General features: G+C 42.1%; 2 protein-coding genes and 2 long non-coding RNA genes across 10 annotated transcripts; 3 read left to right on the top strand and 1 right to left on the bottom strand.

The window, feature by feature from the left end:
* Nucleotides 1-51,631: 51,631 nt before the first annotated feature.
* LOC141509183 (uncharacterized) lies at nt 51,632-61,954 on the top strand. Its single transcript, XR_012474598.1, has 3 exons — nt 51,632-51,802; nt 58,307-58,462; nt 59,346-61,954. It is a non-coding gene; the product is annotated as an uncharacterized LOC141509183 (long non-coding RNA).
* Nucleotides 61,955-73,924: 11,970 nt separating this feature from the next.
* On the top strand, nt 73,925-100,651 carry SLC25A33 (solute carrier family 25 member 33). Its single transcript, XM_074218515.1, has 7 exons — nt 73,925-74,194; nt 90,433-90,612; nt 94,576-94,653; nt 96,169-96,269; nt 97,403-97,469; nt 98,795-99,081; nt 100,192-100,651. Exons 1-7 carry the CDS (start codon nt 74,136-74,138, stop codon nt 100,392-100,394), a joined length of 975 nt encoding a protein of 324 aa, XP_074074616.1. The 5' UTR covers nt 73,925-74,135; the 3' UTR covers nt 100,395-100,651.
* Nucleotides 100,652-101,743: 1,092 nt separating this feature from the next.
* TMEM201 (transmembrane protein 201) lies at nt 101,744-143,357 on the top strand. Of its 3 annotated transcripts, XM_074218511.1 has the most exons (11): nt 101,744-101,856; nt 109,844-109,964; nt 111,599-111,793; nt 116,463-116,639; nt 118,620-118,987; nt 121,464-121,667; nt 131,814-132,019; nt 134,707-134,778; nt 139,914-140,213; nt 141,082-141,219; nt 143,033-143,357. In XM_074218511.1, exons 1-11 carry the CDS (start codon nt 101,744-101,746, stop codon nt 143,128-143,130), a joined length of 1,992 nt encoding a protein of 663 aa, XP_074074612.1. In that variant the 3' UTR covers nt 143,131-143,357. The 3 variants fall into 3 exon arrangements, with proteins under 3 accessions (XP_074074612.1, XP_074074615.1, XP_074074614.1); XM_074218514.1 differs by lacking the exons at nt 101,744-101,856; nt 109,844-109,964; nt 111,599-111,793 and adding an exon at nt 112,737-112,852; XM_074218513.1 differs by lacking the exons at nt 101,744-101,856; nt 109,844-109,964; nt 111,599-111,793 and adding an exon at nt 114,304-114,577.
* Nucleotides 103,919-114,379, bottom strand: LOC141509181 (uncharacterized). 5 transcript variants are annotated; one of them, XR_012474594.1, is made up of 5 exons: nt 112,215-114,379; nt 110,297-110,475; nt 108,843-108,913; nt 107,637-107,748; nt 103,919-105,327 (listed from the first exon to the last, which is right to left on the bottom strand). It is a non-coding gene; the product is annotated as an uncharacterized LOC141509181 (long non-coding RNA). The 5 variants fall into 5 exon arrangements; XR_012474595.1 differs by lacking the exon at nt 107,637-107,748 and having other exon boundaries at nt 103,919-105,531; nt 112,215-114,373; XR_012474597.1 differs by lacking the exon at nt 107,637-107,748 and having other exon boundaries at nt 113,685-114,370.
* Nucleotides 143,358-144,179: the final 822 nt, after the last annotated feature.

Raw genomic sequence — 144,179 nt, 5'->3', positions numbered from 1 at the left:
AAAATGTATAGTTGCCAGGCAATTCACACCTCATTAGAAATATTTTCTCTGTCACTTTGTTAAATCTAGCCTTCTTCTATAAAAGACTACATAGTATTTTGTGTTTTGTGGACTAAAAGGTAAATTTAAGGATATTACATACTTATATTAGAAGAGAGAAACCAAACTCTACAAATTTTTATTAACAAAATTCAAAAATATAATAAAAATGTGACTTTTTTTATAATTATAGTTCTCCTAATGACAAGAATCGAATTTTTTATATGGTAGTAACATTTTACTCAATTGAGATTCAAAGTCAGGGTGCCTGTCATCAAAATCAATTGTTCATCTGTTAACAATGATCTCTAATGAATGAGATTTTACATATTTCATCTTTGAAAATATCTTTTCATACAGATAGGCACTGCCAAAAAGTGATATCAAACAGTAAGCATATGGTTTTAATTGATCTTGCTTATTGTTTCAACTTTTGAAAGCATAGAAAGTATATGAAGCAGCTTAATATTACTTATCATTCAAATATCATAACCAACTGACATTATCACAGTAAAAGTTTCACATAGAAGTACTATTTAACCTTGCAAATTTAGGTTGAAATCTTTAAGAGAGCTTATCATTGCCTATGACTAAAAAGAAAAATGATAAATGTTGGTGAGGATGTGGGAAAACCGGGACTCTAATGCATTATTGCTGGAGTTGTGAACTGATCCACCTTTCTGTAGAGCAATTTGGAATTATACTAAAGAACAATAAAACTGTGCATACCCTTTGATCCAACAATCCCACTGCTGGGTCTGTATCCCAAAGAGATTACAAAACAGGGTTTTAAAAAAAACACTTGTATAAAAATATTTATAGCAGCTCTTTTCAGAATGGCAAAGAACTGGAAATTAAGGGAATGTCCATCAACTGGGAATGACTGAACAAATTGTGGTATACTAATGAACACAATTGTTCTATAAGAAATCATGGGGGGGGGGGGGCCAAGATGGCGGAGAGAAGACAGGCACAGTTCTAAAGTCTCCTGATCTCTTCCCCATCTATCACATGAAACAAACCTCTTAAAAGAAATCCGAACCAGGAAACCCAGAAAGAAAAGCCAGGAGAGGAAAATCTAGCTCAGGATTTGTCTCCCGCAGCAGCCTTGGCTGAGTACCGGCAGGTGAGTCCGAGCTCCCAGGGAAGATCAGCCAAGGATCAGCCAGATCAACAGCTGAATTGGAACCAGGAGTCTGAGGGCCCGAGAGCCGGACCTGCTGGATCAGTGGTGGGGCTGGACGAAGGGGGCTTGGGTCCACGGGGAAGCAGAGGAGCTGGTGTTGGGGCTGTCCCCCTGGAGCTTGGGGAAGGGGCTGCGGGGAGAGGTCTGGTGCAGGACAGCTGCGGACACCATCCCTGGGTTCCTCAGGTCTGAGAAACTCTGAGCTCACGCCTCCATTGCACCGAGGCCTCCTCTCAAACAAATGCAAATTACTTCTGCCTCAGGCCCAGGTGTGTGAGCAAAAGAACCAGCCCAGCTGAGGAATCACCTCAGGCCAGGGTAAAGCCCACCATTGATTGAAGGCAAAAGAATTCTATAGCTGCAATTCCCTCCCTCAAGCAAAGGGAGAAGGCCTTGCAACCAAGGTCACAGACACCCCAGAGAGGGCAACCAGCTCCTCCTACTGGCCAGCCAGAGAAACTGCACTCAGTAAAGCCTTTAGGGATCCCAAGCCCAGGTGAACCAGCCCCACCCAACTCAAGGTCTTAGCATAATGAAGAAGGGTCAGGGGAAAGGTGAATCCATAGAAAAATTCCTGGAAGGGAAAGACCCCAACCCAGAAAGACCTTGAACCTCTGAGGAGAATACAATCTGGTCTCCAGCACAGAAAGACTTCCTTGAAGAAATAAGGAAGGAGTTTAAAAATCAACTGGAAAATTTTGGGGAGACAATACCTTGAAAAATGAGAATAATTCTCTCAGATCCTCAAATGAGCAAATGCAAAAAGAAATTAATTCTCTCAAAACCTCAATTGGTCAAATGGAAAGCTCTTTCAAAAGTAGAATTGGAAAAGGTTAATGAAGAAAACTCCTCCCCCCCCAAAAAATAATGGAGTCTACAGAAATGAGACAGCAAGAGTCAGTTAAACAAAATCAAAAAATAGAAAAAATAGAAGCAAATGTGAAGTACCTCATCAACAAAACCACTGACCTCGAGAATAGATCGAGGAGGGGAAACCTGAAAATTATAGGACTTCCTGAAAACATTGAAGAGAAAAAAAAGCCTGGACTTAATATTACAGGATCTAGTGATGGAAAACTGCCCTGACATCATGGAATCTGAGCGCAAAGTAGTTATTGAAAGAGTACATCGATCCCCACCAGAAAAAGATCCTAAAAGGAAAACACCAAGGAATGTTGTGGCCAAACTCCAGAACTATCAGATAAAAGAGAAAATCCTGCAAGCAGCCAGAAAGAAACAATGTCAATATCAAGGAGCCACAGTAAGGATCACGCAGGACCTGGCTGCATCAACTTTAAGGGATCGAAGGGCCTGGAATGAGATATTTCGAAGAGCACGGGAGCTTGGAATGCAGCCAAGAATCTACTTTCCTGCAAAGCTGAGCCTTCTCTTCCAGGGAAAAAGATGGACATTTAACAAAATGGAAGAATTCCAAAAATTTCTGATGAAAAGACCAGAGCTAAACAGAAAATTTGGATATCAAACAGGAGGTTCAAGAGACACATGAAAAGGTAAAAAAAAAGGGGGGGGGGGGCGGTAAAAGGAAAAAAATGCAATCCAACAAGTTGAAACTGGCTATATCCCAGCATGGGGGGGGGGGGGGGGGGTAGAGACTCTCATAAATCCTGAGAATCCTGAGAAATGTAACTCTAACAAAGAGAATATACCTAGCCAGAAATGCTGGACATCCATGACCTATCCATGACACTGATATTTAATGGGATGTAACTGGCTTGAACTCCAACTGGGAGAAAGACTCTAATAACTCTCAGGAATTTGGACTCTATTCAACAGAATATACTGAACTAGAAGGGTCAGACACTCAGAATTTTCTATGACTTAGATAGAATGATCTAAAAAAAATACACTACCTCCCTAAAAAGGGGGACAGGAAAGAGATAGGAGGAGGGAGGGGATTGAATGGGACAAATCTCATTACACTAAGAGGTAAAAAAAAACCTATGGTAATAGAGGGGAAGAAGGGAGTAGAAGAGAAACACCTGAATCTTCTTCTCATCAGACTTGGCTTAAAATCAACCTACACATACTCAGTTAACTTATAAAACATCTAACCTTTCAAGAAGTAAAAGGGGAAAAGGGGAGGGGGGACAGAGAAAGGGAAGGGGAGTGGAGGAAATAAGGGGAAATAACAAAAGGAAGGGAAGGGAACAGGGAAAGGGGAAAGAAAGGGAAGGGAGTGATATAGGAGCGCAAACACACTGAAGGGGGTGGTATTCAAAAACAAAATACTGGGGAATATGGATAAAAGGGGGGGAAGGGGGGAAAATACAAACAGAGGGAAGATAGCACAGAGGGGAATAAAGAATTAGTAATCATAACCTTAAATGTAAATGAGATGAACTCTCCCTTAAAACATAAGCAAATAGCAGAGTGGATTAAAAACCAGAATCCTACAATATGCTGCTTACAAGAAACTCATTTGAAGCAGAGAGATACATATAGAGTAAAGGTAAAAGGTTGGAGCAAAATATATTTTGCTTCAGCTGAAGTAAAAAAAGCAGGGGTAGCAATCCTTATCTCAGACAAAGCAGCAGCAAAAAGAGATAGTGTTAAAAGAGATAAGGAAGGAAACTTTATCCTCCTAAAAGGTACCATAGACAATAAAGTCATTTCAATATTGAATATATATGCACCCAAATTCTTAGAGGAGAAGCTGAAAGAATTACAGGAAGACATAGACAGCAAAACTCTACTAGCAGGAGACCTCAACCTCCTGCTATCAGATCTAGATAAATCAAATCATAAAACAAACAAGAAAGAAATTAGGGAGGTAAATAGATTGTTAGAAAAATTAGATATGGTAGACTTATGGAGGAAACTGAATGGGGATAGGAAGGAATATACCTTTTTCTTTGCAGTACATGGAATTTATACAAAAATTGACCATGTACTAGGACATAAAAACCTAATGATCAACTGCAGAAAGGCAGAAATAGTGAATACATCTTTCTCAGATCACAATGCAATAAAAGTCATATGCAATACTGGGCCAAGGAGAAATAGACCCAGAGCAAATTGGAAACTGAATAACCTCATCTTAAAAAATTAGTGGACCAAAAAACAAATTATAGAAAGAATTAACCATTTTATCCTAGATAATGATAATAATGAAACAACATACCAAAACCTATGGGATTCATTCAAAGCAACTCTCAGGGGATATATTATAGCTCTAAATGCTTATATGAATAAATTGGAGAAAGAGGAAATCAATGAACTAAACATGCAACTAAAAAATTTAGAGAAAGAACAAATAAAAAATCCCCAAATACCAAATTAGAAATTTTAAAAATCAAAGGAGAAATTAATAAAATTGAAAGCAAAAAAACTATTGAATTAATAAATAAAACCAAAAGTTGGTATTATGAAAAAACCAATAAAATTGATAAACCTCTGGTCAATTTGATTAAAAAAAAGAAAGAAGAAAACCAAATTGCTAGTATTATAAATGAAAAAGGTGAACTCACCACCAATGAGGAGGAAATTAAAGTAATAATTCGAAATTATTTTGCCCAACTTTATGCCAATAAATTTGATAATCTAAGTGAAATGGATGAATATTTACAAAAATATAAGTTGCCCAGGTTAAATGAAGAAGAGATTAAATACCTGAAAAACCCTATCTCAGAAAAAAGAAATTCAACAAGCCATTAGTGAACTCCCTAAAAAAAAATCTCCAGGGCCTGATGGATTCTCAAGTGAATTCTACCAAACATTTAAGGAACAATTGGTTCCAATCCCATATAAACTCTTTGGAAAAATAGGGAAAGATGGAACTCTGCCTAACTCTTTCTATGAAACCAATATGGTACTGCTACCTAAACCAGGAAGAGTTAAAGCAGAGAAAGAAAATTATAGACCTATTTCCCTCATGAATATAGATGCAAAAATCCTAAATAAAATCTTAGCAAAACGACTACAACAAGTCATCACTAGGATAATACATTATGATCAAGTAGGATTTATTCCAGCAATACAGGGTTGGTTCAATATGATTAGTATAGTTAGTATACTCAATTATATCAATAACAAACCTATCAGAAACCATATGATCATATCAATAGATGCTGAAAAAGCTTTTGACAAAATACAGTATCCATGCCTATTAAAAACACTAGAGAGTGTAGGAATAAATGGACTGTTCCTTAAAATAATGAGCAATATCTATCTGAAACCATCAACAAGCATTATACTCAATGGGGAGAGGCTAGAGGCATTCCCAATAAGATCAGGGGTTAAACAAGGGTGACCATTATCACCACTACTATTCAATATTGTATTAGAAATGTTAGCATCGGTAATTAGAGAAGAAAAAGAAATTAAAGGAATTAGAATTGGGAAGGAAGAGACAAAACTCTCACTATTCGCAGATGACATGATGGTCTACCTAGAGAATCCCAAGATAGCAACTAAAAAACTACTGGAAAGAATTAGCAATTTTAGCAAAGTGGCAGGTTATAAAATAAACCCCCATAAATCCTCAAATTTCCTATATATGACTAGTAAGAAACAGCAGGAAGAGCTAGAAAGAGAAATTACATTCAAAGTAACCTCATACAGTGTAAAATACTTGGGACTCTATTTGCCAAGACAGACTCAAAATCTTTTTGAAAACAATTATAAAACACTTCTCACACAAATTAAATCAGATTTAAATAACTGGGCAAATATCAACTGCTCATGGATAGGTAGAGCTAATATACTAAAAATGACAATGCTACCAAAACTAAACTATCTGTTTAGTGTCCTACCAATCAAAATTCCAAAAAAAATTACTTTAATGAGCTAGAAAAAATTGTAAGTAAATTCATATGGAGAAACAAAAGGTCAAGAATTGCCAGGAGCTTAATGAAAATCATGCAAAAGAAGGTGCTTAGCCCTACCTGATCTAAAATTATATTATAAAGCAGCAGTCATCAAAACTGTTTGGTATTGGATAAGAAATAGAGTGGTGGACCAGTGGAAAAGACTAGGTGTAAAAGCAGGAGATGATTATAATAATCTGCTGTTTGATAAACCCTAAGAATCTGGCCATTGGGATAAAAACTCCCTCTTTGATAAAAATTCCTGTGATAACTGGAAGTTAGTATGGAAGAAACTTAGATCACACCAACACCTCACACCCTTTACCAAGATAAGATCCAAATGGTTATAGGACATAGACATAAAAAACAATACTATAAGCAAATTAGAAGATCAAGGACGAGTCTACCTGTCAGATCTATGGAAAGGGGAACAGTTTATGACTAAGGAAGAGTTGGAGAACATCACTAAAAACCAATTAGATGACTTCAATTACATTAAATTAAAAAGTTTTTGCACAGATAAAACCAATGTAATCAAGATCAAAAGAAAAGTAGCAAATTGGGAAACAACCTTTACAACCAATGATTCTGACAAAGGACTCATTTCTAAAATATACAGAGAAGTGAGTCATATTTTTAAAACAAAAAGCCATTCCCCAATTGACAAATGGTCAAAGGATATGCAAAAGGCAATTTACAGATGAGATCAAAGCAATCCATAGCCATATGAAAAAATGCTCTAAATCATTAATTATTAGAGAAATGCAAATTAAAGCTTCGTTGAGGTACCACCTCACACCTCTCGGATTGGCCAGTATGACCAGGAAGGATAATGATCATTGTTGGAAAGGATGTGGGAAATCTGGGACACTATTACACTGTTGGTGGAGCTGTGAACTCATCCAACCCTTCTGGAGAGCTATTTGGAACTATGCCCAAAGGGCAACAAAAATGTGCATACCCTTTGACCCAGCAATACCACTACTGGGTCTATACCCTGAAGAGATGAGGAAAAAGGGTAAAAACATTACTTGTACAAAAATATTTATAGCAGCCCTGTTTGTGGTGTCAAAGAATTGGAAATCCAGCAAATGTCCTTCAATTGGGGAATGGTTTAGCAAACTGTGGTATATGTATGCCATGGAATACTATTGTTCTATTAGAAATCAGAAGGGATGGGATTTCAGGGAAACCTGGAGGGATTTGCATGAACTGATGCTGAGTGAGATGAGCAGAACCAGAAAAACACTGTACACCCTAACAGCAACATGGGAGTGATGTTCAACCTTGAAGGACTTGCTCATTCCATCAGCACAACAATTGGGAACAATTTTTGGCTGTCTGCAAAGGAGAGTACCATCTGTATCCAGATAAGGAGCTGTGGAGTTTGAACAAAGTACAAGGACTATTCCCTTTAATTCGGAAAAAAAAAACCCAGATGTCTTATGGTTTGATCTGGTTACCTCTGAGAATTCTGTTCTCTTTAAGGATATGATTTCTCTCTCATCATACCCAATTTGGATCGAGGTACAACATGGAAACAAAGTTAAGACTGATGGAGTGCTATCTGTGGGGTGGGGGTGGGGGAGGGAAGCAAGATTGGGGAAAACTGTAAAACTCAAATAATATCTTTAATAAAAATTAAAAAAGAAAAAAGAAAAAAGAAATCATGAGGGATAGGACTTCAGAATAGCCTGAAAAGACTTGCATGAACTGACGCAGAGTGAAGTGAGCAGAACCAGAAGAACACTATACACACTAACAGCAACATGAGGTGATGATCAAACTTGATGGACTTGCTCATTTCAGCAGTGCAATAATCAAAGACTATCCTAAAAGACTTGTGATGGAAAATACCATCCAAATCCAGAGAAGGAATTGTAGAGTTTAAATGTAGACCAAAGCTTACTATCTTCAATTTTTAAAAGTTGTCTTATGTATTATTACTTCTTTTCCTCTCTATATTTTTCCTGTTTGAATTTTATTCTTCTTTCATAACATGTTTAATATGAATCTATGTTTAGCAAATTTATACAAGTATAGCTTATATTAGATTGCTTTCTGTTAGAGAAAGGGGGAGGGAAGGGAGAAAAATAAGCTTAAAACTGTGTCAAAAAAAAAAATTGCTGAAAACTTTCATTGCATGTAAATGGAAAAATAAATAAAACATTTTTTAAAAGAGATCTTATCGGGGGCGGCTAGGTGGCTCAGTGGATAGAGCACTGGCCCTGGAGTCAGGAGTACCTGAGTTCAAATGTGACCTCAGACACTTAATAATTACCTAGCTGTGTGGCCTTGGGCAAGCCACTTAACCCCATTTGCCTTGCAAAAACCCGAGAGAGAGAGAGAGAGAGAGAGAGAGAGAGAGAGAGAGAGAGAGAGATCTTATCAAGACTACAGCAAAAGCTAGTTTTCAAAGTCATTCAGTCTTCAGTAATAATAATTGGTGGTGCTTCTCCTTCAGAAAATTTTTAACCTCACTTCTCAGCTCAAAAAATAATTATAAAAGTTTTTTCCTATTCTTTTTTTTTGTTTTAAAAAAAATGGGTACACAATGATAATTTTTTTTAAAGTCTGTTAAGATTCAAGGCACTAGGGGGCAGTTAGGTGGCACCATAGATAGAGCCTGGAATCAGGCGCATCTGAGTTCAAATGTGGTCTCAGATATTTGGCACTTATACTAGCCATGTGACCCTGGGCAAGTCTTTTAACTTCAATTGTGTTTTCAAAAACAAAAAATTCCAGACACTCAAAACACTATTGTTATAATTGTATCATTGAGATTTATAGATTAAAAAGCAGTAGTGAAAAGCAATGAGAGGCCTATATAATATCTGTCACATAAATTCACCTCTGTCTTTGTACTAAAAAAGCAGTCATGTAAAACAAATAAAGGTGGCTGTGTTCCAATAAAAATTTAAGTATTTTAAAATTCAAATTTCATGTAATTTTCATATTGGAAAACATTGTTCTCTTGATTTTTTCAACCATTTAAAAAATGTCAAAAATTCTTAACTTGAGAGTTTACAAAAACAGCCAGATTTTACCCAGGGTTATATAATTTGTCTGATCTAGACAATTAACAAAACAATAAATGTATAAAGCAAGTCCTGATACATGATAATTCCCAATTTCTGAGGTAACAATGCTTTCACTGAAAGTGTAAGTCAACTCTCTTGAACCAATAAGAACTGGTTCCAGCAAATCTCTGCAGTCATTGCAAACTGGATAACATCCAACAGAGATGAATCCATCATATCCAAATCTGAATTCATTATCTTTGCCCCCTAAACCCTCCCCGATCCTTTCTTCCCTATTACAGTAGAAGTATCACCATCCTCCAGTTCCCTCAGACTGCTAATTTAGGTATCATCCAACTCCTCACTCTCTCATCCCCTATAACTAAGCTGTTGCCAACTCCTGTCAAATTCACCTCCACAGTCTCTCCTTTCTTGACTTCACCTCTGTAGCCTTTCCTTCCTATCTCACCTCCGCAGCATCTCTTCTCCATTTCACCTCAGCGATATCTCTTGTCTATATAACTTCTATAGCATCTTCTCTATGTCACATATTCAGTATCTCTTGTCTATCTCACCTCCACAGCATCTCTTCTCCATTTCACCTCCAGAGCATCCCTTTTCACCTTGGCAGCATCCATCCGGTGTGCCACCTGACACGCTCTATTTACAAAATCACAAAATGTGAAAGCTGCTCTCTAGACCAAAATCATATACAAAAGCAAATCTCACTATAACATGCCCAACCAATAGTTTTCAGGCTCTGAAGAGTTCCAGTGGCAGAAGACTTACCATCTCCCTATTTCACGTCTGGTAGAATCTACTGGTTAAGAAGTTTATGTATCAAGTTTACATCTCCCTCTTTGCAATTTCCACTCATTATTCTAAGTTTTGCTCTCTGAGACCAAGCTAACACAATAAAATCTCTTTCATAAGGCAATCCTTCAAATATAACAAGACCTGTGTTTACCTAATCTTCCTCCTTCCTGGGAGCTCCTTGAAGGCAGGAATTGTTTTTCGCCTTTCCTTATTTTCCTATAGAGCCTGGCACATAGTAAGTGTTTAAATAATTTAAATAATTTAATAATTTAAAATAATTTAAATTTAATTTAATAATTGATTGCGTGATTGATTGAACCATTAACAACTATTATTTGAATCCAACCATATAACTAGTGATACAACCATGCAACTGATTATTTATCATCTAATCACTATCTTTCCCCTCCCCCAAAAAAGTATAAATTCAATTTCATCTTTTCAGATTTGGTCTTATGTCAAGATCAGAGAAGCTAGATGGTGTACTGACTGGACTTAGAGTCAGCTATGATCATTTATAAAATGTCACTTCAATCATTAAAAGACTCTGGATTTTTGCATCAAAAGATGAGGGCATGTTTCCACTTACTGTAACTATGAGTAAGTTGTCTAACCTCTCTGAGTCTCAGTTTCCTCATCTGTAAAATGGAGCTAAAATGACCCAGGATTATTCTGAAGGTAGTTTGTGCTCTCTTTGAACCCACTGACACCCCCCAACCAGTAGCCTAACTATTGTTTTCCAGCCCCTCTGACTTATTTTTTCCAATAGAATGTAAGCTTCTTGCTTCGTTTTCTTATTTATGTCCCTAGTACAGTGAATGGCATATAGTAAGTGCTTAATAAATACTCTATCAAAAGTACATAGTCTGGGGGCAGCTAGGTGGTGCAGTGGGTAGAGCACCAGCCCTGAAGTCAGGAGTCCCTGAGCTCAAATCTGGCCTCAGACACTTAATAATTGCCTAGCTGTGTGGCCTTGGGCAAGCCACTTAACCCCATTGCCTTGGAAAAAAAAGGACATAGTCTTCTCACTGTCTCCAATCTACACAACTCATAACGCATTCCATCTCCAAATTTTCTTGATGCTAAAAAATTGACCATCCCAAATCCCTCTGGGATTGAACCTCTCTGGACTTAGCTGGGGTTCTCAGGACTTTCCAGCTTGGTCAGACCTGCCAGGACTCATGCTTCAGTGGAACTGCCCTCAGAAGGTCAGCTCCACACTACAACAGGCATAATGACATATTATAAAGTATTCTATGAGGCTGAGCCAAACAGTCTTCATCTTGTCTTCATTGCTTTTTCTTTGACCTTTTCCTTCCTAGCCCATCCAACTTCTGGCCATCTACCCTATCCCAGCTTACTATCTACCTGCCACCTTTGCTCCATTCTTCCTCACTTGGACTAGCACCTTTTGTGCCAGACCTGATCACAAGAAATTCAAGCCTCCTCCTATCATTTCCTGGGGAAGTTAATTAACTTATCTCTGAAGCTTCCATCCTATGACCCAATTCAGTGGATTGGTGTCCAAGTAAGTGTTCCTCAGCCCTTCTACCTCTTTTTTCTGGGTCACCATTCACATGTATGAGGGCAGGGATTATATTTTGTTGCCTTCCTAGCACTTAGCACAATGCCAAGGGCACAAATAATAAAATAGTCAACCCTTCTTTATTCATTAATTCATTCTTTTTTGTTTGTTATTGCAAGGCAATGGGGTGGAGTATTTGCCCAAGGTCACACAGTTAATAAGTATCAAGTGTCTGAAGCTAGATTTGGACGAGGGTCCTCCTGACTCCAAGACCACCTAATAGCCCCTATTAATTCTTTCTTTATTAATTTATTTTGAATTTTACAATTTCCCCCCCAATCTCTCCTCCCTCCCCATCCCCCACAGGAGGGAGGCATCTATTAGTCTTTACATTGTTTCCATGCTATACATAATTCTTTCTTTATGTGGAAGCATTCACTGAGGTTGGAAGGGAAAAGACTGAAATGTTAATATAAAAGTCATCAATAAAATGCATTATTAAGATAATTTACATCATCATAGAACAATGGGAGAAACACTGAATTTGGAGCCAGAGGGCAGTGTTAGAAGTCTGGTTCAGTCAGTCAGCATTTATTATGTACCTATTATTTGCCAGGCTAGACAACTAGGTGGCACAGTGGATGAAGTGCCAGGCATGGAGTCAGGAAGACTCAGCTACCTGAGATCATATCCCAGCCTCAGACAACTACAAGCTGTGTGACCCTTAAACAAGTCACTTAACCCTGTTTGCTTCAGTTTCCTTATCTATTGAATGAACTGGAGAAGAAAATGGAAATCACTCCAGTGTCTTTGCCAAGAAAATCTGAAATGTAGTCACAAAGAGTCTGACATGGTAGAGGGGATTGAACAATAATACTGTACTGATTGCTTGGCAAATATTATCTCATTTGATGACAAAAAAAGACTGAACTAGAAATTTGGTAGCTGGGTTCTTGTCTTAGCTCAACCACTCACTCATTGTGTGACCCTGGGCCAGTCATTTCACCTAAATGCCTCAGTTTCCTCATCTTTACAAGATATTTAATTACTCAGACTCTAAGGTCTACATTTTCAGTTCTAACATTGTTATCCTTGAAAGTCTTTGACCTTCACTTTCTAAAGCCAAACCTCTCCCACAATATTGTATTGAAAGTTTTATTCAGTCAGTCAACAAAAACATTTATTAGGAGCTTGCTAGGTGCCAAGCAAAAAAGCCGTCAAGGAAAACAGTGTTTTCATGGGGAAGAGAGCATATAAAAGGAAGCTGAAAGGGAAGAAGAATGATACCAAATTATTCCATTCTAAGAGAGCATGGCTTTTTTCTGGTCACCAAAAAAAACCAGTTCAATATCTGGAATACTAAGGACTTTTTCCTCTCAGGATCATAGAATGTACATCTAAGTTTCTTGCACATTGCTCTCCTATTAATAAATATATGTTGAAGGATGGATTCATTTATCATGCTCTCTATAGTCCAGCCCAAATGGCCTTCAAGTTGTTCCTCAGAAATGACACTCCATCTCCCATCTCTGGGTCTTCACACTGGCCGTCCTCCGAGTCTAGGATACACTCTCTCCTCAACCTTCTCCACTCACATTCTTTTCTACCTACTTCACCTGGTTATTTACCTAGATAGTTGAGTTTTTCCCTGGTTACTTAAATATTGTCTTCTCCATTTGAACATGAGTTTCTTGAGTGCAAGAGCTACATTTTGCTCTTTTGGCATCCAGGGTCTACATAGATACAGTAAGTAGTTAATAAGTCCTTGGTGCCCACTTGGTGTATTGGTCTCTGCGTCTTAGGAGCTCTGACTTCCTTCAAAGATAAACTCCTATGGGAGACCTTTCTTGCATCCTTTTGGTATAAGGGTGCTCCTCCTCCCCAAATCATTGGTGCATTTTTAGAGGTTCTCAAGTGGCATTCCCATAGAAAGCTCCTTAAAGGCAAGGACTGGTTCTTCCTTTTGTCTTTAAATCTTTATTGCCTTAGACCAAGAAAGCATAGAAGAAATGGAGTTTCTTACCTTTATGTAGATTAAGTAGGGTGTGATAGGATAGACTATAATGAAGTAGGATGGGATTGGAGAGATGAAATGAAATAGAACGGGATGGGGCGGCACCCATGGGTGCGAGGAGACTGCATGGACTGGCTGGGAAGGGTGGGGACGGGGTGGGATGGTTTGGGGCAAAATGGGATTGGAAGGAGGTTGGGATCGGATGGAATAAAAACTGAATGGCTTTGCCCTGGACTCGTAGAATCCAGTGAACCCACTGCACACCTAAACTAAACAGGAATCCCTACTGCAATATCCCTAACAAATGGTCATCTTCCTCCTCTTAAAGTTTTCCAGGAATGGGGAATTCACTGTGACATAGCTCTAGCTGTTAGCAGATTTTAAGTCAAGCAAGGTCACAGAGTTAGAGTTGACACTAATAGCTTATGCTCTCAGTCCTTTTTGTTTTTAGCCCTTAAGTACCACTGAAGTCAAATTGGGCCAATTATTGATTAATAGAAAACTGGTGAGTCTTGTGTGGTTTTCTGCTTTTTTTTAAACAGTAAAATAAGGCATTTGGGTTTTTTAAAAAAATCAAGACCTCAAATATAACTATAATTTAAATGAACTACATTATCATTTTGCAATGTCTTTCTGACAAGGACATCTGGAGTCAGAAAGAACTGACTTCAAATCCTACATCAACATAGTAGTTGGGGGGCGGAGCCAAGATGGCGACAAGAAGGGATCAGTCTTAGGAGCTCTCTGATAAAATTTATCAGCTAAGGACTCTAACTAAACTTTCGAGAGACAGAACCAACAAAGGGACCCAGTGAGGCAGTTCTCCTACTCAAGGTAACCTGGAAAAGAGCAGAAAGGCTCTGCTCCCCGGGGTCGGAGAGGAGGCCAGCCAGAGGGGTGGCCCACCAGAGCCAAAGAACCTCAGCCTCCCGGAGGCAGCCCCAGGGCGCTGGGGGTCTCAGCTCACAGCAGCGGGGGAGTCTCCTGAGCTGCACCCCGAAGAGCACCGGGCACAAAGTGGGGGAATAGCAGGGGACCTCTGCCAGAGTGAGCACGCGGAGCCCAGCCCTCAGGGCACACAGCAAGCAGCATGGTCTTTCCCCAGCCCTGATCCAGGAAACAGAAGCAGGCAGAGCCGGTAAGCAGGAGCCCCCAGGGCATGAGCCCATTGAGCTGAGGGAGGGGAGTGAAGAGAGACTGCAGAGCTCTGTCCTCTGCCCCTGGAACAGGACTCTGGGGCTCTGACCACATTCAGATCCTGACCAAAGTCTAGCCCCCCCCCCCACATAGAACAGCAGCCCCCCCCCCCCCCCAATCAGCCCCTTGGCCGAGGGGGGCGCTTATGGTCATTCACAGACCAGGAGGGAGGACAGAACCTCACACACTGAGACCCTTGTGGGAGTGTCCCAAAAGCTCAAGAAACACCCCCAAACCAGGCCCAGGCTGGGAAAATGAGCAAGCAGAGAAACAAAAAAAAGACTATTGAGAAATATTTTGCAAATGAGCCCAAGAAGGACCAAAATACTCAGTCTGAAGATGAGAAAGCACAAGCTCCTGCATCTAAAGACTCCAAGAAAAACAGAAATTGGGCTCAGGCTATGATAGAGCTCAAAAAAGACTTTGAAAATAAAATGAGGGAGTTGGAAGAAAAACTGGGAAAAGAAAGGAGAGAGATGCAGGAAAAACATGAAAATGAAGTCAGCAGCTTAGTCAAGGAAATCCAAAAAAATGCTGAAGAAAATAGCATGCTAAAAACCAGCTTAGATCAAATGGATAGAACAGTTCAAAAAGTTATTGAGGAGAAGAATGCTTTAAAAAGCAAAATTGGCCAGATGGAAAAAGAGATAAGAAAACTCTCTGAGGAGAACAAATCCTTCAGACAAAGAATAGAATTCAGGGAGATTGATGAATTTACCAGAAATCAGGAATCAATACTTCAAAACCAAAAAAATGAAAAATTAGAAGAAAATGTGAAATATCTCATTGAAAAAACAACTGATATGGAAAACCGACTTAGGAAAGATAATTTAAAAATTATTGGAATACCTGAAAGTCATGATCAGGAAAAGAGCCTTGACATCATTTTCAAAGAATTACTACAGGAAAATTGCCCTGATATTCTAGAAGCAGAGGGCAAAATAGAAATGGAGAGAATCCACCAATCCCCCAGAGAAAGAGATCCCAAAAAACCAACCCCTAGGAATATTATAGCCAAGTTCCAGAACTCCCAAGTCAAAGAGAAAATATTACAAGCAGCCAGAAGGACACAGTTCAAATATCTTGGAGCTGCAGTTAGGATCACACAGGACTTAGCAGCAGCTACATTGGAAGCTCGTAGGGCTTGGAATACAATATACTGGAAGGCAAGAGAGCTTAGAATGCAGCCAAGAATGAACTACCCAGCAAGGCTGAATGTCCTCTTCCAGGGAAAAAACATGGACTTTCAATGAACCAGGGGAATTTCAAAGGTTCCTTTTGGAATAGCCAGAGCTGAACAGAAGGTTTGATCTTCAGATACAGGACTCAGGTGAAGCATGGAGATTGGAGGAGAGGGGGGAAATATGAGGGACTTAATGAGGATGAACTGCATGTATTCCTGCATAGAAAAATGACACTGATAATACTCATATGAACCTTCTCAGTTAATAGAGCAGGTAGAGAGAGCTTTTATAATTGAAGCACAGGAGAAAGCTGAATTCGAAGATAAAATATGGTGTAAAAATGGAGTCAATAGAAAAAAAAGGGAAATGGAATAGGAGAAAGAAAAAGGAGAGGGGGAATAGTCCAAGATATTTCACATAAGGTTTTTTTTAATTACAATGAGCTATTGCAATGATATGGAAGGGGGGGAGGCAAGGGGGAATGAGGGAAACTTTGCTCTCATCAGAGATGGCTAGGAGAGGAAACAGCAAATATATTCAATGGGGTATAGACATCTGAAGTAAGAAGGAGTGGGGAGCAGGGGGAAGGGGTGAGGATGTGAATAAAGGAGGAGAGGATGGACCATGGGGGGAGAGTGGCCAGATATAACACATTTTCTTTCTTACTTCTTGCAAGGGGCTGGGAATGGAAGGCCTGCCCAGGACCACAGGGCCAGGTGGATTCTGGGCCTAAGGGGTGGTGTGGGGGCTCAGGGCTTCTTGGCCCCAGGACCAGGGATCTGTCTGCTGCGCCACTCAGCTACCCTACAGCAGAGTCATAGTGAAAGGAGAGAGAAAATAGAGTACATGGTAGTGGAGAAATAAGAAAGGAGGGAGTTGCAATCAGCAATGGCAATGGTGGAAAAATATGGAAGTAACTTTTGTGATGGACTTATCATAAAGAATGAGATCCACCCATGACAGAGTTGCTGGTGTTGGAACAAAGACTCAAGCACATTTTTTGTTATTATTATTTGGGGGAGGGTGCAGGGCAAGTGGGGCTGGATGGCCTGCCTGGGGCCACATAGCAGGGTGATCTTTGGGTGTCTGGGGCCGGATTCGGACACAGGTGCTCCTGGCTCAAGTGCCGATGCTCTGTCTGCCACCCAGCCACCCCTATTATTATTACTATTTTATTTTATTTTGGGTCTTTTTTTCCTTTCTTTTTTTTTTTTTAGTTTTTGCAGGGCAGTGGGGATCGGGTGGCTTGCATGTCACACAGCTGGGTGACTGTTGGGTTTACGAGGCTAGATGTGGACTCAGGTGCTCGTGGCTCCAGGGCTGTTGCTTCGTCCATTGAGCCACCTGGACATACCTACAATTATTACTATTATTATTTTTTTATTTTAATTTTTTTCCTCTCCCCTTTACTTTTTTTGCCCAAACAAGTCTATCTATATTCATGGGGGTGGAGGAAGGGTATTTTGTTTACTTGTAATCAAGAATATTTTATTAATGTAAAAAAAAATTTGTACAAAATGAGAATAAAAAAATAAATTTAAAAGAAAAAAAAAACATAGTAGTTGTATTAGCATGACCATGTCCCATAATTTCTTTCAGCCTCGGTTTCCTCATCTGTAAAATGGGAATAGTAATATCATCTACCTGTTGTGAAGACAAAATTACACAATCTTAAAGGCCTTCATAAATCTTAGTTATTATTTCCTTATCACTATCAAGGGTACCAACATTCTCCCAAGTTCTCAATCTCCACTCTGTCCTTCCTCCATGTTCAACATATTATCAAGTCTTGTCTCCACATTTATAACATGTCTTCTTTTTTTTTTAGGTTTTTGCAAGGCAAATGGGGTTAAGTGGCTTGCCCAAGGCCACACAGCTAGGTCATTATTAAGTGTCTGAGACCGGATTTGAACCCAGGTACTCCTGATTCCAGGGCCGATGCTTTATCCACTATGCCACCTAGCCACCCCTATAACATGTCTTCTAACATAATATAACACCTCTTCTAAAATAGTATTTGTTCTCTCTTCTGACACTGTCATCACCTTGGTACAGGCCCTCATCATCATCCCTCACTTGGACCATTGCACTCTCCCTTCCTCAAGTTTTTCCACACTCCAGTTTATCCTCCATTCAGCTGTCAAATGAATATTCTTAAAGAACAGATATGATCAGGGTTGTTAGGTGGCACAGTGGATAGAGCACCAGCCCTGGAATCTGGAGTCCCTGGGTTCAAATCCAGCTTCAGACACTTAATAATGACCTAGCTGTGTGGTTTTGGGCAAGCCACTTAACCCCATTGCCTTACAAAAACTAAAAAAAAAAAAAAAAAGAGAGAGAGAAGAAGAAGAAGAACAGATATGATCACATCATGCATGGGCTGCCTTTCACTTCCATTCTCAAATATGAAAGCTTCTATTTGTCAGACAAAATCCTTCCATATACACTGTGATCCAATGACAATGGCATTGAACAAGACCCTCCATCTCTCATCTCTGAATGTTTGCACTGGCTGTTTCCTTCTCATCTCTGACTCCTGGTTTTCCTGGTTTCCTTCAAATCCCAGCTAAAATCACACTTTCTACAAGAAACTTTTCCTAAATGAACAATGAATTTTGACCTTTTAAAATAAATATTTATTTTAACATATTTCTGTAAAAAGGTAGTTGAGAGGTCATCTTTCTCTGTAGACCTTCTGGTTATCAGAAAGACCTTAAGTTTAAAAAAGTCAAGGTCTACCCCTGTATCCAGGACCATCTCCATCCTTGAGAGGAGAAACTGAGACTGGTGACTTTGCACAGCTCTCCCTAACTCAAATTTGATTCATTTGCTTGTCATGGTCCTCTTTGAGATCGAAGGATAAACAACATCCTGTATTTATCTTGTATGGACATAACTGTGTGCATGTTGTCTCCCCATTAGAAATGAAGCTCCTCCAGATCATCTTTTATCTTTCTTTGTATCCCCAGTTCTTAGCACTGGCACACAGTAGACAATAAATGTTTAAGTGACTGATAAATGGGTCCCTGCCTGAGAAAGTTGTTTCAAAGAAAGATAAGAATCAATACTATATTTGGATCCATTCTTGAGAGGATACTACCCCCACACAGTCACTGTCCTTCTCTAAACAGGAAACATTATTAGAAGAATAGAAGACCTGGAAGTTTTAGTTCAACAGACATTTTGTTCTTTGTCCTTCATCCTGGAAGAAGACCATGACTTGCAAGGGAATTGGATTTAACTGAAGAAGGGCTATGAAAAATCACCAGTCTCACTCTGTACTCACATCTGGCTATGTGCAATATAGAGAGGCACCATGATGTCTTAGATGCAAAGCAGACCTGGGTTTAAGTCACTAATCCTGAAGTGTCCCAAGAAACTGTTTAAGGTTCCAGGTTACAGAGCAGTTGTTGACCTGCATTATCAGACTGGATTCCTCACCAGGATTTTCCTACATGGATGAAATCAGGAGTCTGGAATTTTTTTTAAATGGCTCGGGGGCATCTAGGTGGCAGAGTGGAGTTCAAATCCGGCCTCAGACACTTAATAAATACTTAGCTGTGTGGCCTTGGGCAAGCCACTTAATCCCATTGCCTTGTAAAAACCTAAAAAAAAATGGTTCAGGCACAGACATTTATAAGAATACAACAAACATTTCAACATAGTAATCCACATTTGACAAATTCAAAGACATTAGTTTCTGGAATAAGAACTCACCATTTGACAAAAACTGTTGGGAAAACTGGAAAATAGTATGGCAAAAATTAGGCATAGACTCACATCTCACCAAAATAAAGTCAAAATGGGTACAAGATTTAGACATAAAGGGTGATACCATAGACCAATTAATAGAACAAGAAATACTTTTTCTGTCAGATCTATGGAAAGGGGAGAAATTTATGATCAAACAAGAAATAGAGTACATTATAAATTGCAAAATGGATGATTTTCACTCTTTAATTTAAAAAGTTTTGCCTTAATAAAACCAATGCTACCAATATTAGAAAGAAAACAGAAAACTAGGAAACAAATTTTGCAGCTAGGGGTTCTGATAAAGGTCTCATTTCTAAAATATATAGAGAATGCAATCAAATTTATAAGGTGGGGGCAGAGCCAAGATGGCAACAGGAGAAGAGCCTCTTTTAGGTGTTCTCTCAAAACTCATAAAATAAGGACTCTAACTAAATTTTCAAGAGACAGAATCCAGTGAGGCAATTCTCCAACCCAAGGTAACCTAGAAAATAGTGGAAAAGCTCCACTCCACGGCGTTAGAGGGGCAGCTGCCAGAGTAAAGGAACTTCAGCTTCCCGGAGGCAGCCCCAGGGCACCTGGGAGTCAGGGCACACTGCAGCAGGGGCAGTTTCCTGACCACAGGGAACACCGGGCACAATTTGGAAGATCAGTGGGGGGGGTGGGGAGGGACCTCTGCCAGAGGGAGCTCTTGAAGTCCAGCCCTCAGGGCACTCAGCAAGCAGCTGGCTGGGGCAGCCCAGATCCAGGAACCAGAAGCAGGTGGAGCCAGTAAGCAGGAGCCCCTAGGCAACTGAGCCTTGAGTGCTCAGCTTACCAAAGGGAGGGTAGTGGAGAGAGCCTTCCAAGATTTGTCCTCTGTCTCTGCAATAGGACTCTGGGCCTCTGACCACATTCAGATCCTGATCACAGTCTAGGCCCCCCATAGAACAGCAGACCCCCCCCACCTCAGCCCCATGACAGAGGGATGGCACTTGAGGTCATTCACAGACCAGGAGGGAAGACAGAGCATCACACACTGAGATCCTTGTGGGTGTGGGTGTCCCAATAATACTCAAAGGCTCAGAAAGCACCCCAAGACCAGGCACAGGATGGGAAAATGAGTAAACAGAGAAAAAAAGAGGAGCACCATTGAGAAATTCATTGTCTATGATTCCAAGAAGGATCAAAATACTCAGTCTGAAGATGAGGAAGTACAAGCTCCTGCATCTAAAGACTCAAAGAAAAAAACAGAAATTTGGCTCAGGCTATGACAGAGCTCAAAAAAGACTTTGAAAATCAAAAAAGGGCGGTAGAAGAAAAATTGGGAAAAGGAATGAGAAAGATGTGGGGAAAAACATGAAAAAGAAGTCAAGGAGATTAGTCAAGGAGATCCAGAAAAATGCTGAAGAAAATAACATGTTAAAAACCAGCTTAGGTCAAATGGATAAAAAGTTCAAAAAGTTATTGAGGAGAAGAATGCTTTAAAAATCAGAACTAGCCAGATGGAAAAAGAGATAAGAAAGTTCTCTGAGGAAAACAAATCCTTCAGAAGTAGAATGGATTTAAAGGAAGCTGCTGACTTTACAAGAAGTCAAGACACAATACTTCAAAACCAAAAGAATGAAAAATTAGAAGAAAATGTGAAACATCTCATTGAAAAAAACAACTGATCTGGAAAACAGATTCAGGAAAGATAATTTAAAAATTATTGGGATACCTGAAAGTCATGATCAGACAAACAGCCTTGACCTCATTTTTAAAGAATTCCTACAGGAAAATTACCCAGATATTGTAGAAGCAGAGGGCAAAATAGAAATTGAGAGAATCCACCAATCTCCCCTGGAAAGAGATCCAAAAAACAACCCCCCATGAATATTATAGCCAAGTTCCAGAACTCCCAAGTCAAAGAGAAAATATTACAAGCAGCCAGAAGGACACAATTCATGGAGCTGAGGTGGCTAGGTGGCGTAGTGGATAAAGCACTGGCCCTGGAGTCAGGAGTACCTGGGTTCAAATCTGGTCTCAGGCACTTAATAATTACCTAGCTGTGTGGCCTTGGGCAAGCCACTTAACCCCATTTGCCTTGCAAAAACCCACATATCATGGAGCTGCAGTCAGGATCACACAGGACTTAGCAGCAACTACATTAAAGGCTCATAGGGCTTGGAATATAATATTTTGGAAGGCAAAAGAGCTCAGAATGCAACCAAGAATCAACTACCCAGGAAAACTGAACATCCTCTTCCAGGGAAAAAGATGGACTTTCAATGAACCAGGGGAATTTCAAATGTTCCTGTTAAAATAGCCAGAGCTGAATAGAATGTTTGATCTTCAAATAAAGAACTCAGGTGAAGCATAGAGAGTGGAAGAGAAGGGTAAAATATGAGGGACTTAATGATGATGAACTGCATGTATTCCTGTATAGAAAAATGATACTGATAGTACTCACAAGAAATTTATGAGGTTACAAGTAATTCCTGAATTGGTAAATGGTCAAAGGATATGAACAGACAGTTTTCAAAAGAAGAAATTAAAACTATATATAAACATATTTTAAAAAATACTCCAAATCATTACTGATTAGAGAAATGAAAATTAAACAGCTATGAAGAGCCATCTCATACCTATCAGATTGGCTAGATGAAGGGGAAACAGTCAAAGTTGGAGAGGTTGTGGGAAGGGACAATAATGTATTGCTGGTGGAGTTGTGAACTGATTCAGCTACTCTGGAAAGCAATGTGGAACTATGCCCAAAGAGCAATAAAACCATTCATACACTTTCACCCAGGAATTCCAATTATATCCAGAAGAAAACACAAAAAAGGGAAAAGTCCCACATGTTACAAAATATTCATAGCAGCTCTTTTTGTAGTGGCAAAGAATTGGAAATTGAAGGGATGCCCATCAATGGGCAATTACCCAATTACCTTGGAAAAAAAAAGAATGGAGTAGACTTTCAGAACATTAGCTAAACAACTTATGGCATACGAATGTTATGGAATACCATTGTACAATAAGAAACCATGAATGGTCAGATTCTAGAGAAGCATCAAACAAATTCTAGAGAAGCATGGAACAGATTCTAGAGAAGTATGGAACAAATCAAGAACTGATTCTGAGAGAAGGGAGCAGAACCAAGAGAATACTGTGAGTTGATCAACCTTGAAGGATGCAGATCCTCTGGGTAATTCAGAGAGTTAAGACAACCCTGGGAGACCTGTTATGGACAATGCTATCCACATCCAGAGGAAGGAAAACAAAACAAAACAAAACAAAGAAAAACCTACAGAATCTGAATGAACATTATGTTCACTTTTTAAAAATTTCTCCTATCTTTTTCTTTCCCATCTCATGCTGTTTTTTTTCCTTTTCCCCTAGCACTAGTTCCTCATACAGAAAATCTGTAATCATGTTAAAAACAAATGTAAGTATACCATGCAAACTGTTCACTCTTAGGGGAAGGAGGTGAGAAGGGAGGGTGGAAAGAAATTATGTAGTTTATAATTATGCATATGAGGATGCAAGCTTGGATGAATATTGAAAATCTTTCATAACATGTAATTGGAAAAATAAAATAAAATCAATTGGGGAAAAATAAAAATAAATAAATAAATGATTTTAAAAAATTAGTCCAGGTCCAGAAATTTATAAGGATTCAACAAACATTCCATCCTATTCAACAAGCATTGATGCTAAATTCTATAGATACAAAGAAAAAGCAAAAACTAACCTTTACCCTGAAGGAATTTGCATTCTAATGGAGGAGACAACTTACAGATATGACTTTTTTTTTCATTTTTTAAAAATTTATTTTTTTATTTTTTCTTTCTTGTATTTTCCCTTTTTTCTGATGCTTCTTTCACAACATGATCAAAATGAAAATATGTTTAACATGATTGTGCATGTATAACCCATATCAGATTACTTGCTATCTTGTGGGAGAGGGAGAAAAAAGGAAGGAAAGGAGGGAGAAAAATCCAGAATTCAAATCTTACAAAAAAAATGTCGAGAATTATCCTTGCATGTAATTGAGAAAAAAATATACTATTAAGTGAAAAAAATAAATGTTTATTGATTTGACATCTTGATTTGAGAGAAGAAACTATTTTTCATTTTTATCTTTAGATCCCTGGTTCTTGTCCCAATGTCTTAGCACTTAATAAATGTGCTTTTTTTAAATTAAATTGAATATTACTGGCCCTTGTTCATTGAACTCTATCCTTTGACAGGAGCTTATCATTCTTACATTTGCTGTACCTTCTTTTTTTTAGGGTTTTTTTTAGATTTTTCAAGGCAATGGGGTTAGGTGACTTGCCCAAGGCCACACAGCTAGGTAATTATTAAGTGTCTGAGGCTGGATTTGAACTCAGGTACTCCTGACTCCAAGGCCAGTGCTCTATCCACTGCACCACCTAGCCACCACCAATATAACCATCTTCTTAATCTGCCCTATAGGTATGAAATTAAGAGTAAATAGAAAAGTAACCTTAGACTAGAAGGCACAAACAGCTTGGGTGACCTTGAAAAGCCTCCTAGAGAAGCTGGTTTTTAGGCTGAGTCTTAAGGAAAGCAGGGGATGCTAAGAGGCAGACATAAGGAGGGACAACATTGCAGACCTGAGCTATAGACATTGCAAAGGCATTGGAGATGGATTTGGGGTCCTTTGGGTGAGAAACAGCAAAGTAAGTCATTACGGATCTACAGTAAGGTTCATGGAGGGGTAATGAGCTGAAAGCCTAGAAAAATAAGAAGAGACCAGGTTGTGAAAAAGATTTAAATGTCAAACAGAAGAGTTTATACTGCATTCTAGCAGTAAAAGGGAACCACTGGAGTTGATTGACTAGGGGAGCAACATGGTTAATCCCATTAGAAGCTTTGATTGAGCTGTGGAGAATGGATTGGAGGGGAGAGACTTGAGGAAAATAGAAGATGATTGCAATAATGCACATGATTAGGGCCTGGAGTGACTGTAATTTGCAGAAAGATAATGAGTTCTGTTTTGTACATGTTGAATTTGAGTGAGTTGCCTATGGGACATTCATTTCAAAATGCAAGATTGGAACTCAAGAGAGAGTCTAGTACCAATAAATAGATCTGAATGTGGAAATAATAATTGAGCCTTTGGGGGCTAATGAGATAACCAGCTGAGAAAATATACCAAGGAAAGAGGAGAGTGCCCAAGACAAGAAGATAGTCTTTGATCTGGAGGAGCTTTGGTTCTGATAATGGAGATAATGTGTGCACTACTAAGTCCATACAAGATACATACAGGTTGTTTTTGTTAGGAGAAGAACCAAGAGAAAGCAAAATCACAAAAATCCAAAGGGGGAAAAAGTATCCATGAGATGGTGATAATAGTGTTAAATGCTACAGAGAAGTCTAAAAGAATGACATTGGAGAAGAAAGCATTAGTTTGGTATCAAAGAGATCACTGGCAATTTTAGAAAGAAAAATTGAATGTTCTGATCAGAAGCCAAATTGAAAGGAATTTAGAAAAGAGAAATCAGAGAAGTAGAGACACAGTGTATTCATAGCATTTCCAGTATGGCCATGAAAAGGGGAAGAGATATAAGATGATGGGTAGTGGGCATGGTAAGAGTTTTTAAGAATGGGTAAGGGGGATGGCTAGGTGGCACAGTGGATAGAACACCTTCCCTGGAGTCAGGAGTACCTGAGTTCAAATTCAGCCTCAGACACTTAATAATTACCTAGCTGTGTGGCCTTGGGCAAGCCACTTAATCTCATTGCCTTGCAAAAAAAAAAAAAAAAGAATGGGGTAGGGGCAGCTAGGTGGTGCAGTACATAGAGCACCCATTTTGGAGTCAGGAGGACCTGAGTTCAAATCTGATCTCAGATATTTAATAAATACTTAGATTAAAGCTTAATCCAATTACCTTAAAAAAAAAGAAGAATGGAGTAGATGTATGTTTGTAAGCAATAGGGAACAGTAGCTAGGGAGGGAATATGATGGAGGCAAGATTTCTAAAGATGGGAGGAGCTGGAACCATTGATAGTTGTGGAGAGGTTTACTTGGAAAGTATTAGGGTGGCCTCATCATCAGAGCCTGGCTTGAGGAAGAGAGGGAGGGATAATGTCCGAAAGTTATGAGATCAGGAGAAGGGGAGAAGAGAGAACTTTAACAGAGCTCTCATTTTGTCATAAGGAGGCCAAGTACCCAGGAAAAAAAGGTGGAATAGATGAGAGGTTATAAAAGGCTGAAAGAGAAAAGATACAATATTTGGAACAAATGCAGTAGTTGGAGAATAATTTGGAATTATGTCCAAAGATAATAAAACTGTGTATAAGCCCTTTGACCCAGAAATACCACTATTAGGTCTGCTTCCCAAGGTGTTCAAGGATAAAAAGGAAAAGAGAACTTACATGTTCTAAAATAGTCATAGTAGCTCTCTTGTGCCAAAGAACTGGACATTGAGTGAATTCTCATCAACTGGGGAATGGCTGAATAAGTTATGGTATATGATTGTGATGGAATACTGATGTGCTGTAAAAAATGATGAGCAGACCACCTCACACCTCTCAGACTGACCAATATGACCATAAAGGACAATGATCAGTGTTGGAGGGAATGTGGGAAATCTGGGACACTGAAGCATTGTTGGTGGAGCTGTGAACTCATCCAACCTTTCTGGAGAGCAATTTATTACACCCAAACGGCAACAAAAATGTGCCTACCCTTTGATCCAGCAATACCACTACTGGGTCTATACCCTGAAGAGATGATGAAAAAGGGTAAAAATATCATTTGTACAAAAATATTCATAGCAGCTCTGTTTATGGTAGCAAAGAATTGGAAATTAAGTGAATGTCCTTCAGTTGGGGAATGGCTTAGCAAACTGTGGTATATGTATGTCATGGAACACTATTGTTCTATTAGAAACCAGGAGGGGGGCGAATAGGTGGCGCAGTGGATAAAGCACTGGCCTTGGAGTCAGGAGTACCTGAGTGTTTTATCCACTGCACCACCTGGCCACCCCCAGTAGGCTTATCTTTTTTAAAAAAATCACAGAAAGACCTGCATGAAATAATGCAGAGTGAAACATGCAGAAGCAATTGAATGCTATATACAGTAGCAGAAACATTGTTCAGAGTTACTGTGGATGACAAAGCTATTCTAAGTAGTGTGTATTCCAATCAACTAGAAAGGACTTATGAAGGAAAATTATATCACCTCCAGAGAAGCAATTGATCTATGGAAGTAGATGGAGATGGAGATGGAGATGGAGATGGAGATGGAGATGGAGATGGAGATGGAGATGGAGATGGAGATGGAGATGGAGATGGAGATGGAGATGGAGATGGAGATGGAGATAGATGGAGATGGAGATGGAGATGGAGATGGAGATGGAGATGGAGATGGAGATAGATGGAGATGGAGATGGAGATGGAGATGGAGATGGAGATGGAGATGGAGATGGAGATGGAGATGGAGATGGAGATGGAGATGGAGATGGAGATGGAGATGGAGATGGAGATGGATTAGGTGTGGGTGTAGGCATAGACATAGGTATAGACATAGGTAGAGCTATGGTATAAGTATAGGTATGGTATGGTATAGATATGGATATAGGTATAGGTATAAAATAGATATTAGATAGATATAGAAATAGATATAGATATGGATGATATAGATATAGATTGTGTATGTTTGTTTATATATACATATGTATATATGACTATATGAATCTGTACACAAATACATATATTGGTATACATAGTTACAGTGTATACATAATCGATGCATATATAATTACATACATAAATTAAAGAACATTTAGCCCAGTGCTAAGTTGTTGTCACATAGTTGTTTTGCCTTTCATTCTCAAAGAAGACTATGACATTAGGGAAGTGATGCCATGATAAGCAAATGAATTGAATTTGAATGAGGAGTGGTAGTGATGTGCTAAGTCACCAGCTTCTCTTTCTCCTCCAGAGCCATTTGGATCCAGTGGCCAGATATGGATCAGGATGACTGTGAGGCAATAAGGGTAAGTGACTTGCCCAAGGTCACACAGCTACTAAGTGTCTAGTGACTGATGCCACATTTGAACTCAGGTCCTTCTGATTCCAGAGTCAGTGTTCTAAGCACTAGGTCACTTGGTGCTTAGTAATTCCTTGTTCCTTTCTCTTCCAGAGCACTGAGAAATTCATTGACTTATCCAGAGTCACACAGCCCATCACTTGAACCCAGCTGTCTTTCTTTACTCCGCCAATTGGCTGCTGCTTTTGTGTCATTTCTATGTCTAGTCTAGTTTTAGACTCCAAAGAAATATAAATTTCATAGGTTTTCCAGATGTTTCTACTATGATTCAGCTTAAAGAATCAAAGGGTAGAGGACTGACCTGAAATCAGGAGGACCTGAGTTCAAATCTGTAGTCAGACACTTACTAGCTGTGTGTTTGGGCAAGTCATTTAACCTTGATTACTTCCCATCCAGGGCTATCTCTAGACATCCTGATCTATATCTGGCTGCTGGACCCTCAGGAGGAGAAATGAAGCTGGTACTTTAGCACAGCACCCCCTCACTCAAATCCAATTCATGTGCTTGTCATGGCCTCATCTCTCTGAAGTCATGATCTTCTTTGAGAATGAAGGGCAAAAACAGTTTAGGTGGCATGTTCCGTCCTCATACCCGATGCTTCTCTCTCTCTCTCTCTCTCTCTCTCTCTCTCTCTCTCTCTCTCTCTGTTTGTCTTTGTCTCTTTTTCTGTCTCTCTCTGACTTTCTCTATCCTTCTGTCTCTCTATCTGTCTCTCTCTTTATCTGTCTCTCTGCCTCAGTCTCTGTGTGTGTGTCTCTCTCTGTCTCTTTCTGTCTCTCTCCCTCACTCCCTTTCTCTCCATCTCTTTGTCTCTCTCTGTCACACACACACACACACACACACACACACACACACACACACACAGGCAAATGTCCAAATTTGTTTAAACAAACAAGACCAGGACTTGGCATCTCTCACTGAAACAAACCAGTTTTATCCAGGAACTGTCCTTAGACAGCCTAGGGAATAAAAATAACCCCCAGCTGCAGGCCTGGCCTCACTCAGTGGATATGTTTGTACAGTACGTACTGGCTCCCTGGGCTCTGCGCCTTATTATTGTGTCTTTCACCCTATGGCATCAGCTGAGCTGGGCATTTGAGGCAAGGAGAGGAGGGAGAAAAAAACGCATGTTGATCATGTGACATTCCTGGGTGAGTCCCTCTGGACATCTCCAGCCCAGCCAGCTTCCAAGCATGGTCCTCTCTACGTCTAGAGAAAGGTCATGGCTCCAGAGTTATTCAGATTGATGTCACTCCACTAGTCTGGAGACCTCAGGCTCAGGGTCAGTTTATTTGTTAGCCTCTCATTTATCAGTTGTAGAAAGAAAAAAAAAAGTGAACTCTCAGTAGTCCCGGAGAAAAGAACCATCCATTCATCTGTATCACCAATTAGCCTTTATTTAGTGTCTGAGAGTGCAGCTTGTTTGGGCCAGGGAACCTCCAGAGGGAATTACACAGAATCCTCTCCCTCTGGGTACTTCCAAGTAAGACAGATGGACTAGCTTACATAGACCAGCGTGTAAAGGACAGGAGCTAATAGTAGCAAAGCATTTAACCACTCCATGAATGGACAAAAATGCATTAGTGCTGGCTGCTTATCAAGATGGATTGACACTGGCCTTGGAGAACTGAGAGTTGCTTTAGATACTGTGTCCCATCACCTTTCAGAGCCTCAGCTCCCTTATTTGCAAAATAAGAAAATTATGCTAATTAACCTCTAAAGTCTCTTCCTTGTCTAAAGGACTGGTACTGGGGCAGCTGGGTGGCACAGTGGATAGAGCACCGACCCAGGAGTCAGAAGGACCTGAGTTCATATTCGACCTCAGACACTTAATAATTGCCTAGCTGTGTGACCTTGGGCAAGACACTTAACCCCACTGCCTTAAATAAATAAAAAAAAGTTTAAATATCTAAAGATTGGTACTATAGAAATAAAATCTAGGCTGTGTAAAAATGACTTTCTAGGGTTTTAAACAAATTGCTCATTTTATCTCTAGATCTAGCCCAGTGACTGGCTCAAAACAAATACTTAAAAATAAATCCTTGTTTAATTGAATTGAATCTGCCTTTTAAAAACACGATCAAAGTCTATGATAATGACTAATTTGGCTCAAAAAACAGTTCATGCTTCTTCCCTGTCCTGTTGGGTTGCCTGGGGGTTTCTACAACTCTTTAAAGAATTAGTTATTAGGGCGGCTAGGTGGTGTAGTGGATAAAGCACCGGCCTTGGAGTCAGGAGTACCTGGGTTCATATCTGGTCACTTAATAATTACCTAGCTGTGTGGCCTTGGGCAAGCCACTAAACCCCCTTTGCCTTGCAAAAAACCTAAAAAAAAAAAAAAAAAAACCATTATCAGTGAAGTATCAGTGAAGTTTTTATTGTCTGAAGTCCTTAAACTAATATTTCCCAGACTGTGCTCAATAGATAGTTGGCATTTGAGGAGAATTCATAGGACTTCTATGGAGGAAATGGTTGTATTAATAATGCTTTTACCTCTAAAATATTAAGCATTTAAATATATATTAAACATATATATATCAATTCAAAACATTTCTTCTAAAGGCCAATTTTTCTTTTGGTGATGAAAATGGCTTCAAAATTTTCCAACTCTTTCCTTGAGCTATTCATTTAATCAACAAGTTTTAAGAATTTTGTGTCAATACTTCTCAGACTGGTCAATATGACCAGAAAGGCCAATGATCATCATTGGAAGGTTTGTGGGAAATCTGGGACACTATTACATTATTGGTGGAGTTGTGAACTTATCCAACCTTTCTGGAGAGTAATTTGGAACTACATCCAAAGGGCAACAAAAATGTGCTTACCCTTTGATCCAGCAATATCACTACTGGGTCTACACCCTAAAGAGATGATGAAAAGGGGTAAAAACATCACTTGTACAAAAATATTCATAGTAAATACCCTTCAATTTGGGAATGGCTTAGCAAACTGTGGTATATGTATGTCATGGAACACTATTGTTCTATGAGAAACCAGGAAGGATGGGAATTCAGAGAAGCCTGGCATGAACCGATACTGAGTGATATGAGCAGAACCAGAAGAACACTGTAACCCTAACAGCAACATGGGGGTGACAATCAGCCTTGATGGACTTGCTCATCAGTGCAGCAATCAGGGACAATTTGAGACTGTCTGCAATGGAGAATATCATCTGTATCCAGAGAAAGAACTTTGGAATTTGAACAAAGACCAAGGACTATTACCTTTAATATTGGGGGGGGGGGGCTGATATTGTCTGATCTTGCTATCTCTTATACTTTATGTTTCTTCCTTAAGGAAATGATTTCCCCTCTCATCACATTCAACTTGGATCAATGTACACCATGAAAACAATGTAAAGACTAACAGACTGCCTTCTGTGGGGGGGGGGGGGGGAAGTAAGATTAGGGGAAAAATTGTAAAACTCAAAATAAATAATATCTTTATAATTCAAAAAAAAGAATTTCATGTCAAAAACCTCAGATCATAAAAACAAAATAGTTCCTGCCCTCAAGGAACTTACATTGTATTAAGAAAGCCGGATAACTAATATTAATTAACAGACACTAAGGATAATTAAACTGTTCGCAGATAAGTAAATATGAGAGAGAAAAAGTTATATAGATAGATGTATGGATGGATATATATATAGAGATAGATAGATAAATGATAGAAAGATGGATGGATAGTTAGATGTTAGGTGGATAGGTAGATAATAGAGGTCTAGATAAATGATAGAAAGGTAAATTAGATAGATAGATAGATAGATAGATAGATAGATAGGTAGATAGATAGATAGATAGATAGATAGTAAATGCATGGAATAGAGAGATAGATGCTGGATGGATGGATAGATTGATGATACAGAGATAGATGATAAATAGATACATAAATATGAGATGACTGAATGGGTGGATAGTTAGATGAGAGATAGATGAAAAATAGATATGTAGATGATAGATGGGTAGATAGATAATAGATGTTTGGATAGACAGATGATAGATGATGGATAGATATGTTGATAATAGATGATAGATACATATAAATGATGGATGAATGGTTAGAAGATAGATGAGTGGATGGATGGAAAGATATATGATGGATGGATAGATGGATAGATGGTTGGATAGATATATCCTGAATACTGTATAAAGTAATATAAGGGAGGTGGCTAACAATTGAAAGAATATAGGGGCGGCTAGGTGGAGCAGTGGATAGAGCACCTGCCCTGGAGTCAGGGGTACCTGAGTTCAAATTCAGCCTCAGAAACTTAGTAATGACCTAACTGTGTGGCCTTGGGCAAGTCACTTAACCCCATTGCCTTGCAAAAAAAAAGAAAGAAAGAATATAATATTCCATTATATATAGGCAACCCCTGTGCCCCCCCCAAAGGTGTTTATGGATTCTAACAATATATTCCAAACCCCAAAGTATTCCATGACCAAATGACTTTGAGCCTCAGTTTCCTTCTCTATAAAATAAAGAATGAACTAGATGACACTAGCTAATTCTGCTTCTTTTGAGGTCTAATAATCCATATTGGAATGGAGAGGCTGCCTCAGGCTGCCTCAGGGATGAAGGGAAGAAGAAATCATCAGAGCTGTGATTGACATTCTGAAGAGTCTAGAGGAAGTTCCCTGTGGAGATTGCCCCGGGGAAGCCAGAATCTAGTCAAAGTGGCTACGTTAATAAGAACAGAAGCTGAAAGCTGAGTGGAATTAGAAAAACTTTTCTCAAGTGCCTCTTATATGCACTTAGCCTAGCGCTGGGACTCCAAATAGTAAAACCAGATAGCCCCCTGCTTTTAAGGAGTGGACATTCTCGTGAGGTGATGAGAAATAAGGGCGGGTACATGGCAAGGCCCAGTGGGCCACCATCAAATTGTATTTGGGAATTCCTGTTCTTACAAGAGCTGGGCCCTGTTCCTGAGCAATGACTCTTGAGAAGGGGGTTAGGGATCAGTCTGTGGGTTACTGACAGTGGGGGGGTTAGGGTGTGGGGTTGGAGGGGGGAAGTTGGCATCCATTTAGGAGAGGGTATACGGCATCTCATGGGAGCCTGGCATTGGGTTTTGGAGCAGGATGGGTATTGTCCCTGAAGCCAAAATGAAAGAGAATCAGATCCTGTTAATAGATTGAAACACTATTCATTAGAAACCTAAGTGAATTAGAGAACTATGAATGAATTGAATTCCTGTTCTGCTCTCCTCCCCCTCCCCCCAACCGATTCCGCCTACCCCATCCCGGTGATATTGGTGTGACCTTGAGTAAGTCACTTTTCTGGGTCTCTAAGCCCTTTACAAACTCTGAGCCTCAAGATAATTTTTAAAAGATACTAATTTGGGGTTTTGAGAGCTTGGAATCACTTCAGTGGATAAATAGAAAGGATTCATTAACATATCAAAGCCTGACTAAGTGAAGCCAATAAGCCCTGAGCCAAGAGCTTTCAGAGTTACCACTTTGTATGGAAATGAATTCCACTCCCAGAAATGGATACTGCTGAAGTCCTTTTAAAAAGAAAAGTTTAAATTCTCAAGTCCATAAACATTCCCCTTTCAATTTTATGACAGCTGGTTGAATCAAAGGATTTAACAAAAATGATACTAATGGAGCGATGGATTGGAGTTTAGGAAGACCTGGGTTCAAATCCGTATTCAAACACTTATTAAAGTGACCCTTAGCAGATCACTTATCCTCTCTTAACCTAGTGTCCTCATCTGCAAAATGAAGTTTGGTTTGGTTTTTTTTTCGTTTTTGTTTTTTTGCAAGGCAATGGGGTTAAGTGGCTTGCCCAAAGCCACACAGCTAGGTATTTATTAAGTGTCTGAGGTCTGATTTGAACTCAGCTCCTCCTGACTCTAGGACCAGTGCTCTATCCACTGCACCATCTAAATTGAAGATTTTTTTAAAAAAGTTTTAACCCTTACTTCCTAGGGTTGCTGTGTGTTCAATTCTTCATGGCCCCATTTGGGGTTTTCTTGGCAAAGGTATTAGAGGAGCTCATTTCTCCTCCAATTCATTTAGGAAACTGAGGCAAACAGGTTTAAATGACTGCCCAGGATGACACAGCTAGGCCTCAGATTTGGACTTACAAGTATGAGCCTTCCTGATTCCACATCTGGAATGCTATCCACTACACTAACTGTCCTCAAATAAGGTAATGCACAGAGGATACTTTGCAAACCTTCAAGTTTCCTACAAATACCATTTGTTATTATTGTCTGCTTCAGTTGCCAATTAAACATTTTTTCCTTTTTTCCTATTTAAATGTTATATTAAAACCTTAACAATGGATATCAATATATTAAGTCATTTTTTTTAATTTTTACCTTTTTTGGGGTGAGGCAACGAAGTTAATCTGACTTGCCCAAGGTCACACAGTTAGTAAATATCAAGAATCTGAGGTCAAAATTGAACTCAGAGCCTTAGGTGTTCTAGCCACTGGGTCACCTAGCTGCCCCTTTTTTTCACTTTTTTTTTTTAATTTTGCCTCCCAATCTCAGGGTAAGAGCTAGATGGTACAGTAGATATGAGTGGAATATTCCTAATAAAACCATTTCAGGGTTAATATTCCTATTGAAGTCCTCTCAAGGCTAAGAAATATTAAAGTAAGGACTAACTGTTATTCTTAAACTCTTTCTAGAAGAAAGCCCCTTGTATTCCAAACAGGTGGCTCACTCTCTTAACTTTTGTTAAGACTATTTTTACTGACTTCTAGAAGGGTAAGTAGACTTTTTTTCATGAAAAAAACCTTGCATTCCAAAGAAGCTCATAAGACTCCTCTTGTTTGATGATAGTAGACAGTTCCTAGACCTTGCATTCCGAGACAAGTTACATTACGTCAGTAAGATAGTTATAATCCTGAAGGTTATTCTCACCATCTGGATGGTGAGCTAATATTTTATGAAAACCTTTCATCCTTTTCTTTGTTGCTGGGGTAGATTTTCACAAGTAGAATGTAACTCTGAAGACTAACCAATGAGTCAACCAAGAGGGAGTACAGGAAGGAGGAGGGGAGGGGATCGCAGGTTAGGCCATATAATCTTGCTTGACTGTCACCTTGGGGCAGCTCCTTGATCTTCACTACCTTTGCGAGACTGGGAGTGTGCCCTTTTCTGGAGAAAAGCCAAAATAAACTTTTTTCTTTTTTGCTCAGAGGAGTCCCTATATTTTTTTAAGTGGATTTTTATCCCACACAGATAGATCACTGGACCTGAAATCAGGACGACTCATTTTCCTGAGTTCAAATTCTACTAGCCCAGTGACCCTAAACAAACCACCTAATTCTGTTTGCCTCTGTTTCCTCATCTGTAAAATGAGCCTGAGATGGACAAGGCAAACCACTGCAGTATCTTTGCCAAGAAAACTCCAAATAAAATCATGGAAACATCTCAACACATTCCCTATCTAGACTAGGCTAGAAATACAGAGCTCACTTAAAGCTCTGACCACACTGTTGATCATCAGGAAAGGTTTCTCTCTACCGTGGGAAGGTCCAACCCTCCTAAAGAGTCTGGGTTCTCAAGGCTCACCTTGTTGGGAGCCTTGACCAATTGTTTTGCTGCTCAGAACTTTTGAGCCCAATCCACCAACCTAGACTGCCTTAGTAAGAGAGATTACAGGCGTGTCCTATCATGACCCAGCATAAAAGTTTTAGAATTTAATTTTGAAGGGCCCTTACAGCTCTAATAGTTCAAACTTTGGCATCCCCCCCCCACCAAATGCGCCCTGCTTTCCCAGAACTTACAATAAAATGGGAAAGCAACATACAACCAACTTTGTACAAACAAGAAATAGACAGAATCTATTGAGGGGAGACTGAGAGAGGAGACCCTGAAACTAAGGACTGGAAAGCTTTCTTGCAGAAAATGGGACTTTGGCTGAGGATCAAAAAAGGAATAATTATGTTTGACTCACAATTTGAGTCAAGAATCATTATGAATTATTTAATTGTTTTTCATATTTTAGATTCATGAAACGTGTTATAATTGGTCTAGCTACTGGTACAGAGGAAAAAACAAAAGGTAAGGAACAAGTATTTATTAAGCATCTTCTATATATCTAACAAGGCACTTGAGGAATATTATCTCATTTGATCCTTACAACAACCTTGTGAAGTAAATTATTGTCCCCATTTTATAGTTGAGGAAACTAAGTCAGACAGGGGTAAGTGACTTGCCCAAGGTCGCATTTCTAGGAAGTGTTTGAGATCAGATTTGAACTCAGATCTTTCTGATTCTAGAGCTCCAGCTACTGCACTGCCTGGTCTAGGTTCTAGAACTGTGGTTTCATGGCTTTAGGGAACTCCTAGGTGAGGACACTCCTTCTATCAATGTAGCAACTGCATCTTATCATCTTAGAGGGCTGCCTAAAGCATTGAGGGTATTGGCTAGGATTAAAAAGCCAGAATGGTCAGATGTAGGACTTGAATCCAGGTCTTTCTGATTCCAGGATTGGCTGGCTGCTACTACCTTTCATATAGCAGACATTTAATAATTGGAGGTGGTCCCAAGGGGCAACTAGGTGATATCATAATACACAAAGAGCCAGGCTTGGAGTCAGAAGGCTGAGTTCAAATCTAGCTTCAGTCACTAGCTGTATGACCCTGGACAAGTCACTTAAATATTTTGCCTCAGTTTTCCCATATGTAAAATGAGCTGGAGAAGGAAACAGCAAATCACTGAAGATAAGAGGATATAACACCAACAAAGTGGTCCCTGGTCCTTTCAAAGTTAGGCCAATCAGTATGCTACCCACATTGCCCACTCGTATTTCACCAGTTGTGAAGGGTGTGGTAGAGATGATTCATGGACAGGTGCAGTCGGAGCTAAATGGTTTCTGTGGACCCTTCCAGTTCTGATTTCCCATGATTCCAAGTCTTTGAAGCTGGTGGGACATCATGAACCCCTATTAGCTTTGGTTGAGGGGTTGAGTTCAAAAATTTAAGCTAGCTCAAGGTTGCCTTTAGTAAGCGGACTTTCCCTTCACCCCCCACCTCCACCTTCCTTGGAAACTCTACCAAGTCTTCACTAATGTAAAGGCTGGTCCCAGTCTCTCCAACCCTTTCCCTGAGAAGTGACCAGGGTCCCCATGTCACTCCTGAGGCCCTTATGTAATGCTTGGATTCCCACCAGCTCCATTCACAGGGGACCTTTCCATTTCAGTTGCAAGCTCCCTGGCACCTGTCCTGATATGCCTCCTCCAATTGGAGGTAATCCTCCATTTAGTCTCCTGAAGAAGTTGGTTCCAAACTTTGCCCACCGAATCCCAATACTGCATCTATAACTTGAGGGAGGATGGGATGGACCAGATTTGTGATTTCATCTGGGGAAGGAGCTCTCCTGAAAGGAAGTGTCTACCTTGGGCAGACAAGAATTTATCCTTCAATTTAGAGTCTATAAGTCCAGAGTAGTTAAGTCCAAGGTCTCTATATCAGAGATATCTCTATATCAGAACTCCTCCATGGCCTACTATGTAGCAAACCCTTAATACATAGTTGTTGAATTTCATTTCGTTGCAATCCAAATCAATCTGAAACAGTCCAAATAGGTATTTATGAATCAACCAGAATTTATTAAGTATATAACTATGTGGCAAATGTTTTCAAAGTAACAGAAATACAAAGGAGTAAAAACAAGCCCTAACTTCAAAGGGCTTCCATTCTAAAAGAAGGAGATAACATGGTAAATAATGAATAGTAAACCAATAGTAAACTGTGATAGATTTAGCTCCTCTCAGCAGTTCAGTGGTCAAAGATAATCTAAAAGACTTGAGATGAAAAATGACATCCACATCCAGAGGGAAAAACTAAGGAGCATGAATGCAGAGCAAAGCATGCTATGTTGACTTTTAAAACTTCTTTTATGTTTTTTCTCTTTCTCATGGTTTTTCCCCTTTAGTTCTAATTCTTCTTTCACAGCATGGAAATATTTTAAACATAATTGTACATATGCAACCCATATCAGATTACTTCCTGCTGTGAGGAAGGAGGAGGGAAAGGAAGGTGATAGATAGAAAAATGTGAAATTCAAAAGCTAGCAAAAGGGTAAATATTGAAAATTACCTTTGCATGAAATTAGAAAAAAGAAAATAAAAGAACATAAAAAAGAAAGATAATGGATGAGGGGGAAGGCACTAGCAGCTAGAGAGATGAGGCAAAGCCCCCTCAGAAGGCTAGACTGGAGTCTTGAATGAAGCAGAGGTAAGAAGGCAGAGAGTGCCAAGCCCAAGATGCAAAGACAAGAGATGGAACATCATGTTCAAGGAAAAGTGTGAGGTCAGTGCCTGGAGGGAGTACAGTATAAGAAGGCTGGCAAGGAAGATAGGAGCCAAGACCTGGCAAGTTCTAAATGCCAGAGCAGTTTTTATTTAATCCTAGAGATAACTGGGAGTCACTTAAACTCACTGAGCAGGGGAGGAAGGTGGGAAGGTGGTCAGACCTACAATTTAGAAAAATCACCTAGATAGCTAAATAATCAACTAACAAAACAACTCAATAATATGAAATGAGGGAAAAGATAGTTGCTGCCCTCAAGAAGCTTACAATCTAATGAGGGAAACAACAAAAAAGGTATTAAGTAGGATCTATTTTAGTTAGCAAAATCTTTATTCTCTACTCTGACTAGCAAAAAGTACGTGCATACATCACAAGATGAATACAGATCCACAGAGAACCATGAAAACAGGGAAGCTTTTCTGAGAGTCACATGCTCAATCACCAAGCATTTTTAGCTGAATTTTAAAATTTGATTTATTTCCAGTCAATGCACTGGGCTAAGCATTGGGGGATACAAAAATGATGCAAAAGATAGTCCCTGCCTTCAAGGAGTTTACAATCTAAATTCTTTGCTTCATCTCTTACCTGCTTCAATCAAACCAAGACCTTGGAAAAATACTTTAACTTAAAAAGGCCAAAGACTCCATCCAGGAACTTTTCCCTTGGTCCTGTTCTGTCTCTTAGCTCTGGACACAGAAGGCTCCCAGAGGAGAAAATGAGACTGGAAACTTTGCACAGAACTCCCTCATTTACATGTCATGGCATTACTTCCCTGATGTCAAGGTCTTTTTCAAGAAGGAAGGACGAATAACAAGAATCTAGCTGAGAAGACAACAAGGAAACAATTATACAAATCAAGTTATACACAGAATTAATAGGAGATAATTAATGGAGGGAAGGCACTGGGAAATTAAGAGGGATTAGGAAAGGTTTCATGTAAAAGATGGAATTTTATTTGGGACTTAAAGGAATCTAGGACAGTTAGTAATCCAAGCTGAAAAGGGAGAGCATTCCAAGAATTTTTTAATTTACAGAAATCTTATTTCCTCACCTTTTCATTTCAGAACCTCATTCACTGGGAAAACAAAAAGAAAAAAAAAGCTTTTGTATTAATATGCATAATTAAACACAACAAATTCTGTGATGGGTCATGTTCAATATTTAAATATATGTACATATTTATCTCATTCTACACCTTTGGTCCATCTCCTCCCTCTCAGGAAGGGCTACATGCTTCATCATTGGTCCTCTCAAATCACAATTGATCATTGCCCTGACCAGAGTTTAAGTCTTTCAAAGGAATTTGTAGCTATTGAATAATTATTCTGGTTTTGCTCTCTGTACTCTGCATCAGTTAATAAAAGTCTGCAGATTTTTCTGAATTTTCTTATACTTTTCTATACTTTCTTATAATCTCTCATTTCTTACAATTGTAAGAAATCACACCACACTACCACAATAATACAATGATCTACATTACATTCATAAATCATATTTTGTTCAGTTTTTCCCCAACTGAAGGGAATCTCCTCAGATTCTAATTTCTTCACTGGCACACAAAAAGGATGGCTATAAACAATGCTGGGTCCAGAGTAATACAAATAATGAATACTTTGAATGTGATTGCATGTACTCAAATGAAGTAAAAATTGATAATGGTTCTAGAACAATGGAAATATGTTTTGTTAATTTGATCACTTGATGGAGAAGGGGGATTCATTCATCATTCTCACTAATCAGCATCTAGATGTACTTTAATACATAAAAGATCTTTTCCCCTTCCTTGATCTCTTTGAAACTATAGACCTAGTAGGGAAATAAGAGCAGGGGAATAAGAGGGCATGTTCTTCCCTTTAGGAAAATCACTCTGGCAGTTGAGGGAAGAATGAATTAAAGAAGGGGAGCTTAAGTCTTAGTTCAATATTGTACTAGAAATACAAAGACAAAAGCAAAATAAATTTTGCCCTCAAGGGATTGTTCCAAAAGGAGAAAATTAGGCATATTCACAAGGAGATATCAACTATGTATCTCCAAGTCCCTAACAAGTTCTAAATCTATGATGACCTTATTCCTGCAAGGTTTTGGGGGGATCAAGGGAAGCATTAGCAGTTGGGAGAATCAGGTAAGTTCTCATTGGAACTGGCACTTTGAACTGAGCTTAGAAGGAAGCAGAGAATTCTAATGGACAAAGGAAGTAGATGTATGGACCCGTATATTTCCCACAAATGGGAAATAAAAGTTGTGGTTGAAGGACCTCATGAAGGTCAGTTTGACTTTACCACAGGAGTTCATGAAATTATATATTGTATATATACCTTGGAAATGGGATCAAGGCAGTGGGATCTTGCCTGGGAAGAACTTTAAATGTGAAAACATAGAGAAGGAAGAGGGAATAAGCATGAAATACAGTGCCAACTATGGACCAGTCAGGGTACTAAGCACGTTTTACAAAGATTATTTTATTTGATTGTCATAACCACCCTGGGAGATACATATTTTCCCCATTTTTACAATTGAAGAAACTGAGGTACATAGAGATTAAGTGACTTGCCTAAGGTTACAGAGCTAGTATCTGAGATCACATTTGAACTCAGGTCTTTCCTGAGTCCAGACCCAGTGCTCTATCTATGCCATATATTTTTTCAGAGCCCTGTCTTTCTTAAATCCAATTCACTTGAATGTCAAGGCATAACCTTCCTGATGTCATGATCCTCTTTGAGAATGAAGGGCAAGCAGCAACAGAAACAACATTTGATCCTAGAAGCAAGAGAGAGCCAAGGAAGTTCATTAAGCAAAGGCATAAGAGTGTCTCACTTTCCCTTTAAAAAAAAAACACCTTGACAGTTGAGTAGAGAATGGATTAGAGGGGGGAGACAAGGCAGGAGATCAAAGCTATTGGAATAGTCCTGGTTAGAGAAGATAACTATTTGAACTAAGTGGTTGAATGTGTGAAGAGAAGGGGACAGATGAGAGAGACATTTTGGAAACAGAATGGGCAAGACTTCATAATTAATTGAATATGAGATAGAGTAGAGTTTGGGAAATCAAGGATGATTCCTGATTTCTCTTTCCAAATTACTCAGCCTCTGTTAACAAGGGGGAATATGGGAGAGTTTATCTATGATTCCAAGTGCTTTGCAACAGATAGACACATCTATGAAGTTATAGTTGGTGATACAGATAGACCTGGGCCAGGTTTAGGGCTACAAACCAAAGAGAGTGGGAAACAATGAAAACTACAAAATTATCCATGGTAGTTGCCAGTTTGCATAGTCATGAATCTTCCTAAGGAGGTCTGTCTCTCTATTTCCCCCCCTCTTATTGCACTCCTTTGGATTTCCTCATCAAGTCCCTGGGATTTCACCATCCTGCAAAGTCATATCAATCTTGATACTCCAGAGGGCTCCTGGGACCCTTTTGAATGGAGAGGGGAGAAGAGAGTTTCTTTCCAAACCTCCATTTAAAGAAGGAATTCAAGCCAGTCACCACCCAGTTCCCACCCAGTTGTTCAGCTCTGGACCCAGGTCCTTTTCCTTCCACCAACTCCCTTTATCTATTTTTTATGTATTCTCTTCCTACCTTACATTGTATTCATCTTCAGGGCAGGATCTGTTTTTCTTTTTTCCTATTTGCATCCTGATTGTCTGGCACCAAAAATGGGAAGGGATTTATAAAGATTTATTGACTGTTCCTAAATTGACCACTTTGTCAGCTGGCCAATAGTCTGAGGGATGAAGATTTAGGGACTATCCTAGATCCTCACCCTATGCAGTTTAGGTTAGTATTTGCATAAAACTTACTGAAACCATCTTCCCAATCCTAGGATATTGGAGAACAAACTACCTGTGACAATCCATTGAACTATGCCTTGAGATAATTGTGTTGAAATCATCTTAGCTAAGGAGTAGCTAGGTGGCACAGTGGATAGAGCATCAGTCCTGGAGTCAGGAGGACCTGAGTTCAAATGCAACCTCAGACACTTAATTACTTAGTTGGCTGACCTTGGGCAAGTCATTTAACCCAATTGCCTTGCCAAAAAAAAAAAAGAAAAGAAATCATCTTAGGCCATTGATATCACTTACTGGTTGTCTAAGTACAAAGTAACCTTAAGGTGCTCTAGGTACTGGCAGCTAGGCGGCCCAGTGGATAGAGTTCCAGACCTAGAGTCAGGAAGACTCATCTTTTTAAGTTCAAATATGATCTCTGACCACTTAGTTGGATGACTCTGGGCAAGTCACCTCATCCTGTTTGCCTCAGTTTCCTTAGAAGGAAATGGCAAACCACTCCAGTATCTTTGTCAAGAAGACCTCAGAGTCAGACACAATGGAATAACAACAAAAGCTTTGATGCATGAACCACAATGGGAAACTCAGGCAAAGGAGTTTCTATCATTAGAATGAAATAGGCTATCCTTAATGGATATCTTTGTTAAATATCCTTCTCCTGCTATGGATAGGTAATTCTCTTTTTTGCTAACTGCTGAATGACCTACAAACATCTTAACTTTCATTGTGTTCCATAAACAAACCATAGGACCCTGACCTGAGACAAGTTTAGCTTATGATAATTGACATAGCTCCAAAGGATTGGGGCAGAATGATCTTATTGACATAGGGAATGGACAGTAAAGAGAAAAGGGAGTGAAATTGACTATCATGCTTTCATTATACTTTTGTTTTATTTTATTTCTTTTTAATTTATTTAAGACAGTGGGGGTGGCTAGGTGGCCCAGCGGATAGAGTACCTGAGTTCAAATCCAGTCTCATACACTTAATAATTACCTAGCCATGTGGCCTTGGGCAAGCCACTTAACCCCATTGCCTTGAAAAATCTAAAAAAAAAAAAAAAGACAGTGGAACTAGGTGACTTGTCCATGGTCACACAGATAGAGAATTATTAAGCACCTGAGGTTAGATTTGAACTCAGGTCCTCCTGACTCCAAGGGCCGGTGCTCTATCCACTGTGCCACCTGGCTTCCCCTTCCATAATACTTTGGATGATGATTTTAGTGATGGTGGCTTCTTATTCGGAAGCCCCCACCAAACCTAAGATATTGGAGAGCAAACTACCTGGGATAATCCATTGAACTGTACCTTAGATAATCGCAGTCCATTGACTCTTGGATCCACTAGCTGTGTCGTCCTTGAACTTTCCAGTCCAGCAATTTAGCATGGAAAATGAGCACAGTTAAATAGGTATTTATTGATTGAGGCCTCCTCTAAGTTCAGTTTACTTTTTAAAGCAACTAGGAGGAGTTGATTTAAGGGGAAAGAGGGAGGATTGAATGTTACTTTCTTCACAGTAGAAAAGGACAAACTAATTCAGAAGAATGATATGTCCTCTGCCCATCATGGATCTAAGTGTCCTTGTGATCTTTAATGTTTAGCATCACCTAGTTGCCTTAGGGGGAGACAAGTGTGAAATGTCTCCTCTCAGCTTTAAGGGAGTCATTGTTGTGTGTCAACAGGGAAGGAACTATGGTTTTAAATTGTTGCTTTAATATTATGACTGTATATGGATATGCCAGTTGAGGGCTGGCGTCAGATTTCCCAACAGTGAGAAAGTCAACCAAATTCCTTGGAATTTTAGGATCATCTAACAACCACTAAAGAAATTATTTGAGCTTTTAATTTTTTTTTCTAATTTAGGATTGTGAGGTCAGCCAGAATTATGCCATATGATTTTCTTTTTAATTCCTTGGTACAAGTCAGTTGAAAGGACAGTGATCCATTCCAAAGACATTTCTGGAATTGGTCAAATGGACAAATATACCAATTGTACTCCTGCTAATTTACTGAAGTCAAAGAGGGGTGCTGCATAACTAAAAAATTTCCATTCTCACTCTTTTTTTTTTTTTAGTTTTTGCAAGGCAATGGGGTTAAGTGGCTTGCCCAGGGCCACACAGCTAGGTAATTAGTGTCTGAGACCGCATTTGAACCCAGGTTCTCCTGACTCCAGGGCTGGTGCTCAGGGCTGTGCCACCTAGCCGCCCCATTCTCACTCTTAAGTTGTGAACTGTACCAACTGTACCAGGGAGCATCTGCTAGAGGCAGATGGGTATCACCTTTGAGTTTATTGTTAAATTATCAGTGTGAGTATCCACCCTTCAGAAATCTATAGACAGATCCTACAAATCAAGGCTTGATTTATTTTGTTGTGGTTGTTGAGTGTTGAAACTTAAAAAATGATTTTTTAAAATGTTAATAATTGAGATTAAGCTTGAAATATGTCTTGGGTATATTTTTTTTTCTAGAGAACTCATTGTTAAATATCTAGCAGTTTCTGACTCTAAGTATCTCTCTCCAATACTTCTAATAAGAATCCTACTCAGAGCTCAGGTCCCAGGCCCTTTCTCCCACAGTGATAGAATTTTGGATGCCATTGTAGGCAAATACAGCACATAGACCAAGTTAAAGGAATCTCTGGTTCCACTCTCTTCAACCCAATCTCTCCCTTTTGTGACTTTTTATTTTAGATTATGTCTTTTTTTCTGAGCAGAGGGAGATAATGTTGAGCTAAATATTTCTGGCCTTTGGGTCAGTTTTGTGAGTTGGAGGGGTTAGAGCTCCTGTGTCCTTCAATGGGGGTTGACTAATGGAGGAATTTCCTGTATTGGAGAAGGTGACTGCTGATCAAACCAAGAACTGGATCAATGGTTCAAAATCCTTTGAAGCTTCCTAAGACTGTCCAGCCAGGAACAGTGCCATTTTGACCCAGTAACACCCGCCCCTGTCATAGGAGGGCAGAATGGATATGGTTCTGAACTGAGGGTAGGAAGACTTGAGTTCAAATAATCTTAGACACTAATTAGCTGAATGACCTAAGAAAGTCATTTAATCTCTGCCTGCTTCAGTTTTCTAAATTGTAAACAGGGTTAATAATAATAGTGTCTAGCTTCCAGGGTAGTAGGAGGATCAACTGAGATGTTTGTGAAGTTCTCAGGACATAGTTAAGTGCTTAATAAACATTAATTGCTTCCATCCCTCACACACCAGTGATGACAGTTGTCTTACCCAGACATAGGGCTGTGAAAGCACTGGGGACAACAGTCAAACCCTGGCTCTATCCATTCTGTCCTCCTATGAAGAAACCAGGTGTTACTGAGTCAACATGGCATTGTCCCTGCCTGGATAGTCATAGAAAGTCAAGAACTGTGTCCCAAGAAACTCTTTAAATTTATCAGTTACCTTCATATCTGGGAAAAATTTCCTCACCAAGAGTTCTTTTTACTAATGAAATCACAAATCCTCTTATATTTGCATGGTGATTCCCTAACAAGTCATATCAAATCATTTGCATTCCCAGAGGAAGGATGGCATTTGCAATTATAATAATTCCAAGAAGCAAACATATTCTTATATAAATCCCACTCAAATCAAAGCAACCACAAACCAAATACTATAAAATAAATCAAGAAACCTTAGTCAAATCAATCCTATAACAGATAACTGGTTCAATATTTAAAATTTTTAACTTCACATTCATATATATATATATCATATTTTTATGTTTATAAACCATAAAAATGTGTTAGACAGCATTGGTTCAGAAAACTATCTGAGAGTTTCAGTGAACCATCATTCAATATGAGTCAACAATGTGGTATGGCAGCCAAAAAAGGTTATGGAGTCTTAGGTTTCATTAAGTTTAGAGGCTTAGATTCCAGGAAGAAGGAGGTGATAGCTTCACTATATACTGCCTTCTCAACCATCCTCTGTACAGTGGTCAACCATGCTTCAAGATGCTCACTGACAACTCTTTAAAGTGGAGCAAACAGGAAGAAGTACTGTCTACCCCTCTTACCCATCACATTTCCTCTACAAACATCTAGATAACACATCAGACTAAATTGTGATTGGAAAATCCAAGAAAAAAGTCACAGTGAGTAATTTTTTCTGTCCGAGGCAGTTTAAGCAGACAGACAGGTCTTCAGACACTCAGGGTGGCACTGACCTGGGACCCATATCTACAGAGCATTCTAATACCCAGGAGTTGAAACTGAGTGGGAAAACATCCCAGGAGATCCATGACTTAGTATAGAAAGTTCAAGAATTGATGCCATCTGGCACCTCTGTCACCCACTCCCCAGTTACAGGTCAAAGATCTTAGGGAAGGCTGAGGAGGGGACCTGCACTTTTAGGTAGAAAACAGAAATGTGTTCCATGTACTGAACCCTAACTGGGTTACTAAGCAAGAACAAGTTCATAAGTCAACAATAGCCATGTGACTCTGTCCTCAGGAGCAGAACTGGGACTCAATTCTAGACTCCAGCCCACGTTGAAGCCTGCAGTGGAATAACCAGGGTGGGAATCCCAGTCCAAAGGGGAACCAACAGTTCAGCCCCTCTGAACCTGCAGAGCCTCCCAGAGGGCTAATAGTGGCTGAGTCAGCAGGACTCTACTGGAACTTCCAACTAGGGTACGTCAACAGGCCAAAATCTGGGTCAAGAATTTGACTGAGAGGACTGGGAGCAGATGTCACCCAGGATCACCAATCTTTGGAAGCACTGAAAGCCTAAACACTGCCAGCCCAACCTGTGAAAATTGCAGGATCCAAGAAGACAAAAGTTCAGGGTAAACATCCCCCAAGAAGTATGAACAACCCAGCCCTAACTTAAGAGTCCAAAGTCCAGAAGTCCATAGAAAAATGATCCAACAAAAAGAAGTCCCACCATAAAGAAGTATTATGATGACCAGGAAGCTCAAGATACAAAGCTAGAAAAAGAAAATAAGTCAAAAATATCTTCAAACAAACCCTCAAATGCAACTTGGATACAAACCCAACCAGATTTCTGAAAGAGAGGAAGCAAGAGAATAGATGAAAGGTAAAAAGAAGAAAATTTAGACTTGATGTCAGGAAAACCTTTCTAAACCTTAGAACTGCCATAGAAAAGTAGAGCAGGTTGCCTTAGAAGGTCACAAGTTTTCCTTCCTTGGTGGTCTTCAAGGGAAAATAGGAGGGTCACTGTTCAGGAACACTACATTAGGGATTGCTTTTGTAATTGGATTGTACTAGATAATCACCAAAGTACCTTTCAATTGTCAGATTCTGTGTTTTGGTGATTCTTTGAAATGTCCAGTACTCAACAGGGACCAATCCAGTTGGTGATATGGGACTGGAACTCAAGAGAGAGAGATTGTTTATGATCAGGAAGTCATTGACATAGAGATAATAATTGAACCCATGGGAACTGATGAAGTTTCCAATAAAGAGAGTGTAGAGAAGAAAAGAGTAAACCATTTTTAAGAGAGAGAAAGTTAAAAACTAAGGTCATCCTGTAAAAGGGGATACATCAGACTAATCTTTATTTTTTGGTTTTTGCAAGGCAATAGGGTTAAATGATTTGCCCAAGGTCACACAGCTAGGTAATTATTAAGTGTCAGAGGTCATATTTGAACTCAGATCCTCCTAACTCCAGGGCTAGTGTTCTATTCACTGCACCACCTAGCTGCCCCTATTAGTCTAATCTTGAATGAATACAGGTATTATTCTTTTTTAAAATTTATTTATTTAGTATTTTATTTTCTATCAATTACATGTGAAAACAATTTTTAGAATATTTTTGAAACCTTTGAGTTCCAAATTCTCTCCCTTCTTCCCTGCCCCTCCCCACTAAAAAAACAAGCAATTTTATATAAGTTATAAATGTGTAGTCATGCAGAACATTTTCATGATAGGAAGAAAAGGATTCTAAGAGAAAGAGATGAAGAGGGAGCACAATCTAGACATGGAAAATAGACTGTACAAACATAGAAGGGCAGAGGAGCAGCTAAGTGGCACTTCCAGTAGCCCTGGAAGCAAGAAGATTCATCTTTCTGAGTTCAAATCTGGTCTCAGACACTTGTTTGTGCCTTGGGCAAGTCACTTAACTCCATTGCCTCAAAAAAAAAAAAAGCAAAGCAAAAATATTGGGACTGGAGATGGAATATTCAATACATAAATCTTAAGGAAGAGGGAAAATAGGCCCCCCTCAAATTATTCATACACTATAATTCATTTATTATCAATTATTGATATAGCTATGATTAAATGTCTTATGCAAATGGACAATTTGAACTGGAATATAAAGTCTTTGAATTAATTTAGAGATAAGATTAGAAAAAAGCAAGCTCAGTCTTTCCAGTGGTTTCCAGGGTCTCACACTTGACCAGTATCAGATTCCAGACCTCTACTCCCATTCTCCAACATTCCAGGGGGTTGCTTTGTCTCTAAAGAATAGACAGTTCTTCCTTCTGTCCAAGGTAGATAGCCAAGGCATCTATCCAGTTGCCTTTTGCAGTTGGGGAAAGTACAAACAACCTGGTTTGGGGGGGGGGGTGATGTGTGTGCCAGCTGTCCTAAAATCATCTTTATTTGGAGAAAGGGGAGGAGAGACCCCCAGGCTTCTGATTGTAGAAAATGACCCCTCCTCTCCCCCAGCTCCCAATACCTCAGAAGAATTGACTCATTTGGTAGCTTCCTATTTTAACTAAGTATCTTTGATAGTAGGTGCTAAAATCAGATGGTTTTTTGTTTCACATTCTGCACATTCAAGTGGAGGAATGAATGAAAATGTTAACTCCTAGAGTAAATATATAGTTAGTCTTGAAAAGGATGGAAAAAAGCCTTGAAAATACCCTGCTCCAAAATAATTCTCAAACCATCATGTTGGAAGGACCCTTGGGGAGTGAGCTAATCTAACTCCTTTATTGTTCCTAGATAGGAACAGGTTGGAAAAGGGGGAAATGACTTAATCAAGCGAATACATGGGGAAGGTTATTTAACTCTTGTTGTCACTGAGACTCCGTTGAAGTAGAATTAACTGGTACCCAAATCTCACTACTACTGCCCAAACTACAGACTGACTTGGAAGGTCATATCTTACCCCTTATTTTAAAAAGGAACTAACAATAAATAATGATGGCATTTTTAAGTGCATTAAAGTTGTAGTGAAAATATGCTTTAATACTTACTTTAATAAGACAATAGGAATGTTTGTCAACTTAGCATGACGAATTCTATCTTTTTTTAGTTCAGTCATTGCAGTCTCGTTTGACCCCATTTGGGGTTTTCTTGGCAGAGATTCTGGAGTCACTTGCCATTTCCTTCTCCATCTCCTTTTACACATAAAGAAACTTAAGCAGAGAAAATAAAGTGACTACCCACGTTCACACACCTATGTGTGGGATAAAAATAAAAAGCCATTTAAAAAAATATAGAGACTCCTCTGAGCAAAAACAAAAGTATATTTTGGCTTTTCTCGAGAAAAAGACACACTCCAAGTCTCACAAAGGTAGTGAAGATCAAGGAGCTGCCCCGAATTGACAGTCAAGCAAGATTATATGGCCTAACATGAGCCCTTCCTCCTCCCTGTCATCCCTCTGTTAACTCATTAGTTAGTCTTCAGAGGTACATTCTACTTGTGAAAATCTATCCCAGCAACAAAGAAAAGAATGGAATATGAAATATTTTTCATAAAATATTACCTCACCAACCAGATGGTGAGGATAACCTTCAGGATTATAACTATCTCATTAAAGTAATGTAACTTGTCTTGGAATGCAAGGTCTAGAAACAGTCTACTTATCATCAAACAAGGGGAGTCTTATGAACTCCCTTGGAATGCAAGGTTTTTCTCATGGGAACAGTCTACTGTTCTCTCAGTTAAGATAGTTTTATCATCAAATAGGTGACTAACTAAAAATGCAAGGTCTCTCTGGAAATAGTCCACTGTTCCCCCCACCAACAGAATCAGGAGGGTGCCTGGCTTAGAATGCAAGGTCTCTCTCTCCCTCTTTCTTCTAAGAATAGTCTAAGAGTGATAGTTTATCATTGCTTAATGGTTTTCAAGTCCTGAGAGGACTTCACTAGGAATATTAACTCTTAAGAGGGAATATTCCACTCACCTAGCAAGTATCTGAGGCCAAATTTGAACTCACAGGCATATACATGTATGTACACACATATGTATACATGTACATGTACATATACATATACATATTTATGTAGTTGCTATTTTTTTGTGGTGGCAAAGACATGTAAATTAAGAGGGTACTTGTTAATTGGGAATGTATGACCAGGTTATGATACATGAATATAATGGAAGACTATTATAAGAACACTATCATAAGACCTGGAATTAGGATGGCCTGAGTTCAAATCCAGCCTCATTTCAAATCATTTCACCCTTTTTACCTCAGTTTCTTCATCTGTCAAATGAGCTGGAGAAAGAAGTAACAAACTACTCCAGCATCTTTGCCAAGAAAACCCCAAGAGGGATCACACCACTGAACAGTAACATCAAGAAATGATGAAGTCGATGATTTCAGGGAACTTTGGGAAGACTGGTATGCAAAGTAAAGGAAGTACAACCAGATAACAATTTATATAATGATAAGATGATGCAAGGACAATTTAGAAAAACTTAAAAATGCATTTTAATGATTCTCTATTTTCCAGAAGACTAATGAAAAAATGACACTCATTTCTTAACTGACAGATGATGGACTTAAGTTGCAAAATGATGCATACATGACTAAAATGTTAATTTATTTTGTTGGTGCATATTTTTGCAAGAATTTTGTTGTTTTTTTCAATTAGTCATGGAAAGGCAAGAAAATTAATCTTTGTTGATAAAAAAAAGGAAAATGAAATTAAAGTTTTGTTTTCCCCCCCTATCTCCAACTAGAATCTAGGTTGAGAGTGAATCAACCTTCCCTGTAAGGGGAGGAGGGAGGGACATTCAAAGAGGGACACAGCAAATGGCAGATAGGGACTCTCTAAGCATTGAGACAAGTAGAGCGTTGTCTTCATATGTGAATGCTCAGTTTCCTCATAATTCTGGAACTTTCCTTTCCCTGGAAGCATTGCTTTCTTTTGCTTAAACTTCCCTTTGGAGGGTGGGAAGCTTGCATTCACCTGGAAAGCTGGTCCATCCCTCCACCCTCTTAGCTGCTTATCCTGACCTATAAGACCAAAGACCTGCATCTGTCATAGGCCCTTTTCTTCTACCCCAAGGAAGGTGAAAATTAACAACTGATTGAAAGAGAGATGACCTGAGGAGCAAGTCAATAGTTACTCATATTACACTAACTCAGTTCCTTTGTTAATAGATGGATTTGGAAATAGGAAGAACTCAGTTCAAATCTTGCTTCAGACACTTATTAGTCATGTGAGACTGGACATTTCACTTCTCCTGACTGTCTCAGTTTCCTCAACTATAAAATGAAGATTAAAAACAGCAACTACCTTCTAGGGTGATTGTGAGGACCAAAATGAAATAACACAAGTACAGGGCTTTGTGGACCTTTGTAATTTGCAATGTATTCCATATGAGGAAACACGAATTAGACTTATGCTTCTCAGTGTAGGCTAAAAAACTTTGTAGGTCAAAATATGTAAAACTTTATAGGTCAAAATATGTAAGCAATTCAAACATCAGTACCATCTACCAACTACCAACTTGAGTCTTAGATGCTCCCATAAGTTTATTTTCTGGAGAATTAAGGACAGCACCAGGTAGGTGTTTCCCATCAACTCTGGCCTCATTCCATTGATAAATTGATCAACACTGGCCTTGAGAAACTTCAAGTTGGAGAATCAAAGATGCCCCATTTCCCATTTAGGAACAGGGATCTAATGACTGGAATCTTGCCAGGTACCTTATAATTCTAGCCATAGGAGTGGTAGTTTACCATATGAATTCCTTACTGATAATGTTTTTACTGTTTTTTCATTGGTGGTCTGTCTTATCAGAGGGGCCACATGTGTTTATCACTTTTTAAAGAATATGTTATGTACCTTGCCAACTATATCACACTACACTAGTGCTTGTCTTTTTTGTTGAAGAACAACTTACAGAAAAACCAACTTGCTTCAAACAGCTCAATTCTAAAATAAAGGTATAAAAGAAGATGTGGGACAATTTGGTGTCAAAGTAGATAGAGTCAGGTATGTACAGGTATGTGTGTGTGTGTGTATGTTTGTGTATGTGTAGATGTGGGTGTGGATGTGGATGTGGATGTGTATATGTTTATATCACATCTGAGTCCTTTTTCGACTTCTCTTGATCTTTTTTGAGTTGTTTGTCTTTAGTTTTCAAAGCGGACCAAGAGCATCAAGGGCTGGTGTCTAGTCTTGTTAGTGAATCAGATTGAAGTGAGGCAGAGTTGCACTCACTCTCTCTTCCAGAGTCATAGAAGTTCAGCGGCAGAATAACAGTCAGGACAACTGGCAATAGCCCAGGATGCAGTGGACAGCCTTGGCACCTTCAATGTCTGACCAAGTTCTAAGTGTTCCACAGCACCTGCTTCATTCAGCCACCTTCATGGCCACTGGAACAACTTGTTCTCATTCACCCATTCTGCTGGGGGAAGTATTCAGATGCTTGGGGTAGACCCCCCAGTTCACTAATGGGTTCTTTTTCAATTACACTAAACCTGGTTTCAGCCTGTTTGCTGAGGTGGTTATCAGGATATGGCTCCTGTTCATGATACAGCTTCTTAGAGCCACAGGTGAGAGTTAGGTAGCAGATGGTCACCAAAGGAGAATGAACAGCCCTGAAAAAGACACGTCAAGCTCTCACATCAAAGGTGCTAGTCCTCTCTGAATATCCATCTCATCCACCTCTCTTTTTGGAATAGAGATATCACTAGGTCAAAGGGTATGCACAGTTTAGAAACTTTGAGGGCATAGTTCCAAATTACTTTCCCAGAATGACTAAACTAACTCACAGCTCCACAAACAATATATTCATGTGCCTATTTTCCCATAGCCCTTCCAAGATCTGTCATTTTTCCTTTGTTGTCCTCTTTGTCAATCTTAGGCATGTGAGGTGAAGCCTCAGTTGCTGCAATTTGCATTTCTCTAACTATTAGTAATTTGGAGCCTTTCTAATATAGTTATTGATAATTTCTTGTTTATATAGTTGTTGTAATTTCTTCCCTTGAGAATTGCCTGTTTATATTCTTTGACCATTTATCATTTGGGGAATGACTCATTCAGTTCCTTATATATCTTGTACATGAGACCCTGGTCAGAGAAACTTGCTGCAAAGCCATTCCCACCCCACCCCCAGACAAATGTTTCTTCTAATTTTAGCTACATTGGTTTTGTTTTCCAGAAACTTTGAATTTTATATAATCCGGTGTCTCATTTTATCTTATATGATCAAGAGTGCAAAATTTCTAAAAGTCTGGGTCCTCCAGCATTAAGGCTGAAAGAGGAATTTATCTAGATCCTCCCTTAGGGACCAAGATGTTAGTTTCCTTCTCTTTTTTCCTTCTCCTTTCCCATTTCATATTCCTTTCCTGAGGGATCCCTTGGTAGGTTGATCATAGAAAGAGAAGACTGTGCCCTTCTCAGCCTGTGCCTTCTTTATTAAGAAGCAACCCTTAGGTCAACATGGAGGAGACAGGCTTGCTGAACTAGGGTCCCAACACCTTCAGTTAAGGTAGCCCTCTCCACAGCCTAGGTGGGACCAGAGCTTAGGTCCCAATAAGACTATCAGTGCTAGAGACACCCTAAAGGCATTTAGATGTTCCCCAGGAGCCTATTCCTATCTCCCTTCTCTCTTTCCCACCAGGTGACAGCTCCACCTCACCAGTTCCCCCTTTCCCAAAATCACCCTTCTTCCTCAAAGTACAATTCCTACAATAGGCTCTTTAAATGTCTTCTTGTGGAAAAATTTCACAGCCTTTGGGGGCAAAGCTCTAATCTCCCTGCCCTAGTTACCTTTCAGTTAATCAGTAGCACAAATTGGTATCTTTGCCACATCAGATTGGCTGCAAGGAAAGGTGTAGAGGCAGAGACCAGCATATCTTGCTTAGAAAGCTAGTGGATGAGATGCAATGTAAAGGGGACAATGGGAAGGAGCAAGATAAGACAGGAAAATAAGGGCTAGATTGAGTACCAGGCTAGAGTTTGGACTTTATTCTGTCACCTCTGGGAAAAGTCTCAGAGGAGGATAAAAAAGGCTTGATTGGAGGGAAAGAGAGATTGGAAGTGGGAAGTCAATGAATAGAGAACTATAATCAATCATCATTAGTCAATCAAAGCAGCAGGGGAGTCAAGATCTGGATTTAAATTCAGCTTCATTTCCTAACTATGTGACCCTGCATAAGTCACTTAATGTTGGCCTACATTTCCTCAATTATATAGCAGTGATAATAGTCGTACTTACCTCCCAGGGTTGTTGTGAAGACCAAATGAGAAGATATATGAGAAACGCTGTGTCTGGCCCAAATTGGGCATCCTTTCAATCCACAAGCCTTCAGTAAGCACACTGTTTTTGTTTTTATTGCATTGTTCGGTCACTCTTCCTCATACCATTTTGGAGCTTTCTTGGCAGAGGTACTAGAATGATTTGCCATTTCCTCTCCAAATGAGTTCACAGAGTCAGTTACGACTGAAAAAATAGCCTAAAAACAACAACAAAAATAACAACATAATTTAACATGCTTTTTTTGTCCTTTGCCTTAAATGGAAAGAAGAATGGAAAGAAATAGTTAATAAGTGCCCACAATATGCCAATCACTTGTATTAAGTGCTTTCCAAATATTATCTTATTTAATCAATTATTATATTACTATAATTATAATTTAAACATTTAATTATTGAATTGAGATTGTTTATCAAAATTATAATAAATTATTACAACTAATAGTCATAATAATTATTTAATTATTGATATTTAATTATAGTATCATATTATATTAAATATTCTTATTTAATTTGAAAACTTTCTTGAAGAGACAATGGCCTCCTTCTACTTTGGCACTATCTTGGTGGGGGGGGAGGATCTTCAAAAGTCTTCATGGGCTTCACTCTCAAGCAACATTTTTTTTTAAGTTTTTGCAAGGCAAATGGGGTTAAGTGGCTTGCCCAAGGCCACACAGCTAGGTAATTATATTAAGTGTCTGAGACCAGATTTGAACCCAGGTACTCCTGACTCCAGGGCTAGGTGCTTTCTCCACAACACCACCTAGCCACCCCTCAAGCAACATTTTAAAGAAAACAAGATATTCTAAGAAATGGAAGAAGGAAGAGATATGTTCCAGCCATGGGGATGGATAGCTAGGCCAAAGAGGGAAAATTGCTGTTCAGTAAATTTTCAGTTTCATCCTACTCTTCATGACTCCATTTAGGATTTTCTTGGCAAAGATGCTAGAGTGGTTTGCTATTTCCTTCTCTACCTCATTTTACAGATGAGGAAATTGAGGCAAACAGGGTGACATGACTTGGCCAGGATCACAATACTAGGAAATGTCTGGGGTTAGATTTGAACTCAGGTCTTCCTAACTCCAGGCCTGGTGCTCCACCCACTATCCTACCTAGCTGTCTTTAGGAGGCAAAATGGAGGTAACTTATTTGAGGAAAAGCTAGAAGGACAGCTTGCCTAGACCATGAAGTTCAGAAATGTAATAGTAAATAAGGGAATAAAACACTAACAAGACTAAGTGGCTTCTCCCCAGGTCTCAACCCAAAGGTTAGCCACAGCATTGCACTCCAAGGAGAAAGGGGAGGGGAGAGATGAGGGGGAAAAGGTTTGGAGCTGGGGGTGGCAGAATAACATCTGAGCTTTGCCAAAGGTTTTAAGAGCAAGATGGAAGGGCTTGTTTATTTTTTAACCTCAAGGCAATCAGAATAGGAAAATAACATGGCTAAACTTAATTACTATAACATTGTTAATCTAATCACTAATATCAATTCCAGGCAAGAAATAGAATAATGGGGAGAAATGGATTTAGAGTTGGAAGATCTATATTCAAATCTTGGTTTGGGCAAGTAATTTCCCTTATTTGACCTTAGGTTCCTCTTCTGTCAAAACACAAAAAGATGGTATCAAAAATCTCTTCCATCAGTCAATCAGAGAGTAGTTGTTAAGTCCCTACCTATTATGTGCTCCTGACTCTAAACACTGTAATGCTAGGATAAAGAATTTAGCTGGGCCTAGGGATATGAGAGCAGAAAGGAGTGGGCAGAAGGGATAGATGAGGAAGAGCTTGAGGAGAACGGAAAGAGACGTAAGAGTCAACGATGACACTTATTCTGAACCTGAAAAATGGGAGAAAGGTGGTCAGAGATAGAAGTGATGTTTATATCTGAGTAATACGGAAATATATGTAACACAATTATACATGTATGACCTATATCAGATGACTTACTATCCTAGGGTGGGGATAGGATGGGGGAGGATGAGGAGAAAACATTACGAAAATGAATGTTGAAACTACCTTTGCATGCCATTGGAAAAAAATAAAATTCAAGAAAAGAATTTTAAAAATGAATGTTAAAATGATCTTTAGATTGAATTGGAAAATAAATAGAGAAGTTTAAAAAGAAGAAGTGACATCTGTAGAGGAAACACAAATAACATAGTTGATGCTTTCTATATAGCAAGCACCTTAATTTAGACTCAGGACAACATGAAATAGGTGTTAATCATTAACCCCATTTTAGAGATGAAGAAACTGGTCCAAGGTCACCCAGCTAGGAAGTATTTGAGATAGGATTTGGTCTTCTTGACCACTAGGTCAAGCAGTTCTCTGTCCTCTATACTACATTTCCTCTCACACCTTGATTTGGAAAGCTGGGAATAGTGAAAGATTCATGTCCTGGACCCATAACTTGGTCCAATATCTCAGGAAAACCACTAGCATGCCTTAATTTCCCCATCTGTAAAATTGGAAATATTTCTATATGCCCTATGATCTTCATAGGTCAGAGGGTGACTGAGAGAGGAAATGAGATAAAATCACAAATTTAGAGCTGGAAAAGAGTCCGAGAGGAGCATCATGTCCAAAGCCTTCATTTTACACATGAGAGACCAGTCCAGAGAGTTTAAGTGATTTGCCTGAGGTCACACAGGTAGTTAAGTGGCAAGGGTCAGAATTTGAACTCAAGTCTTAGTAATTCCAAGTTCAATGTTCTTGTCTCTGTATCATGTTGCCTTCCCAGAAAATTTACATGAAAGAAAAGTAAAAAAACATCACACTACTCCTGATCTCATCCCAAGTCTCCCAACCCCCTACATTGTTCCTCCCCCAAAGTATCCAAGTGGCACATATAGAGTTTAATGAGTTTTCAATTTTTTAAGGTTCTATTGATGTCTTTTTAAATTCTATTTTATCACCTGGTTCCTCATTCCACTTCTGCCACCAACTTATTGAATGACCTTGAATAAGGCACTTTGGTTCCCTGGGCCTCAATTTCCCCATCTGTAAAATGAGTGGAAGGAAGATAGGATATTATCTATTTTTCATATCCCAAAGTTCTACATATAAAAAATGAAATACTGCAGTTCTCCCTCTGCTTAACCTAATAATGCCACATTACTAGGAACATTGAGGGCTGTTGACTTCATGGCTATTCAGGCTTGCCTCACAGGTCTTACACCTATCTTGCTGATAGAATAAGCCAGTTTGCTATCCCAGAACTTTGCTCTTAAGCAAGATCCTATTTGTTCAACAGTGTTATGTACAAGAAACTGAAGACTGTTGCCATTTTGCCATTTTAAAAATTCCATCAAGCATACTTGATATTACCTAGAAAAAATCAGCCATTGGATTTTTTGGTTTTCCTTTTACGTCTACAATGCACTTTTTTTAAAAAAAAATACCTATTTTTAAACTTCTCTTGGCCAGCTCCCTGCTTCAAAGCAGCAAAAAGTCTCAGGAGACACAGATAGACTTTCAAAGTATATTCAAAACTGCTTATCAGGTGAATTCCTCACTTTGGCCAAATTGAATTTCTATCAGATTTCCCAAAAAAAGGAACCTGGCTTTAAAGTCAGAAAAGCTCATATTATGAGACTTTGAAGGATGTGTCCTCTATTCCCTTCAGGAATGTAAAATAAAAAAACCTCATTCCTATCCTACCAGAACACTTGTCTACCTCCCATATATCTGACACTGAGAGACTGCCCAGAGTGTTGGGGCTTGCTGTAGACTTTTGACATTGTATGGGCTCTAGTGGAGCACTTCAGATGTCTTTTGGTTAGACAGTTAGCTGGTACAGTGGATAGAGTACTGGCCTTGGAGCCAGGAGTATCTGAGTTTGAATCCTGTCTCACTTGATACTTACTAGTTGTGTGACCTTGGGCAAGTCACTTAACCCTAATTGCCTCACATCCAGGGTCAGCCTATCATCCTGATTCATATCTGGCCACTGAACCAAATGGTTCCAAGTTGGTGACTTGGAACAGCACCCCTCACTCAAATCCAATTAATGTGCTAGTCATGGCATCACCTCCCTGGTATTATGGTAATCTTTGAGAACCAAGGACAAAAACATCGTCATCATAACATGCCCTTTGATTAACCTTTCTTCTTCCTATTTCCTGTCTCCCAAATGAGATGTTTGTCAAGTGCTTAACACCATCTCTGACCATAGTAGGCACATAATAAATATTTCTTCCCTTCCCCACTCAGACCAGTTTATCTTTTTTTTTTTCAGATCATTTCTCTGGAGAGACACATAGTCGATCTGATCTTCATAGCAATACAGACAAGAAATGATGGAATGGCAAGCATGGACTTTTAAAGACATTGCATCCAGACCCTCTAGTTTTACAGAGCAGAAAACTGAGCCTGGAGAAGATTAATTGACAAGGTAGGGAACCTCAGAAGGAACTTGGCTTTAAAGACAGAAAAACTCATATTATGAGACTTTGAAGGATGGATGTGTCAAAAGTGAGATTTAAATCCATTTCCTCAGACTCTTCTGTCCCACACAAAGGAGAATAGTTAAAAATATATGATTAGAAAAGAATGTGGTCCAGTCAAGAGTGAGGGATAACCAAGAGACAACTGGCTCTGCTTTGACATCAATGCAATATCAAAAGTGCCTGGCACCTAGTAAGCAAATAATTGCTTTATCTTTAAAAATTAAAGAGGACTTTTTTTAATTTTTTAGGTTTTTGCAAGGCAGTGGGGTAAAGTGACTTGCCCAAGGCCACAGAGCTAGTTAATTATTAAGTGTCTGAGGTCAAATTTGAACTCAGGTCCTCCTGACTCCAGGGCTGGTGCTCTATCCACTGCACCACCTAGCTGCCCCTGAAGAGGACTTTCTAATACATTGAGTGGCTCCACAGGTGAAATTATGGCAGGACATACTAGTAGAATGTATCTCCTATAAAATGTAACTTCCCTGAGGGCAGGAGTATCTGACACATAGTAGGTGTTCAGGAAAAGTTTGTTGATTGACATAGATGTATATCATATAGGCTGGGCAGGCATGAATAGCCTGTGCTTTCATCACTAGATAGGCTTCCCACATTGAAGAGCTCATTGGACTGGCTTCTAACAACATCCTTGGAATATACAATCCCTCATTTTGTAACATTGCAGGCCTCCTATTTTGTTTCCTACCATGCATCTTTCCATTTCCCTTTGGGTCACCTAGAACTAATCCAGAGCTTGTGGCTGGAGTAGAGTTGGCATTCAATCCATGTTTATTTACTGACTGACTGCTTTCTACATTCCATGATTCTCAGCCAGAAAAATTCCGGATGAACAGATTAACCTTCGATGACCTTTTCGGCTCTTCATTGATGAGCTACATTCACAGAAATGTGTCCATTGGACATTAAGAATCCTCCACGATGATCACTAGGAAACCCTTAATGAAGGAAAGCGAAAACACTTATTATCAGAAACATCAACTTGAAATGGAGTTCAAAATCTACTAGTCTGGACACTGAGAAATGACCTTCTATGGAAAGTACCTTTGTTCTCAGGAATTACTAGGGCTTCATGTACAGAACCAAGCAACTGTTTTGGAAAAGCTGGTTCCCTCCTCATGGAGGAATGCCCTCCCTGCTAATGAATGCCCTTGATGGTGTCCTGAGAATAACATGGTCCTTTATTTAAGGATGGGGGGGGGGAGGGTTGGATGCTGTATCCTCATTAGGAGTTGGGCCAGGCAAATAACAGCTCCATTTGGTAAAGAAAAGCAGAGGGGGGAGAAAACACTGGCAAAGTAACAACAATCTGTACTTTAGCCAAGACCTATTATACCTGCCTGTAACAACTCAGTTTAAAACATAGCAAAATTGCTACTCTGAACAGGAAGGAGCTTTGAACAGGATTCAAAGTATTCCTCCTGCCAGAGACCCCAGTGACTGGCCTTTTTATTTTTGCAAAACTGGGATGCTCCTTAGGCATTTTCTACAAGTGAATTCAATTCAAGCCAGAGTCCCAGGGAGAGAATGTTCTTCACCAGCCAATGAGCACCAACAACTCTCAGCCCTCTGTTCCTGCCTTGCAGGCAGCTCCTGATGGGAAGATACAGAAAAACAAGGAAATAAAAGAAAGGCTGGAGGAAACTTTACAGAGACCTGCCAACTCATAGTTGGTCTTAGGAGAGGCAGAAGAAAGGAAAAGCAATACCTTCCTGGGAGTCTTTTGTAACCTCTGCTATTTGGAACATTCTAAATGGGCCAATGGAGGTACAAACAACAAGGTGGCCTACCTCCAACCGTGTTCCATTTTTGGATAAAAGTATGCAGGTACCTCCTCAAGGATTTAGACCTGATCAGAGAGCTAATTACATTAGCTCATTTACAGATCTGGAGAATTAGGCCCAAAGAGATTTACATAGGTAGTTAGCAGATTTTAGTCTCCAAATACACTGTTCATTTCACTCTGCCAGGCTTCAAAGGACCTGTCTCTTACACAAGACCTTTCTGCTTCTCTCCCTCCACTCCAGTTTTTAGCACTCTCTTCCTCTTTAAATGCCTTTATATGCTTTGGATCTTTTCTTTTTCATTTTAGATAACATCTAAAAACTTACTTTCTTTTTTTTCTGTTAATTGTATTTTTTTCCTACATATAAAGCTAGTTTTCAACATTCATGTTTATAAGAATTTGAATTCCAGTTTTTTTCCTCCCTTCCTCCTTTCCCTCTACCCTCCCCAAGACATAAATTATCTGACTTTTTATTTGTTTCCCCCCTTCCCCAACAAATGATTTATCTACTCCTCTCCTCTTTTAGAATGTAATCTCCTTGAGGATTAGGGCTATTCAGTTTTTGTATTTCTATCTCTATGATCTAGATGTAAACACATACAAGGGGAGTTTCTCTGGAGTAGGGACTCTGTGAACTTAGATCTTATTTTCTCTAACTTTTTTTTTTTTTTAGGTTTTTGCAAGGCAAATGGGGTTAAGTGGCTTGGCCAAGGCCACACAGCTATGTAATTATGAAGTGTTTGAGACCGGATTTGAACCTAGGTACTCCTGACTCCAGGCCGGTGCTTTATCCACTGTGCCACCTAGTCGTCCCATATTTTCTCTAACTTTTAACTAAAATATACCATTTCTTTCAACTACTTAAAGTCTGATTCTAAGATGAGGTCTCTCCTTATCTTCCTCCATCCTTCCTTCCCTCTCTTCTTTCCTCTTTCTCCCTCTATCCCTCTCACCTTTCCTTTACTCCCCTATCCCACTCTCCCTCCCTTCTTCCCTTACCTTTCCTTCCTTCCTTCTTTCTCTCCTTCCTTTCCTCCTTCCTTCCCTCCTTCTCTCCTTCCCTACTTCCTTCCTTATTTCACTGGCTCTCCCTTGTGTCTCCTCATCTACACCTTCTAACTCCCTTCAAGACTCAATTGCCATGCCATCTTCTACAAAAATTCTTTCTTTGTACTCCTTTTCTTTTAGAATAACCCCCATTGACAATTTTAGTGTATCCGTGATGGAGAATATCATCTGTATCCAAAGAAAGAATTGTGGAGTTTAAACAAAGACCAAAGACTATTACCTTTAATTTTTTTTTTAAAAAAAGACATCTTAGGGGTGGCTAGGTGGCACAGTGGATAGAGCGCCGGCCTTGGAGTCAGGAGTATCTGGGTTCAAATCTGGCCTCAGACACTTAATAATAATTACCTAGCTGCGTGGCCTTGAGCAAGCCACTTAACCCCATTTGCCTTGCAAAAACCAAAAAAAAAAAAGTTATCTTATTATGTAATTTTGTTTCTCTTATATTTTATTTTCTCCTCAAGGATATGATTTCTCTCTCAACACATTCAATTTTGAGCATGGAACAATGTAAAGACTATCATATTGCCTTCTGTGGGAGGTGGGGGAAGGGAATCAAGGGGAAAAATTGTAAAATTCAAAGAACAATAAAAAATGACAAAAAAAATAACTCCCATTTATCCTTATTTCCCTGTTATCTCCTCCTTAGATAGACTGAGAGAAAGAACTGGTTTTTTTGTTCTGTCTTGTTTTACCTATCTTTGTATCTGACATATTATTAATAGGACCTTAATAAATGCTGATTGCCTAACTGATTGACTATAGGGCCTATTGGGATGAGATCTCAGACAGTTGCTCTTCCAGAGTCTATCAACTGGTGATGTTTTGAAGTTGAATTTTGAGGACTGTGTTTTCTGAAGGACTTCCATGAGGAAGAAACTAGAGATTGTGAGAACTAACCATATTCCTGTTACCCATCATACTGAGAGGAAGGAATGAAGGTCATTCAGAGCCCTCCAATTCTAGCTTCGAGTTTCTCTCTGAACCCCAGGTCCAGGGCTATGCACTAAGGAGCAAAAATGATGCAGGACCTGGAGAACTCATAAGTGCATATTGGTGAGATTGTAGATTAACTAGAGGGAATTGTATTTCTATTTTAAAGAGGCTGGTTTGATCCTCATATTTCCATTAAACTGATAGATTATTTCATCATCCATCAATTTAACAGAGATATGAATCTAGAATTATACAATAGGCAGTGTCAGCGACTTCAACCTCAAGAGTTCCGGTATGATGGCTTTTAGAGAAAGAAAAGGAGTTCCTAAACAAGGCTCTTCTTGAAGAAAGAATAGGATTGTTCATGTAATTCAAATCTGGAAGAATAGTAAGGGGATTTAAAACATTAAATTATAATAAATAAATTATGATAAAAATATCAAATTAAGTAAAAAAAATGAGAACAATTTGGATCTTGCTATCACCTGACAATAAGTTATTTGGATAATTTTTTTTTTAAAAAACTAGGCCAAAATAGTCTGGTTAGTCTTCAGTCAGCTATTCTAGTTTAATTAAGAAACTTTTTTTTTAATTCTTTGTAAGAGGTTTTAGGGCTTAGATACACCTTTATATTTAGTACTCTTATCTGCTCTGGATTTTCTATGACTATAATGGAATTACATTGTACTGTGAGTATCCCATAGAACAGTCCCAGGGCAATAATTCCCTTTTGGTGTAACACCTGTACTAGGTCAGCCCTAGGGTGCTGTGAGCATGATGAAATGTTTGGTTGCTCCCAGATGGCCCATGTACATGACTTAGCTTATTTACCACTGTGTCAGAAGAACTGATAAAACTCTGTTATTCTCTTTTATGGTAGGAGTGTTTTTAAGGTACTTCCTATGAGGGGTGAAGAAATAACAGCTCACCCTGGCCTCCCTGCAGCTCACATCCCACATCAGGAAAGCATGATTCAAGGTTTGGAACTGTCTCCTTTTATGTTATTCTTTCTTGATCTTAGGTCATTAAGTATCAATCCTGAGATGAAGACAGGGATGCTCACAGGCCACCTCATTGAGTTAAGAGGTTGGACAGTCCTAGTTGGACTAACAGATAACCAGGAGAAGAGTCATTTGAAACTATTCAAGGATCTTTTTGGAGATGACCCCCTGGCAGAAGGATGAACTCAATCCCTGAGCCATCTGGTGAAAAGACATTTGCCACTCAAGTCAGTCAAAAAACATCTGCTTCCTCCTTAAGAGAGATGTGAGCCAAAACCTAAAACTTAAACAGTTTCTCCCCCAGGGAACCAAAATGGAATGGGGAGGGGGGGTTGGAGAGGTGGAGATAAAGGATATGGTAGAGAAGTAATAACTAGTTTAAGAGTATGAGAAATAAAAGCTAAACCCCTTTCAATAGATGCCAGGTAGTAACACTACTACTAGGCCTGGATCTCAGAGATCACTAAAAATGGAAAAGAACCTATTTATACTAAAACATCTATAGCAGCTTTTTATGAGTTGGAAAAGAGTTGGAAGTTGAGGGAATGTCCATCAAATGGGGAATGAGTGAACAAGTTTGTGATATTTGATTGTGATGGAATGCTTCTGTGCTATAAGAAATAATGAACAGACTGATTTCAGAAAAACTTGGAAAGACTTATATGAAGTGATGCAAAATGAAATAAGTAGAACCAGAACATTGTATGCAGTAACAGCAACATTGTAAGATGATCAGTTGTGAATGCTTAGCTATTCTCAGCAATAGTTACAGAGGACTCATGATGCTATACATGTCCGGAGAAAGAACTGGAATCCAAATGCAGATCAAGACATACTATTTTTCAGTTTCTTTTTCTGTTTTTTTAATCCACATCTTCTTTTACAACATGACTAATATAGAAATATGTCTTTCATGATTGCACTTCTATAAACTATCTCAAATTGTTTGTCATCCTGGGAGGGGCAAGAGAATTTTTCATTCAAAATTTAAAAAAATGAATGTCAAAAATTGCCTTCATATGTAATTGGGGGGAAATTAATATTATTTTTAAAAACAGATTCTAGGCTTTCTCCAGGAATGAACCTAGTCAGGATCACATGTGTGGTTCTGGAACAGAGAGGCCCCTTGGAGAGGATATTACCCAGCTCCCTGGAACTAGCAGCAACTTTAATATTAGAGCATCCTGTCAAAGAAAAAAAGATATTAATACTATTGCTGTACTCTGTTCAAGTCTAATCTATATTCAAACCTAGCTTGAAGAGGGCAGTTTCCAAACTGGTATAGTACCCCATTGTCTCTAATAAGACTGTTCCAAGACTATTTCAGGTCAACATTTAAATTCAGTCAATAAACATTAATTGTGTTAGGGAATACAAATACCAAAAAAAAAAATAGTTCCTGCCCTCAAGAAGCTTACATTTTAATGGGAGAAGATCGTAAATAAAAGAAACAAGATGGAACAATCTAAAGGAGCCAAAAACAGAAAATGAAAAAATGGTTGGCATGATTGGAACAACAAAGACTTGGAAGACCTCCATATCTTCAAGATCAAAGGGAAGTGCACCATTGACAACCTCTCTGCTATTGACCCCTGGCTCAAATTCTCGGATCATCTTTTTTATGTGTATTGTTTGTTTTTACTTCTATGAACCAGGACATGAAAGAATATATTTTTATCAGGGTCATAGAATTCAGGAGGCCTTCTCTTGGGAGTTTTTGACAAACATCTTTTAGGATAATTTTGAGAAGACTTAGGGCCACTTCATGTCTTTTTGAGAAATTTATCCAGAAATTTGCCTTCCTTTTCTCATTGCAAACTTCCCTCTAGGAAATGTTATCATTAAAGAGATCAAGTTGCTAATCATTCTGCTACTTCTGAAGCAGAGAATCTTTTTGCTTTCTCACAGCCTTTTTATCAACACTAGTAGCTTCATCTTGCATCTTGATGCTCCAGAAGGTATAACTATAAATTCATTACTCATTCTTTATTTGCACTGAATTTTTCATTCTTTGTTCCCTTATTGCTTGATGTTTCAGTTTCTAAAAAGAAAAAAGCATTAAAGTTTTTCTTTGCACAAAGATCCAAGTCAAAATCACACAATACCAGATTTATTCCAAATCAAAAATTCCCTCTACACTCCAGCTAACATGTCCTTTGGCATTCATTTCAAGGATCATCTTTTTTAAATGAAGATTTTGGAAGGAGTGCTTTGGTCCAAGTTCCAATCAGGAGGACTTAAATTATTAATGAAGTCTGAATCTTGTTTCCTTGTACAAGGAGTGAACAAGGAGTGAACATTAATATTCCAGAACTGAGCAACCAAGTCATTCTTTCATTCCTATGAGAGAAATTTTATAGAAAAAATATTATTTAAAATATTTATAGCTTTACTGAGAAAGCAGTTTTTAATAAGCTTTCACAATCATGATTTGGACCAGGAGGTGAGGGAGTGGGAAATCAACTCTCTTCCCCCTTTCCCCCATCCACATATGCTTTGTGTTTATTTAACTATACCTGTATGTTTTTCTCTCTGGTACTATTTAATTTTTGCCTTTATAACACCAGATGCCTAGCACAGTGGCTGGCACAGAGAAGTGTTTACTGAATTGAACAGAATCATTTCAAAAATTGGGTTGACTAATTTTTCAGTCACAGGACTGATAGGTAGAACAATAGATGGATCCACAGGACTAGAAGATCAGAGTTCAAATTTGTCCTAAGATATTTGCTGGCTGTGTGGCCCTGGGCATAACAACAACAATTTTTCAGTCATAGCAACTGAGATGGCACAATGAAATGGAGAGAGCACTGGATCTGAGGCAGGAAAGACCTGGATTCAAATCCCACTTCAGATACTTTAATTGTATCTGAATAACCAGTAACTAGTACCACTATCTAGAACCGGCGAAGCTGGGCAAATTACTTAATCTCTCTGTGCCTCGATTTCCTCTTTTATAAAAGGCCTGAGTGGTTACTATCTAGAAGGTTCTCTTTTTGGACTAAATATGAGCTTATCCTTTAAACAAATCAACACTCTTAAGGTGTGACAATGGAAAGTAAAGGGAGCCCCATATTCAATGAATCAATCGATCGATCAATCAATAAACATTTTTGAAGTATTTATTATGTATCAGGCAATATGCAAGTGATAGGGATATAAAAAGAGGCAAAAGACAGCTTCTGTCCTCAAGGAGCTTACACTCTAATGGGGGAAGTCAACATGCAAACAAATATATACAAAGCATGTTTCTTGGAGAATGAATAGGAAATAATTAAGGAGGGGTGGGGACTGGAATTAAAAGAGATGGGTGAAGGTTTACAGTAAGAGATGGGATTTTAAATGGGACTTAAAGGAAGCCAGAGAAGCCAAAAATTTGAGAGGAAGAGAGAAAGCATTTGACATATAGGGGGACAGTCAGATAAATTGCTTTCTTTCTCTCATAAAAGTCATGTACAAATCTCTGTGATTCTATTTGGAGTTTTCTTGACAGAGATGCCAGAATGGTTTGCCATTTCCTTCTCCAACTCATTTTACAGATGAGGAAACTGAGGCAATTGGGGTAAAGTGACTTTCCCACAGTTACTAAGCTAGTAAGTATCTGACATTGGATTTGAACTCACATCTTCCTGATTCCAGGTCCAGGGCTCTATCTCCTGTGCCATCTGGCTGCCTTTCACACCAATTTCTCCCTGAAGACTCCCTGCTCTCCCCCTCCCAGAGCAGCCTGTTTCACTCTTGGCCAGCTCTGATTGCTAGGAAATTGCCCCGATATCTATCCTAAATTAATTGTTTTGCAACTTCTACCACCTATGGTTTCTAGTTCTGACTTCTGGAACCAAACTATACATCTCTAATCCCTTCACTTCAGAGTCTTCTAATACATGAGGACCAGTTATCATATGGCCTCCAATTGTCTTTCCATTTCCAATCTTCTCTTTTCCAGGCTAAGCACAGTCTTTTCCTTCAACTAATTCTTACATGGCATGGCCTCAAGACCTTCCCCAAAATCAGTAATCCAACTCTGGACTCTTAAATCAACTAGCATTTATTAAGTTCTATGGGATGGAAATACAAAAATAAAAAGTCTCTATCCTCAAGGAGTTTACTTTCTAGAGATGGGAGGGAAGGTCAAAAAGAGGAAATTCCTACTTTTAAGGAGTTACTTTTTAGTAAGGGGAAGAAATCAAAAAGAAAGGATATTCCTGCTTTCAAACAATTAGCTTTCTTTTTTTTTTTAAATTAACCTACTTTTCCCAATTACTTGCAAAAGTAGTTTTCTACATTCATCCTTTTCCAAGCTTTTGAGTTCCACATTTTCCTACCACCTTCCCTTTCCCTTCACCTCCCCTCTCCCCATGGCAATGAGCAATCTGATAGAAGTTGTAGATGTACAATTGTGTTGAACATATTTCCATATGAGTCATGTTGAGAAAGAGGAATTAGAAGCAGGGAGAAAATACATGAGAAAGAGAGAAAAGACATAAAAGTTTAAAAAAAGTGAACAGAGTATGCTTTGCTCTGCATTCTAACTCCACAGTTAATTCCTCTGGATGTGGTTGGCATTTTCCATAATGGGTCTTTCAGGAGTGCTCTTGTTCACTGAACTGTTGAGAGGAACTGTTGAAATCACAGTTAGCAAATTGCTTTCTAATGGGGGGAGGAAGGGGAGGCAAAAAGAAAGGAAATTCTTGCTTTCAAGAAGTTTACTTTCTAATAGGGGAAGACAATGTGAGAGAGACAAAAACAGAGACAGAAATATAGACAAAAAAAAAAATAAACACAGAGACAGAGACAAGACAAGACAGAAAGAATCCCAGAGAGAGACTCAATGAGACAGTACCCACCCCTGAGGGTGTAGTAGTGAAAGTCCAGAGAATCACAGTGAAACCTGAGCAGGAGTGAGAGTATATTCATTACTGGATCAGAGATTAACTTGAAGTAGGTGATCTAGAACTGACCACAGCACTCCAGGAGAGGACAAATGAGGGTTCCCCATTGCTGGGAGCTGTACCCCTCCATCTTCATGCAGTCCAAGATCAAATCAGCTTTTTTGGTGGGGAGGGGGAGCGAAGGCACTGCTACATCAAACAGCAGAATCATATTGAATTAATGGTCCACTAAATTCTCAAACACAGCAATTGTTGTGGAGCCATTCCTCCCCCATCTTACACCTGTGCCACTGATTTTATTGTGCCTGAATACAAAACTTTATATCTGTTTATCCTTATTGACTTTCATATTAACTTTCAACCCAATGTTTGAACCCACTAAGACCCTTCTGAGTGCAGATCAATAGCTACTATGCAATTTTAAGTCTTAGAGAAGTGCTTTGTGGGTATTGAAAGGTTGAGGGACTTGTCCAAGGTCATACAGCCAGCATGTGTCAGAGGAAGGGCTTAAATCAAGGCCATTTCTCTAACCATTATATCATAGTGCTCCTTACTTTGGAATCTTGGAAGCCCCAGGATACTTCATCCCAGTGCAATATCAGCTTCCCAGTGAGTGTTTAATAAAATGTCTGCTGAATTAATTTCTAGATTTAGACCATTAACCTTTCTGTCCGAGGAAGAAAGTCAAAGATGGAAAGGGAAAAAGTTTCATTCTTTATACTTTATTTTGTAATTTTCTTTTTTTTTTAGGTTTGTTTGTTTTTTTTTTTGCAGGCAATGGGGTTAATGGCTTGCCCAAGGCCACACAGCTAGGTAATTATTAAGTCTAAGGTCACATTTGAACTCAGGTACCCCTGACTCCAGGGCCAATGTTCTATCCACTGTGCCACCTAGCCGCCCCAATTCTTTATACTTTAAATGACAAAAATCTTCATTTAGATTTGTAAATGTATTCAGAAATTAACCAAGGATCTAAATTTCTGAGATTCAACTCAAGCCCTTAGAATGGGCTATAATACTTAACTTCCATAGAGAACAGGATATTGCCTCTCTTAAACAAGAATTGAGGAGGTCTGGGAAAAGGGAATTCTGTTGTTTGCTATTGTTGTTGTCATGTTATACATTTTTCCTTAATGGATGAAAGGCTTCCAAGTTATCACTGATGCCATATTGTTTCCAAGGCATGCATTGGGCCCAGCCCTTTGGTTTTAACTTCCAAAAAGTATTCGATTGGGAATCATGGAGTTTCAGAGTTGGGAGGCAGGATGGAGGGGAATCATTATATGTCATCTAGTGTTCTGAACTTTCTACTCCCTCCTGGAACATTTATATACAAGCAAATTGCTTTACCTTTCTTAGTCTCAGTTTCCTTCTTTGTAAAAAAAGAGGGGGGCTAGCTTTAATGAGCTCCACTCAACTTATGATGGGTTGTTGTAGATACTTGATGAATATGCTTGGCTGATGAGGATCACACCCAAAAAAGGAAAAGGAGAGGAGACAGGTGGGTGTGAACAAGAGGAAGTATGATATTATTAAAAAAAGAAGAAATTAAGAAAGGGAAGTGATAAAGGATTTCATCAGAGAAATGTATGACCAGTCTATTGGGTTCCATGAGATGTCATGAGATCATGAAGATATCTTCCAGTAACCTGGGAGGATTGTGAGGGAAGGTGTGCTGGAACTAGCTCTAACCTGTTCAAAGAATCCAGTCAATTGTTTTCAGGGTGAGCATTCATACCTGGAAATCAGCAAATGGTACAAACCAAGGTTTGATTTGTTCTTTTGATCACATAGACTTAAAGCAATGAGAAAAAGTTAATAATACAAATTAAACTTAATTGTGTCCACTGAGGACTTTAGGTTGTTAAACATGTACCAGTCTGCATGGGTGAATCCCTTGTGGAAAATTCAAAGAACAAGAATCAGAATCTCATATGATGAGGCATGGGTGAGTTGTGATAGGCACTGTGGGAGGAAGCACCACACAGAGAATGTCATCAAATCAGCCTATTTGTATTAGGGATCAAAGCTCCAGAGGTTTGTTGTTAATGAATCATATAAGGTATATTTGAATTGGGCTGATGATCACATGGTTACACAAAAATCTCCCTCTTTATTTAGGCCAGACTTTGTTTGCACCAACTACTATCTGCTTGCTCTGACCAAATTACTATTTAGAGAAGTCTCCAAAGTAAAGGTCAGCATTCTACTCACTCCTATTGCTTAATCCGAACTTGAAACAATCATCTTCCCTGAGAATAGGTCATGGATGTAGATTTCTGCTTCTTCCTCTGCAAAGTCCCATTGTGTCTTGGTATAGTATAGAGACTATGACCTCTGAAAGAGTTTCTTCATAGTATTATTTAGACTTTTATCTGGGTAGATTACCAGGTGCACATTTTATAAAACTGGGACCATAACAACATGGTACACATATAGACTTTCCCCTCTCATAGAGATTTCTTGTGCCGCAGTGGATACCTTGGAGATGGGAGACAAATTGAAAGTCACTAAATGTGGCTGCTGAAGAGAATCTAAAATTTCCAAACTCTTTGACCTGGAGATACCACTGGGAGGCATGTAGTCCAAGGACAAAGGAAAGTCCTATATAGATAAAACATCAATGGCAGTACTTTTTATAGTGGGGAAAAAAGGTATATGCTGATTGAGTGGGGGCTAAACAAATGGTGATGCATGTCTGTAGTGGGATTCGCCTACACTGTAAGAAAAGAGAAACAAGATGAGAAGTATGGGATGATTTTTCTACCACTAATGGATCCAAGAGATCATGTGGTCTCAGACCCTTTCCTTTCCCTCTGAGGCCCTGTCTTTCCTGGACCTAATTATTATGGTCCTAGAGTTCAAACTTGGGGAATCTGTCAGTCAATAATGGGGTGACCTGGCCTCTAGGGAGAGAGAGCACCTTTTGCTCATGCTTTTTAAGACTGGGGGTTTATGTCTACCATTCCCCCAAACAGGAAGTAAAAGTGTTCTCAATGTGCAATGTATATCAAACATGGAATAGATACTTATTTCCTACCCCCCATAAACTTCTTTACATAAAAGATTCACAGTCTTCATTGACAGATTGACAGAAAACAGATTTGAGAGAAGAATGACAGAAGCAATCACTGAGTCTATGGAATGTATGGTTATATTTCATCTTGTTTTTGTACTTTTGAAACAACTCCCAATCATTCTTTTGCCAGGGGTCATTTTCTACGATGAAGAAACTCCCCTGATTGTCCCTTATAGGTCCCAGGTCAAGGTCCAAAACTTCACATGCATCTTGAAAATATGTCTTTCTCCTACTCAGGAAATGCAAAACAGAAGACAACCAAGACCCCAATAATAACTTGGAACAGCTGAGTCCTTCCCAAGCAGGAGAGAGATGGCCTGGGAATGGTGCTGGAATGGACATGGGTCTGCCCTTTCTTACCTCAAATTAGGCATCTTTATGTTGCATGATGCCACCCATGGGGTCCCACGGGAGAAAGAGAGAATGTAGAAAGCTATCTCCTTGGAGTAAGGGTGTGGGGAACTAAGAGAAAACTTTCTGTCCAATACTGAAGTGACTACTAATGCTTCCAGGTTGGAACCAGCCGGGGATGCCTAGCGAGCCCAAGTGATGAGTCACCATGGGCCCAGAGTCCCAGGAAGTTTCCAGGGAAGCTGGGAGTTCAGGCCACCTGGAATGACTCTTGGAGACTAATTTAAATCCATGCTATATGACCTGACTCTAAGAGCAATAACAACATACACCTACAACAACGCCTACAACAATGAAAAGGGAAACAATAAAATGAACTGGTACCCTGTATTGTTCCAATGACCAAGCTTTTCACCAGAGAAGAATTAAAAAAAATTAAAAAACATATCTCATTGCAGAGGGGGACTATGTGTGTGGAATAGTGTATATAGTGAGATCCTCATATTCTCAGCCAAGCACATTTACCAGGTCTCTACAACAACCCGTCATGATCATGAGTTGAGTGGAGCTTCTCAAAGCTAACTCGCTTTTTTTTTTTTTTTAAAACAGAGAAGGAAACTGGGGCTAGGAAAGGTGAAGCAATTTGCTTTTATACAAATGTTCCAGGATGTAGTAGAAAGTTCAGGGCACTAAATGACGCATCCTGCCTCCCAACTCTGAAACTCCATGATTCCCAATCAAATATTTTCTGGAAGCTGATTTTTTAAACAATATATCAAACTTCTGTCCAAATATGTGCCTTGTCCCTTTCCTACCTAAGAATGAGAGAGGGAGTCAGAGACAGAGACAGAGATAGAGACACAGAGACAGAGAAACAGGACATAGAGACAGAGACAGGTATAGCCAAGAACTGAGACCAGAGACAGACATAAACAGACAGAGATGGAAAGACAAAGAGACATAGACAGAGACAGACAGAAACATAAACAGAGACGTGGAGACATAGACAAAGAGACAGAGATGGAAATAAACAGAGACATAGACACACAGAGAGACAGGCAGATATAGTGACATAGAGACAGAAATGGACAGACAGAGATAAAGACAAAGACAGGGACAAAGAGAGACAGAGACATAGAGACAAAGACAAATGGACAGAGACAAAGACAAAGATGGACAAAGAGAGACAGACAGAGACATAGAGACAAAGACAAATGGACAGAGACAAAGACAAAGATGGACAAAGAGAGACAGACAGAGACATAGAGACAAAGACAAATGGACAGAGACAAAGACAAAGATGGACAAAGAGAGACAGACAGAGACATAGAGACAAAGACAAATGGACAGAGACAAAGACAAAGATGGACAAAGAGAGACAGACAGAGACATAGAGACAAAGACAAATGGACAGAGACAAAGACAAAGATAGACAGAGACAGAGAGACAAAGACAAATGGACAGAGACAGAGAGACAAAGACAAATGGACAGAGACAAAGACAAAGATGGACAAAGAGAGACAGAGACATAGACAAAGGCATAGAGACAAAGACAAAGATGGACAAAGAGACAGAGACATAAAGACAGACAGAAATGACCAGAGATAACGACAAAGACAGGGACAAAGAGAGACAGAGACAAAGACAGACAAATGGCCAGACATGAGGACAAAGAGAGGCAGAGACAAAGACATACTAATGGACAGAGATAAAGACAAAGACGGACAGAGACATAGACAGAGACACAGAGACAAAGACAGACAGAAATGACCAGAGATGAAGACAAAGAGAGACAGAGACACAGAGACAGACAGACAAACGGACAGAGACAGAGACAAAGACGGACAAAGCCAGAGACACAGAGACAAAGACAGACGGAAACCGAGCCGCAGCCCCAGGGCCGGCCCAGGCGCGGGCACAGCTCCCCCTCCCCGTGGCCTGCCCCGCGGGGGGGCTCTCGGGAGGGCTCTCGGGGGGGGGGGGGCCGCGGGGGGGCTCGGGCCCGCCCGCCCTCGGGTCTCCGAGCCGGAGCTTCAGCGGCCTCCGAACCCTGGCCCGCGGCGACCAATCGGCGTGGAGCCGCGCGGCGCCCGCGCCCCGCCCCCACCCTCCCTCCTTTCTTCCCCCCGGCTTCGGGGCGGCCGGCGCTCGGCCCCACGCATGCGCACGCGCGCGGGCACGCGGCGACTCGGGGCCCGGGGGCGCGCCCCGCCCCTCTCCGCGCCCGCGGCTCCCGGGCGCGGCGCCAGCCCCGGCGTGACGTCACCGGCCCGGCCCCCGGCGCCACGTGACAGCCTCCCTCGCCGCGAGCCGGCTCGCGCCGCAGACGCCGGTGGAACGGCCGGAGGCGGCGGCGCTGCTGGCGGAGGCCGGGGATGGAGGCGGCGGCGGCGGCGGCCTGAGGCGGCCCGAGGCGGCGAGCGGGAGGCTGCCGGGGGACCTCCGGCGGACGAGCGAGCGAGCGAGCGGCCGCTCCTCAGGCCCGGCCCGGCCATGGCGGCCGCCCCCTCGCAGCAGAAGGAGAACACGCTGCTGCACCTCTTCGCGGGGGGGTGAGTGCAGCGCCGTGCCCGGCCCCGGGCCGCCCCGCCACCAACCCGGCCCCCCGCCCTCGGGGGCCCGCCCCCCATCTCCGCCCGCCCCCCGCCATTCTTTTGTCTTGCTAGAATCCCCCCGGCCCCGCTGCCACCCCCGGTCCCCGCTGCCACCCCCGGCCCCGCTGCCACCCCGGCCCCGCTGCCACCCCCGGCCCCGCTGCCACCCCGGCCCCGCTGCCACCCCCGGCCCCGCTGCCACCCCCGGCCCGGCTGCCACCCCCGGCCCGGCTCTCCTCCCTCCTCTGCGTCCCGCCACGCTGGGGTCCCCACACCCCATCTCTTCTCCCGCTTCCCTCTGCCGGAGTTGGCCCCCAGCTTTAATTCATTTTCCCTTGGACTTTGTCACCCCTTTCCCCACTTGGCAGTCTTCTGGAAGGAGACACGGAGATGTTGGGGGTTAGGGAAAAGGGGATTTTTGTGCTTTTGTCTTTGACATCTTGGAAGATCCAAGAGGGGCTCCTTCGTGAGGCTCCCGAAAGGCGGGGGCTCGAATTTTGCTGCTGTGTGAGCCGAGAACCCGCCGAGCCGCCTTGCCCCGGCCCGCAGCCCCTGCGGCCCTTGCCGGGCCCGGTGCCTCGCTGGCAGACCTGTGCTTCCGAGGACCCTCGATTTTGAGGTGGAAAGGCGCTTTCTTTCAATGGGCACGTGAAGAAGGCCTAGAAAGGTTGCGTCTTGTCTGTGTCCAAGGTCACAACAGGTAATGAGGCCGGAGCCAGGAATGGGACTCAGATTTTCTGCTGCCTCATTAGTACTCCATGTTGTGTGCTTCATCATTTGCACATCCTAATAACAATACTTAACATTTTTTGGCACATTATATGGTTCCCCCCCAAGAACTTTCACATATATTCTCTTTTGATCTTCCAAACAACCTTTAGAAAACTTAGTCTCAGGATAAGTGACTTGCCCAAGGTCACACAGCTCTCTCTGAGATAGTGTCATAGTCCGGGTCTTTAAAATCCAGCTTCCCAAACCCCAATGTTTGTTCCATGACATAGACTGATCCTTAAGCTCACTGTATTTTTTTAATGATCATTATTATAAGAGTTTTAGAGCATTGGATGGGGAGCTCCTTGAGGGTAGGGGCTGTCTTTTGCTTCTCTATATTATGTTCTTAGCATAGTGTCTGGCACCTATAGGCGCTTAATCAATGTTTTGAGTGTGACTAAGATGTTTCTTTAGGAACTTAATCATAGTGTACTTTTGGGATATTTATGTGATGTATCAATGCATTTCAAGTACAAGAAGGAGGAGGTCAATTGTTCCTTGTAGGTCAAGGTGGTTTTTTTTCCCCTTTTTATCAGAATGGGCATATTTTGTCTGACACCTAGGCTGTGAACCAGAGCACTCTAAGAAAGTGTTGGAAGTTCCAAGCATTTTATTTTGCTTTGTTTTATGGATAAAGAAGATCTGAAGTGAGTATTGAATTGACTGGAAAACTCCTGTTTGTAGTTAATTAGTAGCATTGTTTCTTTCAGAAGTACCACTTCAGGGGCGACTAGGTGGTACAGTGGATAAAGCACCAGCCCTGGAGTCAGGAATACCTGAGTTCAAATTCGGCCTCAGACACTTAATAATTACCCAGCTGTGTGGCCTTCAGCAAGCCACTTAACCCCATTTGCCTTGCAAAAACCTAAAAAATAAAAAAAAAGAGATTCCACTTTGTCTCCTGTTCTAGAAGAGGGAGATGGATTTTGAGTAAAAATTGTTAATTTAGAGACAAATAATACTTAGATTGCTGTGTAGACTCTTGTATATTTATACATAACATCTTTCAGAAGCATCTGTAGAGAAAGGGATAAAGCTTTAATTTTTTTATTTGTGTTTTGTGATTATAATAGAATGTCCCAGAAATCTTGGCACAGTTTTCAGCTCTACATATGAAGGTAGGTTATATTGGTGTAGCAATACAAGGACTTGTGTTTACCTCCCAGAAAACCTTGGCTAATCTTTATTGTTGTGTTCCTCAGATAAAACTAAATTACTGTTTCCTTTGAGATTGACACAGAGGATAGGCAGTGTCTGAGAATTTGGGATAGTCAGTGTTTTCATACTCTATTTCAGCATACATTTGAAGAAAGTGTATTGAACCAATAGGAGCAAACCCAAGTAGAATTTTGAAGAATTAATTGTGCAGTTGAGTCAATAATTTTTTTTTCTTTACGGTTCTAGTTGGAAAATTAGTTGCTTAAAGCAGGGAATTGCAGTGTATAATAGAAAATGCTGTTGGCTATAGAGTCAGGGTTCCAGTCTCATCTGTCACTTCTGACTTGAGTGACTTCATGTAGACTCTGAGCTTCAGTTTCTTCCTCCTTGAAATGAGAGATGTAGACTGTGTGACCTTTAGAGCCCCTTCTAATTCTTAAATCTATGATCCTGTGAGGATTACTTTACAGTAAATCTTAATGGGTTTTCTAAAGTGACTTTCAGTACCCTCTCTGGCAGGGTTTGTTTTTTTTTAACTTGTTGGGATGTGTTTCTCTTTATGTTTTTAAATCTGTAAAATTAATGCATAGGATTATTCAAGGAAACCAATTCTGTTGATATAAAGGTTATTTTTTTCCTCATTCATTTTAATGAATCCTCTAAAATATTTATCCTTAGACCCCTTAGGGGTCTGTGAATCCCTGGTTAAGAACTGCCTTTGTATGTGTCCAGTATTCACTTGACATAGCTGTTTAGTACAATTGTAGGCTTTTTTTTTTGTTTTTGTTCATTTAAGCTTTAAAAAGATAAGCAAGACTTTGAAGTTTTTGGATTCTTTAACTTTTGGATTTTTTGTTTTGTACTCAATAACTACAGTTTTAGGAATTCTGTAGAGCAAGTATTTAAGCATAGAAAATGCCTTTTTTACAAAAAAAGTTTTCCGTGTGATAAATTAATGATCTTTTCTATCTCTCACTAGCCCGTTCTACTTTAGGATAATAGGACAACTATAAAATGGGTTAATTTGCTCATCTGTAAAATGGAAGAAGTAGTAGTGCCTACCTCCCAAGTTTGTTACACTTAAAATAGATGTAAAGTTGGAAATCACCATAAAATGCTTGCTTTTATGACTATAAATTATACATTTAAAACTAATCAGCCTGACAATACCTAAGAATGAAAGTAAAGACCATATGGCATATGTACTTTCTTAGTTCTATTGTTGAATAGTTTGTTGTTGTTGATAATTGAGCAACTTATCAGAGAAGTTAATTAAAAAAAAAAACCAAACAAACTGGGGCAGCTAGGTGGCACAGTGCTACCCTGGAGTCAGGAGTACCTGGGTTCAAATCCGGCCTCAGACACTTAATAATTACCTAGCTGTGTGGCATTGGGCAAGCCACTTAACCCCATTTGCCTTGCAAAAGAACCCACAAAATGAATAAAAGAATCCCCCCACCTGCCTTATTATAACCACTCCATTTCTCTTTTTAGCCAGTAAAAGTTATAGGATTAAATACTTTGCATTTAAGACTGTCAGTGTAGCTAGTAGGGAATGGTTTATAAGAAGTAGGAAAGACTTTAAATGAATTGCACATCTTTAGAACATTACAATAATATAGAACTTTACATCTGATTATGTTGAGACCCAATAAGCATTCCTTTTTTTTTTAATGGGGAAACAGACTTTAATTTTCAATTGACCTTTGACATTAGCTAAAAATTTTGTCAGAAGATAACTGAATTGAAGTTCACATGCAACTTAGACAATAGACTTATGTGGTTTAGGATTCTAGATTTAGAGGAACCCAAAAGGTTATCTAGGCCAATTTCTTCATTTTATAGAAGAGGAAATTGATCTCCAGAGAGAGGTCAAATGGAGAGAGGTCAAGTGTCAGACTTTGGGGAGCTCTTGTGGGTGTAGGGCGTAGTACTCAACTTTGAAGATTCAGAAACTCATTAGTTCTCCAAGGTATGATCTATTTCTGATACTTACTGACCAAATTTAAAGGATATTTATTTTTTAATAAGAATACCAGTTTATTTGTTTATACTAACTAGAGATATATTTGACAATAAGACTTGTCTTCTGAAAAGGGCTTTTGCTCCTGGTGGGCTCACTGACTCAGGAAATAAAAATTATAAATCAACTACTGTCAATGAAATTGGGAGAAAGGGAGTTGGATATCCTACAGAAATATTTTCATCTAGTTACTGTAGAAGTAAATTATCCTTCATTCTTGGGATAGTTTTCTTTTCTTTTTTGTTTTCATGGTATACATTGATCTCAATTGAATGTGATGAGAGAGAAATCATATCCTTAAGGAAAAAAATAAAGTATAAGAGATAGCAAAATTACATAATTTTAATTAAAGGTAATAGTCTTTGTTCAAACTCCACAATTCTTTCTCTGGATACAGATGGTATTCTCCATCACAGACAGCCCCAAATTGTCCCTGATTGTTGCACTGATGGAATGAGCAAGTCCATCAAGGGTGATCATCACCCCCATATTGCTGTTAGGGTGTACAGTGTTCTTCTTGTTCTGTTCATCTCACTCGGCATCAGTTCATGCAAATCCTTGGGGTGTTTTCCCAGCAAAATGAGTGTCCAGCATTAAAATTAGCAGCCTTTTCCTTTTAGCATTAGCAGTTTTGATTTCTGCTCTCCTTTTTCTAGATTACATGGAGATTGCCATCTTTCTGTTTCAGTGCTTTCTGGTGATAGCTACAATTTTAGAGTTTAGATCTCATGTATTTTAGTTAAGGTTTGAAAATCATATGGAGTAGTTTACTTCTGCAGCTGATTGGATTCATCACTGTAATGTTGATTCTTCTTAGCTTGTGGAAGGCACTTGAAAGATTATCTAGTCCAAAGTCTTCATTTTATAGATGAGGAAAAAATCAACCCAGAGAGATAGTGTCAGACTGATGAACTCACTGTGGATATATTTTGAGAGGATGACATTTGCTGGTCTTGTCCCTATCCCCTAATTATTTGAATGTTTCTTTTGTGGAACCTGCAGCCCTATAAATCTTGACAAACATGACTAAATAAAAAAATAATACCTGAAGTTTTTATTCCAAATACATGTAACTTTAAAAAGTTGAGGTCATCTTAAGTGGCCCTTTTAATGTGTGCATATGCATTGTTAACAGAATATTTTAATTTTAAAATAATTTAACATTTTTTCATCACGGATTAAACTTAGAAATACTCGATGGTACAATATCTTATCTGGTGTCTTTAGTACCTTGAGGTGAGGCAATAGTGGGGAAAGCACCAAGCCTGCAGTCAGGCTGGATGACCTTGGACAAGTCACTTCACTTCCTGGTGCCACAGTGTCTGCATCTGTACAGTGGGGATTATAATAGCACTTATTTGGCAGGGTTTTTGTGAAGATCAGTTGAGATCATGTTTGTAAAGCCCTTTGTACAGGACCTTGATACAGAGTAATTCCTATATGAATGTTAGCTATTGAAATAATGATTATCACCTAGCTAGAGCTTGATGTAGTTTTTCATTTGCTGTCCCAAACAGTGACTATTTAGACTGTTGAGGTTAAATGTCACTTGTAATGCCTGATGGAAACTATAGTGAGACTTTACACTAGAGTGCTGAACTACACACTTAAGTCGAAGTCTTAAATAGAATTGAGAACCTTCTCAGAGCTCTTCTCGGTTTCTGTAAGGAGCACTTTAAAAAATCAGGTCTGGCTGCTGCGCATTGTAAATAGAACCAGGGGGGAATTTCTGAGTTTCACTCCTTGTTTTTCTCCAGTGTTATTAGGAATTTTTTTATCAGTTGGCTGATATGCTACTTGTGCATCTCTTTCAACTATTTATTTATTTATTTATTCTTGGTTTTCGCAAGGCCTTGGGCTTAAGTGACTTGCCCAAGATCATACAACTAGGCAATTATTAACTGTCTGAGGCTAGATTTGAACTCAGGTCTTCCTGTTTCCAGGACCAGTGCTTTATTCACTGCACCACCTAGCTGTCCCTGTGCATCTCTTTTAAAGAAAGTTGGGGTTTTTTGTGTTGGGTTTTTTTTTTTTAGGTTTTTGCAAGGCAGTGGGGTTAAGTGGCTTGCCCAAGGCCACACAACTAGGTAATTATTAAGTGTCTGAGGTCGCATTTGAACCCAGGTACTCCTGACTCTAGGGCTGGTGCTTTATCCACTACGCCACCTAGCCGCCCCTAAAGAAAGTTTTTAAATGCAGTTTTTTACTTACTGCAGAAGTAGAACTGGACCAGGATAAAGACTTTGTAAGTCTGTTTCATTTGGTAGGTATATAGGTTATATTTAGTAGGTCATTTGGGGGTTATATAGATTTCTTTGAAGCTTTTAGACATCTTATGAGTTAAATGTGTATTGTTTCTATTTAAAAATATAATTCCTTTGTTCTATTAGAAACCAGGAGGGATGGGAATTCAGGGAAGCCTGGAGGGATTTGCATGAACTGATGCTGAGCAAGATGAGCAGAACCAGAAAAACACTGCATACCCTAACAGCAACTTGAGGGTGATGATCAACCTTGATGGACTTGCTCATTCCATCAGTGCAACAATCAGGGACAATTTGGGGCTGTCTGCAATGGAGAATACCATCTGTATCCAGAGAAAGAACCGTGGAGTTTGAACAAAGTTCAAGGACTATTCCCTTTAATTTAGGAAAAAAACTGATATCTTATTGTCTGATCTTATTATCTCATACTTTATGTTTCTTCTTTAAGGATATGATTTCTCTCTCATCACATTCAATCTGGATCAATGTATACCATGGAAACAATGTAAAAACTGACAAATTGCCTTCGGGGGGGGGGAGTAAGATCAGGGGGAAAATTGTAAAACTCAAAATAAATAAAAATCTTTAAAAAAATATAATTCTTTATGTGTATGTATAATTCAAATTAAATTCCATTTTATTTACTGTCTCAAATAATTACTGTGCATCCTTAAACAGTTTTGAGATTAAGTTTTTTGGAAGAGAGATGATACATTCATTCTTTATATGTACTTGTAGATTGTGGTAACCTATGAATTTCACTTAAATAAGGAAAATATCACTCTGTAGGTGATAAAACTGAGTTTAATAATAAGCATTCAGACTTTGTATGCTCTAATGGTTGTATGCAGAAATGATCAATTTGTGTATATTTGTTGAAAGACTGTTATTTCCAATTTTCTTTCAGATGGCTGAATTTTTAAAGGGTCTAAACACATACTGCAAAGTGGTTCATTAATATTACTATTTTTAGCTCTATTCCCAATGGAGACAGGATACAGGAAGTGTCATTTGGAGAATTGGCTGAATCAGAGTGTGGAAGTATTTATTTTAATGTGTACAGACTGTATAAAGACAGGTTCTCTGACTCATTGGAAGTTCTGTTTAGCTGTGAATCTCAGAATTTTGATGGCAGAGTTTACTAATCTTAAAAGTTTAAGCAGATTGTAGCTTTGTGCTAATTATATCAAGCTTATATATTTAAAAAATTATTATAATGAAATATATTATGTGTCTTCTATTGAACCAGTATTGTGTAAGGAAAGTACCTGCTGGGCAGACTTTTATCTACTGACTTAGAACTGTATTTAGAAAAGCTCATCAAAAATATAATCTAATCTTATCTACCAGGTTGTTTTTTTTTAAATATTTTGTTTATTTTTCCAACCTAGTGCAGCAGTAGTTTTCAATGATCTTTTTTTTTAGGGTTTTTTTTTTTTTTTTGCAAGGCAATGAATGGGCTTGCCCAAAGGCCACACAGATAGGTAATTATTAAGTGTCTAAGGTTGGATTTGAACTCAGGTACTCCTGACTCCAGGGCTGGTGCTCTATCGACTGTGCCACCTAGCTGCCCCGCAATGATTATTTTTTGCAACATTTTGAGTTTTACATTTTCTTCCCCTCTCTCTTTTCCCGCCCCCGACAGAATGCAATCTAATAAAGACTATACATGTAAAGAAGAATCAAACATAATGGATTATTTAAGCATGAAATACATATATATGTGTACATATATCCTTTTCATTACAATTATATACTTATGTATAATTACTTCATATGTGCACATATATACTTATGTATGCCTGGGGTGGCAAATAATGATAGTAAACAAATACCATCAAAAAAGGAAGAATTATACCACACTTGTAACAGCAATTGATATTAAATATATATGATTAGATGGTTCCTTTCCAATTCTGAGATTCTGTGATTGATGTTTGAAAAGTTCTTAATGATAAGGTATTTTATGGTAAATACTATATTGCCTTCTAGCATGTTCCTTATTTTAAAGTGTTATTTTTTTTTTTGACTAAGCAATTGGCCTACTTTACCCTGAATGCATTCCCCATTTTCTGTCACTGTTTTCAGAAGGTGTGAGTAGGAACTTCTGTTGGACAGAGGATAGTCCCAACACTTTCTAAGTGTTATCATGATTTGTCTAGAGTCATAGCCCCAAATTGAAACCCCGTTGTTTAAAAGAGTTAGAATGCTCCAGCGTATTGGTTGGTTTTTCCTCCGTAGAGAAATTTCCAAGAAGTGTGGGATTAGGATAATACAAGATTAAAAGATTTAAATCTTGCGGTCTTCATAGATAATCCTGTGTCCACAAAAATCTATTGACATTAAATGCTACCTGTATTTGACAGGATCGAATAGGACTGATTTCATTGATATAGGGAATTTTTGAATGAGCCCTCTACAGATGTAACCCAGAACCTTCTCTGCAAATGGCTGTCTTAGAAAATTGCCTTGGGAGATGCCCCTTTAAATTTTAAGACTTATCCAGGGACTCTAAGCTAGTGTATTTCAGTGGCGGGACTTGAATAGATCCAGCTCTTTCTGGTGCTGAGGCCATTTTTCAAGCCATTTGGACCACCTTAAATTAGTATTGAAAACTTCTCAGAACTATTTTTTTTCTAGGGGGGGAAAAGATTAAAAGTTGCTCTACTTTAATTTTTTTCCTCAGAGAAGACTTAAATAAACATGTTTTTTATTGATTCATTAGGGGAAAAAATGGTTAGTAGACCTGAAAATTGCTATGATTATCCTTTGTCCAAAACCAGTCATTTAAACTTGTAAAAATATCTATTTAACAGTAATGAACAATTTTAACACATCGTAGTAATAAAATGGATTAGTTCAAGAAGGAATGTGCTTTGAAATTAGAATTTATTCTTTTGATCTAATTGAAGGTATTAAAAATTTTACTCAGCTTTTTTTTGGTATGAAATCTTACATTACCTCTCAAACGGAATCTTTTGAAAACAGAATTATTTCAAAGTAATGTAGAGGACTAGCAAGGTTCAAGAGATTTCATTTTGTAGAATTATATTAAAAACTGTAAGGAAAGAGTATTGTTAAAAAAAAGTAACTTATGGGTATAATTGTGCTAGTCTCAGTAAGACAGTACTGATTCATTGACAGCTGGGTATGTTTTATTTATTCACACTTTTTCCTGATCCTCACTGACCAGTTGCATAGATTAGGAAGACAGTTGGTCAGGGTTATTATGAGTGCAGCTGACTGTGAAACAGTGTGAACTGATGAAAGGACATACTCAGAACCCACATTTTCCCTCCATTGAGAGTCATTTTATTAAACACAAGCACACTTCAAACACTGCATTAATCTAACCTAGCTGCCAGGCTCAGAGACTAATTGCATATGATGGGATTATTAGTAAAAGCTTCAAATACTTGATTTTTTTTTTCAAATATGTGGATTTTTTTCAAGAGAAAACCAATGGTATTTGAAATGACTTGGGTTGTAATGTTTTACTTTTTGCTTCTCAAATCCTGCCCAGCACTTATACATCCCTTTTCTTTAGATGTGTTCTGTTTTTTTAGAGCAGCTTTTTATTTGAATAGTAACATAAAATAATTCTTTATTCAGTATGTTTTAAGTAAGGGAGGCACAGTCAATAACTGGAAATCCAGGTCCCTAAAATTCTACATTTCATCTTATGTATAGACTAGAATTGATTGTATAATAATACATTTTTAGTACTCATTTGGTAGCAATGGTTTTTTTTTTAAAGAATTCCAGGGCATATCTTTTTATTGGACTAAATAATAAATAGAATTGTAAAGGTTTGTGATTTAGTAGAGAACATCTGGATTTGGAATCAGAAGTTCATCATTCAAATCCCAGGATCTGTATGAACTTGAGCAAGTCTCTCTGGGTCTCAGTTTTTTCCTTTGTCATAGGGATTGGCATTCATCTCTTAAAACCCCGTTCAATTCTAAATCTGTGATCCTAGATATGGTGCAACTGGAATATGTTTAATCATGATTTCCCTAAATAGAAAAATCTTGTTGCAGTAAATCTTGACTTTTCTAACTTCATTTCTTCTACCTCTGTCTCAGTTCTGTCAGGGGGTTGGCCAGTGGTATTATTTATTCTCTTAGTCTATAATATGATGGTTAAAATACTCTAGTCAGGTGTAATGTGGGTGGAGGTGGTAGTTCTCCTGACTTTATTATGAGTATATGTTCTTTATAACATGGAGCCTTGCTGTGTCACTGTTGAGCAGAATTTAATATGATATATTTGTTTGAGGCGGGGGTATATTATGGATGTACTAAAGGCTCTTGTTTTATATGATGACAATAAGGCAGAATCCTAGCATAGATCACAAAGATGAATTTTAAGCCAGCTTCCTAACTCATATGCAACTGAGAACAGGAAGATAACCAAAAAAGGTTGTACAAATATGCATAATCAAGGTGAATGAATCCTTGAATGCATTAGTTCTCAATCAGGAGGAAGGTTATTCACTATATTATAGCTGGTCATTGTTTTGATCAGAGTTCTTAGATCTTTAAAGTTTTAAAAACAATGTTTTAAAACATTGATTCATAATTTTTTTCTCCTGATTCTTCTGATTTTACTCTGTCATTTTGTATGAGTCTTCCCAGTTATCCCTGAAAAATTATTCATTTCATTTCTTAAGGCACAATAGTATTCTATTTATATGTCATAATTTATTTAGTCATCCTCCTACTAATGGTTACTTTAATTTTCAGATCTTTTCTCTGAATCTAAGCTTCAAGAACAGTAAAAGTTTCTTTCCCCTTATAACTTTCCTTCTAGGTATTTTCTTGATACTTAACTTTGTCTCTTCCACCATCCCCACTGTTTCCATATTCATTTTGATCTAATTATATACCTATAAGGTATGTATGTTTAATCCTCCCTTTCACATGATGCCAATTCCTTTCATCCTTTGCGTATATATATACTATTCTTCCACACCCTGATTAGGAAAACTGTCAGGTTCCACATTCCTTTCTACCCTAGTATACCTTTGGCCCTCCTTTCTCAATTCCCTCTTAAAACTTTGATCAGAACCAACTCACCCCTAGATTCTCTGAAAGTCCTCTTCCATTAAAAGTCCATTTTTAAATCCCTGTAGAGGTATACTCAAATTTTCAGGGTAAATATTGATAGTGTCTGTATTGTTGGCTTTTTTCCAAGATTTCCTTGGTTATGGTAGAAACTGTCAAGTCTTTTTTTTTTTTTTTTTGCAAGGCAATGGGGTTAAGTGGCTTGCCCAAGGCTACACAGCAGGTAATTATTATGTGTCTGAGGCCAGATTTGAACCCAGGTACTCCTGATTCCAGGGCTGGTGCTCAATACACTGTGCCACCTAGCTGCCCCAGCTGCCAGGTCTTAATGTGAATTCTATTTATGGTTCCTTGCTACTTAAAATCTTTATTTCTGGGTGCTTGTGTTATATTTTTAGTTTGATATATTTTCCCATTTCCCTTTGGATTAGGGACTATAATATTCTTGGGGGTTTTCCTTTTGGAGTTTCTTTCAGGAGCTGATCAGTGAATTTTTCACATTGTTTTCTGTTCTTAATAGATCTAGTCAGTTTTTATTTATGATTTCTTTTTCTTAAACCTTGAGCTGTTTTAGGATAATATTCTTGGGAGTGTTCCTTTTGGAGTTTCATTGTTTTCTGTTTCTAATAGGTCTTGACAGTTTTTTACTTATGATTTCTTTTTTTTTTTTAAATCTTGACCAGTTTTCCAAGTTTTTCAACCTTTTAATTTTGTTAAATATTTAATTTTGTTAAATATTTAATTTTGTTTTAATATTTCTTATTGTTTTATGAGGTTATTAATTTGGTTTATTTTACTTTTCAAGAAGTCCATTCATTAGATGAGATTTGCCACTTTTTCATGAGTTATTTATTACTCATTACAATTCTTTGTCCTAGGACTTTAATTTTTTTTACTGTCATTCTTCATTTCTTCTAGTAATTCAAGTAGAGGGAAATCCATTTTTGCCTTTATGTCAGTGCTTGCAGTTGGTAAAGTTATTTTCTCTAGGTTGTATTTTTGGCTATCTTTGGATCTTCAGTTATTCTTGTTTTGTTTTTTGTTTTTTCAAGGCAATGGGGTAAAATGACTTGCCCAAGGTCACATGGCTAGGTAATTATTAAGTGTCTGAGGTCACATTTGAACTCAGGTCCTCCTGACTCTCCACTGCACCACCTAGCTGTCCCTACAGTAATTCTTTATAGTGGGTAGTGTCTTTTTTGGTTTACTCATTTCTCCAGTCCAAGTTACAAAATTGTGGCTTTGTCCTGGGGCCAGACTCAGCTTCTTGTTGATTTTTAGTGGAATGGTAATGTTTCTTGGTTTCAGTCTGGAACATGTGGATTCTGATGCTAACCTCCAAACCCTGCATCACATTCCTAGATTTTTGAGGTTCAGAGTGATGGACCTTTCAGATCCTAAGGTATCTCAAGTCAAAGACTTGTGTTTTCATTCTTTTAATTTCAGTTTTATGGTTTCTTGACATCTCATTTACTTCTACTTGACCTATTCTGCTTTTTAAGAAAATTTTCAGTATGTTTTATTTTTGTTTTGATTTAACCATTTGGCCAATTCTCTTTTTAAGTTCTTTTCTTTAGTATTTTTTGTTACTTCCTTACCAGTTAATTCTCTTATAATTTTCTTACATTGCTCTCATTTCTTTTCCCAATTTTTCCTCTAACCACTCTTACTTGGTTTAAAAAAAAATTTTTGTTCTTATAAAAAAGTCTTTTTCCTTAACTTTTCCAAGAATTCTGTTGGTCTTGTGTCTAATCATAATTTTCTTAAGAGGTTTTGCTAGTAGATATTTTAACATCATTGTCTTGTGAATGTGTTTTGACCTTTGTCACCATGGTAGCTTTTCTTCCCCTCACTTTTACTTATTTATTTTTTCCAATTACAATAATTGGAAATTCCAATTACTGCATGCAAAGGTAGTTTTTAACATTTAACATTTAACATTTTAACGTTCATTCATTTCATTCCAACTGTGTGGGATAAAAATCCACTTAAAAAAATATAGAGACGCCTCTGAGCAAAAAAAAAAAAAGAAAGTTTATTTTGGCTTTTCTCAAGAAAAGGGCACATTCCAAGTCTTAAAGGTAGTGAAGATCAAGGAGCTGTCCTGAATTGATAGTCAAGCAAGATTATATGTCCTAATGCAATCCCCTTCTCCTCTCTATGGTCCCTCTCTGTCAACTCGTTGGTTAATCTTCAGAGGTACATTCTACTTGTGAAAATCTACCCCAGCAACAAAGAAAAGAATGAAAGGTTTTTGTAAAATATTACCTCACCATCCAGATGGTGAGAATAGCCTTCAGGATTATAACTATCTTATTGAAGTAACAGTCTACTTAGCAAACAAGAGAAGTCTCATGAGCTTCTTTGGAACGCAAGGTTTTTCTTATGGAACAGTCTACTGTTCTCCCAATTCAGATTGTTTTATCATGAAATAGGTGACTTACTAAATATGCAAGGTCTCTCTGGAAATAGTCCACTATTCCCCCCCCCCAGCAGAATCGGGAGGGTGCCTGGCTTGGAATGCAAGGTCTCTCTCCCTCTTTCTTCTAAGAATAGTCTAAGAATAATAGTGTGTGTTTGTTTTAATGATTTTTAACGCTGAGAGGACTTCACTAGGAATATTAACTCTTAAGAGGGAATATCCCACTCACTTCCCTTGGGGGGGCCCCTCACCCCCCCATGGCATCAAATAATCTGTCATATATTTTACATGTAAAATTGTATTTAACATATTTCCATGTTAAACATGTTAAGAAAGAGGAATTAGAACAAGGGGGGAACCATGAGAAAAAAAGAAAAACATAAAAGAAAATGTAAAAAGTGAGCATAGTTTGCTTTGCTCTCTGCATTCAAAATCGATAGTTTTGTTTTGGGGTTTTTTGGATGTGGATGTCATTTTCATCTTGGCAACTTTTTACAGTTAGATTCCTTTTTGTTGTTTGCTCATTTTTTCTAGCCTATTTCTAGGCTTTAAATTTTGTTAGAATTGGGTTCTGTTCACCTGGGCTGAAGGACACTGTTCCAAGTTTCAGATTTTTTGACCCTAGCAAAGTTCGGAGAGTCTATAGATTTTCTGTGCTTCCAAGGTGGTGGAATCTGGGGAGAGGTCAGTGCTTTCTTCATTTGCATTCTGGTTCTTACCCTGGTAGGAACACTGCTCCCTTCCAACTTAGAATATTCTTCTCTGTCTTAGAACTAGGTGATAGGAAATGAAGCCAAACAGTATCCAGTTCTGTGCTCCGTGCCTATTCAAGGGTCCCCTGTAATCTCTTTCTAACCAGTTGTTCAATCCACTAACTGACTCTGGGCCACGCTATGCTCCTGACCAACCTTTATTCCAGTACCACAGACGTTTCTTTTTGATGTACTGAGTTTTCTTGGGCTAGAAAAATGTCTTATTCCAATCTTTTGATGGTTGAACTGCTCCAGAAGACAATTTGATGCATGATTTTAAAATGATTTGGAGGGCAATGTTGGGAGAGTTTGACTTGAATGTTACTTCACTCCAGCCTGAGTTTTCTACCAACACTGGTCATTGATGCTATGGATTTCTGACCATCCTGGGGCTTGCTCTAGGAAGGCCTCTGCTCTTTCTGCTTCCAGAGACAGTCTTGCAGGCTATACCTGTCTCTGGACACCTGTCTCTGGACACCTGTCTCTGGACACCTGTCTCTGGCCTATCTTTGATGTCTTAGGCAACCCTGGGCACTGACTTTTCCTATTGCCTGAGGCTTGTGTAGTTCTAGGGTCCAATAAGGCATTTACTATAGTTTGTAATTGGATTCCTTGATTATTTGTTGCTATTTTCAAATTTTTGTTGGAATCAGTATAGAAGCTCAGATATCTGCCTTTACTCAGACAACCATCTTTGGTCAGAAATCCAGTTTATTTATTTTTTTAGGGTTTTTTTTTTCTTGCAAGGCAAATGGGGTTAAGTGGCTTGCCTAAGGCCACACAGCTAGGTAATTATTAAGTGTTTGAGACTGGATTTGAACCCAGGTTCTCCTGACTCCAGGGCCGGTGCTTTATCCACTGCACCACCTAGCCACCCCAGTTTATTTTCAAATAAAAAATATAACCCTATAACAGAAGTTAACACAAACTGTAAACTGCTGTTAGCTTTTATACAAGGCAGATTTATTTTGGCTGAGAAGAATATAGTCTATAATTGACACAGGAGAACATTTACAAGCAGCTAAGTGGATGTGTCCTAGCAGCTGAGTTGGGTAATGGATCGTCAGCTTGACTTAGAGTCAGGAAGTCCTGAGTTTGAGTTCTGCCTCCAGATGTTTACTGGCTATGACTTTGGAAAAATAGCCTCTCTGTGCTTCTGTTTTCTCTTCTATAAAATGAGATTGGACTTGATGATCTCTTCAGACCTTTCCAACCTTAAATTTATGGACCTGTGATATCATTTGTGTGGAATGGTGAGGGAATTCATGGTACTTTTGCTACCTAGGACACTAAATGGTTGTAGAGTCACACAGCTGAAACAGGTCAGACACGGTATATGAAGCTAATCTGGATCCCATTTTCTGGCTATTAGACCTGACCTGGTGGAAAGGGAGGCAGGATGGAAGAGGAAAGAGGAAAGGCAGATAGAAGTCCAGTGAATTGCTTTCAATGAATTATATAATAATAAAGAAAATGATCCTATATCTTTATTTAAAGACTGAAATCGTGCTAATTATTTTAAAATTCCTGAGATCTTTTTGGGCTAGTAATTGACTTGGCAAACTTTTTCTTTGTGTATCCTAAGGATGAGTTAATTAAGCCAGGACTAATTCTAAATTAGTTGAAATAAATGCAATTTAAGTTGTGTGTTGAAAGTTCTCTAAAATAGGATTTTGCTTACACTTTATGATTATGGTACAAAATAACCATTTTTCTGCTGTTCTAAATTCTGTCTTATAGGTGTGGGGGCACTGTTGGTGCTATTTTTACATGTCCTCTAGAGGTAATTAAGACCAGACTTCAGTCTTCAAGATTAGCTTTCGGAACTGTCTACTATCCTCAAGTTCAGCTGGGGACCATTAGTGGAGCAGGAGTGGTCAGACCAACATCAGTATCACCTGGACTCTTACAGGTTCTGAAGTGAGTGGCTTTATTTTTTTTTAAACTCTTTAACTCTATAATGCTTAGTATGCCTGGAACATGGAACATGCAGAATGACAATTTTCTATTTGAATGGTGTTAATCCAACTTAAACATGAGATTTTTTTTTTAACATTTTAACAGTATTATGTAAATGTGTCCTTGCCCCCTAGATGACAAGGGGTCAGGATGCACTAAAGGTCAGCAGCTTGTGATCAACTTGTGATTAAAAAGAAACTGAAAAGGTACTAAAAGGAGTTGGCCAGATGCCTTTGGTGACATAATAAGAAGTTACTGACATTAAGTGTAGAGCTTGAAAAGAGAAGAAGTGCATATTGGAGAGGCAGAAAATTATAGGAAAGAGGCTATTTTGAAAATGTTTGTCTTTATGCCTGTGCACCTTAAGGAAAAGTTGGCTTACTTCTTTGTTTTAGCAAAACCTACATGTTTAGATGATACTACCTAAAGACATCTTAAAGCATGTATCTGGCAAACAGGGCAATTGTGATTGTCAATGTAGGTTTTTAGTTAAAACATTTATTTTCTTTTAGCTCCTGGCAGTTGTAACGGTAGAAAATGGTGTAAACTCAAGACCCCTTTTTATCTTTTTCTTTAATGTCTATGACATTTAACAGTATTTTGAGTTGATTCGCCTTTTTTACAAAAAGGGAATACATTGAGAAATTCTTATGTATATTTAAAGGTACATTGTTTTGCTTGTACTCGGTGCCAAATATGACTCAAGTGCTTGTTGGGCACAGCAGGTGAGAAGGCCTAGAATTAAGAATTGAGCCTAGAGAAAGGGAATTAACAGTCTTCACCCCCCCCCCCCCATAAGTGGGTGGTAAGATGAAATACAGGAAAGGGGAGAGAGGGGAATAGGGAGAGGCTAACTCATGTCCTGACCTCCATCTCCTACTCCTGCCCATTATCATACACTGGAAAGGGGGCATAGTTCCAATCAGCAGTGAAATCCATCCATTTGTGAATTCTCACCTTCTTTATTTTGTTTTTGAGGACTATTTAACAGTGGAAAAACTAACCATTTTAAAATCAAGTATGAATTATACAAAGTTCCAAGAATCACCACCTTGGTTTTGCCTGTATACAATTTGAAGCAATAATATCCTTCTTAAGAAGATGTTTTAAGATGTTGAAATTGAGACAGGTAGTCTGTTGGCTTATTAACACTGAAAATAAACTTCCTTGTGTGCTTGCCAAATAATTCATGACTAATGAATTTGCATTTACTGTAATAAGGAAGCTGTTACTCCAGAGTATTGGGTATAAACAATCAGCATACTGCTCAAATCCTTATTCAGTTTTGGGTGATCTCTGTAAATAATTTAAAAAGGGTCTCTTTTAGGATTTTTTCCCATTGAATCAAGGAAGAGCTTGAGAGAACTACTGATTTAAGTGAAAAATATATCTGATATTAAACTGTTGTTTAAAGTTTAAGCTATTGCCTGTTAGCATTGAACATTGTTTCAAAACCAGACAGGTTATCATTTGAAAGTAACAGTTAACTGAATAGGTTAGTTAGTACTGCAATGGGAGAATAAAACTTTCTTTGTGCTGTTTTGGTTTTGTGTTTAGCCATATTGGAATATACATAAACTTCTGAATCCTGCAGTAAAATATAACTATTTAAAAAAAAGAGGCAAAATTTTCATCATTGGATACAGCAGTAAATTCAGCAGACTTGGTAATTTGCCAACTCAATTTAGTTCCTTGTTTAAAAGTATTCTGCAGGGTGAATTTTAGAGCTTTTTGTTTTTAAATAGATGATGTGCAAGAGTTTATTCTCTTTTGTCTTACATGCTCAGTGATTAAAATTGAGACCCAGGCACTCAACAATAATCCAATTCTTAGGTCATTAGCTGTTCTTTCTCTTTCTGAACTAAAATTTCTAGAGATGATGGTAGCTGTGCTTTTAAAGTTGGGAAAACATTTGTTTTTATCTCTTACATGCTTTATTTCCATTCAATGTAAGCATCTACTTTGTAGAAATAGGCTTTTTTGATTGTCATATTTCCCATTACAGTAAGAAGTTTGTTGCTCCAGAAAAAGTTGAATTAAGATGCCAGTAGGTCCCTTTTTTCTGCCGGCTTTGCCATATTCCAGTGAGTTGCCAAAATGACAAACACAAAAGGAAAAAGGAGAGGGACTCAATACATGTTTTCTAGGCCCTTTCGAAAACATGGTGTCGTCCTTCTGGCTACATATATGCGCATATACAAGAAAGGTGATATTGTAGATATCAAGGGTTATGGGCACAGTTCAGCAAGGAATGCCCCACAAATGTTACCATGGCAAGACTGGACGAGTCTATAATGTTACACAGCATGCTGTAGGCAAGATTCTAGCCAAGAGAATTAATGTGCATATTGAGCATATTAAGCATTCTAAGAGCAGAGATAGCTTCCTGAAGCAAGTAAAGGAAAATGATCAGAAGAAAGAAGCCAAAGAAAAAGGCACTTGGGTTCAACTAAAACGTCAGCCTGCTCCACCCAGAGAAGCACACTTTGTGAGAACCAATGGCAAGGAACCTGAACTGTTGGAACCAATCCCCTATGAATTCATGGCATAAATGACTTAAAAAATAACCAATAAAAGATTTCTTGAATTTTGAAAAAAAAATAAAAATTAAAAAAAAAAGATGCCAGTAGGTTACAGTATTGGGTTATAGGATATGAAGGTTGGCCTCGTTCTCTGGTGCATTATAGATGAGAGGATTTGAACTTTCTGGAGCCAAGGTTGCCTCTAATTGTGCTTTAAATGGTTCGTGATGCTGCATAGTGTACCGATGGCTGCCAATAAAACTTTAAATTCTTTGATCCGTTGGGAAAATCTTCATTATGGAAGAAAGAGGCAGTGGCCAAAGGAAGTTCATATCAAAGTGAATTTGGCTGAATATAGGCAAGATTTTCTCTGAGACTTTGCATTTGATGTAAGAAGGAAGAGCCCACATTGCTAAAACCAAGAATCAATTAGTAAGGGATTTAAAAATGATTGGGTTTGTAATTGCCAGTAATGCAACCCTCCTAAGAGCAGAAAATTAAGGGCCTTTGCAAACTACTTACAATACAGTTTAAAAGGGTTTTGACATTCACTATGCAGCTCATAGTATTAGAGAATCACCTGGCACATTCCAGGGCTAAAGTTACTGGGTGGGTCAGAAGCAGGACTTTTGAACTCAAAGCTTTCTAATTATTGAATCTCAGCCCTTTCTGATTAAGTGCAACTTTGTGTACGTTATTAACATTGACATTTCTTCCTGACTAAAACTTTAAAAGTCAGTCTTTTTCATGGGGGGAAAAAAAACCTTAGACATACATCCAGTTTTATTAATGGTCATCTAGAAAAGAGAATTCTCTATAAATATGTTACATTACAGCACTCTCCTTGGAGATAAATAAACTTTCAGCTTTTACATGGTATGTAGCTATACTATAAAAAGGAATGTTTAAAACTGTGCACAAACAGTGACACTGATATGGGTTTGAATGCTTAATGTTTTTGGAGATATATGCTCCTTCAAAAGATAGATAATAGAATCATAAAATTAGAAGTTCAAATGATACCTTCTGAATTTTTATTCTTTGCATGATTGAACCTTAATTTTAAATGGATGATTTTAATTAAGTTCTTTCATCTTATGGTCACGACTTTAGCTAATGATATGGACACTAGCTATTTTATTACTTTAAAAAAAGAGAAAGGGTTTGAGGAGTTTTTCAGAATAATTCATAATTATTTCAGAAAGCTTTCTTTAAGCATATTTTTATACTCTTAGCAAAAAGAGGATCCCATTTACTGCATTCCATATTCTTGCAAGTGGATTGAAATATATAGTGTTTGCTTCTGCCTCTTCCAATGAGCTAACTTTGATGACTGATTAAATTTCATAATTTTCCATAAGGTCATGCAAAAAGGTTTTTGATTTGTGTTTTTATTGTCTAGGTCAATTTTGGAGAAGGAGGGACCAAGGTCACTTTTTAGAGGCTTGGGTCCAAACTTGGTTGGAGTTGCACCATCAAGGTAAGAATGAGAATACTTTATTCTATAAGATGATCTTTTTTAAAAAATCAAAGTAATATTACTCATTTCTTTATTCATGCATGGGAGTATCTAAATATTTAATTTATCTATATAGTTATTTAATGAATAAAATGTTGGAGGATAAGGGTATGATTATTGATTATTTTATCTTTAAATTAAAGATGATTATGCTTTATTCTTAGACTTTTGGAACTACAATAATTTGCTTTTAATAAAACTAATATTTCCTTTTATTATATCATTTAGTGCTTTACAAAGAATTAGATAATAAAAAGTGTATAATATGAAGGTACATGGAGAAAATCTGTATTTTTACTGAATCTGAGAGATTAATTCAGTCTTTTAAATTTCACAAGTCACCTTAGTTGAAATTCACATTCAGTGACACATTAAAAACAAGGCAATGTTGATCTTTTTGAACCGAGGAAAATCTCTTGGTAAAGCAATGATGAAAATAGTTCGAAGAGTCATATATTTGAAGATTATGTGAGGAATAACATGTTCAATAGAAGAAGAATAGTGAGGAAACTCAGAAGTGACAGAAAAAGAAGATCTGAAAAGGGATAAAAAGCAAGAAAGAAGAGGACAGTGGTTAGCACAAATAATGATGAACAGATGACTCTTTGAGAAGAGAGAAGAGACATGCCAGTTAGAACTGCATGTTAGACTAGATGCATTCTCAGAGTACCTTACATACCTCAACCACCTCTGAAAATGATCACTGTTAGACTGTAGTAGGGTGGTTTGATGTATCTAACCCTTAATCATCAAGAGAAAAATGAATTTAATAATTATTAAAATACTCAAAGCTAGAGACAGCTTTGATAGGAGTCAGAAAAGAGCCGGGTTCAAATTCTGCCTCTGATACTTATTAAATTCTGCTAACCCGGGTTAGTCATTAAAATATCTAGCATTTATATAGCATTTTTAGGGTTTACAAATCACTTTATATATAGGTATCTCATTTGAGCCTCACAACGACCCTGTAAGGTATCATCCCTATTTTACAGATGAGGAAATTGAGGCTGAGATTAAGTGATTTGCCCAGGGCCACATATTGAGGCAGAGTTTGAACCACAAGTCACCTAACTCTTAATCCAACATTTTATGCTCCATACCTCAAGCATTACCCTCAGAATTCATTTATGACCTGCATCCATGAAGAGTGTTGCCACGATGGCAATTCCTTTGGAAAATTCAGACATTCTAATTACTAAGGTGTGGATGTCCAAAAGCTTTGGACAGATAATCTTCATTTATCTGGTAAATACTCATAGTGTGTTTCTGCTATTCTGGAAAACTCATTATTGTAAATGGTTTATGGAGGGACAAGAATTCCCTACTCTGCTTGAAGTCCATTGTAGTTAGTTGATCTTTGCCTGGAAGAGTTTAAGGTTTCCTTGCAGATTGATAATATCCTCCTTTTTCAGATAATGCCTTTTTCAGATACTGAGTTCTTTGGCTGTTTCTCAGTTTTCTTCTCCTTTCTAACAGGGCTGTATACTTTGCATGTTACTCCAAGGCCAAAGAGCAGTTTAATGGCATTTTTGTGCCGAACAGCAACGTCGTCCACATTTTCTCCTCTGGCTCTGCAGGTAGGTTTATTTTTGTGGGAGCTGCATATTCCTCTTATAAAGCATTGGATTTGCTGTATTACTGACTGTGCTTAACTAACAGGTTGTCTTTTATATTTATTTCTCATGAAAGAGGGCAATCTGAAACTTCATGACATTGGCTTTTCCTTAAAACCCTTGTTCTCTGGTGCCACTCTACCTTGGATGTTACTGACCTTCACTGGTTTATATGTGTCTTTATAAGATACTTTAATTTTTTATGTGTGTGATTTTATCTCCCTGATTAGATTGTAATTTCTATCCACATTTAGATATTTCAGTCTTCCATTTCTTCAGTCACTCCCCATAATTTTTGCACACATTTTATAAACCTAAGTTTAATGTTGTTTTTACAGTAAAGTATGTAGCTTTTTGTTTCGATTTCCATTTTCTGGAATTGTGATCTCTAAGGAAAAACTAGGAAAACTACTCTTTTGAGAAAAATGTTTTCCAAAAATTCTTGGGAAATATCTATATACACATTTTATGATAGGAATTAGAGGTGGCCCAGTGGATAGAATGAGTACTGGACTTAAGGTCTTGTCAGGGGTCCCTGAATTCAAATCCTGAATCAACCATCAGCTATGACCCTGGGCAAGTAGCAGCAACTTTGCCAGGTCCTTATGAGGATGTGTGGAGAACATTGCCTGGGGGGAGGCCTGGAGACCTGGCTGGGAGGGTGCAAGGAGGCCTTGCACCGTTCACCAGCAGCGCCACCTGGAGGCATCGTCCCATGCTGCTCCAGGACCAAGCCTGGGATTCTAGCAGGTGTTTCAAGTCATAGGGAGAGGACTGCACTCTCAGGCAGAGCTGGGGGCAGTAACTCTGCATTTATGTTCTTCGTTGTGTTGGTGATCTTAGTGCATAGAGAGTGCATTGGGCCTGGGAGTCAGGAAGGCTTGAGTTCAAATCCAGTCGTGGACACTTACTGGCTGTGTGGCTCTGGATAAGTCACTCCAGTTACCTCTGCTTACCTTATGTTTCTTCAGCTGTACAAGGAAGATAATACTAGCAGCTCCCTCCCAGGGTTATTCAAGGATACCTAGCACGTAGGTGACATAGAAATTGTTATTCCTTCCTTTTCCCTTACAGTTTGATTATTTTTCTCTTTTTAGCTTTTATCACAAATACCTTAATGAATCCTATCTGGATGGTTAAAACCCGGATGCAGTTAGAGCGGAAGTAAGTAATTAATTAAATTTTAGATTGTAAGGCTTTTAAAAACATCTATATCTCTTGGCTCTGCATAGTGAGTGAGAAAGGATTCTTTTTTTACCTGGCTTCTTAGTAAAACCCAATAGCTAAATCAAGGATTGTTTAATGATGATTCATAGGAAGTCTATCATAAACAAAAATCATTTTTCTTGTGTTTGTCTCTACTCACTGTGTACTATGAGGCAGTTTATAAATAACTATCATCTTGAGGACCATGGACATGAAATCTCTCTCATTTCCACTAGGAATGATATCCCTAATTGTTTGGCAGCAGTGTTAGTCCTGAATATAGTTTGTCTTTTCCCCCTCCACCCTCTATTTTAGAGGAGGAAGGAATGCTTCCTCAGCACTTAAACATTTCTGGTTGTCTAAAGGACTGTCAACTTCTTGATCTGAAAGAATATCTTCTTTGCCTAGTCAACAACCCCTCCTGGGCTGGGATTGGTTGTTGTTGTTGTTGTTGTTGTTGTTTATTCTCAGCCTCTAACACTGTGATTAAATGGAACTTTTTGATTGAATGAAATTGGAAATAAAACTGGACACTGAAAATGCTAATATCAAATGAAATTCATCCATCAAACTAGATTTCCACATGTAATTCATTAAGATAATGTTCCTCAAAGTCTTATTTGTTTTATCACTAAATTTAGAACAGAAGCTGGTGTTTCAAAATTGGTATTATGGCATTTCCTCTCTGATTTGTTCATTTATATGTCTAACTTTTTTGTTTCATATATTTTGTATCTGTATGATATGGGATATAGTCTTGACACAATTATTTTCTTGTTTAAGGTGCTATAAAAAGTTATTGTGACAGTACAACCCAAAGGGTTAGTATGTCAGTCTTGTTTAGATACCACTTTTCAAAGTGGTATATAAGGAACTTCTGAAAATTAAAGCTGAGGGCATGGGGGGGGGGGTAGGGGGAGGAAGTTTGATTTTTTTTTTTCTTCTGAACTCAGTTTGAAGGTTTCCAGATCTGTTATCACTATCAGTCCCAGTCACACATAAAGATTGGTTAAGAGATCCTCATTCTAGTTTTCTAAGCTAGTGGTTTGGTGTAGTGGGAAGAATTAAGAATAATATAGGGGTGGCTAGGTGGTGCAGTGGATAGAGCACCAACCCTGGAGTCAGGAGTACCTAAGTTCAAATCCAGCCCCAGACATTAATAATTACCTAGCTGTGTGGCCTTGGGCAAGCCACTTAACCCCATTGCCTTGCAAAAAAAAAAAAAATTAACAAGACTACTACTATATATGTATTAATTGCTCTTTTATTTTTTCCCTTTATAGAGTAAGGGGTTCCAAACAAATGAATACTGTCCAATGTGCTCGTTATGTTTACCAGACAGAAGGCATTCGTGGATTCTATAGAGGATTAACTGCTTCATATGCGGGCATTTCTGAGACCATAATCTGTTTTGCTATTTATGAAAGCTTAAAGAAATGGCTAAAAGAAGTCCCATTAACTCCTTCTACAAATGGAGCTGAGAGAAGCAGAAAATCCACCAACTTTTTTGGACTTATGGCTGCTGCTGCTGTTTCCAAGGGGTGTGCATCCTGTATTGCCTATCCACATGGTACGTTGTTATCCTTTCATCTGACAGGGAAGTAAAATGATGGCTATTTTAGTTGTTGGGTCCAGTGTCTTTGGTGTCCATTCCCATTTTCTTGGGCTATATTGGAAAACATTCTTTTGGGGAATTAATTATTGGAGTTTGCAAGGCTCTTACCTTCAGAATTTTTTATTTCATAAAGATAGCCTCAACTTTGTATTTCAGAAGAGATCTATGCAGAATAAAAGAAGATGTAATGAGCAGATAAAAATTTCACCTTACTGCCCCCTCCTGGTGTATCATCCTCCATTTTTAATAGGCAGTTTTGTTTTTGCCAAGAAATCAAGCCATTATCCAATATATTTAGTATTAAGTGCCTTCAATGTGCCAGGCACTGTAAAAAGACAGTCCCTATCGTCAAAGAGCTTACAATCTAAGTGGGGAGACAGGAAAGGGGAGTAGGACATCATGGGGGGTTCCTGCTTTGGAGGCAACTCATTCTGTGGAGTTGAAACCAGGCAACAGCAGATGCAGAGTGGAGTGAGCTGAGAGTCAGCCCAGTTTTTGCTCTCTATAAAGGAAGGTATTAATTAGGAAGCATTTGGACCTGAGTCCTCTAGAGGGGAAGTAGAATCCAGTTTTGGGGTAGCTGCTTGATGGTAAGATTAAAAGTGATGAGCTTAACCTGAGAGGGGCAGTTTGTTGGAATGAAAACCAAGAATAATCACAGGAAATGACCCTGTGATGTAGAGGAGAGAATCTTAGACTAGAATGTGGGCTTTTGAGCTGTAACATGACCACACAGTGGTGAACTGCATGATTGTGATCAACATTGCGGGAATTGGAGTAAGCTGCCAGCCTTTGGGGGGGAGCCCCCTTTCCAGTCATGCTGTATTTTGATTTATTTTTATTTTTTATTTTTTTTTTGGTTTTTGCAAGGCAATGGGGTTAAGTGGCTTGCCCAATGTCACACAGCTAGGTAATTGTTAAGTGTCTGAGACTGGGTTTGAACCCAGGTATTCCTGACTCCAGGACTGGTGCTCTATCCACTGCACCACCTAGCTGCCCCACTATTTTGATTTTTTGGATGTGCTTTTCATCCACACCATTAACTATGTATTTCACTCATTTCAGAAGTGATAAGAACTCGACTTCGAGAAGAGGGCACCAAGTACAAGTCTTTCATTCAGACCGCACGGCTGGTAGCCCGAGAAGAAGGCTATCTGGCTTTCTACCGGGGACTCTTTGCCCAGCTCATCCGGCAGATCCCAAATACTGCTATTGTGTTGTCCACCTATGAGCTTATCGTCTACTTACTAGAAGACCATATGAAGTGACGGGCCAGGAAATGGGCATTAGAAGAATAAAACTGAAAAACTGCCGGGCAGTTTCTTCATTGATATTTAGTGTTTAAGAGACTGATGCAGGAATGGCTGAAACATCTCTGGCTCTTATCACCTGCTGGACTTTTCCTTTTGGATCCGTGCTTTCTGGAAGGTTTTAATTCATTAACGTTAATAGTTAATTACAATTTTTTTAACTTAAGAATTCAGAATGAAGCAGCTACTAAATTAAATCATGCTATTTAATTTAAGTATAAATTCTGTTGTCCTTTTTTATGTTTATTGTACTGTCCTGTCAGGCATTCGTTTATGTTAGTAAAATGTGCCCTAGAAGGAGCGCCCATTTGTGATCTGGCCAGCTCTCACCCGGCCGGTGTCCGGAGCCTGCGGACCCAGCGGACCCAGCGGACCGGGTCTCGTCTTCTCGGCTGCCTGGCTGTTCCATGCTGCCGACACCCCGGGCTCATCGCGAACGGCCCCGGTGCCCAGAAACTAGTTCAGGCCGTGCGGCGGGGCCCCAGCCCGGCCTCGCCTCCCAGCCCACGGCCCGCCCTGCACGGCCGCCAAACACATAAGTGGTGCCGGACCGAGAGCGCGTGGCTCAGGGGCCATCCCGGGGCTCGGGGATCCCGAAGAGCTGTGTGGGACCCGGGCACCGCCCGCCCAGGCCTGGTCCCGGGCACGGGCGGGGAATGAAGCGGCGGCAGCAGGGGCGCGAGGCCCAGCCGCGGAGCCGCATGTCGGCGGGCTCTGCGGGCTGCTGGGCCCGGCTCCGCCCGGGCCGGCCTTCGGGCTTGTCGGAATCGCGCCGGGGGCCCCGGAGCCCCGGCCCGAGGCGGGCCGCCAGGCCTGGGGGTTGGGGGGTTGGGGCCGCCCCGGAGCCCCAGAGGCCGGCCGCGGGCTCCCCCGGGCAGGGCCGGGCCCCGCGCGGCGGGGGCGGGGCGCGCTGCGGCGTGCAGGGAGGCCCCACCCAGGGCCGGCCGCGGGCGGGGGCGGGGAGGGCGGCGTGCGCGCGGAGTCTGCGCTCCGGGGCCGGGCCGCCGAGGGCGGGGGGGAGGAGGAGGAGGAGGAGGGCGGGGCCCGCGCGGCCATTGGCGGCCCGGCCCCGCGCGGCCCGCCCCCCCGGCCCGCCGCCGCCGCTGATTGGCCGCGCGGCGGGAGCGCGCCCGCGTCGGGGCGGCCCGACCCCGCCGCCGAAGCGAGGCGGAGAAGGTCACGGCGGGAGGCGCGGCGGCGCCGGACGTCCGCGCCGGGGGAGAGCGAGGGAGCCCGAGGCGGCCCGCGCCGGCCCGCGCCGCCTAGTCCGCCCGGCCCGAGCCGAGCCGGCCGGGCCGCGGCCCGCCATGGAGGCCGTGAGCGCGCTGCTGGCCGGCTGCCCCGCGGGCGGCCTGGCCGGCGGCCTCGGGGTCACCGTGTGCGCCGCCGCCGGCGTGCTGCTCTACCGGATCGCGCGCAGGTGAGCGCCCCGGGCCCGGCCCGCCCGCGGGGCCCGTCACGCCCGCCCCCGGGAGACAAAACCGCGCGTGCCTCCCCGAGGGGGCGGGGCGGGCGCGGGCGCGCGGGACCCCCTGCGGGTTCGCTGCTCCGCGGCTCCTCTGCAGGTGGGGAGACTGAGGCAGGGCGGGGGCGGGGCCTCGCCAGCCCCGCGCCCCTCCCCCTCCCGCAGCGCTGCGCCCGCGGGGGGAGCAGGCCCGGCTGGGGCCCGGGGCCCCGAGTTCAAGTGCAGCCTCGGCCCCGCGGCGGCCACCCGCGTGCAGCCGGGCTGGGTGGTTTTTGGGCGCCGAGCCAGGCCCCGACTGCGCTTCAGTCTGGTTCGGGGGCACCCCGGGTGCCCCCTCGTGCCACGGCCCTCCAGGCCCCGGCTCCAGACCAGGCTCCGGCTGGGGGGGGTCGGACTGGCGGGGCGCCTCGCCGTGCCACCCTCAGCATCCCCTACATCCCAGCACCCGCTTGACCCGGGCCCCAGGTGTGTGGGCGCAGCTCGATGAGATAATTGCATGGAACGGGCACTTGGGGCTTTGACCCGCGCCCCGCTGTCAATCACTGTTGATAGCTCATCATTCACGCGCAGGCGCGATTCGGCCCGGGGGAGTCCGACAGGTCTTCTCCCCGGCAGCAGAACTCTGTGGGACCTCGGCTGAGACCCCGACCCCCTTGTTCACCCCCTGGGGACGCCGGCCTCCTGCGGAGAGGGGGGAGCCCAGAGATGGTGGAAGGAAGGGACCATTGTGACTCCATGGGAGGGCATCGCCTCACTTCTTTGTGTTTCAGCAGAGCCCAGAGGGAGACCTTAAATCTGGTGCCCGGGGCCAGGGAGGTGCCCGGGGTCAAGGGAAGGTGGGGAAAGTCCTCTATTCAAATTCGGCCTCGAGTAGCCTAGCTATAGGATCCTGGCCAAGTCACTTAATCTCACTGAACTTCAGTTTTCTCATCTGGAGAATAAGGGGTTTGGACTAGATGGTTTTGAAGGTCCAGCTCTCAGCGTGTGAGTGACCCGCTGCACCACCTAGCTGCCCCCACAGAACTGTTTTTGCAATAATCAGGGACGAATTATGGGCAGTGGTCTTTTGAAGCAGTTATTGGGGATGTTATTTTTCTTTCATTCCACTCTTACCTGCAGGTGCTCTGCCCCAAAGGTTGGACCCTGACCTGATAACTTGGGGTTTACAGGCAAGCCCCAAACCTCTCTGGCTCCCTTGGGTTGGCCAACAAGAGGTCCCAGGCCAAGCCCCACTTGGTTATCGTGGCTCTGATTGACCCAGAGTGAAAATATACAGTCAATATTTCTGTTTTGGCCAGAAATCCTGAAGACCTTCCTCTCCCAGATAATTTTTTGTTGTGTTTTGGACCATTCCAGGGGCTGTTCTTTGCGCCTTAATCACTGAATGGGCATTGCCTCAGTCAGACTGAGACCTGTTAAAGATCTTAGCTTAAAAAGACCTCTGTAACTGGGCCATCTCCAGTGGTTCTGATTCAGATCTGACCACAGAAATGGCCCTGGAGGAGAAAGGGAGGCTGGTGACTTCGTACTGCGCCCCCACTCAAATCCAGTTCAGATACTTATGAGCATCGCCTCCCTGATGTCATGGGACAAATAAAAATCTAAGCAAGAATGACCTCCCTTTAAAGCTCAGCTCATGTACCTCCCACCCTCCCAATGCTAATGCTTCCCCCCCAAACGTGGCTGAGGGTGCAGAGTGCAGAGCCTGGGGGTAGGAAGACTCCTTCCTGAATTCCAATCCCACCTCACTTCACCTTGTTTGCCTTAGTTTCCTCATCTGTCAAGTGTTCTAGAGAAGGAAATGGAAAGCAAATCCAATATCTTTGCGGAGAAAAACCCAAAGGGGGCTGAAGAGTCAACACAACTGAAAAATGACAATGTGTATGTGTGTGTATGTATTGAGGGGGGGGGGTTCTCTTTTGAGGACAGGAACTGGTTTTCGTTACTGTTTTTTCTTTGTATCTCTGGCCCTTAATATTAGTTTAATTCATTGATAATAGAAATGAGATAGCAAAAGCATGGTGGTGTGGGATATATTATTTTGTTAGAGGTTGGTTAGAGGTTGTTGGTTTTGCCTCTGGAGGTCAGCTACAAGATGAAATAAAGGTTGGAAAGTGGACTGACGCCAAGTTGTAGATGATCTTAAATGCCAAGAAGAGCCTGGACTTTCCCGGGAGACAGTTGTGAGCCACAAAAGAGGTTTGAGCAGAGGGGTGCTGGGGTTCTGGTCACACCAGGATTCTTGGAAGCTCAACTCTGTGCGGGCTGCCCCAGGTCTCTCAGAGATGAGAGGGTCTGAGCTTGTCTGGGTAAAGATGGGGATCCACCTTGGAGTTTGGGTAGCATGGGGTCAGCTGTTCACAGTTCCCCAATCAGAGGGGATCTTGGTCCAGCCCAGATCTATCCAATCAGTGGTCATCCCACCTGTGCTCAGAAGTGAGCGAAAACCCACTCCCTCCCTAGGCAGTACTTGCTATTTTGGGATGCTATTTATGAATTGTTGGGAAGTTTTTACACACTGGGAAACCAAACTATTTCTTGGTCGTTTTTCCCACTCGGCTTTTCTTGTTCTTTTCTGAGGCCCCGTAGAACTTTGTTCCCAGTCTTCCCAAAGTTGTTTTCTTACTCTTGGTCTGCTCCCACTTTTCATTTCCTTCCTAAGTTCTGATGGCCAGAGATGGGGGTGGGCCAGGTAGAAGGTAGCAGTCCTAGTTGGACTTTTGACTGACCCTCAGCCTGACCTCCTGGCTGGTGGTCAGCATTCTCGAAGGCCGTAGCACACCCTGATGGCATAGCAGAAGCTTGAAGGCCACTTCACCTCTTTTCCTTGCCTCTGACTCCACTCCCCCCCCCATCTTATCTTTTCTGAGTCAAGTGTAAGACTTAATGTTGCTCCTTATTTAGTTGCATGTTATTTGACAATATTCTAGTCTGTTCAGCTCTTTTTGGATCTTGATTTCAGTCCTAGGCTTTGCCTGAGTTCTGTAGCATTGGCAGATTTGATGAACAAGACGAGACCTTCATCCAGATCATTGATAGATTGCCCAACATGGGAGCAGAGACCTCAGATTCCAGTGAGCAATCACCCATGGATGAGGGTTTTAGGGTCAGATTTAGGGACTTGAAGTTGAGGCTCAGAACTCATCTCCCAAATGATAAACATGCAGCTGGAAGTTGGAGTGAGTTGGAGAAGGGAGGGGAGCTGTTCCTAACCTTTTTCATTAGCATTCTGGAGGGCATTTCCCCTTCTCTCTTGGGATCCCTTCTTCCTGAGCTCCTTAGCCAGTTGGTCAGATCCAAGATGGCATTTCTGCTCCTCGCTGTGTAGCAACCTTCAGTCTGACGAGTGATGACTGACGCTGAGCGGTCTGTGGAGCCCCTTGGGGAAAGGTTGGCAGCCAAGAGTGGGATTGCAAACCCATAGACCTGAGAATTGGAAAGGACCTTAGAAGGCATTTGGTCCAAGCCTTCTATCTTACAGAGGAGGAAAACAAGGCATGGAGGTCTGACCAAGGTCATGCTGGCAGAGCCAGGGTCTCTGACTCCAAATCCAAGGACATGACAGGTGCTTCATTGGTTAACCCCTTTCCTCTTCTTATTTGTGACTTTATTTTTCATGGTCCTAGAAGACTAGATACAAAGGTTAGAAAACTCATGGGAACCAATAAGAAAATAATTTTAATTGATCTTGCATAGATTTTCATTTCCTCCAAAGTCACTTAGATGGGACAGTAGTTAGGTTTTTGCAAGGCAAATGGAGTTAAGTGGCTTGCCCAAGGCCACACAGCTAAGTAATTATTAAGTGTCTGAGGCCGGATTTGAACTCAGGGACTCCTGACTCCAGGGCCAGTGCTCTACCCACTGCGCCACCTAGCCGCCCTGTTGGGACAGTAGTTAGAAAGCATTGTACTTAAGAGTCAAGAAGGTCCCAGGTCTTAATTACTTTAAATACTGCCTTAGATACCAGTGGAGTGACTCTGGGTGAGTCACTTGTCATCAGCCTCTGTTTCCTCATCTGGGCAATGGGGATAATAGGGCCTATACCACAGGACTGTTATGAGGATCAGATAACGACAGGCATGGAGTGATCTGTAAATGCTGTGATACTGCTGCTGGCAGTGGTCTAAGGGACCCTCATCTTCCCTCAGAGCCCCCACTAGACTCAGGGTCCTCCCTCAGAGCTAATGGAGGAAGTGAAGGCAGAATTGCTTAGATGATGGGAGGGGGGTGCTAGGAGAGATTTGGGGACTGGAGCTGGAGAAAGTAACATTGCTTTATCATCCCAGGCTCCCCCCTTCATGACTAAGAATTTCTGAGGGCCTACTGACAACTTGACAAAGAGGGTGGCTCAGGAGCAGGCAGAGGGCCAGGTTTCTGGGCCCTAGGACATGACATCCCCCCTGGCCTCTCAAGCTCTCTCAGGACAGGTTCATTCTCAGAGAAGTTTGAGCAAGATAAGGGGGGTTTGTAGGGAAGAAGGGAGAGCATTGTTTTTTGTCTCATCCTGAAAAGAACCCAGTGCAGGGGCTGTGGGACTGGTAGTCTGGCCTCGGGGCCCTGGCAGGAAGAAAGTTGGCTGTTGAGGGGTTGAGTGAACAGAACAAGAAGCCAGGTCAGGCTGCTAGCCCAGGCAGAAGGGAGAGGGAGACATGGAAAACTTAATTTTTTAATTTGAAAGTGAGAGGGCTGATTGAATGACTGCCTCTGGTCTAGACCTTGGAGGTGCTGGGGCCCCTTTGACATTCTAAGGAAACCTGCTTACTCCTCAGAGTGGTGGATTAAAGACAAAATAAAATATAAGGTGTCACAAAGGGAACCAAAACCAAGTTTGTGGGTTCCAGATCCTGTCTGATCCCTAAATAGAGAAGTCTCCCATCTCAGGCCCCACCAAAGGGTTAGAGCTGGCAGAGGCTGTCACTTCCCAGATGGGCTGTCTCCATTCAGAGTCATTGGGGGTTCCTGGGCGTGGAGGGCCGCTAACAGAGAGGTCTGTGCATTCTTGCCTGGAGGGGCCCTCTCCTCCCCTTGGCACTGGAAAGGACCGACGTTAAAGCTGGCCTCTGTCTGACTCTTGGGGATTCCTAGAACAGTACCCTACCTCCCAGCCCCTTCCTTTGCATCTGTTCCCAGTTGTTCACATCCAGGCTCTGCATCATTTTGTGAAATTTGGAATAATTTCTTTAGCAATCAATCAAGAGGGGAGGAGAGAAGCCCAAGACTTGGGGAGTCCACAGTACCAGGGAAGCTGTGCCTACAGATTGAATGGGGCCCATGATGTACAAAGAAATCTGGCTGGGTTTCTCAGAGTGCTCTAGCTCCAGTTTTGTCTGCTCTGCAGTCATCCTTAGCTCCTGGAGGATGCTTCTTGGCTCTTCTCCTGACCTCTCCTATTTGGTTCTTTTCTGATGGCAGGGGTATGTGGGGCGGGGGAGGCAAATGGAGGTGCTTTTGGAATAGGGAAGAGCCAGGTGTGGAATGTGCTTGCCCAAGTAGTGTTTACAAAAATGTGTTCTTGGAGTGCAGAGGATGAAGGAGACACACCTATAGCATCCAGAGGCTTGAACCAGGCCCTTGGAGCTTTGGGAGAGACAGCAGACCCTGTCTTTGGGAGAGACAGCAGATTCTGTCTTTAGGGAATTTATAATCTAATTAGAGATGGTAGAGAGGCAGAGTAATTAGTGATGCCAAGTGAAGGAAGTGTGTCCACATGGCTGGTCATACTGCCCAATGGTCACCTGCTAGGGATGCCCACAGGACACAGCATCTTGGAATTGAGAAGTTCAGATTTGGCCTCAGACTGACTGTGGTCCTGGACAAGTCACTTCACCTCTGACTCAGTTTCCTCATCTGTAAAATGGAGATAACAGGACCTCTTTAAGCACCTCTATTACCTACTAGGCCTTGTGATGGGTGTTGGTGATAAATAGCAAAGTTCCTGTTCCCTCGAGGAGTTTACCTTCTCTCTGGGATTAGGGCAGCTCTGTTTGGATAGGAGGATGCCAGCTTCCTCCAACATGGCCCAAATCCAGCACTGTCTCCTATGGAAGCACAGCCCAATTCTCTCTCCCCAGCTGTTTTGTTCCCAAATTTTAATGCCCAATAAAACAAGCATCTACATGGGCGGGTGGGGGGAGGGGTAAAAAAGAATAGGACATGAAATGCTCATTTTCTTGGGTATAGCTTGTTTTCTGTTGAAGTATGTAATCAGTTCAGCCTCTGATGTTCAAAGAAGCTATTGGGGGGGGGGGGGGCAATGGGTTTTAAGTGACTTGCCCAAGGATATGCAGATTGTATCAAGTGTCCAAGACTGAATTTGCATTCAGATCCTCCTGACTCCAGGGCCAGTGCCTTATCCACTGTTGGTTATTTTCTATGTATTGGTTGTTTCTCCCCATAAGTGAGGAACTCCCTGAGAGCAGAGACTATTTCATTTTGGTTTTATATATAGTATAAAGGCTGCCTCCCTAATACTTATTGAAGGGAATTAGATAGTAAAGTGAAGATTTGGAGGTAAAGGGACTTAGAGGCAGAAAGACTTGGGTTCAAAAATTCTGCCTCTGACTCAGTGTCTAGATCTCAGGAAGCTCTCTAAGATTATAGACCAGAGAAGATGCCCATCTGCATTAGGAGGGGTTTCCTTCCGAGAATTTTCCTACACCAGTAGAAAGTCTGTGCTTCTCCCCATCCCTCCAAAAAATGTAGAAAGGAAAGTATGCTGATGATTTGAAGTGTGAGTTGTCTTTGGCAAAGTCAGCTGATACCCTATTTCTGCCTAGTTCTGGACCACAAAGTTCTGACCCTTTGTGATGTCCACTTAGTCTTGTCCAACTCATTTTTTTCAGAGAAGGAAACGGAGGTAAAAAGGGTGAAGTGACTTGTCCAGGGTCACCCAGCTAGCAAGTGTCTGTGACTTGTCTTGGATGCTTGGTCTGTGCACTCACCTCTGCCTCTTTTCCTCCGAGCTTTAGCCTTGGCTGCCTCGATCCTTGGGCCAGGTTGTCTTTCTGTTCCCCTAGGGGCAAGCAGATTGACCCTGAGATCATTTATGAAACACCCACAATGTGCCAGTGCCTAACTGAGATCAGTGTTAGCCCAGAGGGCTGGAGGGAGGGAACAGCCACTGAACCCATTGGGGGGTCCCAGGATTCCTTGTGCCAAATAATTTTAACAGTTTTAGACTTCCAGACTGGGAATTCATCTGTCCAGTTGCCCTTCCTTCTGGCCCCAGTGGAGCCCACCAGCCCTGAGCTGGAGCAGCTGGTGCCCCTAGCACAGATCCTCCAGTGTCTGTGTTTGGGATTATCGGGTGGTTCTCCACCTGTCACACGTGTGTGTGGAGAGGCAGCTGACCAATGGGGAGTGGGGCAGAGGGAGGCCTCTTGTCGCCTTAGGACAGCTGTCCAGCAGCTTTGGCCTGGGCTTTTGTATTGATTTCACTTGTTTTTGCATCAAGCAGTACTTTTTCCTTTAGCCCACAGCCTTCGGAAAACTCCCCAGGGCTGTGCTTCTGGAGCTTGGGAACAAGGAGGGACAGCAGAGAGGGGAGGTGGCTGGGCCTCATCTCTGGGTGGGTCTTGTGCAGGACTCAGTGACCATGACTGAGGCCCCCAACTCAGGCTTCTGGCTGATGATCAGAAGAGGGTACGTCTTGTCGTTTGCATGGCTCGTCCAGTCTCCCCGGATAATTTGCAGGGCTTCTACCCGCTCCAGCCATGGTAGCCATTGGGAGAGAGGTGCAAGAGAGGGAAGGCAGCTTCCTCCTCTGTTCCTGGGCCACGGCCCCAAGAGCTGAAGCAGCTTATGTATGGGGTCACCTTCGGAGTGCGGGGTCCTGTAGACTAGGCCTGGTGGCCCCATTTGGCCCCATTCTCTAGGGTTTAGAGAGGTGGCTCCCTGGCTGTTGCTCACTTCCCCACTGACTTCTCTCTTTTTTTATGTTTAGGAAAAAGCCGACCCACACAACTGTCAACTGCTGGTTCTGTAATCAGGACACTGTGGTGCCCTACGGGAACCGGAATTGCTGGGACTGCCCCAACTGTGAACAGTACAATGGCTTTCAGGAGGTGGGGGCCGTGGATGAGCAAAGCGGGGGGATTTCGGATGCGCTTCCCGAGGAGGGACTGTTTGTTTTTAACCTGGCTCTTAATGAATGTTTGAGGAGTGATTGCCATCCTTTCTGCCCTGTCTCCCAGTTATTAGAGTCAAACCCCCACCCCACCCCGTGGTTGTTTTCATTCTCCCCTCTGCTTCCTGCTTTCCCTTGGCCTACTCTGCCCTTACCTCATCTGTGGCTCTTGTAACAGATATCTGCCTTGGAATCTGCAGAAATCAAACTTAGACCTCCCTGCCCTGCCTGATTCCCCTCTCTCCTCCCAGCCAAGGGGTATCCTCTCACTTCCATTCTTTCCTCCTTGGTTGGCTGCCTCCATGGGATCTCTCACTGGGCCAGACTCCCAGCCTTCAGCACTTCACTCTCCGTTCCATCCGTCCCAGGGATGCCAGAATCATCTTCATGATGCAGAGCTCTGACCATGTCACTCCCACTCTCAAAGATCTTCCATGGCTCCCCACTTCCTTCCAGATAAAAGACAGACCCGTTTAGGTTCATCTGACTTGAAAAACACGCAGCCTGGGGCAGCTAGGTGGCACAGTGGATAGAGCACCAGCCCTGGAGTCTAGAGTACCTGGGTTCAAATCTGGTCTCAGACACTTAATAATTCCCTAGCTGTGTGGCCTTGGGCAAGCCACTTAACCCCATTGCCTTGTAAAAAAAACCTAAAAAAAAAACCACAGCCTAATCTTACCTCCCTCCCCCACCCCACCCCCACCATTGTCTGAGGAAGAGTCCTCATTTCAGGTGCCACCTCACCCAGGGTACTCTAGTTTCTCATCCACCCAAACACCCTGGAAAATGATCTTTCTCTGTATTGTCATCCCTCTGACTTCTCTCCATCTCTGAGGCTCTCTTTGCCTTTGTCTCCACCCCTCTTTTTGCTTCTCCTCCTTATTTACTGTGACTCCCTGACTGGTTTTGCCCTTTGTCCTCCTCATATTAAGTCTGGCATCATTTGTCTGTTTCTTCTCAGAATCTAAACCCCCTTCTTGTGCCTTTGCACATGGGTGGCTCATGTAGATGAGATCTCTCTCTGCCGAGATGGTTTTGGGCCCCAGATCCTGTTCTCTCTTCCATCCCTCTGCTCTTGAGGCAGATGTTTTAGCCACACTGGCCTCTGGTTGTTCCCCAGACCCAAAACTGTTCCATTTCCTGTCTCCAAACTTGAGTCCTAGCTATTTACCCATGAGTCCAGCCTGTCCCCTTACACCCCTTTCAAAGAACGGCTTGCCTGGCTCTCATGTCGCCTCCTGTAGGCACCCCTGGTGACTCCTCCTTTCTTGGGAGGGAAAGTGGGAACCCTGGCTTTGGACTCAGGAGTTCATGGATGCTGTCTTTGTCCCTCTCCACTTGACCTCTCCCTCAGTCGTCCTTTTATCCCTTACCCCTAACGTTCCCCCTTGTGGTTTCTCCAGTTTCATGCTTGTCCCCTTACTGCTGCTGTCTTGTGTCTCTCTAGAGATGATAAGCTCATTGAGAAGACAGTACAGGAGGGACTGGCACAAGCCCCTCCCAAAGTCACTAGTAAGGAGATGTTTTGCCACCCTTCCTCTCCCACCTTTGACTGTGTCTTTTCACCCACAGAATGGTGACTACAACAAGCCTATCCCTGCCCAGTATCTGGAACACCTGAACCATGTGGTCACCAATGCCACCCCCTTCTGCGACAACCCCCAGCCCCAACAGTGGGTGAGCAGTCAGGTTTTGCTGTGTAAGAAATGTAACAACCATCAGACCACCAAGATCAAGCAGCTGGCATCCTTCGCCCCAAGAGAGGAGGTGAGACGGGGTGCTCATGATGTGGGGAATTAATGTGGTTTTCTCTAGCCTCTAACTCTTGTCAATGAAAAAAGATTTTCATAGGTTGAGGGGAGCTGATTGGCAGGCCCTTCATCTCTGGTCTTTTCTGTCTTGCTTCTCGCTATGTCCCTGTGTGTATCCTGTGTTAGATTGCAGTGGGCTCCAGAACCTGGGCTTGGAGACAGGAAGGGTTCCACTTTGGACACTCCAGGGTCATCTGGGCAAGTCACTTAACCCTGCTGGCCCCAAGTTTCCTCCTCTGTAAAATGGGGATGCCAGCAACCCCTCCTCCCCAGGCTTGTGGACAAGTCCCGAGCACAGGTCCTGGCCCTGGCCACCCTGCCCTCTGCCAAGAGTGGAGGAAGTGCTGGCCCCAGCAGGACCTGCCTGTCCATCATACCTCCGAAATGAGGAGGAGGAGGAGGTCTGTTGTCTTGGGGCCATTCTGGAACAGAGTTCTGCAGATCCCCCGCCTCGCTTGCCCCCTCCCTTCCTCCTCTAGGTAACTGGTTTGTGCTGCCATCAGGCTGCTACTGCCCAGGAGCATGGGTGCCATAGCAACCAGGCAGGCCCAGAATGGCTTTTGTTTTGGACTGAAGGGAGCGGGAGCTTCACGCCCCAAGACTTTGTGAGCCCCTGTGACTGGAGGCCAGGATTGTGCTCCCCGCTCCATGAAGGCCTGGTCCGTCCTGGGTTGTTGTTCCAGTCCCCTGCCCAGGCCAGCAGGGACACAGCCACTCTTTTCTGGAAAGGGGAGGAGGGGGCAGACAGAAGAGTCACTGGGGCTTGGCCTCCAACTTGGACTGGTCTGGGAAAGGAGTGGGGTGGGGCAGACTCCAGAACAATGCTCCTCCTATGATGGATGTCTCTGGGAGGGGCCCCAGCTCCCCAGATAACCCCTCTCCACCTTTTGTGGCTTAGGCAGGGGAGCCCGGGGATGGGGGAGGGGGGGTTGGTAGGGACAAAGTAATGACGACAGCAGCGGTGGTAGCCGGGCCTCATGGAGCCCAGGCTGGCTGTGCCTCGGCGGACATCCTGGTGACTATTATCCCCTTGTTAGCGACGAGGAAACTAAAGTTCAGAAGTTGAACTGCTCACGATCACATGGTTAACAGGTGTCAGAAGAGAGATTTGAACCCAGGGCTTCCCAGCTCCGAGGCCAACTTTTCAGCTCAGTTTGGCCTCTTCCAGGAAGCCTCAGCCAGGCCCCTTTATCCCAGGGTCATCCAGACTTGGCTGTTTGCAGCCTGTCCGTATGTTATTTGTGTAGTTTTTTACGGCCTGGAGCTCCTTCAGAGCAGGGTCTGGTGCACAGGAAGCTTCTCATGTGTTTACTGTCGACTCCCTGCCGCAGCATCAAGGCTCAGAGGGACCCCCACTCCCCCATCTTATCCTACTCCAGTCCAACCTGTGGCAACATGCCCAGCAGACGGTCAGAATGCAAACATATTGTATGTACTAGGTGCTTCATGTCATTGCTGTGGCTCCTGCTCTCAGGGAGATGCTGTCGTCCCCCCAAAAGGCGTCCTCACCATCCCGTGCCCAAAAAGTGTTTGTCTGGTCACCTCTTGATGGTTCCCAAAGAGGGGAGCCCCCACTGCCCTCTGAGAGAGTGCTCATGGTCTGGTCGTTTTTGTCTTGACCTGACCTCCCATCCCCCTGTCCTGAGCCCAGACCCAAGCAGCATGAGCAAAAGCTGAGCAGAAGAGTCCAAAGACCTGGGTTGGAATCCCAGCCAGCCACTTCCTGGCTGTGACCCTGGGCCAGATAGCTAATTCTGTGTGCCTCAGTTTATGTTGGACTTGATATCTTCTGATAAATCCAGGACCCTAAGTTGAATCCCTCTCCTGCACAGTGGCTTTTCAGATACCTTGGTTCTGGTGCCCTTGTCCTCCTTGCATCTTTTCTTCTTGAGGCCGAACTTTGATTTCTTTAGCCAGTGCTTACTCCAGCTGCCCATTGGTCATGCCCAGCAGCCATCTCTTTAGCTCTTCCCTTCTTGCAGGTAACTGCATTCCTAGCTGGCATCCTAGAACTTTAGACTAGAATGAGGTTCTAATAAGAGTTGGACCTCTGGCTGACCCAGGGGAGGCATCGAGGGAGGCCTGAGTTCCAGGCTGGTGGACATTCCTGCCCCAGAGATCTCTGTGGCAGGAGAGATTGTTGCACCTGGGAAGTGGGAGGAAAAACTGAGGCCCACAGCTCTCCCCATCTGTCTGCCTGCCCCCACCCCTCCCAGAGATGCAGCCTGGCTAGAGAGGCGGTCATCCTGAGCCAAAGCTTTGAGAGCTGGAGGTGACGTGCCTGAGGAAAGAGAAAGGAGCTGAAGGAGAGGGAGAGAGAAGGAGATGAAAGGGAGAGAAAGGAGCAGAAAAGAGAGCAAGGAGGGAAAATGAAAAGAAAGAGAGAAAGAGGGGGGGCAGGGGACAGAAGGAAAGAGGAGACAGGAAGAAAGAACAGAAAAGGGGGGAGGGGAGAGGGCTGCTCCTGCTCATGCTGCCTGCTCTGTCAAGACTGATGAGATCCCTGTTTCCAAGGAAACTGAGAGGGCCCTCTGGGGCCACAGAGGGAGAGGTCACTGAGTCGAGGATGGGAAGTCACCCACGTTGGGGGAGGTGATTGGATGATACCTTGAGGCCCTTTCTTGAGCATAAGAGAGCATGAGCAAAAATGGCTGAGGGAGGATGGACAACCCAGGGACCAGACTCCTTTCTCCATCTTGTCATCAAACTCATCCTGGCTTCTGAAACCTGGCTTGTAATGGTACCATCATTTAGGCATTACCTTGCTAAGCCACCTGGGGGCCTGCAGGCCAGGGAGAAGGAAATAAAGCCTCTTCGGAGATGTTTCAAGCACAGACTTGTCTGCTGAACTTCTCCAGAGATGTCATGTCAACTAGGAGATGCTGTAAATGGAGTGCCGGAGTCAAGAAGACCTGAGTTTGAATCCCAGCACAGTCCATTAGCTGTGTATTCTTCCTCACAGGGTTGTTATGAGAAATCAAACAACATTGGTTACCCTTCAGCTAACCTCCACTGCACTCTTATCTGTGATTTTATTAGTATCATCATCATTATTATTATTAATCTCAAGACTGTGCCACATGAGGGTGAGTGGAAGTCACTAGGGCCAGAAAAGAGAAGGAATTGGGGGCATGAAGGGTGTGTTTTCAGGCATAGGAAGGGCCAACTCATGAAAGGACTCACCTTTGTTGTCAGAACAATGGGGGGAAGTTACAGCCAGCCAGCCTTGAATGTGATGACAGGAACAACTCATCTGTCTGTGCTAGCCCATGGTAAAGCGGGCTGCCACCAGGAGTGCTGGCTTTTCCTCCTAGCAGACCTTCCTGGGCCAGAGACATCAGAGAAAGACACAGCTTAGCATTTTAAGGAAAGCACCATTCATTCTGATGCTCCTTCCCTAGGGTCACATTTTGTCAAAACCTTTGTATGTATTAAAAGAATCATGATTTTTTTGTTGGTTTTCTTGTGAAGATGTTCACTTATACTTATTAATATTGAGCCAGCTCATTTTCCTGGCATAAATCCAACTTGGTCCATAGTGTATAATTTTGGGGATTTGTTAATCTAATCTTGCTAATCTTTCATTTAGCATTTTTGCATCAGTATTTGCTAAGGAAATTGATCTTTTAAGGTTTTTTTTTTATTTTGATTCATTAGGTTATGTTTCAAGATTATATTTGTGTCAAAGAAGGAATTTGGTAGGATTCCTTCTTTTCCTAAAGTTTATGTGGTATTGGGATTAATTTTCTTTATATGTTTGACAGAATTTATTTACAAATGCATCTGGTCCTGGATTTTTTTCTTTGGGAGCTCATTTATGATTTGATCAGTTTGTTTTTCTAAGATTGGATTATTTAAGTATTCTATTTCCTGTTCTGTTAATGTGGGTAATTTTTTTTTAGGTTGTCAGTTTTATTGGCAAATAGCTGGGCAAAATGGTCCTAATGTTGACTTTTATTTCTTTATTGCTTGTGAAGTCACCATTTTCATTTTTGAAGCTGGCCATTTGGTTTCTTTTCTTGTTCCAAATCAAATTAGATAATAGCTTGTTCATTTTGTTTTCATTTAAAAAAAAAAACTCAGCTTCCAGTTAGTGGCTTTTTGCTTTCAATTCTACATGGACATCATAAAAAACGATTTGTGTTCAAATATGAGTTGAGTTAGGTGGATCACTGATTTTCCCTGGAAGGATCATCAAAAGGCCATCACATCCATCTAACCCCTTCATTTTACAGACTGAGAAAACCAAGGCGAGGCATCAAGTGAATTGTCCAAAATCTCATAAGCAGTCAGCATCAGAAATGGGATTTGAATTCAGGTCCTCTGATGTCAGCACCAAGGCTCTTTCTACTATACCATCATGGGTCATTGAGGTCTCTTCAAACCCTGAGATTTTGCAGTTTGACCCTCCAGGGAAACATCTAGGACAAAACACAGCCTGAGTGCAACTGAGCTCTCTACTTCCCCTCTTCCCAATCCTCGCTTCTCTTCCTTCTGTCTTCCCCTCCCCTTCCATATTCTTTCTTCCATCTTCTTCTCCCTCTCCCACTACAATGCCAATAGATGGTGTTGGGAGCGCATTCTCAATATTTCCCTCCCCAGTTCATAGTCTATGTTTTCAACAGGGTAAATATGATGAGGAAATTGAAGTCTACAGACACCATCTGGAGCAGATGTACAAGCTGTGCCGACCCTGCCAGGCAGCTGTGGAGTACTACATCAAACACCAGAACCGGCAGTTGCGTGCCATCCTACTCAGCCACCAGTTCAAGCGGCGGGAAACAGATAAGACCTATATGCAGGTAGAGGAGAAAGGCCTCTGGGTGCTTGGGGTGTTACAGTTTACTCCTAAGGTAGTCATTTGAAATTTGAGAGGGGTTTTCTCATAACGCTATTAATAATGTCTCACTGGGTACCCTGCAATGTGGTTGTTCAGTTATTTCACTCCTGTCTGACTCTTTGTGACCCCATTTGGGATTTTCTTGGCAAAAAATACTAGAATCTTTTATTTCCTTCTTCAGCTCATTTTATAGATGAGGAAACAGTCAAACAGGGTGAAATAATTTGCCCAGGGTCACACAGCTAGTAAATATCTGAGGCTGGATTTGAACTCCTCCTCCAGACCCAGCACTCCATCCACTGTACCACCAGTGCCTCCAATGTAGGATGTGATAGCATCAAACACAAAACAGTGCCCACTCAACCATAGCTAAGCATTCCTGTGGGGATGAACTGAGAAAAGGGAATAAGGGAAGGGAATAAGCCACTTATCTGCCTATAGAAAAACCACATATAGGGGCGGCTAGGTGGTATAGTGGATAAAGCACCGATCCTGGAGTCAGGAGTGCCTGGGTTCAAATCTGGTCTCAGACACTCAATAATTACCTAGCTGTGTGGCCTTAGGCAAGCCACCCTGTTTGCCTTGCAAAAAAAAAAAAAAAACTTAAAAAAAGAAAGAAAAATCACATATTGACATCTATGTTCTATTGTATTTTTATTTTATTAAACATTTTATCTTCCTGGAGTGTGGGCCTCTTTTATGACACCTCTGCTATAATGTACCCAATGCATTCTCATTTTGTGTAGGAAAATTGAAGTGTGAGAAGGTCATATACCTCTTACAAGTTCATGTAGCTGATTTAGTAAGGGATGGGAATCATCATTATCCTAGTATAGCCCTCTTAAATTTCAGGAGAGCAGATTTCAGTAGTTTTAAATAAAAGATGAGTAAAATCCCATTGGCATAATTCCAAAGGGCAGGGATTGGGGTTGAGAAGCTCTCCAGGGTGAGATTATGAAACATTTCTGAGGCAGAAAGCATAGTGGGGCAGAGTACTGATTTTGGAGTTGGGACCCTCAGGGCTCAAATCCCAGTAACTACCTTTGACTTTAAGCAAGTCCCTTCCCTTCTCTGGACTTCAGTTTCACCATCTGTAAAATGAGGGAATTGGACTAGAAGGACCTCTAAAACCTCTTCTAATTAACATTTTATGAATAGGAGCTAAGTCTCGTTTCTTTTATTTCATTTTTCCAATTACATGCAATGGTAGTTTTTCAGGATTCATCCGTTTGCAAATTTATGAGTTCCACATTTTTCTACCTTTTTTCCTTCCCTCCCCTCTCCCCAAGCAAAAGTAGATATAGTATGCATTCAGACTTTGTAGTTTTTTCCTCTGGATGCGAATGGTCAGACTTTAGAGAAGCATGGAAAGAAATGATGCTGAGTGAAGTGAGTTAGAATCTATTGCTTCTCTAAAGTCTGACCATTCATGCTTTCTTGCAGAACAATAGTACTCCATAACATTTATATACCATAACTTGTTCAGCCATTCTCCAGTAATGGGCATTCCCTTGATTTCCAGCTCTTTGCCACTACCCAAAAGAACTGCTATAAATATTTTTGAACATGTGAGACTTTTCCCATTTTTTGATTTTTTGGGGATATAATTAAGTCTTTTCTTTCTGAAACCCTTCTCTCCCTCCCCCTTTTCAAAACCCTTATTGGCCAGATAAGAGTGTGATCAGTTAGAATTATAAATCCTAACTTATTCAACCCTGCTTCCTGGAGAGTAATGCATCAGAGAGAAGGGAGTTCCTATGTGAATCAAACTCCTATAGCAGAGCTTGGGGCCTAGCTGCTATCTGGTCGTCCTCTGCCCTCCCTGCTCTCCTCCACATTTTGGATCTCTGGCAATGGACTCTCTGGAAGTTGTGCCCCAGACTGACCCCCAAACACTGTGCCCATGTTTTAGTCCTCAGTTCTTTTCTTTTCTCTTCCTTAGAGCTTCTGTTCTTCACCGGTGACTGCTCCAGCCCAAGTCATCCTCCTTCGCTTCCTCGCCTTCCTGATCTGCAGCTTCCTGCTGCTCACTGCCTTGTATGGCTCTGGCCACCCTCTCTCCCCAGCTGCCTCTTGGACCCCTGCTCTGCTGGCAGGGGGAAACGTCTCTTCCTCTGGGACTTCGACCTCGTCCAACACCACCACAGATCCAGGGGCCCTGGGCTGGCAGCAGCTGCTCCATCTGCTTCCGGAACGAGTGCTTGAGAAGCTCTGTGAGGCCTGGGACTTTGGCCAGAGCCACCAGATGGTGGTGGTGGCATTGGGCCTGCTCACCTGCCTTCTTGCCATGCTGCTGGCCGGCCGCATCAGGTGGGTGCTTGGGGCTGGAGAGCAAGGTGGGAGGGAGCATAGGGAACATAGAATAAGAGCTAGAAAAGACCTCAGAGACCCTCTTGTCCAACTCCAGGGCTTGGATCAAAACTTGGATTCATATCCTGCTTCTGACATGTCACGATATTACTTCATACAGTGTAGTGCATGGGTATTCTATTCAGTTAATCAACTGTACCTCTCTTAACTAAATCAGCCCTCACATTTCCCCCAGAGAGGGCTCTACAGTGACTGAGACCCCAAAGTTAAAACTTTCAGAATATGAGATGTGTGGAAAAGAGATCCTCTTGTTAACTGGTCATGTTGCCCCTGAGCCCCCACTAGTGTGCTCCCCGTTTACAGCAGATTAGTCCTCATGACTCCATTGGCTCTTTTTTGGAACACTTTTTTTTAGGTTTTTGTTGGGGGGGTTGCAAGGCAATGGGGTTAAGTGGCTTGCCCAAGGCCACACAGCTAGGTAATTATTAAGTGTCTGAGGTTGGACTCCAGGATCGGTGCTCTATCTACTGCGCTACCTAGCCACCCCTTGGACCCACTTAATACCATTAATTCCTAAACTTGAATTTACTTGATGATAAAGTAAGAGCAATAATCATAACATTTACTTAAGAGAAAGAATAATTAAAATACAGAAATGTACTCCTAGACCTGAATCACAGTCTTCCACCAATGCGCACAGTATCCATTTATCCATTGGGATAGTGGGCCCATACAGAAACCAAGGAAAGGAGGAGATGAGATGTGCCAGAAGCAGGCTGGAAGTGAATTTTGATATCCAGGATTTCCAGAGTCTGCCACGTTCATGACCGTTAGAGTTTCTCCTCAGGCTTGGAGTCTTGTAGTAGAACACCAGTCAGCTCTTCAAATAGAGCAGGGAATTCTACTTCTGTTAGCTCTCCAGAAAGGCAAGTTGCTTCTCGCTGGGAAGCCTAGCAAAGGCTCAGACCAGAGAGGGAAACTGAGAGCAATATGAATATGTGCTAATTAAATCCAAAGAATTGTGTGTGTGTGTGTGTGTATACAAATTTGTGTATGTGAGTGTGTGTCCATGTCTGTGTGAAGAGAACAGACCATATTGAGGTGAGGAGGGGAGCGGTCACATCTGTGCAGATTCCTTTCTGACCCATGCTGTCCAGGTTCTTGCTAGTCTCGTCTTTGTGTCAGGTTGGACCCCTACAGCCCCTTGCTAGGGGAGCCCTGAAGTCTGAGGACCACTTTAATCATCTGAAGCTTAAAACTTTTGAGGACTCCTATAGGTTGTGGGTCCCCACATAGTTAGCTATTACACAACTTCTCTGTGCCTACCTTTGAAGCTCTAGAAGCAGTCGCATGGAAATGAGCTGCTGTTCTCCAGTGCCCACAGCCGTCACGAATCATTGCCCAGCTCTGCCTTGAAACAGTCACCAAGCATTTATTAAGCACCTACTGTGTGGGAGCAGCAGATAAGAGCACTGGGCCTAGAGTCCTCTTCCAGCCTCAGATACTTCCTAGCTGGGTGACCCTGGATAAGTCACTTCATTCTCTTTGCCTCAGTTTCCTCATCAAATGAGCTAGAGAAGGAAATGGCAGTGGCAAACCACCATGGGATATCTGCCAAGAAAACCCCATGGGGTCATGAAAAGTCAGACACAATTGAACAATAGCAACTGTGCCAGGCCCACTGCTAAGATGTAGGAATATAAAAAAGGCAATAAATAGTCCCTCTCCTCAAGGAGCTGCCAGTCTAATGGGGAAGACTGGAAACAGCTGAACAGCATTGACCAGTCCTCAGTCCCTTTATACAGAAAGACCCTATGCCTTCTCTAACACAGAGGCTCATTGTCTCCCCTTTCAGTAACCAGAGTGCAGGGGCTTGCTGCCCCCCCCCCCCCACATATGCACACACACACACACACACGGGTGGGGTCATCAAGGGAGAGCCAGAATAGACCCTGGAGGCCGCCTAGTGTAGCCTTGACCAACCCAGGAAAGGGAAGCCTCGTGAGGTGAAGTGACTTGTTCCCAGGTAGAAAAGAGCTGACCCTACCTTGGACTTTGGCTCCTATGGGAGCACCCCACTGCCAGGCAAGAGCAGCAGCCTATCTGACATACAACAGTTGTTTAATAAATGCTTTATTGATCAGATGAACAAGAGGAATCTGAAGACAGAAGGACTTGGGATTTTATTAGTCCCTTTGTGATCCTGGGCAACTGACTCCTCCCCCCCCCCCCCCCCAGGCCCCGGAATTTCCTCAGGAGTAGCCTCTGAGGTCCCTTTGGGCTGTTAGCATAGGATCTGTAGATCAAGAGAAGGGATTTTTAATAGGTAGGACTAAGTTGCTGCAACCAGCAGAGGGAGCCTGAGCACTGTCGACTGAGGAGGAGTGGTAATTTGGGGGCCCTGGTGGATGACAAGGGGGCCTGTAGTGATTCATGGTGGCCCCTTGACCCCACCTTCCCTTCCTGATCCCTGTAGGCTCCGTAGGATCGACGCCTTTTCCTCATTTCTGTGGTTTCTGGTCCTGGGGCTGCACCTGGTGGAACGCTACTTAGAGATGGACCCCCCCAGTTGGCTGGACACAATCAAGTTCAGTGTGACGTCCCTGTGCTGCCTGGTGGGCCTCACTGCAGCAGTGGCTACCCGGAAGGCAACGGGCCAGCGGAGATACCGGCCCCGAAGGTCAGAGCTCCAGCAGTGACTGACTTAGGGGGGAAGGGGCATTGTTTTTATGTTTTTGTTTTTTAAACAACAAATCCCAAAGCTTGGCATCCTCCACCTGAGCAGTGCGTCTGTCTCTCTCCTTTCCTTCCCTCTGCACCCACACATCTCCTCCTGTTAGGGATGGTCAGGATTCTTCCTGTTCTCCCATTGCCAGACAAGTTCCTTTACTTGCCAGGCTGTGATGCCCACCAAAGAGCCACTTTCCCTCCCAGAGCGAGGGATTCTTATGGATGTTTCTTAGTGGGACACCCTCCCCTTCTTAACTTGAACTTGGCTTCCTGGTCCTGAAACCAGTGGGGCATTTGGTAGTGTTGGCTTTTTTCTCCCCAGTAACTCTCTTTCCCTCCTCTTGGGATTGACCTTCCTCATGTTTCTCTCTCTCTTCTTTGGGGGGGAGGTCTCCTTTGCCTCTCTGCCTGGCCTGACCTCCCTCTTCTGTGGCTTCCCTGAAGGAAAGGGGGGATTGAGGTCAGGGACCAAGGTTCAAGGACACCCTAACTGTTCCGGGTGTATATAAACGTCCTATTCATACCATCATCTACCGCTGACCCCTTCCTCCTCCTCCAGTGCCTCCACATGGTCAGTATTTCAGTGATGAAGAGAGACCCCAAGCCTGAATCCCTGCTCTGCCACTAACTGTGGGAGCCTGGCAAAGCCATTTCTCCATCTCTGTGTCTGGCATAGATTTCTAAAGATGTTTCTGGCTTTTGAGGTGCCATGTTCTAACTTTGTTCTAAATCCCTTCAGGTTCTAAAATCCTGTGACTCCGGGTGACATTGGGATGGTCAGTTAGATGAGGTGCCTGTTGGGTGCCAACATTGGGCTAAGTGCCAGAGGTGCAGAAAGAGCCAAAAGAAGCCCCTCATTCACTAATGGAGGGTTTGACCTTGGCACTGGGGACAGGGGATCCTCCCTTCAGAGATTTCACCTCTGAGTGAGAGGCTCAGGTCCAGCAGGGTCTCTGAGATTAATTCTGGAATGGGCCCCTTGGAGAGCTCCCCAGCCCTTCCACACTGCCTCTTGGGGTTGGCAGGGATGGAGCACTCCCCAGCCACTCTCCAGCTGCATGACAGATCCCTTAGTCTTCTGGGCCTTGTTTCCTTGTCTGTAGAATGAAGGAACTACTTCTTGAGTTCCCTCACAACTTTGGTGCATTAGGCCAGGACAGCTGGTCCCATCTGCCCATCCTCCCTCTGGGTGCCTACTGGGGAGCTGTTTAACTCCCCAACCCTCCAAGAGGAACAGAGGGAAAGCCAGCTGCCATCTTGGGCATCTTTCTTTGGTGTCAAAAAATTAAAGCCTAATGCAGGTGGGTAGAGTGGGGCCCCAGGAGGGAAGACCATCTGTCTGAGGTTGTCAGGTCCCAGGATTTCCAGGCCTGTGAATCTCAGACTGTAAGGTCCAGCCTGGCCTTGACCCTTCCTTCTGAGGAAGGTTTCTGGGAGATGATCATCTCTGGCCACTGGCAAAAGGGTTCACTCCCACAGCCAGATCCAACTCAGGCCCCTGCCTGGCACCACTCTGGAGGTCTCCTCTCCACCTGGGTGGTGGGCAGCATGGTGAAGGGCCCGGGGAAATGGAGTCCACATTGAAAGAGCCTGTGTTTTTGGGAAGAGTAAGCTTGGAGCAGGAGCTGAGGATACAGATGCGCACTCTCTCTGTCCTCCCTCCCCCCCCTCCCCTCCCTGGGCTCCTCAGCTGCATGGATGGTCAAGCCTAGGACCAATTCCTCCTTTCTTTGGGTTCCCAAGGCCTCCTACAGTGAGTGCTTGCTACCTGCATGAGGGTTCATTGGGTAGACAGAAAGGGGTCCTCTACTTACCGTTCTCCCAGCAGCTTTCTACCTAATTCCTGAGAAATTCTACAGTTTGTACAGTCCAAGGCCCCTCTCTTAGGATCCCATGCCTCCTGATTTGTGAGGCTTTCAAAACATGGCATTGTTTTTTCCTCGAGTTCTCTTCTTGTCCTTGGAGGTTCCTGGTATACTTGAGGACAGAATTACTACCCACAAATTCCCTGGGGATTGATTTGGACACTTCTGGAGGCCCACCAGTTTAGTTCATAAGAAGCCAGGAGGAGGAGCAGTGAGACCTTTTTCTTTCTACTTCAGTTCAGCTTATTCCCCCATCATTGTCCGCTCCAGGCTTCTGACTTGCTCTGGCTGAAGATTAGGTGCAACCCGAGGGGTGGAAGTGGTGGGCAGAAGCTCTGCAGGTGTTGACAAGGCCTCTCCCAGGGCTTGTGCCATCAGCCCCTCAATCCTTCCTCCCTCTGATATGGTGCATCATTGCCCACCAGCCAAAGGGTAACATGCCCCTGGCACCAGAGCTCTGCCTCCTCTCTGCCCTGTCTCATCCTCCCTGGAGTTCTCCAGATCTTGTCCAGAAACACAAGAGATTGGGTTTGGTTCTGGTGCCTTGACCATTCTCTTTGGTATCATCCCCCTCCATCACCTTCTGTATCTTGGGAGACAGAATCTTCCTAAGCCTTTGAGATGGAGTAGCCAGATGGGTGTTGAAACTGAGAGAGACAACCTTGTAGAAGGAATAGCAGACTTAATCAGGAGACCTGAATCCTGGGCCTAGATCCTTCTCCTTAATAAAATGAGAGCTGGTCTAGTGTGCTCTGATGACCCTTCCAGCTTTGGTTGTTGTGATCTAAGGACCCTCCTCACTCTGACCTTCTCCATTCTGTTTTTTTTAATTGATATCTTTTGGGGTTTTTTGAAGCCAAGTGGCAACCTTTTGTGTTTTCAGGCTCCTCCTGGTCCTAAGTTTCTATGTGTGTCTGTAGTCTTTTTTCCATACTAACTTTTACTCTACCCTGGTGTCTCCTATAACAATCATTGGGTTTTTTTTTCTATGTCTCAGTTTAGGAAAGAATTGTTCCATTCTTAGTCAACTCTTATGGAAAGTTTGAGGGAAACCCTCAAGGAAAGAAAGGCTTATAGGGTAGGGGAGAGCTTGGACTGCCATAATTCTGTGTGACTTTGGAGGGGTCATTTAACTACTAACTGACCCTCCTTCTGCATAGGGTTGTGAGGATCATAGATGATTTCCCATAGGAGAAGGTGCTTTGAGAAGCATCATCCCAGTGACAAGGGAGCCTATTCTCTTAGCCTGAGGGTCAGTAACAACAGGCCATGCCCTTAGAGTACCTCCCCTTCCTCCCCCCCACAGTGGTCTTCTGTTGGTTTGGTGGTCAAACTCTGGGGCTCCATGTGTGACCCTGGCAGGGGCAGCTCTGTGGTGATTTTCGTCACTGTGGACAGACTGGTTAAAGACTCTGTGGAACCTTGGGCAAGTCACATGGCCTGGGTGGTCTCAAAGATCCCTTCTCTACTCAGTGTATGGCAGGTGCCTAATCGATGTTGATTGATTAGAAATGCCCCTCTGGAGAAGCAGGAGGAGAACCCCATCCTGGGGCGTGGTCCTTGCTATTCACAGATGAAGTTCAAACAGAAGGTCAGGAAATGGGGACCATGCTTCCCTGCCCTTGGCCAAGTTGCACACCGGACTGTGGGAACAGTGATCAGCAGCTGGGGGGGAGGGCGGGGATCAGGCATTTCTGCAGGAGGTTTGTGCTCCAAGTTCTAGAGGTAGAGGTGGGTTGTAGGGAAAGGAGGGTCACCAGGTAGCAGGAGAAGGGGTACAGAGGCCCTCCAAGATGGCCAAGGATTAGGGCTCACAGGCCTTAGGGGAGTTTGTTCCCTGGTTTGTTCTTCCTTCTAGGTTGACATAGAATGGAGGCTGGTCCTACCTCTACCCCTGGCCCACCCAAAACAACAAGACAAAGCCTTCCGTAGGGACATTAGTAACAAAGGAAAAAGGCTGGCAGCCCACGGGAGAAGAGAACTCCTTGAGACCTTCCAACATGGGCCTTTTGACTCACAAATGTGCCACCTTGCCACCCTACACTCTCTGAGGTCTAAGGAGTGCCTTTTTCAGCCCAACCTCCACATCTTCTTTACTCCCTTACCACAATCACTGTTGTTCATCTATCTTTGAGATCATGAAAAAGTTTCTATGAGAGGAGGTTTCACTGGCTGCTTAACATAAGGAAAGGAGCATTAGAGAAAGGTCACACCCACCCTTTGAAGGGTGAGGGAGCCAGGATCCCAGAACATGTGTTGAGAGGGGGGAAGGTTCTCTACCTCTTCAGTTCTCTACCTCTTCTTGACAAGACCTTCAGGAGTTTCTGTCTCCCCATCTCCATTTCCAGTGTGTGTCTGGCCCAGCAATGGCAACTTCAGAGGGCTCTGTGGGTTAGAGGGCTGTGACCTGGGCCCTGGGATCACCATTGTCCTGACTCTCATATTAAATGGTTTTGAGAGTTGTACCTCACAGACAGATTAGCCTAACTATGATCTTGACAAAATTTGAAACAAGCCTCAGTGAGGCCTGGTTCCATGGGACTGAGCTGCAAACACATGGAGGGTATTCGGGGGATAAACAAGATCTTCCCTTCAGTGGACTTGGTAGCAAAGACTGAATGCCCCCTCCTTTTTATTCTCTTAATTTTAATTCATCTCTCTTATTTTCCCTTCTTAACCTGGCCAGTTTTGAGCCGCTGACTTGCCCAAATCTGACTGTCTACAGTGTTAGCCATCTGCCACCCTTCATCTCTGCAGAGAAGCGAGGCGAGGGCTCTTTTCATATCTTTTCTTTTGGGTCAAGCTCGGACCTCTCCCTTCTTGAGATCCCTCTTATCTCTACTTGAATAAGTGGCCATTACAACTATGGACAGGTTGTGTCCTTAGTCTCTTCTGTGAAATGGGGACCTGAATACGTGCCTACCTCACAGAAATGAAAGCAGAGCAAGTGAGAACATTGGCTGCCACAATTGGAGTGCCAGAATGACAGAGGGGGACTGGCAAAAGAGACCCTCCATGTAGTGGGTGCATAAAAGAAGGACCTTGGTGAGGACTACTTGATCCCCTTCACTTTTCTGCCCTGGAACCCCATTCTTCTCTCCTGGTCAGAGCCTGGGTACATGATCATAGCCAAGGTCTAAGGGAGGTGATGGTTAAGTTCGAGAGATGCTCACCATGTTTTTGATTTTTTTCAGTGATTTAATTTTCTCTTTCTGCTCTGTTTTGCTTCTAAACTTTCCATTTTCATGTATAATTACTGTGATACTAATAAGCTTTCTTCAACAATTGTAGATGTGTGTGAGGATTAAATTATAATAAAGAGAAATCTATCTATCTATATATATATAGCTATATCCTAACAAAGTCTCTCCCTTCTTATTGGGAGAGGGGCTTGGAAAGGCAGTCAGGGATAAGGTGAATTTGCTTAAGACAGTGATTCCTGGTTTTGGGGAGTGGTACTATAAATATATGCCACCCCCACTTGTGTGTGCATATATACATGTGTATACATGCATGTATGGGTGGGGGCTCATTTTGGAAGCTTCTCCTTCCCCTCTGCTTCTGAGTTCTGTGTCACATTTATTTATTTTAATGTAAATTAAAGTTGACTTTTTGTTTTAAGAAATCTGTGGTGTAAAAGGGATCTCATTGGAGAGATGTGTGCAGTGGATATTGGCTGTTGGGGGAACCCCCAGGGTATAGGAAAATGGAGACTATTGATGGATTGAGTGTGGATTGAAGAGTAATGGGGCTTCCCCCAAGGACCAAAGGATAGTGGAGGTTGTCAATGAATTGTACCCATGTTTGAAGGTGAGTGACAGGACACTGAGCACAGCCTAGAGGCTGGTTACAAGTGCCCGCGGCTGGGTGGCCTTTATTTTGAATGTGATGACCACTCCCAGAAAGGCTCCTCACCCAGGAATGGGCCACCCATGACTTCCATCCCAGGGTTTTCTCTCCCCGGGTCCTCTGGGTCCTAGTCCTCTTCAGCTGCCTTCCTCATCCACACTCCTCATCCAGGACCAGCCTCCTCCTTGGTGGCCCCAGGATGCTAAAGACCTTGTTTCTCCCAACATCCTTGTCCTGTGAAATCTATCTCTGTAACGCTCTCTAAACACTCAAATTGTGTAGTAGTAGTAGTAGTAGTAGTAGTAGTAGTAGTAGTAGTAGTAGTAGTAATAGCAATATTAGTAGTAGTTGTTCTGGTAGCCACAGCAACATTTTTGTTGATTGTCTGAAGACCCCAAACACTGTAAACCTCACCTGGTGCCAGTTTTCATGTTCACAGCTTTTAAATAAATGCCTCCTAGCCCTTGGTTGTCCAGCAGTTTTGATTCTGGCTGACATCTTGTTTTATCTTTTTTAAATTTTAAAGCATTTCCACATGGAGAGATATTTTATTTTGGGCTTGGGGTCAGGCCTCGGGTCTCAGGCCTGCCGGGACTTGGGTGGTCAGGCTAGGTGGGCTAGCCTCTCTTTTCTCTCCTACCTTGCCCTGTGCCTTTTCAATAAACTTTCCCCTCAATTTTCATGTGTCTAATTACATTGCTCCTGTCTTCTTGCCTTTTATTTCCTCTCTAGAGTTAGTTTAACATGGTCCCCATTTGACCAATGAAGATTTTAATTTATGAGTTCATTTAATTCATTTTTGAGTCATTTAATTAATTCCTTTTAATTCATAATTTTAAACCTTTTGGGCTGAGATCTGCCCCTGTCTATTTGGCTGGGAGGCTAGGAAGAGGCTCAGCTTAGATGTAAAGTAGGGATAAAAACCAGTGGGATTTCATTGGCACAGGGAGCTCCCAAGTGAGGAACCCCCCCCCCCCATCAGTACATATCAGTTCCTTCTCTGTCACCCAGGGTCTTTGAGGGTTGTTAGGCAGCTGACCTGCTCTAAGCCCTGCCTCTGACACATACTCTGGGTGGCGTGGGACAAGTTACTTGGTCTTGGTGTTTCAGGAGTGACTTAAGATTAAAAGAAATAAAAAAACACCAATCTGGTGCCCTTGGAAGAATTCTGTAGCCTGAAGTGATGAGGGAAGATGCTTTCATTGGAGGCATGCTCCTCCAGGGCTCAGGTAGCATCTTTCCTACCCAACTTAGAGGTGGTTGTGGGGTAGAGAAAGGGGGCTGGATTTGATGTGCAGGGAGCCATGTTTGAAGGTTTAAATTCCCAGCTCCTGCCTTTTTTTTTTTCAAAGCAAAATGACCCTGGCTGTAATTGGGAATAATATTGACACTGCAGGGTGATGGTGATAGAGAGCTGACTTCCAATGAGGAGGAGCCCAGGAAGACCTGGGGGTCAGGCCCGACCTCAGGCACAGTGTGACTTAAATGGGCAAGGCCTTAAGACTGTAAGTCACAGAAAAGGTGCCAACCTGCCTTGGTAGAGAGGGTTCTCACACGTAGGTGTTCCTAATAGCAGTGGGATCACAGGCTGTGTCCCTGCGCCCACTGAAGGTGGAAAATAGTTTTTATATCCTATTCTCTTTGTATAGCTTATCTCCCAGACTTAATGAGAAGAGAGTATTTTCTAAATCTTAATTTGAACACATGCACACTCCTTGCATGCATGTGTGTGCACACACATATACACACCACACACACACACACACACACACACACACACACACACACTGAATAGGATGAGATATAGCTAGACAGACGAGTAGGAAAGAGTCCTGGGATTGTTCAGATTCTGCCTCGGATACAAATTACCTGACTTTGGATTGAAGGCACCTAGCCTGGGCCTCAGTTTCCTCATCTGTAAATTGAGGGGTTTCAATAAGGTAGCCTCTGAAGGTCTATGATCCTCAGGGAGTCAGAGGCTTGGGCTTGTATCCCACCTCAGATGCTTCTCACCTCTAGGTCCTTGGGCTGAGGCCTCTGAGGTCCCTCCTAGCTTCCCCTCTAAGGTCCTGTGTATGTCTGTGTGTGAATCTACAAAAATTTGGATCCACAGTTATCTTTTCTCACAGATCTTTGCTTCTGTTTAGATAGAAACTGAATTTTCTGGACTCCCTCACCCTCAGTGACTCCTTGGTGCTTGTTTTTACCCTCACTTTGTTGAGACAGCTTGGCAACAGCTGATAGAAAACCTGGGTTCAAGTGTCTGATGAGATGTGTGATCCTGGACAAGTCCTTCACTTCTCAGTGCCCCCAGGTCATTCCCCAGAGCCCATCTGCTCAGTCCTACACAAGATTCTGTTTGAGTTAGTGCCCCAAAAGTTAACAGAAATCCCAACCCTCAGGAGTGGAGCTACTGCCAGGGCTGAGGAGTGATGGGAAGAAGTTGGAGGAGGGACAGGGGTGACATATGAGAACTAGGACCCCAGGCAGGCCAGACCCCTGCTTCTGGAAAGTCTCTCTGTGGAGCTTGGTAAGGGAGGCCAAGCTGTTGGGCATCCTGGTCCATTCTACCTGGGGGTATCTCAACCCACCTGCCAGGCCCAGGGCCAGTGTGTGCCTATATGTGTCTGCCTTAGGGCAGCTACTGACTGCAGTACTGATCACACACGCGTACACACCTAGTGCTTACCCCCAACCCACCTGAGGTCCTTTTAAGGTCTTTGATGTACAAGCTTTGTCTTGGACCCAAGGATGAGGGTCTGCAAACCCAAGGGCTGGGTGGTGACATAGGTGCTGAAGCCATACTGCCAGGCCTTAGGTTACGTATTAGGTTAGGTCTTTCTGGGGGGATGACCTTCTCAGAGAAGGGCAGGGATGGGGCAGAAACCGTATCCTTAGAAGGGGCTGTTGGAATGCTGAAGCTCTCCCGGGAGGACTGACCTTTGTGGCTTCCTCACAGGCTGGCTGTTTGAGTTCTCACCTCCCCCCATCTCCCATTTCTCCCCAAAATGGACCATGCCTCTAAACAAGAAGACGGGAAGTCCTTCTCTGTTGACCCACTGCTCAAGGTCTAGAAAGCCAACAGGCCGCTCCTCTTAGCCTGCTGATAGCAAACACTGTCCTTTTAAATACTTAATTTGGTGTGAATGGAAGCCATAGCATTGTCTGACCTGCCAACCCCATTGCCAAGGCCAACCACAGCCTTCCAGCTGCACCCCCTTCAGCAGCCTGGACAACCAAACAAACGTCCATCCTAGGAATTAGTCCGCCAGCCTCACTTGTCCCCTGGGACCAGAGGTAAGGTTTGACCTTCCCCAGATCTTCCCCTCCCTCCTTCTCACCCACCCCAAGTTGGCAGACTAATCTATTAATTCCCTCTGGTCACTCTCTCTTTTATCCCCTCTGATAATTGATTGCTTTAATCAGAAGCATGGTTAAAATTCTGGCTTGTGGACCTTCCAGTCTGGTTGTCGTTTGTCTTGTTCTTGAGTTAAAGAGACACTGTCACCTTTTGTCCATTGGTTGGCTCATTTATATATATATCTGTGTGTTCATTTTTTAAAAAATAAATCATTTTAAAACCATTGCCCCGAACCTGGCGTTTGAGATATGATGTTGATGTCCTGCTGTGTCCATTCCAAAGCTTTGCATCCCCCTCCCTGCCCTTTCCTTACCATTGTGCCCTGACTCTGGGTCCCAAAGCAGACAAGGCTTTCTCCCCATCTTCCTGTGCTTCTCTCCCCCTTAGGGGTGAGGAGGCAGAAATGTGCAAGTTTTTTTTCTTTTTCAAGTCATATATCTAGGGTTGCCCAACAAGGTATTGTGTTCACCTTGAATCCCAGAGCTTGATTCTAACCCTTTTCTCATTTTCTGCCTGCAAACCCTGGTCCCAGCAGGCCTGATTTGAGTAGGACTGCTGGATTGCCAAGGGAGGAGTGGGGAATGAGCCTGGGTTTGGGGAATTTCTCGAGTCATAGAAATCTCATAGGGAAAGAGGACAGGTGAGTGGACAGAGTGGGGGTCAGCAGGGGTGACAGTGTCCCTTTAAAGTCGAGATCCTTGAACCTGTAGTGAAATTAGTCTGCCTGAGTGCTCATGGGAATTTCTAAGGGATTGGGGTGTTGTTTCTACCCCCCCCAAAAAAAATGTAGGGATAAGCCTGGGGAGGGGTGACGGATGAGGGATGGGTCATGCTGGCACTTCCCAGCTGCCCTCTCCTAATGATATGAATGTGGTCAGATTGTTTCCTTGCTTTCACTAACCTCACACCTCCCCCTGCTCTAGGCTCTTGGCCTGGAGGCCTGCTTCCACTGGGAGGGAGGGTCTGTATCTCTCTTTTGGGGCTTCCTGGGCCTGCGCCATGCCATCTCTGTTGTTCACAGGTATCTCTCGGGAGACTCCAGTTCCTTTTCCCCCAGCAGCAATGGACTGGCCTTCCCCTACCCTGTGGTGTCGCCAACTCTGTTCGTCCCATCTCCACCCACCTTCTTCCAGCTCAGGTCTCCACGACAGACATCCTCATCCTCCCTTCCAGGACGACTCAACAGGGCCCTTTCTCTGGGAACCATCCCCTCCCTGACCCGAGCAGGTGAGTAGTGGCAGTGGCATCTATCTGAGCAGGAGACTTATGGGGAGGGAGGGAGGGATAGAAGAAAGAGCCTGGAGGCAGGGACCTGGCTGCCAGGGCCAGCCTGGCCCCGAGGAGGGCCTCTTCTGTGTCAGCCATCTGTGATTCTCAGAGGTTGATCACACCCTTCCATCCTCTCTGCAGTTACCTTGAATCTTGGATTTAAAGATTAAGGGAGACAGACAGCAAGGATCCTTGAATCTAACCCTCATGTCATAGATGTAGAAATAGGTTCAAGTGGTTTTGTGGCTTGCCCTAGGTCATAGGTGTAAGGGGCTAAACACTTCTGACTTCAATTCCAGTGTTCTTTCCACTGTCCCAAGATGGTCCCAGGACCTTCAATGGCCAAGCTATGTAAGGACCAGACAGCCAAGACCATAGCTGACTCTGGGCAGACTCCCCCAGCTCTGACACCCTGTGTTCAAGGCCCTTCCCCCATCATTGTGTGATCTTCTCCATTACATTGAATCTGAGTGAACCATTTTCTTCCACTCCCTTTCAAGGCCAGGGAACAAGATTGCAGTGGAATGACTGCTAGGACTTTTTGGATGACACTCTGAGGGAAGAACAGGATCTGAGGGCACAGCGATTTGCTTGCTTTTTTCCCTTTAAATAAAATATCGTTAATTATCCTTTATAGGATAAAAGGCAGGTCTTAACTTCAGAAAGATAGTGATTCCTGCCCCTAATCTTTGCTTAGAAGATAAATGACAGGCTTGAAGAACAGGCCTTTGTCTGTTAGGATGAAGAGGGAGTTAGATTTTGGTCCCTCCCCTGCGGCGGGGTTTGGGTGTCTCCTTCACAGCCTCAGCCCCTGTTTTTCCTCCCTTTGAAGAGAAAGACACTAAAATCCCCTTTCTAGCTATCACAAGTCCTCATTCAGGCTCCTGTTGGGGGTGGGGGAGGGGGTCCTAGAAGAGAAACTTCTTTCCAGTGCTCCCTTATTCTGCTCCCTCCTGGACAGCATTGGGGCCAGTGGCAGGGCCTGGAGCTCTCTGCAGACCCCTGACAAACGAAGCACTTCAGATTAAGTTGTGTTCTTTTCTCCTCTGGCAGCAAAATGGCAGCATATGGGAAACAAGGTGCCAACCTTGGAGGCAGGAGAACCCCACTCAGCCATTTCCTAGTGGTGTGCATCATAATGACCCCTCCACCCCTACCCCAACTCCCCCAGCATCATTGTGAGGATTAGATGAGTTAATGGAGAGGTAGTATTATGGAGGTAAAGTCTTTCTGTTGAGACACAGACAAAAGGAAAAACGTAAGCTATCATTTAGTAGAATGTGAACTTAAGGGCAGGAGCCTTGTTATTTTGGTTTTTTTATTTTAGGTTCTGAGCATGGTGTGCATTTGGTGCTTAATAAGCTCCTGAATGCCCAGTGGACCAGGGGTACTTCACTTTGTGTCTTGGGTCCCTCTGACAGGCCTGGGGAACAACCCCATTTCAAAATCATGTTTTTAAATGCATAAAATATGTTGGATTACAACCTGTATTTAAATGCAGTTATCAGAATGTTTTAAACAAAAAACAAAAACCGTGAACTGCAGCTTAAGAATCCCTACTTCAAGGGCTTTATTACAAAGATCCCTGAGATGTCTGTTCACGAAGGATGGTGCTGAAGTATGTGTCCATGGTGCTGGAGGTCAGGTAACGCGGAGCCCAGATTGGGGTCTGGAGAAAAGGTCTGCTGATGAGGCTCTATAGGCTGGAGCGGATAGACCCCAAAAGCAAAGTGGGGCATGCCCTTTAAGGAGCTTCTATTCTGTTGAGGGAAATAATGCCTATAAAGATGATATGCTCAAAGGTAATTGGAAAACAAAAAATGCAAATAACCAGAATCAGAAAAGCTCCATGCAGAAGGGCACTTGACTTGAGCCAGAAAAGAGTTAGGGGTTCTGAGAAACGGAAATGAGGAAGGAGAGTTTCTGCAAAGACACAGAGGCAAGACTTGGAGTATGGAGTTGGGCTCAGTAGGCTAGTTTAGCCGGAAACATTAAAAATCTATTATTTATTTTTGGCATTCATTTTTTAAAATTTGTGAAATTATGCAAAACATAATTCTGTCTTAACCACATTACCAGGAAAAAACTAAAGTGGAAAAAAATATGCTTCAGTCTGTATGTATTCAGAGTTCCTCAGACCTCTCTGTGCATGTGGTCCTTGTATTGATCAGAGTAGCTAAGTTTTGCAGTTTATTAACACAAAGCATTACTTTTATGTTAGTAATGGTCTCTTGGTTCTGCTCACTTTACTTTGCATCAGTTCATGTAAGTCTTCCCAGGTTTGTCTGAAAACAACCTGCTCACATTTCTCATAGCACAATAGTATTCCATTACAATTTGTTTAGTCATTCCCCAGTCGATGGATATCTCACTTACTAGTTCTTTCGACTGGAAGTTTGGAGTACATGAGAGAGAGTAATGGAAAAATTGAGCTACAGCAGTCTATGAAAATGAAGCAAATGAGGCGTAATTGTTGCTCTGAGCTAAGTCATTGCAAAGAATTCAGAAAACAAGACTGGTGTGGGTTAACTTGAAAGGATGGCTGAGAGCTAGCTCGGTGGAGAGACCATGCCTGTGTTCTAGGCTGAGATGAGAAACCAAGGTGCTCCTCCTCACAAGTATCTTTGTTATTCTTTCTTCTCCAGATTCAGGATATCTTTTCAGTGGGAGCCGCCCACCATCTCAGGGATCTCAATCCAAGGAGACGCCACTGTCAGGCAAGGAGAAATATGAGGTTTGGGTACTGGAGGGGGATCAGAGGGTCAGAGGCTTGAGCCTGAAAGGACTTAATGTTTTACACATGAGGCAGCTGAGGAGTGGCAGAGCTAGGACTGGAACCCAGGTTCTCTCACTGTACCCTCTAGAGGGGAGGGGTGAAAGGGTAAGATTTTAAAAGTAGGTTTTTCAGAGGGTTATTATTGAAAATAACTCATTTTTATAAGACTATAGGGTCTGCAAAGAGCTTTTCTCACAATGAGCCAGGCATTTAAGTCTTATCATTTCACCTTCCCCGGCTTTGGGGGATGATCTCAATTCACAGTTGGGGAAACTAAAGTACAGAGAATCACTTATGAAACACAAGCAACAGAACTGAATCAAGAACATCAAATCCTAAAGTTTTAACGAATTGTGAAAAATTTCAACCTCACAGCTTTGTTCCCACAAATACTATCTTGGTCCCTCTGAATTAGATATCTGCTGAAGACCCTGCTGGGCTTAGGTGTTCATTCAGCTTTAGAAAGAAGTAGAAATCTACACTTCCGGGCCAAGATGGTGGAAAGAAGACAGGCACAGTTCTAAAGTCTCCTGATCTCTTCCCCATCTATCACATGAAACAAACCTCTTAAAAGAAATCTGACCCACAAAACCCAGAAAGAAAAGCCAGGAGAAAGAACATCTACCTCAGGGTTTGTTTCCTGCAGCAGCTTTGGCCGAATTCGGGTGGGTGAGTCTGGGCTCAGAGGGAGGATCAGCCATGATCAGTCAGATTAACAGCTGAATTGGAACGAGGAGTTTGAGGGCCCAAGAGCCGGACCTGCTGGATCAGTGGTGGGGCTGGACAACAGGGGCTTGGGTCAGCAGGGGAGCAGAGGCGCTGCTGTTGGTGCTGTCCCCCTGGAGCTTGGGGATGGGGCTGGGGGGAAGAGTTCTGGTGCAAGAGAGCTGCAGACACCATCCCTGGGCTCCTCAGATCTGAGGAACTCTTGAGTCCATTGTAGCTGAGGCCCCTTCCCAAACAAACAAATGCAAACTACTTCTGCCTCAGGCCCAGTTGTGTGAGCAGAAGAACCAGCCCAGCTGAGGAATGACCTCAGGCCAGGGTAAAGCCCACTATTGATTGAAGGCAAAAGAATTCAATAGCTCCAACTCCTCCCTTCAAGCAAAGGGAGGCCTCAGCCAAGGTCACAGACACTCCAGAGAAAGCAACCAGCACCTCCTACTAGCCAGCCAGAGAAACTGCACTCAGTGAGTAAAGCTTTTGGTGATCCCAAGCCCCAGTGAAGCAGCCCACCCAAACTCAAGGTCTTAGCAAAATGAAGAAGGGTCAGCAGAAAGGTGGATCCATAGAAATATTCCTGGAAGGGAAAGACCCTAACTCAGAGAGACCTGGAACCTCTGAGGAGAATACAATCTGGTCTCCAGAACAGAAAGACTTCCTTGAAGAAATAAGAAAGGAGCTTAAAAATTTGGGAGAGACAATTAATACCTTGCAACAAGAAAACAAAACCTTAGAAAGTACAATTGGACAAATACAAAAGGAGAATAAATCTCTCAGATCCTCAAATGAGCAAATGCAAAAAGAAATTAATTCTCTCAAAACCTCAATTGGTCAAATGGAAAGATCTTTCAAAAGTAGAATTGACCAATTGGAAAAGGAGTTGCAAAAGGTTAATGAAGAAAACTCCTCCCCCCAAAAAATAATGGAGTCTACAGAAACTAATGATTCCATGAGACAGCAAGAGTCAGTTAAACAAAATCAAAAAATAGAAAAAATAGAAGCAAATGTAAAATACCTTATCAACAAAACCACTGACCTCGAAAATAGATCAAGGAGGGGCAACCTGAAAATTATAGGACTTCCTGAAAACATTGAAGAGAAAAAAAAAAGCCTGGACTTAATATTACAAGAAGTAGAAATCCCAGAAAGTATTTCCCATGACCCTTTCCATCCTGTAGGCCCAAAGCTATAGAAGATCCCCAGAGTAGATGCAAAAAGAGTGGAATGCTTCCTGGCTCATCTCCTACAATTGTGTCTGAGGCTAGAAGAAAGAGAGAGAGACCCAGATCAGAGGAAGAATATTGGAGGTAGAAGAGGATGGTGAAGCCAAGAAGGAATAAGAATTTTTTAAGCACCCACCATGTGCAGTGAAGAAAAACGATGGGAAATCATGAGTAGAACTGTAGAATCAAGCGTAGAGAAAGCAATGTAAAGTGCAGAGACTCATCTGGAAGAACAATAAACAAGATTGGGAAAGAGCTGTAAAGATGTTTTTTTAAAATAGCAGACTTTGTACCATTAAGATAGTAGAGGTACCACCCTTGGGTTTTGGACAGTGAACTAGAAGCATCAGTGATGGGAGCAAAGAAAGGGAAAGTAACTGAGTTGCACCGAGCATGCCCAGAGGAGATCAGGGCTAAAGAGCAGGATGAGAAATCTACAGAGAAAATGTTGGCTTATTCTATATTGACCCATGGTCTTATTTTCTCATCAGTACAGAACTTTTTATGAGAATCATCTACACATGCATTAAGGAGCCTAGGACTGTTATTGGGAGGGTAACTAACTCTCCCAATGGGCAGGTAGAATCATTCACCATTTATTATGTGCTAGAGCCACAAAGAATGGCCAAAAAAAAAACAAAACAGGTCCTGCCCTCAAGGTTCTCACAGCCTAATGAGGGAGATGGCAAGCAAACAGCTATGGATAAACATATATACACGAAATAGGCAATAGCATGGAAGATACTATTAAGGGGGATGGGAAGGACTTCTTGTGGAAGGTGAGATTTTAGCCAGGACCTGAAGGAATCCAATGAATGTGGGTTGCCACAAGAGACTCTTCACACTTGACCAACATCTTTACCATCACACAGGTTACTGAAAGATATATAAAATATGAGATCCTGTTGTGACGATTTGAAAACACATTTGACTTGGTGGTGTAGTAAAACATCATAGTAAAAGTTCTCTTTCAACAAGATGTCTCCATCTTAGAGAATTATTCAAAATCATCTGTCAAGGCATAAGACAGAGACGTATGTACTCATCATGTTTGCCTCTGGGATGGAGGTGGAGAGTAGAATCCAAGCTGGAGAGATTACTCTGGATGATGAGGTTCTGCAGATGTTTCTGTTTAAGTTGATATTATGTTGGTTCTGTCAAACCTAGGACATTGCAGACAATCCTGGAAGATGACAGTAATCACTCAAAAGAGTTTGGCCTGACCAGCCACATAGGTACGATCAAGTGAGTGAAGAATATCTGTTAGCCAGATTATGATGTGCAGTGGAGTAGACACTGTAGAGAACTTGGTCACCATTATGCATATCTGGAAATGTCCACTATAGAGGAACACCAAGTTGGGCCTAGCATGAAATTGGAGGAAGAGGACAGGCTACTACCTTTAAGAAATTGGAAAATACAATATTGTTCAATGAAGAATTGTGAATTTTCTCAGCTATATTATGATCCAAGATAATCCCAAAGGATTAATGATGAAGCATATTATCTGCCTCCAAGAAAGAACTGATAATGATCAAACACAGACTGAATGAAACATGCTAATTTGAGTCTTCTTGTACAAAATTACTAAGATGGAGATGTTTTATGGAATTGCTCATGTATGACATACCTGATTGCAGAAGGATGGAATTTAGAACTCTTATTATTTAAATAGAATTTAAATAAAAATGTTTTTTAAAAATTGGAAAACTCTTTAATGACCCTAAATTTCTTTCAGAAACAGATTCACCTTCAATTCAATAATCCAATTTAAGAGAACTCAACACATGAATAAAATGGGCATTTCCATACACATAGAAGAGGATTGTATATGATTCTGTGAACCTTTTATATACATCTTAACTTTCCTTTTTGTGAATGTATAATAAATTCAACCTAATAATAATAACTAGCACCTTAAGGTTTAGAAATTGCTTTACAAAATATTATCTCATTTTATCTCACGATAACCCTGGGAAGGTGGGTGCTTTTATCCCCATTTTGCAGGAACTTGATGAGAATTAATTTTAATTAAGCAGAAGTTAAATGATTTGCCAAGGTCACATGGTTAGTGTCTGAGGTTGTATTGAACTTGGGTCTTCATGACTCTGGTTACCATGTTAAGTGTGTTTTATCGAACCAAAATGTAATCTTCATAGTTTCTCTGCTTGTCTGATTCTTTCTGGCCAGCCTTCTGTTCATCTCTGCATTTTTATTAAATCAAATGTTTTAATGATATCTTTCTCCCATTCTCCCTCCAATCCATCTCAGGAAAAAATGAGGGAAGGGGGAATAGAGTCCTTATTAAAAAAAGATACCTCTTTGTAACCAAAATACATTAGCTATGTTGAAAATAGATTCTTGTGGAATCTATGCAGTCTTTATCAGAAGGTGGGTAGTGTCTTTCATTTTAATGCTCTGGGACCCATGTTTTTAATTCCAAAATTCTTACCAATGTTGCTGTGTGGCTACAAGCTACACAACCATCTCCAAAGTATGGAAAGTGAGAGTCCCAGACAACTGCATGTGAGTGGACCATGGCTTAGCTCCAAGAAACAATATCAGAGAAGAATAGGAAGAAAGTGCATCCTCAGGGAAATGTTGGCTGTCGGAGAGGGAGAGGTTTGATGGATGGACAACCCTGATGCTGGACTGTTAGGAGAAAGTGAGGAGGGCCTCCTCGCCAAGTCAGGTGTGTTGGGTGGGGAATGTGGAGGAAGGGATGGATGAGGCTTGTGTTCAATAGACTGCCATCTTATCATTGGATCGAACTCCTCAGTCTGTGAGCTCTAGGATTCATTCGCATATTTAAATCAGAAAAAATGTATTAGTGAAGTGAGCTATCTGAAAGTGGAATAGGGTTGCCCCTCAGAGGTCTTTGCCCAATGACTCTTGCCAAGTATGTTGTGTGAGACTGTTCCACATGGTCACTAAGGTCCTTCCCAACACTGATAGTCTTAGGACTGTGAGTATTGAGTATTCTCTACTTAATTCTCCATACATCCACGATAATGGTAGAGAAACCACTTTCCTCCCCATGTCCGTTTCTAGCCATGCCTTTATTTGTCCCAGGTACTAAGGGTTCAGTTTTTCTCCCTTACGACATGCCTTTTCCTTGTGTCTTCTCCAGATTACTTCACCTTGCTGTCTGGAAGTTGTGCTTCATCCCCTCTGCCCTCTCCGGCTCCGTCTGTGGCAGGCTCTGTGGCCTCCAGCTCCGGATCCCTTCACCTTCGCCGACCACTCATCAGCCCAGCCCGCCTCAACCTGAAGGGGCAGAAGCTTCTGCTTTTCCCATCCCCTGGGGAGACCCTCCACACCCCCAGCAGCTCCGATGAGCCGAGCCCTGCCAACGGCAGCCTGCTCAGCCCTGAAGTCTCTCGATTCCCTGGCAAGAGACAGCCTGCCCAAGGCCTCCAGCCCATGCGCGGTAAGTCCTTCCCCCATCAGACTGGAAGAGGTGAGAGAAGCCTTGGACGGCCCATCCTGGGTAAGAGACCCATGGGGAGGGGCTGGGGCCTTGGCTGGGGGCGGGGGGCAGGTGAGGTGCCACTTCCCACAGTCTCTGGCCTTGAGAGCAGGAAGATTAACAAGGAGAGCTGTCCAGAAATGACTCCATGAAGGAGAGGACCTGTGGCTCACACCTGGTGGCCACAGGGAATCCTTTTTGTTCTTCGGCCATGTAAATTTGCCTCTGAAGAGGAAACGGAAGCCTGCTGGCAGATGCAATTTAATTCAGCAAGCCTTTAGTTAAAAAACCCTCCGTCAGCCTTATAGGCCCAAGTGGAGCAGGGCCTGCCATCCAGGAGCTTCCATTCCCCTGAAGGATTGACATGGTGCCCATTGAATAAATGGACTTGGTGGTCCTTCCAGCCCCAAGTCTGCAGGGAGCTCCTGGGCCACCCTCCAAAGCTGCTTCCTTCTAGGTCCTGTTGTCACTCGCTGAGCTTGTCCTCCCCTAGTCTGATTCCATTTTCTTTTCCTTCTATGATTTTCAGGGGCCTGCAGGGTCCTCCCTCCTCTGCTCCCCACCTGTGGTGGCTGTGTGCTGCTCACCAGCCCAGATGCAGCTGCCTTGCAGCGATTCTTGAGTGAGCAAACAGCTTTTGCTTTCCTGCGGGGCTGAGAGGCATCAGCTGTAGCCCTTTCCTTAGGTTGTTGTGTCCCCCTCCCACCAGACTTGACCTAGAGTGATGGGAAGCGGCCAAACAGAGCAGACAGGGAGGCTTCCCCTGGCCTCTCCGTCTGACCAGCACCAGGACTCCAGTGCCCCTGGTGAAGGGTCTTTGTGTCCCCAGACTTGCGGTGCCACCTCGAGAGCAACAGCATCTGCAGTGACCTCTCCATCAAAAAAGAGGACAGCTCGTCACACTCATCAGCCTGTATGGTGGATACCACTACCAAGGGGGGCCTGGAGGAGGCCATGGGCTGGAAAGGTACGTATCTGCCCTGGGGTCCCACCTGTGCAGGAGCACGTGACTCACTGTCTAATAATAGAGCTGGGCAGCCCCTGTTCTAATGGACACTTATATACTGCTTGGCTGATGAGCCTCGTCTGGGCAAGCTCCCCTCAAGCACCATTCCCACTGTTGCCCCAGATTTGTCTTGGGTCTATTCCCAGGGGCACATGTTCCTTGGAGATCTGCAAGACCATCCTGCTCTCCTGTGTTTTGTTCCAGGCCCATAGCCCAGAATCTTCAGGGCCTAGGGTGTTTTCTGCTCATTTAGCCTGTGATTTTTGCTGAAATTCATCCACAGGTGCTTGGCCTGTTTCTAGGGCATTGCTTGGGTTGAGTGGTGGATGTCTTCCATGGGCTTCTCATGGTGCCTGGTTCTGATGGCAGAAAGAAGCCACTATAGGTGATTTTTGGGAAAGAGAGGACCTCTGGGCCTGAAGAAGGGCTGGTGTCACTAGGTTCACAAAAAGAGGGGACAGCTAGGTGGTGCAGTGGATAAAGCCCCGGCCCTGGAGTCAAGAGGCCCTGAGTTCAAATCCGGCCTCAGACACTTAATAATTACCTAGCTTTGTGGACTTGGGCAAGCCACTTAACCCCCATTGCCTTGCAAAAAAAATTTTTTTTTAAAAAGAAGAGAATAGTCTGCAAAGCCTAGCTTAGTGAGCTTCACCTTGGACCTCGAGCATAGCATTGAAGGGATGAGTGAGCACCTTGAAAAGAAGGCAGTGAGGAGAGAGAGGATCTGGACAGCCTTTTCTTCTGTTAGCAGGTCTGGGAAACCCTGATGAGACCACTCATGTAGGTTTTAGCAAAGCATTTAGCATACTTGCTGGCCATTCACTGGAGGCTGGCAAGCCTCAGGCCTAGTGGGCTTAGAGGTTTCAGACTCAGCAGTCAGGGTCAGCCTAGCAGGAGGTCTCCTGGGGGTCACCAAGAGGCCTGTGCTCCCCTCTCTGGTGGTCGGCAGTTTTCGGGGTCTTGAATAAAGGTAAAGGAGGCACGCTGACGAAATAGGCAGGGGAACACTTAATAAGGAACTAGGCTTGCATTGGGGTCCCCAAAGTGAGCAAGGTAAATACAAGGGGGGGATGCATGGCTAGAGAGGGAGGGAACCAGAGAAAGACCGCAAAACCAGTCAGTGACAAGACAGTTAAGAAAATATCCATTTGGGCAGCTAGGTGGCGCAGTGGGTAGAGCACCGGCCCTGGAGTCAGGAGGCCCTGAGTTCAAATTCGACCTCAGACACTTAATAAATACCTAGCTATGTGGCCTTGGGCAAGCCACTTAACCCCATTGCCTTGCAAAGACCTAAAATAAATTAAAAAAAGAAATCCGTTCATCTGTGTCCCTACTAGCCACTCCCTTCAGAATGGTGCAGGTGAGAGGCCTGCCATAGGCTCCGCTCTGCCAAGATGCTCTGTGCCCTAGGAAGATTGCTGAAGGATGGAGATGGAGAAGCTTTGGGGGAACCAAGGAGAAGGGGGGCTTGGAAGGAGAGGCCTTTTAGATATTTGACAGGCCCTCATTTAGAAGAGGCATTTAGCATCTGGCACTGGGCTCGAGAGGACAGAACCAAGGACAACTGGCAGAAGTTGTCAAGGGGCCTGTGGAGACCAGATTCCTGGCAGGGGTGGGGTGGGGTGACACAGGGGACCCCTCCTCTTTCTTAGAGGCTGGAGGGATGCTGTTGTACCAGGGACTCTCCCGCAGTTGGTTCCTGGGCAAAAATGGCTGGCTACTGCCAGGGTCACTCCCAGATTCCCCAGTTCCACTTTTCCCTTTCTCCTTTCAGCTCGTTTTGGCAGCTCTGTGGTGCGAGGCCTCCTTGCCATGAGTCTGGCAGCCAACGCTCTCTTCACATCTGCCTATCTGTACCAGAACCTGCGCTGAGGATCCTGCTGCCCCTCCCCAGGTCTTGCTCCCCCTCCCCCCAAAGACAGTGAGGGGCACTGGTGAGGATCTCCAGGGCAGCTCCCACTGCCCAGAGAGCCACCTTCCAGTTCACTCCCTCTCTTGCCAGCTCGCTGGCTCTTCTCCATCAAACCCCTGTGACTTCTGTGTTGTATATTCAGATTTGGAAGAGAACATACCCTGCCTCAAGGGCCAGTCCTGGCACAGATTGGAGGTCCTTGGTCTCCCTTCCTCTCCCCTCCCCTATCTCTTTTTGCCCATTTTCTGAACAAAGGGCTGCTTTGGCCAAGGACTCAAGACTCTTGGGTGGCGGAGAGGTCTCTGCGGCATCTGGAGTCTGGGCCCCTTGGGTACTCTGGCTTCCCCGGGCCAGAGGTCCCACTGCTATGATGATCTAGAGCAGAGCCTGCCCTGGTGGGGACTCACACTTGTCCTGTCTGCCCTCCATGGCCATGCTGACTCAGGTGGGGCAACTTCAGGAGTCAGGGTGGAGTCTCCGCTGGGTGCAGTTTGTGCTCCTCAGGACTCAGGAGCACTTGGGCTGGAGGTTCATTTTGAAACAAGAAAAGTTCCTGAAATTTAGTGCCCTTGGAGGGAAGCATGTCATCTTAACAGCAAAGGTCCTCTGCCTTGTCTTGTCCTGCCACCATCCCTCTGGATCCTGCTGGGCGAGGGAAACACCTCCTCCTGCCACCAGGAAGCAATCTGCTCCCCTTCCTCGCTCTCCCCGGGGGCTCCTTTCCTGAAAGCCCCAGAAAATACTGCATTTTGTCCTGGCTCACACACAGGCTGCTTCTCCCACGCCACCCAGCCCGTGGGCTGACCTCAGCCCTTTTCAACAGTCAGACTGCCTCCATCTTCCCCCTTCTCCTACACAAGTCCCTCTACTTGGGGCCCTGACCCAGCTTACTTTGGGGCCACATTCTTTTTTGGCCTGTGGAGAACAGTAGGAGCTCTTGCTGCTTCTCTTTGGAGGGTGAGGGGTCTTTAGGAATGTGAACTGAAATCCATACTCCTCCCTCAGACCC

Source organism: Macrotis lagotis, chromosome 1 (assembly GCF_037893015.1).
Source record: "Macrotis lagotis isolate mMagLag1 chromosome 1, bilby.v1.9.chrom.fasta, whole genome shotgun sequence".
Lineage (NCBI taxonomy): Eukaryota > Metazoa > Chordata > Mammalia > Peramelemorphia > Peramelidae > Macrotis > Macrotis lagotis.
Note: the sequence above shows the minus strand (reverse complement) of the source record. Positions and strands in the feature narration are given on the sequence as shown.

What these genes read in the sequence shown, in the direction of transcription:
- SLC25A33 (XM_074218515.1), top strand. Translation starts at nt 74,136, where the DNA reads ATGGCGGCCGCCCCCTCGCAGCAGAAGGAGAACACGCTGCTGCACCTC. An exon ending in TTTCTCCTCTGGCTCTGCAG is followed by an intron (nt 96,270 to 97,402) that starts GTAGGTTTATTT and finishes TTCTCTTTTTAG; the next exon opens with CTTTTATCACAAATACCTTA. An exon ending in CTGTATTGCCTATCCACATG is followed by an intron (nt 99,082 to 100,191) that starts GTACGTTGTTAT and finishes CACTCATTTCAG; the next exon opens with AAGTGATAAGAACTCGACTT.
- TMEM201 (XM_074218511.1), top strand. Translation starts at nt 101,744, where the DNA reads ATGGAGGCCGTGAGCGCGCTGCTGGCCGGCTGCCCCGCGGGCGGCCTG. An exon ending in CAGATAAGACCTATATGCAG is followed by an intron (nt 116,640 to 118,619) that starts GTAGAGGAGAAA and finishes TCTCTTCCTTAG; the next exon opens with AGCTTCTGTTCTTCACCGGT. An exon ending in CCCCTCCCTGACCCGAGCAG is followed by an intron (nt 132,020 to 134,706) that starts GTGAGTAGTGGC and finishes TTTCTTCTCCAG; the next exon opens with ATTCAGGATATCTTTTCAGT.